At 41.5% G+C, this 122,617-nt stretch overlaps 3 protein-coding genes across 11 annotated transcripts in view; 1 reads left to right on the top strand and 2 right to left on the bottom strand.

Annotated features, from left to right (window-relative positions):
* Window positions 1–1,573: 1,573 nt before the first annotated feature.
* On the bottom strand, window positions 1,574–62,583 carry MIDEAS (mitotic deacetylase associated SANT domain protein). Of its 3 annotated transcripts, none has more exons than XM_075425703.1 (14): window positions 62,518–62,583; window positions 33,192–33,297; window positions 28,309–29,998; window positions 22,426–22,743; window positions 21,135–21,480; window positions 20,610–20,676; window positions 15,079–15,221; window positions 14,114–14,217; window positions 12,649–12,724; window positions 11,432–11,520; window positions 10,138–10,287; window positions 9,754–9,933; window positions 9,154–9,353; window positions 1,574–7,698 (listed from the first exon to the last, which is right to left on the bottom strand). In XM_075425703.1, the coding sequence occupies exons 3-14, from the start codon at window positions 29,761–29,763 to the stop codon at window positions 7,485–7,487; spliced, it is 3,342 nt and encodes a 1,113-aa protein (XP_075281818.1). In that variant the 5' UTR covers window positions 29,764–29,998; window positions 33,192–33,297; window positions 62,518–62,583; the 3' UTR covers window positions 1,574–7,484. The 3 variants fall into 3 exon arrangements, with proteins under 3 accessions (XP_075281818.1, XP_075281817.1, XP_075281815.1); XM_075425702.1 differs by lacking the exon at window positions 62,518–62,583 and adding an exon at window positions 59,722–59,886; XM_075425700.1 differs by lacking the exons at window positions 33,192–33,297; window positions 62,518–62,583 and adding an exon at window positions 59,722–59,886.
* Window positions 62,584–79,895: 17,312 nt separating this feature from the next.
* On the top strand, window positions 79,896–97,143 carry PTGR2 (prostaglandin reductase 2). Of its 5 annotated transcripts, XM_075427576.1 has the most exons (11): window positions 79,925–79,999; window positions 80,426–80,616; window positions 86,588–86,656; window positions 89,031–89,149; window positions 90,474–90,665; window positions 91,263–91,433; window positions 92,465–92,674; window positions 93,488–93,609; window positions 94,872–94,959; window positions 95,588–95,628; window positions 96,919–97,143. In XM_075427576.1, the coding sequence occupies exons 3-11, from the start codon at window positions 86,620–86,622 to the stop codon at window positions 96,983–96,985; spliced, it is 1,047 nt and encodes a 348-aa protein (XP_075283691.1). In that variant the 5' UTR covers window positions 79,925–79,999; window positions 80,426–80,616; window positions 86,588–86,619; the 3' UTR covers window positions 96,986–97,143. The 5 variants fall into 5 exon arrangements, with proteins under 5 accessions (XP_075283694.1, XP_075283693.1, XP_075283691.1 ...); XM_075427579.1 differs by lacking the exon at window positions 80,426–80,616 and having other exon boundaries at window positions 79,896–79,999; window positions 95,588–95,627; window positions 96,932–97,143; XM_075427578.1 differs by lacking the exon at window positions 80,426–80,616 and having other exon boundaries at window positions 79,896–79,999; window positions 95,588–95,627; window positions 96,921–97,143.
* A 7,094-nt stretch (window positions 97,144–104,237) lies between these two features.
* The window catches only part of TMEM62 (transmembrane protein 62), a 29,821-nt gene continuing 11,441 nt past the window's right edge, over window positions 104,238–122,617 (bottom strand). For all 3 annotated transcript variants that reach the window (XM_075427575.1, XM_075427572.1, XM_075427574.1), the window contains exons 5-14: window positions 122,280–122,421; window positions 120,100–120,224; window positions 119,830–119,952; window positions 119,009–119,164; window positions 113,734–113,893; window positions 111,884–111,997; window positions 110,829–110,913; window positions 109,190–109,294; window positions 108,207–108,325; window positions 104,238–107,326 (exon numbers count right to left, since the gene is read on the bottom strand). In XM_075427575.1, the coding sequence (XP_075283690.1) occupies window positions 107,000–107,326; window positions 108,207–108,325; window positions 109,190–109,294; window positions 110,829–110,913; window positions 111,884–111,997; window positions 113,734–113,893; window positions 119,009–119,164; window positions 119,830–119,952; window positions 120,100–120,224; window positions 122,280–122,421 (1,456 nt within the window). In that variant the 3' untranslated portion in view covers window positions 104,238–106,999. The remainder of the gene's footprint in view (window positions 107,327–108,206; window positions 108,326–109,189; window positions 109,295–110,828; window positions 110,914–111,883; window positions 111,998–113,733; window positions 113,894–119,008; window positions 119,165–119,829; window positions 119,953–120,099; window positions 120,225–122,279; window positions 122,422–122,617) is intronic.

Genomic DNA, 122,617 nt, shown 5'->3' with positions numbered 1-122,617 from the left:
AAAGCTTACTAATTACTAAAATGCTTTGTAAGATTTCTTTCAGTAGTTGAAATAACTTCCAAAAGCTTGGGCTTGGATCCACCATTAAAAAAAGATGAAAACTGAAATGCCCCAAACTTGTGACTTTTTTGATCATCCAGAGTTTGTTTGCGTGGCTTCACAGTTTTAGCACAAAGTACTCAACCTGGAGCACTTTTGCCAGTTGGCTTTGACAGGGAGGCAAATACATTATTTAAAGCCTTAAATGAAGTCGTGGTCCATTACCTGTGGTGAAGGCTTCGGTCTTCCCCCGTCTCTTTGGCCCACCAAGCAAAATACCACTTCCTTCTCCAAACACTATTGCTGATCAACAGCCACGGCCACAGTAAAGCAACGGCTCCTACACCGAGCTGCAAAAAGAGTTTAAACATCTTGGGCTGAGTCTTTCTCCTGCCAGCTTTGCCAAGAATACTGAAACAAAAATTCATCATCATAAATTAACAACTAAAAAGAAAACACACGTGCTGCCGTAGGTTCTAGCAGAAATCTAGCAGGAGGCCAGTCAGACACTGGTACGCATTTCTACCATCTGCTTAATGTAGTGAAACGTTGACAGTTGTTATTTAAGGACTTCTTGCCCATAGGTGTGATAAACAGTAGCCAAATTAACTCAAACCAGTTAACTACCAAAACAGAAGGAACCTTTGTTTTGAAGGTGCATGGAAGCATATTAATATTTAAAATCCACAGCAAGAGATCCGTCTATTGCCAGAGGGAACAAGATTAGCGCTGTGTATCAAAATATGTTCAAAAACGCCCTTAGGTTCAGGTACCAGACAAGTACCTTTAAGACAGTATTTACTAAAAGGTTTTTTAAACTCTACCATTGGAAATATGATGCAATATGATTTACAACTGGAGTGATTGTTTCTACTACCAGCAGATTCAACTACTGAACAGCAGGGAAAGGTGGACTCTCTTTCCAGCAGTTCTGGACATTTACATCAGTCTCTACTTTCTGTCCCAGCCACAGCCAGCCAGGAATTCAGGTTTGATATAGGCCTTGCTACTTCAAGAAGTACTAAGTTACTCCACGCTGCCTCTGCTCTGCCCGCTGTCTCTGCCGTTGTTTCAGGTAGTGTCAGAACCCAGCTGCCCTCATTTACAGCACAGAAGGGGACCTGGAGCTACTCCCCATGAGTTTCTGACACGCTGTCAAGGGTGTTACTGGCATTCTGGGAAGGCCCTCGGCTTGGAGTGGGACACACGCGCCATCAACGCTTCTGCAGAGCAGCTGGAGCTGCATTTGCCAGCTATTTTCTTGGACTTAAGACATAAAACACGTCGCAGGCTGGTGTCCGGGGAGAAGTTTACATTAAGAAACAGCCTCGAGGATTTCTATGGAAAGTACAGAGGTGGGTACGACTAGAGAGTAGAGTAGGTGAAAGGACTCGTCCCCCCTTCCTTCACATGAAGGCGTCAGTCACGGTCACCCCGCACGCCCCAGCTGCTCCCTCAAACCATCCAAACACTCAGCTATGAAACTATTTTTAAACCTCATTTAATAAAAGGTTTTTTAGATTATATATAGAGGATATTAAGTAAATAAGTTACATAGTACATTACAATCACATCAGCAAGATTTCCTTTAGTGTATTAATATTTTATAAAAAAGCACACAAAAAATAAATTCCGTCCCAGTCTATCACAACTGTACAGCAACAGGCAAATATATTTATATATGTACATTTTAAACATGTAACAGTCTTTTAAAAGGTGCCCTAGGCAGCAAACACACAAAAGGAAGTGTCTGCTCACTTGTCAAAGTAATATACTTTATTATAAAGCATTTATACAGTAATTACAAAGGCTGACTGCTCCTGTACAGTACACCAAAGCTTTGACTACAAATTTATAAACAGAACATAAAAAGAATGAACACAAAAAAGTTTATATCAAATCTGAACTACGAGGGGAAAAAACACATGTGGAGAAGCGGCGGGAAATTAGTTTTTAAAATATACAATTACATTTCTATAAAAATATATGTTGTCTTCTAATCTGGAGAAGTTAAGGTTTTTTTCAGGCTCAGCTGTCAGTGGAATCCTAGTCTTGGAAAGAAAAATCCGTAGACAGCTGGGGATTCAAAGTTTGTCTCTTCCCAACATTCGACACAGGAGAGAATGAGGGCGAGTCAAGCAGCTGAACCCACGTGACAAGCGCACATAGAGCCTCACCCCCACAAAACCCAAACATGATTTGTAGATGCTGCTGCTCTGCCTCTTTAAAGCTTTATGAACTTTCCGATGTACATCAGAAGATAGGACAGGGAGAAAGTTTGTGGGGGAAAATGTGGTTTAGAGTAAGGTTTCTGGCAGAGGTAATCATGGGACTAAAAGTGCCGTTGTATGAAAGCAGACAAGACTTCTATGGCTGTAGTCCTCCCTACTCCCACTTCTTTTAAAGTAGGCTGTGTATATACAGGAACTTTCTAGTCAGCTGCCTAAAAAGAATTAAGAAGTGTGTAATTGCTGAGAGTGAGAACACTCTTTGTAGTTCAGGAAACACTTTTTTTGAATGCTGATTTTAAATCTAAGCTTGTTGCAATGATACAAATGACCAAAAGCCTCAGTTTGATAAATCAGAGGCTATTTTTAGCTAATCTGGACTTCACATTACATGTCTGTATGTATGGGATTAATACATGAGTTACCTTTAAGCTTTAGAACTTCTGTGTTTGCCTGGCCTTTAAACAGCTACATTCCTACCTGGTGCTAGCCAGCAAAACGCCAAGGTCCTGCACAGCCGACTGAAATTCTGTAGGCCTTCAACTTACAGAGTTGAGCTCTCTCAGATACCATTATCTGTATCCGTAAACGGAGAAACATCAAGTAAGTGAAAATGCAGAGTTGTTGTTCTTGCAGCTGGAGTGCAAAATGCCTGCAGTGATATCAGCTATGCATCAAAAGTGCATGCATATATCTAGTAACTATATACACACACGGTCTCACAAAGCGGAGATGCTATCCCATGCAGGTCACCAACCCGGAAGACTCAGTGGGTCTGTAAAGGGCCGACAGCACAGGCAGGCGTACGCCATCAGGGCAACAGGCGATCTGCTGCTCCACCTCTGCAATGCCCAAAGCTGGCATCCAGACTCAGACAGCGATGGCCTTGAAATGCAGCCACCCGAGTCTGGGCTAGGTGACCACCTGAAGCCTGATCTCACACTGTAAAAGGCAAATCTCTTTGTACACGTTTACAGAATTGCAGTCTATAAATCTGATGTTTGTTCTCATGGAAAAGACAGCTAAAGCAAAGAGACGCATTGTTCAAACTCAGTGACTGAGCATATACTGCCTTTTTTCTAAATTAACAGCAAACCCTTATGCTAAATGGGGATCAGTAAATAGGCCTTTCAACAACAGAAAATAATGAGCACAGGGTTTTAAAACAGACAAATCAACAGAACACAAACAAGATTTAAAAAAAAACCAAACACCAGAAACACCTTATTGGAACAACACAGCCTTAAATTAACACTGTGCTGCAGTGAAAAGCCACTCAAGCGATTTCTTCCCCTGCTATGAAGAGTAACAGAATTTATTCCATGTCGGACAAATGCAGTTCAAATGCTTTTGTCCACAGCAATTGGGGGTTGGTTGTTTGGTTTTGTTTTTTAAAAAACAATTCTCTGCCAACTTTTTCTAGTAGGCAGGATCTAATTCAGATGTAGGATCAATTCCAAACTCCTCCTGTAAGCAAGGGGGCAGCAGGTTTGGTTTTGCTTGCTTGTTTTTAAAGAAGACACTGAGAGGAGCATTTTTACTTATTACCATGACAGAAGAGAGGTCTTCTGGTGGCTACTAGCAGTATGTAAAACACGCTCAGAAACATTCCCATTTGATGCCACTTCCTTGGAACATTTACCTGATTTTGGTCGCCATGCTAACCCACAGCTGTTGGAGGTTATCCTCAGAAAAATCCCTTTTCTGATTTTCTTCCAGTGACAGACCTCACTGTATCGCATCTTCCTGTTCTACTTCTACTGCAACAGGGTGGGAGAGAAACAACCAGTACCGGAATCAGTGTGTAATAGACACATCGTTTTTGTGCAACTAAAGAAAATCACTGATTTGTTCTTATCAGGACCTCAATGAGAGGAAAAATTACATCAATTTCCTAAAACAGGGAGAATCAGCAAAAGACCTGGTCTTTGGAAGACTACTATAATAATGTTTGCATTCAAGCATCATCACATCTGAAAGAAGATTAGATTGGAACTTAAAGCAATCTCATTATTTGCTCCCTAAATCTTTGTATTTCATTTCATCTGATCAGTTGTTTGTCACCGCAATTTGCTACGCCATATCTAGAACTACTTCAAGCTTGAAAACTCCTGAGGGCCACGACTAAACATTTGCCCATTATCACCCAGGCATACTTCCAGGCACTAAAAATACTGGAGTAAATGCAGGTGATACACAGAGCAGAAGAGCAAAAGGCAGAGAAATGTCCTGATTTTCTGCCCATAAGGAGAACAGTACATTCCAGCCCAAACCTCTCTACAGATTTGCCTTACTGGTGAACGCACGCAAGTTGTTCTGGTTTAGCATTCTATTTTCTAGCTGGAACTACATGTGCTAGTCCATACTGTCCCTTGCCTTTTCCTAAGCATCTGCTCCTCATCCCTGTCAGAAACAAGACCTGGAGCTAGACAGAACTTTGTTTTCCCCCAGTGTGAACAGTTTTTTTCCTACGGGATTACATAGCGATTGATTTTGCACTGTTTTAGCAAGGACAGTAAAAGCATTTTCCTAAGACAGTTTGATTAACCTTATTTTAGTTCTCAAGTTTAATCAGATCTCCTCTCCAATCTAAAAAAAAAGAAAAGAAAAAAAGAATCTTCATTTTTGCCATGTTTCTCAATGTGTGCCAGTTCCATCTCCATTTCTTTGTTATGGTTTTCTAGGCCTTCCCAGTCTTTGCTAAGTACCCGCACACTGTTCTGCTGCTGTGACACTGGTATTCCAGGCAAATACATTCATTACAACAGTGTAACAATATCTACATTACTTTAAATCCTCTTTAAATATACTCACAAGTCCTGCTTGTTTCTGAACTCTTGCCCTGCATTTCTCAAGATCTGGAAACTGTTGGCAACTTCCCAGAAACATACTTCAGAACTTTAAATGCATCACTGCCTTTTACTGGAATTCATCCCAGTACTACAAGGGGACCACGAGGTCCAGCTGCTTCGCCTGCTGTCCGTCCTGGCACAGCGTGGTAAAGCTGCTGTTCTCTCTAAGGGCCCTAGGATAATGGCAGACAAATATTTTCTCCAATTTAGAAAAGAAAAAAGATAACAATCAACATTGAAACTCTTCACAGGAAGACTGATTCACTTAAGCTTCTTCTTAAAGATCAGAAGCTTTTAGTTCTTTGTAGTTTTTGAATGATTTTAACAGTTTGTGACATGCCATCTGCTTCCACAGCTTGCTTAGTCACCAAGACCCATGCATGTAGGGACATGGAACAGTCATCCAAATGCTGAGAGGAAACCTAGTTTTGTTAGGAATGAAAAACACAACCTTGGCAGAAAATTGAACACTTAAAGGCAAAAGTGTCAACACTGAAAAAAGTGCAGTCCTTAACCATACTCCTACTTATTTTAAAAGAGTAGTAACTGTTTCTGCTATTAGGAAAAAGGATTCTATCCAAAAGCATACGTATGTCAAAGCAAACGGTACAATACACAGCCTCCCAGACTTCAGAGAGTGAAGCGATCATGGTTGCATGAAAACCACGCGGCAGGAAAAGATGGCCAGACGGCACGCTGGAGTTAGAGCCACTTCTCATAGTTAACCTGGAACTTATCTAGCAGCTCGAAGGGTCAAGATTTAAAAAAGAGGAACGCTCTGTAGTTCACGTACAGCAACCTCGCTAGGATCCCTGCTTGGGAATGCCGGAACGATTGGCTACTCCGGTGCCGCACCGCCGGAGCAGCGCGCACGAGAGCTGGGGCAGTGCCAGCGCCCAGGAGATCCACACTGCTTTGAGCACTGGCTGGAGGGAGGGAGCTGGGCAGCCGGAGTACGTGGCTGAGACCGACCAGCCATGAAGCACGAGGAATTACATCCTGATTCTTCACACCTTCACAAAATGATGGTAAATGTGGGCTATAAAGATGTACAGAACAATCCCGTGCAAATCTAACATCTACGTCACCTGGACCACTTGACTTCTTCTTAACTCTCTTTCCCCAGCAGGCTTTTGGTGGCTGGACTTTTTGGGCTATTGGCATGAGTCCATTCTGAAGGAAGAGTCAGCCTTTCGGCCAAGAGCAAGGCTCACAGCAGGACAACCCCGCAGGCAGGGCTGCCCAGCCACCAGTGTGGGAATCAGTGACAAGCTCCTCCTGCACAGACATACTGTCTGACAGCAAGCATTTGGGAAACCAGGGCCCCACCACCGAAACTCCTGATGACGGCAATTTCAAGGAATAAATGAGGGCTGCCACAAGAAAGAAATGGATGTGTTGAGAAGTAAAAGCCGTTCACAGAGGGATTTAAGGAGACTGCTGGAGATGAGAGCCCATTCCTCCCACCTCCGAGGTGCACACAATCCAGTGCATGAGAAGGCCTTCGTTCATTTTCACTAAACAAACTTGCTCCCATTTATGCAAAGTCAAAACCAGCAGTTTTCATTTCAAATTGCACTTGTGAAGCCCAGACTACTTTCCATTAAGTTAATCAAAGGCAGACTATTTTGTTTTCCAAGATGAGACAACCCACAAGGCCTGTGGCTACTCTAATCCCACAGGATATTTTCATATCCACTGTTGCATTCTTAATGGCATAAAAGAAACCACCTCAGGCTTCCTTTTGAAAAAAATAAAACTTCCTCTCAAAAGGAAGAAGAGTGTCTTGCTCATCCCACTTTTCTTTTTTGTGAAGCAGAGGCCAAAAGTGCACAACATCTTTCCACCAAACTTGCTGGCTGCCTGAATAAATGCTCAAAAAGAAAGGCAGGAAAGCATAACAGGAAGGAGAACTTGCTGAGAAAGGAAACATCTAGAAATCACCAGTGTCACCGTAACTGGATACAGTTAGCTCAGAGAAAAGCATCATTTTCTTGTTCTGGTCTCCAAGAGTCATGTTCTCATGATTCCCAACAAGCACAAAAAGAAAGGTCTGACTGACCTGAGAGAGAACTTACTTCCACTGCAGGTGACATTGTTCTATTATGTACCTCAGGTATCATTATAAATAGAATAGGAATCTTATTTGTTTAGAAAAAAAAAATCCAAGTTGAAACAAATCTTTTTATCCATCATTCCGGCTTGGTCAGTACTGGCAAGGAGAAGTGGAACATGTGGCATGAGGCAACGGCAGCACTGAAACCGAGACCTGATGGTTTGGGTAAGAAAAGTGCAAGCAAAAAACGAGACCACCAAGAGGAAGGTTGGGTCCAGCCTTGCTACTCCATCCATTTCTGGTCTGCTGCTATATTTCTCCATCTTCATCCGAGCTCCCGCTGCTGCTCCCACTGCTGCTGCTCCCACTCTCACTGCTCTCTTCCTGCCGGGCCTGGCTGTGGGCTGCTGCCGCCGCCGCCGCTGCCGCCTCTCTCTCTTGCTGCTTCAGTGCGGCCGCCTTCTTCTCCTGCTCCGCGTGGCTTTTCATGTGAGCGCTGCGGCTCTTCACCTTGTAGAACACCCTGAGGAAGCACACACGTACGTTAGTATCGGTCTCTCCTACAGCCTCCTTCCTTCATTCTCTGAAAGAGCTTCTGCTGCTCCAGCCTCAAGTGTGTGAGCTTTGGCAGAGGAACTCGCGCTGGCACTGCCATACAGCACCTGCAGCAAACACCACTTCTGACTCCACACGTGCCTGCACTCAGCAGAGTGCTAGCAGGAGATCCCGAGCACCCTCAAACCTCACCACCTCACTCACTTCGTTTCTTAAAACGGCCTTTTCCTCATATCTCTCATGCAGCTCTTAATTTTCTAAATTCAAAGGGGCAGCGCTGGTATCTGAAATATGCGCATGCTGCTAACACAACAGGGCCCTGGTTTTTAGGCATTCCCCCAATGCTGCAAAAATACAATAAACATGGAGGTGAACAAGGGCCAAATGTCGTTGGCCCTTGTCCACACAGCTAGAAACACTTGAGCTTTTTCCTCCTACCTCTGCACTTCCATGATCCATCCCTCCATCTTTCACCACTGACTATTTGGATTTGGCACCAAGTGTCACAGACAAGTTTCGACACCGAGAATCCTTGCCTGCTTCTCTGTCAGTGGCCAGGACCAAATCCCAACAGCCTGAGGTCTCACGGAGCTGCCCCTTCCCACGCCACATCCTGCCCGAGGGCACAGAGACAGGGCACCTTGGCAGGGCCAGCCAAGTCCCAGCCACAGCAGGAACCCATCAACACCCCCGCCGATGTAACTTAGATGGAGACGGCATTTTCTTGCCATCCCCTAGACTTTTTTAAATGGTGCCTTTTTAAAATAAAGGGATAACTGCTGGTATTACAGGACTCCCTGTTGTTAAGATTAAACAATTGTTGTAGGGAACTGAATTTTCTTGGTATTTATGAATCTGTTGGCAACAAACCTACAAAAAAAAAATACTAGAACTGTGTGAGGAAACACAAACATATTTTACAAACACAAAAGATGGGTGCAAGTTTAACCAGATGAACTGTGTACCCACCGGCCTAGTGTCTGCTGCTGTAACAATGGTACTGTCTTGTATTGCTACACCACTGTTCATAACAAGTCAGTCTATAACATGTTCTTAATATGTGATCTAACAAATATATAGAAATTACTCGTAACAAAAATGTAGACATTACAGAAGGGCAATGCAGCAGCTGTTTGAAAGTGCAGCTTAACACCAAATACTGCACAGAGCTGAAATGCACGTGGTGTCTCATTCCATTTGAAGAAAAACAGTCAGCAACAGGTAATTACCCAAGTAGTATCTTAATATGAATATATGTAAAAATCCCTAATCTGTGAGCATTACTGGGGCAATAAGTCATTAAAATTACTGCCAGTGCCTCTGTCCTAAATAGACAGAATGAAAGCTCACTTGAGAAGAAGCTTCCACAGGAGATGCCCTACTGCAGTTCTGTGACTACTGCTGGAAGCCGAGTTGCTCTTACCTGCCACATTTTTTACATGGAAATGTGTTTTCTGTGTTCTGAGTTTTACTGCTAGCTTCTGATTTTATCTTCTGTTTCCGCCTTCTCCTCTGCACTGGAGCAGCAATAGGCTTTTGAGGCTTCATCGTTGTGTCCCTTGGCTTCCTTCCAATTCTGCCTGTAACAGTTGCCTCTTGACTCCTCATATTGGCATCATCGGCCTTTGGAGAGAGGGGAACCATTAAGGCAAACTGAAATTTAAACCCGCCATCAGAAGGAAAACAATGGCTGAGCTCCTGTGCTTCATTTACTCCAGACCAAGGTTTGATTTAATGTGAAAGTCTTCAGGATATTTTCAGGGCGTTTTTCACCATGGTCCTATGTACACACCAACCACAAAGAATTACACTGGGGCTTTTTCCCCCTTTACTCATCCCCAGTTCTCCCACCACAGCACAGTCTGGTTGCTAGTAACACTTCAAGCTACCTCAGCCCAGTCTCTTGCTCTGGGAGTTAGAGGTGGAAACTTTTTGCATCAGGAACCGTCCACCTGGTATTCCCTACACTAGTTGCAGAGTGAAGGTGGCACAGAAAGCACAGCATGCACAATGCAGCACTTACCATTACACCATCTTGTAGTGTCTGTTCATCTTTGAGAGGAACTGTGCTCTTCCTTCTGTTATCCAGCCCTTCCTCTGCCTCCTCTTCTTCCTCCTCTTCCTCCTCCTCCTCCTCATGACCCTGTTCTTCACTGTAAATGTCCCTTCTGGGAGGAAGAACACGTGCAAACCTATGGGAACTCTTCACCAGAAGATAAAGGAACTGTTAATTTTGGTGTCTGTAAGTGAATGTCATCATCTGACACAGGACACAAGTTTGTGAATCTGGACTCCTCCACACTTGTTGGATTGTTTCTGCTCTTAATTCTACCACCAAATGAGACAACACACAAAATACAACTTCACGCCACAGCCCAAAATAGGAAAGATAAATTTAGGAAATTACCTTGATGTCAACTTCAGCTTCATCTTTCACAGATTTCTCATTAGCAACATCAATGTCCCCAAAGATTAAGGTCCCATTCCGACCAATTTTCACCTGTTTTTTGTATGTGTAGTAGAATTCCACACACTGAGCCACTGTTTTGGTTTTTATCTGGTGTTTAAAAAAACATAAAAGTCCAATGGATTACATGATTTTAAGGTTTATAAATAATTACTAAAGGTGTAATAAATCTACTTTGTATTTTTCTTTCCTCAGTGGTCTCCACTCCACCGCAACTGCTGTTAAAGCCTTCTTTTCTGTGTCATATTCCCCTGTATGCCCCATCCCACAGCACATCCCCTCTTGCCACTGTTATTCACTGCGAACTACAGGACCAACTTTCCAAAGAAAACCTGGTCAATGTAAAGGTGACAGAACCTGGCACTGTATGAGCTTAATGCACCTCTTAGCCTCCAAAATGTTCCAACTCAGCTGTCAGACTTGAGAGCAGCCTTTCAGTTTTATGGGGGAGCTTTATTTTCCAGCAGCACTTCAGAGAAGACCAGACCAGAATACCGATCCAAAAATGGAAAGGAAGGTTTCCAGCCCTGTCCCATTTTGGCCACATGCATTTCATACACATATGCTGGTAGACAATTATCAGTACAGACCTGTGACCACCTACATAGTCTCCATCAGTGAGTTTTCTGGAAGTCTGGAATATATTCTTAGCTTCTGGGCTTTTGCAACTTAAATGCCTTTTGGGAATTTATTCAGGAAATACGTATGCAGCTCCTGGTTTTGCACTCTCCTTCACTGATTTCCCCCCCACTGAAGTGTCACACCTCATGAAAATAGATGGGAGTGATTGTTTTTATATCACCGCCACAGAAAACTGGAAAGAGAAATCCTAAATGATGCATCCTTCACATGTCCTTCTTTGGTCCTTTCCATCAGTAACAAGGATGTGTTTCTATTTAGTTTTATGAGCGAGCCATTTAAGCCGTACTGGAACATTACCAGCACTCTATAAATACGCCCTGCAGAAGCGGTATCTTCAGTGTGCACTAATGGAAGTAATGCAGTAAGTACAAGGGTTAGGCAAACAACAGCAGCAAAATGGAACACTATTGTTCTAGCTATCCAGCGAGATTTTATGCTGTGCTGGATGATAAAATTTCTCTGAAATCTTCTGAGTGTAGGACTTAATGCTTAATACCGAGGTTTCAGAAAAATCAAGATCGAACTCCCTGTATTGAATGCTCAGCAAACACGTAACAATACATCATTGCTGTCATTAAAAAAGGTAACTTACAAGCTTTTGGACTAAGAAAAAGTCCTTCTTGTAGATTGCAATGCCTTTGTTGAAAAGTTTTTTTTCAGCAACTTGCCACTTGTCTGATCCTGCAGGAAAAAAAACAGTTGCAACTGAAGCCCTTGCAATTTCAAATGTTTACTCTTCTATGTACTTTTTCTTCATGTTCACCTTAAATAAGACCAATACACACATGCAATGGTGCTGTTAACCCCTCCCATACCGCTCCACTTCAGCCCTCCTCTCATCGCTTCCTTCCTTGGTGGGAGATCTAGTACTTATTACCACAGGTTAATTCAGTTCAGCTTGCAAAAAACAATCAATTAGATGAACTAAGATGTCTTCCAACAAAACAGCAAAGTGAAATAGACACATTTTGTGGTGGCCCAGTCATGAGATTTCATGCAAGGGAAATAGCAGTGCAGGGAATCCACTTGTACTTGAACATGTAACACATCTCAAATACTCCTACCTAGCACCCTTGCCTCTAATAATAAACACATTTTGGAATCTCCTCCTGCCTTATAGGTATTACTCAAGTAATATTTCTCAACCACTATCATAGGAGTGTGTAACAGTGAAGAAATGTGAATTTCTACACTTTGTGGCCAGCTATTAGATGTCTCTCTACCACCTCAGATCAAGTCTCTCAGGTGGGTAGGGTCGCTTTAGATCACTGCAGTTAGTGTCATAAGGCTGACTATTTTCTAATTAGGTACAGGACTACAAAGGCAGTTTACAGCATTTAAATTTTGCAGAAACACTGACAGGCATCAATAGTTGGCTGAGCTTTCTTCAGCAAGCTTGAAAACTCTTTCCACAAAACCCCCTCTTAACTCCACCCTGGAAATTCATGCCAAGGAGTCTGCAGTTCTGAGGTTACCAAGTCTTTCTTGTACATACTAGCTATCTTTCTGCATTCTCTGTGGCTTACCGTAAGGGATCACATTCCCTTTTCCCCATAAAGGAAACCAGAACACACACATATGCAAATACACACACGCACATGTTCTGAGAGATGCAGTGTTTCTTACATTGTAAGTGTCATAGTTTGCACAGGCAAAATTCCTGGCAAGGCATCATTTGATTTATCAGAGAGAGGAGGGGTCTTGTAATCTCATTGTAATGTTACAGAGTTCTTCCCCAAAAGACCAGAAAAGGATTGAAAAACTCCTTTATGACAGACAGGCAGTGCAAAGTTATTCTGGTTAACAAACCTGTGTAGTGATAATCTGCCAAAGGGTGGGTAGGCGACCGTACTGGCCTCTTCAGTAGCAGTTTGGTCAAAGCTCCCTAAGATAAACACACACACAAAAAAAATTAAATTAATGTTTGGGCTATTTAAAACAAAAGATCAGGCAACTGTTAACCCCCTGCTTTCTGGCAAGCTAACTGAAGAGAACCATAGCACAGTTTAACATTTGGGACAACTTTAGAACCACATTCCTGACTATCCACTGAGTCTTGGGTGCCACAGGCAAGGGGTAAGCTCTCAGCACCTCTTCATGTCTCTGCGAACTGACATGTTCCAGCGCAACCACCACAGTACTGGGAGAGTTAACTGCATAGGCAGAGACCATGCAGCTGTTTCCTCTCATTTACTGAAGGCCTCAGAGATATACTCTGGTCCAAAAATGCTGCCCTAAATGATGTCTGTCAAACATTCGTGTCATTTTGATCTTATCTCACTTAACTAAGCAATATTTCAAAATAAAACAAAGCAGTCCTGTGACTGAAAGATTCCACATAAAAAACAGCCTCTCAAGCTGCTTTTTCCTTTCCATTTAAACTGGAAGTGCTTTCAAAGTTAGCAGGAAGGAGAGAATGGAGCCGTGCTTCCACTAGTAGTTAAAACCACCTGAACAGCGAGCTCCTGCTGCCAGAGGCAGCCCTGCTCCTACCTAATGCCAGCAGCAGCATTCACAACAGTGGGCTGCTTCTGGGAACTTATCTATCAGAAACTTAACACACACAAATTACTTTTTACTTGTTCTCTTCTCCAATGCAGGCAAATATAGTTTCACAAGCGTCAGCACTGGCGCAGTACAGGGGATGGGAAACAAGCAGCCAGGCAAAAGTGTGGGATACTCCTGAGCACACGGCTGATTTATGCCAGGTTAAATCAATCAGAGAACTATAAAGGGATGACAACCCTCTGCCGTACACTATGCTCTGCTCTTTGGTATTACCTCCCAGGGGCGTTAAAGAGGATTTATGAAAGTGTATCATGTCTACAATACTGATATAAAATTAGCAGCACAGCTGTTCTAGAGACATGCACAGCAAAGTTAAATGGATCTGTCAAAAGTAAGAGGAGCAAGACACTGCACTTTATGTCTCAGCTTCAGTCCTAGCCTTTTCTTTTTCCTTCCAACACAGTCACCTTCCCAAGAAGATGACAGTTAAGATTCATTTAGCAGTCAGCTCACTCGCCCTGGTGGACTGTCAGTCTGTTTGCTAAAAAGCCAAACATGTCGAAGGTGGAAAATGTGCAGGACAATAAGTAAACAGGGCACTGCACATCAGGCAGAATCCACTTTAGGGACATCCAAGGGACACTAAACAGTGGGAGCCAGGCGCATAGGAAGTAGTTTGCAAGGCTCTCCTCTCATCAAGTGACGGGTTACCTGGCCTTCATTAACATCTTTTACCACATCAAGGTGAAAAGCTAGGAAGACTCACCAGAATGCTTCCCTTGGCTTCATGTAAGAAATGCAGCGCCAGCTCCTGGTTGGTTCCAGCCCCAGGAAAAATGCTTGAACAGGCAGCAGCTAGCAGGTTTTCCACTATTTCCACAGAGGCACCAAAAAAAAAAAAAAAAACCAGTTAAGATTAAAATGGAATTTCCTACAGGATTCACATCATTAATTAGCTATTTTGAGGCAGGGCTAGACATTAACAGAAAGTGACACTCTCTGAGAAGTTGAATGTCCTTGTAAATTTGGACACAACAATTCATTAGACCACAAGGTCACACCACATTACTCTGCACACAGCACTACATACATGGAGTTTCTTGCAAATCTCCTCCCTCCTATAATGTCTTCCCATCTCCCTTCACCTCAGAGATTTCCTGAATCCCTCCCTTGTATTGTGAATTTTCATTTCACAATACCCCTTTTTCTCTCTCATCCAAAAGATTTCTTCCAAGCCTGCCCACTTCCCTTCAGGATTTACATGTGCCACAACCCATGTGCACCAACAGCACACAGCTCGCCAAGTCTGCTACTAGCTGCCACAACTCCTGCTTCATCATCCTGACTTTGGTCTACAGCGTGATTTTTCCAGAATACTATTATGTCTAGAACATCTCTTGAAAACATGAGTGCATGTGGCATTCAAATGTTAACAAAGACAAGGAAGATTCACTGAGCAAAAGGCTGCTCTTTGCCTGAGCAGTAACAAATGGTCCCATGTTATCTCAATTAAAAAAAAAAAAAAAATACTATCAACCTCCCGCTCCCCCCCACCACCACATGCGACCCGACAAACAAGTTTTACTCCTAAGACTGTTTGAGTGATCTTCAAAACATGTCACTTGCCTGGCAGCTCTGAGAGATTTTAAGTTATGCCTACAGTAGATACATGGTTACCCTTAAAGCAACTATTACAATTCAGTCCTATTTGCCAGCCTCCCATGTTCTTACCATTCTCTTGGGTGACTTTGTTGGTTTCCAGGTCACCCCATGGCTGCCACACCAGCTCAGCTTTATGTTCATCAACTGCTGCCAGAGATCTGTCTTGGAGTGATGGGATTTCTGCTTGAAAGCGAGTTCCTACGTTTATTCGCCTGCAGAAAAGGTAAAAAGTAATGATCAGGCCCTCTTTACAATATCCAGAAAGTCTTCATCTCTGCTAGAAGCACTAATTATGAAGAAAATGAAATGCTGCAGGCTCTGGCATATAACATGAACAGCTTTCAGGTGTTATAGGTTATATTAATAAGTATGACCTAAAAGGTGAGAGGTTTTACATCCACTACCAGTTTCCATTGTCTTTAACAACAACAGTTGAAATTGTATTTAAATTAGGATCCCCTAGTAACTGCTCCAAGAACAATTACTAGCTATGAATAATCATCACTTCTTGAGAGGCTGTCACACGGACTTCTCTTACAGCAAGCTTGCTCCTCATGCGTTAAGACAGGTGAGCCTCTTTCAGTGCTCATGTTTCGCCAGCCATTACTACAGAATCATAGCATCATATAGGTTGAAAAGGACCTCTGGAGACTATCTGGTCCAACTCCCCATTCAAAGCAGGATCAATCTCAAAGTCTGGTCCTTTATTATCCTGACACAAGCTAGTATCTTCTAGAAACTATTTCTAACAATTGAAACAAAAAATATAAAACCACGAAAGCTGCATTGCTCATTCAGTATCAAAAACAAATCCCGTTCTTTTAGAAACAATCTCACACTTCTAGATTCTGAATTAGCAGACGGATTTTTCACAACATGCAATTCACAGAGCACTACACTAGCTTTAAGTCAAGTGACCATACGCAGAGATTTGCTCCGTACTAGCAAACACTATTTTGTGCATGGAGATAGGAAAGAACCACCACTGAAAGACTGCTCTACCAGAGGTCTGGAGGTCTACAGCAACAGCACAGCAAGCAGTGAGAGCATGGATGTCCCTTGTCACTGTTCTACGTCTCTTACTCAGTGGCAAAACACACAGAGAGACAGCAGTAGCTACACAAACTAGTGTGAAGTATATCCGTAAAGTCCAAGGACAACTTTCTAAGTAATACAGCAAATACGCATGCAATTCAGAGGTCTAGAAGAGAGAGCAAAAGAAACACCCAGGCTAAGCTAGCAAAATGACCCTTCAGAAAACCAAGATATCAGAAAACCAAGATATTTGAAAACAGCTGCTGCTCAGACCACTTAGAATATAACAAAAATATTTCTCTTCTGAAATCAGATATCTATGCCTAATGCGAAAAAGTTCCTCTTTCAGATGCCAGTCTACTAGCACCACAGTGGTAGCTCCTGAAATAGTAAAGGATGGAGAAATAAGCTCTTTTTTGAGAGAGTAGATAAGGCAGTGCCCACAAGATGATTAAACTCTGGAGTTGCTTCATTAGAAAAAACTTACAACTCTCTGTCCAGGGCAAAGTTTGCTATAGTTCTCAAGTCTCGGCTTGGTTCCGCCCAGCATGAGGGGAAACACAATTACCAGAGAAAAATCATGATCTGGTACAATAAGGAATAGTACAAAAACATCTCAGAAATGTCAGCCTCCAGACTTTTCTGCTGTTCTGAAATTACACGTGCATGTCTATTAAGAAAGCGAGAGTCTGGAAAAGGTGTGGGAAGGCCTTGAAACAACACATATAACCCACACAACAACGCAAAGAGATACTAGCAAATGTTCCAGTAAGATGTTTTGAAGTCCTAGAAGACTGTGGCATCAAAGGGAAGGAAGAGGATATCATTTTCTGTTATGGAAGGGGAAGAAGGAACATCTTCATTCCCTTTTTTCTGCCTAATACATCACTTTCATATTATCAGTAAGCATCTCCACCATGAGATGTCATGAGTTCGAAAAGCTTGCATTCAAAACAAATTGCTGTCTTCTAACTGAAAATAAAAAGAGATTTTACAAACTATTTTCTTCGCATCTATAGCAGATCCAGATCTACTTCCTCACTCTTGGGGGAATGGTTTACAATACAGGTGTGTGTAAGTGAAGAGATGCAGAAGATAAGAGTCATACACACTTGCTCTGACTTCATCCCCGCATTCAGGAGCGGCTCGACACTGACAGGATTCCTACTTGGACAAGCAGAATCTGCTACATGCACAGACTAATGCTAATTTCCTCCCAGTAGGTGATGACATCCAGCATGACGGATGTAGCAGGAAAGTTTCAGACAAGCTGCCATATACTATCTGTCATTTTCCCCAAAACACTACTTCCCATGCCTGTCGAAGGTAAAGCAATAGGGACATTACACATCTCACGTCATGGCCATGGGCAGGGGAGAAATAAAGCAGCGGAAAATGTCCCTTCTCTGATGCCCACAGTTTTAACTGCTTCCAGATTTGCTTCTCAAAAGTAACTCAATTTCAAATGCACACAAAAAGTGGAACATTCATGGAGAATGAAGAACTCCAAGAAAACCTCAAAGTTTGGTTTTGAGCATTTTACAGGTACTAATATATTATTACAGGTACTAATATATTATTATATTAAGACTATAACACTATAGTTTTCAATTTTTCTTTCACCTGTCTTGATTATCTTGGACAGAAACAGCACAATCCAGATCAAAAATAAAAAGCAACAGACTTCATGCAAAATTAAGAAGACCTTGCTTAAAAAAAAAAAAAGGCAAAACAAACACCCTGATAAGTCCTTCTTTCAGCACACTGTGATGGACTGCAGAATGATGTTAATGAGGCCTCATTTGCTCACTGTGATTAGTCTCGCTTATTGTTATGGCATGTAGTTTCACAGTGTAAGAATGAGTAACAGATTCTGATCCACCCTAAAAGGGATGACTGACAGCAACTGACACTGTGCTGTCAATGGAAACAGATCAAGAAGCTGTTACTGCACTGGGGAACTCCAGAGATTTTGTCTCCCAAGACACAGATTCCTCTGGCCTCACATGTGAGAGGGAGAGAGGACATTGGAAAAGCTGGAGGGAAAGAAGACGGGCTTGAAGGGCTATCAGAAGTTAATTTTTATCTTGAAACTAAACTTAGAATACGGCATCCCTAGGCTAGAAAAGCCTAAGAATTAGACTCTGTACATGCAACATCTAAATAAAAGCAGATTTTCCACTGCACAAGTTGACTTGAGTAACCTGATCTGATTTGGCCTGCTCTGAGCAAGGGCTTGGACCAGATGACCTCCAGGGGTCCATTCAAACTACATTATTTCATGATTCCTTTACTGATGAAGCCTAGATTTCAGCACAGCAAAAGCACTTGCCTGTGAGCACTGACGGTGCTCCTGGGATGCCCCAGTATACACCCAAGTGTGGTACCATCCAGAACGGAGGCTGTGAATTGGGAAGGCAACTCACAGCTGATGCACCACAGCTACACCAGAGGCTGGCTACCTGAGGGGGGACTTTCAGACTTTGAAGCAACCGCACTGCAAAACCGGTAGACAGAACCAGTCACGCAAAGATCTGTGACACCAGCTAACTATTGTACTACTTCACAAATAGAGGAATTAAGCTTCATTATCACATTTGCTATTCCAAATCTCTGCAATGAAATGACCTTTTGAGAAGCATTAGCAGCAGGTCTGGCAAAGCACAAGCAATTAAGAACACAATATTGGGCAATCACAAGTTATAGTCAACTTCTGACAGAGCCTAGACTACAAATCAAATTAAGCATATTTTTTCTTAAAAAAAAGTGCTTCCTGCTATATTTCCTTTACAGAAAATACATCTCCATAACTGACCACAACAGCGCTGCACAAACTAGCTTCAGAGCAGCAAACTGATTACTCTGACAACACAGAATGACACCAGTTTGTTAATTCATCTTGGTTAAAAGTTATCTACCAGCATAAGCATCTGTTAAGTAAGACTTAAGATGATAGCAAGACAAGCCTTTGCATGTAACTCCCTTTTGGCAAACGGAAATGAACTTGCATTACTAAGTTACTATGCTTTGAAATTTCCAGCAAGAAATTTGAAAATTTTCACACATGACTAAAACTGCAGCGAATTTTATGTCATGAACTTCAGCAATTTAACCCAACAGACACAGCAGCCAAAGACAATTGCATGATGGAGAGGTCAAAGATCAAGACCTGGGGGAAACAAAAAATATCTGTTCAAGAAGAGGTTCCCCTGGATTGCTATGAAATGAACCAACAACAAAAATACTAATTAAGCCATTTTCAAAACAGATTTAAAAAACACCAAACATTCTATTTCTATGAATTTCTATGAATATTTCTATGAATATTTCTATGAATATTTCTATGAATATTTCTATGAATATTTCTATGAATGGGCTTGGCCTGGAAGGGATTTGCAAAGGTGAGAAGAATAATCTGTGTTCATTCCCAATTTCAACATTTGCTCAGGACAGCCTGCTGCCAAAAGTGCAAAAAAAACTCAGCTTCAAACAGGAAGGCAGAACGGAAAAAAGGCAAGGAAAAAAATGCTGACAGCAAATGCTCCAGTGAATTTTTAAAACATAAGCCATTTTGGAAGAAAAAGTAAAAGCAGCCTGGTATTTATTTGGGAAGAGTTTGAGTTAAGTATCTCAAATGCTGCAGGACACACTGCAGAGTCAGAGCAGAGATTCCTGACTGCACAGTCAGCAATGCAGAGCCACGTGGGCGTTTTTCTGCCATATGGGTGTTTCCATGCCACGCACCTCCATGTTTAGATTTCGCAAGAGCTGACTAGCCTAGGTATACTAATGAATTGGAACTACCTTGCTGTAGTTCTACAGAACTGAACTTGAGCTGATAACGCTCCCAGAGGGTTTGCATAAGCTGTGCAGAGACATTTACTACTCTGCTTTTTTTGCTGCTCTGCTCAGGTTTAACAGGACTAGCACCAGTCTAAGCTCATAACACCAGCTTCATATCTCCAAACTGTGTTCTCTGGTGCTGCTGGGCCCACATTTGTCCAAGCTTTCCCAGCACAGAGCCAGCTAAAAAGACTAATGTGGCTTATTAGCTCAGGCCACACACACTGTATGCAATTGGCTGTAGTGCTCTCAGACTGAGCTAGCCCAGGAGGAACGAAGTCGTGTTCCCAGCTGCACTGCAGCTCATACACACCGCATGGATACCCTGCAATCTGACCAGTCCATGGGAGAGCTAACTACGTTTTTCCGTACTGAGTTTTGGCTTTCCTCTAAAGGAGCATTATTTCCCCACTCTAAAACAAAAAAAAGCCCATACAAAAAAGTGTTTGTATACAACAAAACAGGACAGATTCACCTTTAGCTACCCAACAGTATTTCAGCCCAGAGACAGATGAGCAGTAATAGAAAGCCGTTAACATTACCAGAGTTACAAGGTATGTTTGCCCAAAGAAATATTATTTATTGTATGGATTAATTCTTAATAAAGACAACTTATATTTTGAGTCACCAACAGGAACAACAGTACACGGAGCAGCCTGAAGGTTTAGGAGGAAGAAAAGAAGCACATTTACTACCAGGTTAAGAATCTACTGGGTACTTACGGTTCAATACTGACAGGGGTGGCTTCCCCCACTACCGTAAGAACAGGAGGGGTAACTTCTGAACTATCTGTAAGGAAAAGAAAGAACTGCTCAGACAGCTCATCTTCGCGTTTGAGATAGATCTACAAGCTTTGTGAAGAATATATCAGAGCTATCCATCTCTGAAAAAAGGTATCCATACACTAAAGGAGTTTAAGATGACCAAGAACTTACGTTCCAGTCACCATCTATGTGTTAACAAAAACTATTTACTGTCCCCTCAGTTCAAGATAATGGCAATCTATTACAGAGGAGAAACTGACTTCTCCATTCCTAAGAATGTCAGTAGAGGGTGTTGCAGATTACTTGTGAATGCATCTTAACATGCATGCCCAGATAGAAGCGACATTGCATTTCCTCCCCAAACTATCACGCAGAAGTCCCAGTTCCACATAACCGCACTTCCTAACATCATGATCTTCCTCCTATTATTCCACAGTTCGTAATCATAAATAGCCAAGAAAGGAAGGAACAAGTGGAACTTACTTGATCTAAGCAGAGTTCTGTGAGCACTTTTAGGAGTCATTGGAGGTGGAACTGAATGACCACTTGAGGAGAGAATAGCATTAAAATACAGCCCAGATCCTTCTCTCACTGGACTAAGAATAGGCGGAGGAGTGTAAGGAGGTAGCTCAAAGTTCCTATCTGAAGGATGATCTGCCAGGCGGACAGGTGACCGTAAGTGGCTCTGATACGGAGTGATGTTCGAATAAACAGGTGGTGCAATAAAGGTGCCAGCTTTTGGTGGTATGAAGAGTGGCTCAGGCCTTGGCCGCTGCTTTGGTTTCCGGGCAAAGCCCTCTGCTTCATCCTTTGGTACAGCATCCTCGTGCTATTAGAAAAAAATTACATACTTAATTTCATTTTAAAACCTCAGGTCACTTGAAGAACTTCAGTGAGATGATAACATTCTTTCATGGCAGCTCAAAATCTGCACAGGGCAGCTGGAGGGTGTCTCAACAATTAGCATAAAAGGAAAGAGCGAGGAAGAAGATGAGGAATGGAATGGATACAGGAACTATTAGGTAGTAACACTAGCTCTGAGTGCTTATGAAGTTATATGAAGTTACAAGAACTACACATACATCAGGTCCAGCCCTTGGTTGGAAAGATAACGACCTCATGGTAGCTTTAAAAGAGGACACAGAAGTATAGCAGAACCCTGGAACAGATACAGGGTGACACCAAATAGTGATAAGGCAACAGAAGACAATACAACAATGTTGTCTTAGATGGTCAAGCATTTTAAATGCAGAGAAATCTCTCCAGATACCTTCCATTTCTCTGGTATCTGAGCATTCTACCGTACTTGTGAAGAGACAAAAAAACCCCCAAACCCCACTCAACAGCATCACACTGAAGGGGAACACTCAAATACTGACCTTCAGAACCTCAGAAGAGAGTTCAATTCCATGAGAATAAATCTTCACTTTGTATTTTATTCATATACAGAGATATGGGCACTACTCACAGTTTATTATTATCTATGTATGTACGAAGAAAGCACTCAGACTCTAGTGTTTTTGATCATCTGGCTTTATCCACTGTTTAGTAGTGGGGCATTGCTTGGCTATACTAGCATTAACTGTAGGTCATGGAAAGACAGTGATGCCCAAATATATGGCAATATTATGATGGAAAAAAATCCACAGTCCCCAGACTACATCCATTCGAAGTTCAAGCCTTGACATCAAATCACAGAAAATCTTATGGATAAAAGCTACGTAACTAAATCTAACAGATTTGGCTCATCTTTGGTTTCTTAGTCTATGCATACCTGATTTGAGGTTTCCATGTTAGTATTACGATTAGATCGCCTCCGAGTGACTATCACAGAAGGCTTGCGTTCACAAGGGGCTCGATCATTTGTTTGGACTCTCTGGAGCTTTCCATCGTCAGACTTTTCCTTTCCAAGGCTCTGCAAGTCAATTTTTCTCACTGGCACAGACACAGGAATGATAAGAGGCACAAGGCTGTTGTCCTCCCGGGCTCTTTTGGGAGCTGGTGAAGAACTGGCAAATTCCACAACACTTTTTGCAGCTGTAGGTTCTGGAGCTGCTATCAGCACACTCTTCTCTTCTGAAGTATCCAGTTCCTGAGACGAAAAATAGATTCCTTAGAAGTTCTGTAGAACTTACATAATACAATCAGGTTATATCTTACTTTCAGTGTACTGAAGTTTCTCAATGCAATTTGCAAGCTGAAATTGACTTGGAAAAATGTTACTGGAGGAAAAAGAATAATTCACAAAAGCGTTACCAAAATTTCCTAAAATTACCTGCTCCAATACTTGTATACATCATTCTTAAGTATCGTTTCACTACCTATGGTTTGACGTTTTATTTTCCAGATGAATTTGTGCCTGCTGTATAACTTCCAACAAAGGTTCTTCAGATTTAGTAATGACCATAAGATGCAGGTTATTAATTGGAAACATTGGACTTCCATTTCAGGGAAGACTGAACCATGATAATCTTAATTAAATCCCTCACACAAAAAAAAGAGCTAGCTTTTTGCTGCATTTTTGCTGATTTACATGACAGAAGCAACTTTCCTTATTATAACTGGAGCCTTTGAGGTTTGCTGTCTAACCAGGCTTGAGCCTGAAGGACTTTTGCTCAGCAGAATCAGCAACGCGTAACTGCAAGCTGGCACTTTTTGCATTAGTATTACAGCTTCCATGTCTTACTCCATGGAAACCCTAGAAAACTGAGCTCCAAGGAGATGGGAATGGATGGTTTCAGGTACTGTTAAATCAGTGACTTCTAGTCCTTCAGATGACTGTCCACATGTCCATTCCACTCTTAATTCAAAAGCAGTTGCCAGCTCACTTAGAAGCCAGATGTTAAAGCACAACTTTTAAAACCATCTCATTTCAGGAATGTAAAAGGCCTTCTTGAGCTCTGAGGAAGGGCCATTTAGAAGCTGTAGAAGATGCTCTTTTTGTTTCTTAACTTCTCTCTAACTTAAAGCTGTTTGGAAAGCCTTTAGATAGGATTAAGTGAGCAAACTCATCCTTTGTCAGAGCCACAGTCTACTGAGGAATCTATGTAAAAGCTGTGTTTTGTAGGTGGAAACTAAGGCACATTATCTCTCAGGTATAAGAGGTCTCCAACCTGGACTTCCAAAATTTTGCAGAGATTTACTGAAGTCCTCAAAAAGAAGCTTTTGTGTGCCATTAAGAATACCTAATTCTGATTAAAAAGCTAGTGTAAGCAGGTTCTGTCATAAGGATTCAGACACCCCCCCCTCCATTTCACTGTAGTCAAAGATCAAGAAAGCTGGCTTCACTGATTAGCGAGACAACATGCTCCAGCTGGCCCATGAGGAGTCAACCCATGATAGCTAGAAGGACACTAGACTGCAGACTCACTTTGATACTGTATTTATATTGAAGGAAGCGCAACTGTACTGTCACAAGATGCATCAGTCAGAGCCTGGAGTTACTGCTCCAGCCTCTCTCCAAATGATACCGCTGGCAATTTTCTTTGCTTTTAAGACCAAGCAGGTCCACTCTGAAACTAAGCCTTCCAAAAAGCTAGGTGCCAAGCCTGAGCAAATAAAATCAATCGTATCAAGAATATTTAGGACTTCTTCCTTCCAAGACCTTATATTAGAGTAAGGCTAAGTGTGTACAGAAAGGTTTATCCCATAAGTGACACTGCAGTTTAGCAGTCCAACTGCTTCTTCACTGACACTGGAGATATCTGCCCCCACCAAGCAATGATGAATCACACAACTGAAAAGTCACAACCGGCATCAGCTGCCCCAGTTCGTGCTGCAGGAGGAATTAATGAGCTCTGAGGACCTCCCTTCACTCCAGACTGGTGATATGCACCTGTACTTTCCCACGAGACTACCAATTTTGGATCTGGAGGGTATATACATCATGCTGAAAAATATGTCACTAGGGTCCACTACTTCTAGATAACAAGGGGTTCTTGTAAATTTTTGTAGCCTCCCTCCACTGCTTCAGGAAAGAGAGACTAACAAGGATGCCTTTTTAAACATATAAATAGGTCATTACTAGAAACGGATACCTACTTCCACTAGTCCTGCCCATACCTGAAGCAGCAGCTCACATACACGGCTTCATGCTGCTATCCGTGGGCCTCCATTCATCAGGGCACTTTATACTGTTATCACCTTATTACTGAAGTCTAGTTATCTGGGATATATCTGGGGTTGCCTTCTGGTAGTGAGATCCACAGTAGCTAGTTTTGCACCACTGTTTAAAGCAATGCATTCATACTACATTCTTTAGATCACTGACAAGAAAAGTCCTGGTTTTAATCAGATTACTTTTTTTCCTCCTGATGTAGCTGTTATTAGTGCAAGCACTCTACCATACTTTCTGGGTACCTGAGAGAATAACAGCAATCAAACAAGTAACGGCAATATGAATATGTGAACGAGCACCAAATCTGACCAATCTACAAACCTCAGATACTTCCTGTGTGCTAGACAGATCTCTGTAGGTCAAGAGACATGAACTAACTTCCTGACAACAAGGAGGAAATTATGGCAGCTAGTCACACAAAAGAGGTCATATTTGTTTGGCCATATGATCAGTTAATCATGCTCCTTTTATTTTCAAGATTTGGAGGTAACCAGCAAAGGACTCTCTTCCTTGATGATGGGAGAGATGACCCCTTCAAGAAAAAAGAGGAAGGAGAAGACCTGGACAGTAGCAGAGGCAGAGAGAAGGCACCACTGGGAACTTAATACAAATAGTCGAGACATTCTCAAAGATGCTCTGGTCCACACCACAGCTTTTCTGGTCATGAAAGATCACACGAATCCTAGGTTTACTAAGAGGGGACATGACTGATTTGGGAATTAAGCTATTTGTTTCAGACCCCTAAAGAATTTCTCAACTGTCTGATTATGCTCAGAGGTTAAGCAGAAAGGAGTCATTGAACAAGGGACAGGACACTCACTTGCAGAACTGCTAGGGAATTTTCAGCTAGCTTAGCATCTCTGTTGCAGAATTTGGGGCAGGAGGGCTGCTGGGTAACTCCAGCAAGTGCAACCTGTAGCAGTTCTGTTTAGACTCCTGCATAAATGTTGAGGGATGAACTAGTGATCTAGAGTCCTCAAGGACACCCATAGAAACCTGTAAGTCATTTTGGCGTTGATCCTGCCTATGCCTCAAGTGGTTTCTGAAAAATTTAGCCTTCACAGACACAGCAATTGCAATAGCTGGAAGAACTGTTCCAAGGTCACTGCTGTGATCAGACAAGAAACCACATCAGCCTTTTAGAAACACCTGCCCATACAGTGCTTTCTGCCATCATTCTGCATCATCTGGATAACAGTAAATGCAGTTTCTCTCAGCAGCCAAATTGAAGCTTGTCTGCGATGCAGGCAAGTCTAGAACCACAATTCCACAAATAAAATGAACTGCAATTCCACAAATAATTTTTATTTTTTTTAATGTGGCAGCTGGTCCCCTGTCCTGTGCCAGGGGAAAGAGGTCAGGTAACTAAAATTTCTGTCTCCCTTTCATAAAGGAATATTTAAAATCCAGTCATCCTTAAGACAACCATTTCAGATCTGGGAAGAGTTTTCTGCACTATTAAAGAAAAAAAAAATTACACCACCTTTTCGCATATAACAGTTATATGCAAAATGAAATCATAAAACTAAGAGTTGAAAATTTGCTGCAGCCTGTAAAGCAGCAATAAGCCTGCATCACCTGAAAAAGGCAGGCACAGTGTGACGAGCAGCTCTGGTGCAAAGCATCAGTTGTGACACCACATGTAGACAGATACTGCTGTCCAAAATATTATTTTCACATAAGGTACACATACCTACATTGGCATGATCAAACAACGGCTTCAAATTATGAATGTATCTTCTTTCACCAATAATTTAACCCTATGGCCTTCTTACATGCTCTTCACATAACCTATGCTAGAGAAGGCTTCTAAGGTTGTTCATAACAGAAAGACACTGATAAGATAAGCGATAAGCAGACTACTCTCCTTCAGTAAACTTTTTCTTTTTCTCCCTCACATGATATCCAACCCCCTTAAAGATGTAAAATCCATCAGACCTCAGGTAAGAATTTTAACCTCTTTCAAAACCTCATCCTGAAAGCCTAAAGAGAAATCAACACAAAGAGTTCTGCTAGTGCCATCATGGAAGCAAACAAGCTGCTTGTGTAACTGCAAAGAACAAAAGAGCATCTGTCAAAACACTTCTCTGTTCGGTCTTTACATTATGAATCAAGCTGCAAGCAGACATGCCTTCAAATGGCCAATCTTTTGCTTTGCCTCTCAGGGCCTTTTCCTAGATGCTCTGTTAGCTTTTTCGTGCTACTGTGCTGGTGATCAGACTGCCATGTGAATTGTAGGCCTTCCTGCAATATAAACATACACTGGCTGGGAGTATGAGCAAATAGCTCATGCTGGTAACTACTACTAGTTCTCTGTCAAATCTGCTTGTTCAACTAGAGTTAGAGCAAAAAGGATTGAAGACAGCATCACCAGTCACTGGTTGCTGTCTGCGGTGTGAGAGATGGAGTAGGCTATGGGTATCTGCCTCATTGTTTATTAGTCCAGTTATTTCACTCAAACAGCACATCCCTCTAAGGAAGGCATTGGAAAAGCGGCCACAGTCAGACCAGGAAAAAAATGATGATGAGAACACAAGAGGGAATACAATTTCCTTCCCTTTGTTGTCCGACTGGGCAGCAACTCAAGGGGCAAAACTGCAGGTAAATGTAGCTCATGCTCTAACACCTGTATTTCACCAGCCTCTGGTAACAAAGCTTCCAAAGAAAAGTGTATCTTTACTTCTCACTAGAGGCACTCAATGAAAGATTAGTCAAACCACAACTGAAAGAAAACCTCCAAAAAAGCCCCTCAAAAAACCCCCACCCAACTCCAAAGTCCTATTATTTGCCTCCTCTAGGCTAGTTAATTTTCAGCCCTGTCATCTTGCCATATGGAATGCATGCTGTACAGTTTAGATTGCTGGGACAGCAGAAGGTTAAGAGTGTGAACTACCTAACCAGCCAACGGCAAACTTCTTCCCCATCAAGCCCTACAGAAGGTCTACAGGCAGACGTTGTCCTCAGGTTACCAATCTCTAAACATCCGCTGCAGGCCATTCTCAGAAACAGGATACCGCGTCAGCCAGGCCTCTGCTATGCCTGGTGTAAGTTCTTCATGTAAATGAGGTTTCCTCAAGCTTCTCATATTTGGGAAATATTGAACATGTAAGCTGCGTTATATAATTTTTAGATAGCACAATTCAGAAACACTTCAGATGCTAAACTGAAAATCTGGCAGTTAGGCAGCAGTCTTTTAACATAAAAGGAAGAGAATGTTAGGTTGGTAAAAACACACCAAGTGATCCGCTTATACTTGTCTCTCTAAACTCCTGATCAGCTTGGGGCCTAAGCTGAAAACTTCCATATTTGGAAGCTCTGGTCTAAAATCACATTTAGTATTAGTGAAATAGAACTGCCCTTTGGTGGTTTCATTGCACTGGAAGATCTCTGTTCTACCCTATCTGCGAATTACTGTAGCTGAACTTACATGCCACTACTCCAGAGCTGCCCTTGCTGTATTATAACACTTCTTGTATATATACATAAATTCCTAGTTTTGTAGTCTAAAACATGCTATATTGGTTAGGATGTATACGTTACCTTTACATTCTGAAGAGAAGCCAGCTCAACAGCTTTTTGGGCCAAAGTTAGCAAATTGGCCTCCTGAGAAACACGCCGTCTCCGTCGCGTACTCTGGATTACGCCACCTCTGACACCCTGAAAATCATTAGCTCTCTGAGCATTTTCTTCAGCTGCTGCTGCCTCTTTCTCCCCATCTCTACCATTCTGGGCTGTGGCCTGCCTGTCTGTTTCTATCTGGCACAGCTCACTATTGACCAGGACATCCTTCTGCCCCAGATCCATTCTCTTGGGGTGAGAATAGCTACTTTTGTTGTGGGCCAGTGATTCAGGTGGCTGCTGTAATGGGACCTCTTGCTGATGCGTTTGCCAGTGATGCAGAAATAAATTGCTAGGTTGTTCTTCTGCCTGCTTGGAAGCCAACACTTCTCCTGCAGATGTCAGCAGGACACCTTCTTTGGAGAGCCTCCGTGACCTTCTTGGAAAGGGAATCTGGGTTTGAGGTAGCACAGTCTGTTGGTTCTGCTCTGTTAGAGCCTTGAATAGTTCCTGGTTCCTCTCTGTTTGCTGAAACTGGTGTGCCATCATGTGATGCTGAGGTGCTGCAGCTGCCACATGAGGCTGTGCTATGGAAGTAGTCTGCTGCAGACCGAAAGCTTGTGTGGCAGCCTGTTGCTGCTGCTGTTGAGGATAGAAATTTTCAAATAGTTGTAGCTGGGGAAGAGCTTGCTGTTTTTGTTGAGCAGTAAATGCTGGACTGGAAGAAGCTGGGGCTTCTTGAAAGACATGTAACAACTCAGGAAGACCCTGCTTTTGGCCTTGGTGACCAAAAGCAAGTTGGAAAGGCTGTAACGGCAGACTTTGATTCTGTTGCTGCTGTTTCTGCATCTGATGAAAAGAATTCATTTGAGCTTGCTGTCTAACCAGGGCTTGCTGTTCCAGCTGAGCCTTCTGGGACATCATCTGCTGGACAGCATCTCCATACAAGTCCAGCTGTGATACGAATACTCCTTTCTCTTGATTTCTTTTAAGGGCTTCTGGGTGTCCATAGAAGCCTGGGGCACCAGCATTGGAGTGGGGTCCTTTCGGGTTGCCCCCAAAAACCATACTGTGGCTCCACATCGAAGGTGGAGACTGCCAGTGGCTGTCACTCCTCTCTGGCAACCGGCTTCCCATTAATGAATTCTGCCATTTGACAGCTGTTACCGTCTGGGACATCATCATTGATTCTCCCCTATCTTGACTGTAAACAGAGTTCATCAAAGCAACATTGTTGGGGGCACTTGTTAATCCTCCTGCGTGAGAGATCTCCACAGTTTGGGAGACTGGTATATTCCCTCCATGACCATAGTATTGTCCTTCCTTAAGCTGTTGCTGTGGTTCTTTTGATGACACAGCTATTTCCTGCTCATTAAAATAGGCAATTCGTTTCCCAGTCCTTTTGCTTGAAGACTTTTGCTGAGCCTGAAGATTCATGGTTCAGTCTACTCTACCAGCTGCACACACCGCATTTACAATCCACCCATCCCTGAGGCTGGGGGAGGAAAGGCACGGAAGTGTCTCTTTTCCATTCAGTTTTAGTAATCAAGGCCAAGAAAGACGTCCAGATGAAAGTGCATCCACTTCCTTTTTCAGCGTGTGCTTCTCTCACTTCTTTTCACTCTTATCCTTTGTGGTTCAGAGGTCAGTAGGGTCCACTTAGTTACAGGTCCTGAAATAGAGAAGCAATTGCAATGAATCATCAACAGACATAACTGGCATATAAACGCTCACGCGATAAGCAACAATGTGTATGTCTGCCCCATTTCCCACGGAAATGAAGATCAGGATAATATGTGTAAGAAATAATAGATCTGAACTGATAGAAGAATGTAAAACAAAACAACTTAGTTTTACAAAACAGATATCACACTGTATTTGCATGATGCAACTCCCAATTGCACACAGACTTCTGACTCAAGCTCATCCTGAAGGTTTTTCTCTTAAAATCCCTCTCATCTGGCCAATTACTTTTTGTCTTCCTGAAGCCAGATTAAAAACAGATTCTGAGCTCAAAACCAAAAAACCCCTTAATGACTTGTCAAAAGAAAAACAACGTGTCAGGCCACATTTCCCAAAACACACACATTTACACAAAGGCTGCAACCAAACACGCAGCAATTGAGCAAGATGCTCAATTCGGTGTTCTCAAGCAAAGGATCAGGCAGCAGCCCATCATTCACCCCTCCTCCCCCAATCGTTACAAGTTGCTTTCCAATTAAGAACTGCCCACCAAGGATCCAAGCACTGAAGACAGGGCCTGCTCAACCTGTTGCCCTCTCAGATGCTTTCTTCAACAGCTGAAAGCAACTGCTCCTGCTCAGGTCACGCTCATGGAAAAGTAGTTCAGGCAGATTGTTACAGCTGCTCCCAGACACCAGCAAATATCCGTTAGTGTAAAGCTACCACCCTTACAGGAGAAAGCCTTTCCGGAACATGCAGTCTAGGACAATTTTACCCTCCTCTTGCACAGAGAAAAGCTATCCACAAACTTAGGTTTTAAAAGCCTAGTTTACAGGATTAAGGTCTAATGTGTTAACACATACACCAGTATTTCTAGTAGGACACCTAAACCCTTTTAAGAAGTTTAGTTTTAAATTTAATTAAATTATTAAACTACTAACACTCCAGTAGTTGCATGCAAGTCTCCATTATTACCTCTTTTCAATACGCGCTCTGTTCCACTTCAAATCACACTGCCAATGTATTTCAGAAAGATTTTAATAAGTTGTCAAAAACCTATTCTTACTGCATTCCTTCTGCTATAAAATCAAGTTTCTCCTGAGTGGAGCAGGCAAGATTAATGCACACATCTCCTCCAACGAAACCTGCAATCCATTTACCTCTCTCTATAAAATGAGAAACAACAAAATAAAAGCACAGAGCACACCTAAGTCCTGCAGCCTGAGCTTCCTTTAAACAGATACAGCCACAGTGCAGGTTTTAATACTGAGGTGGGGTTGGGAGCATGATGAGGAGGAAAAGACAAAGGGTTTAAATTAACTTATGCAACTTCCACCTCCGAGGCCAAGCTTGGCTTCAGTGCTACTGGAACCATGGGCCTGCGTTTCAGAGCGAAGTGACTCACTTCCTCAGACTGTTACATAGCTGTTCCCCCCACGCTCCCCCCCCTTCGCTCTGGCTACAAGCCCTGGACCTCTGCCACCCCATATCACAGAGCCAGGGCGTTCCTCCCTCCTTTAAGCACAACGTCTCGGCTCATTTTCCAGTCCCCTCTCAAGAGGACGAAAATAACTCTGGGAGAAATTATGGACACGTGAGATGGAAAATTCTCTCTAAACTGCAACTTACATACAAATGAGGATCTCGTAAAGTAAGTTTTTCCTATTTCAAAACTTCATTAGGAGAGGAAAAAACATTCTACAGCAGGAAACTGGATCCCTGGTAGCAAAAACGTAGAGATGTAAAGGTTGCTATATGCGTCTCAGGAGCATTAATGTTATTCTCTCTCCTTGCTTTTTGCAGTGCTGCTAACAGCTAAACCACAGTACCTGACATAACACTACCAACAGTGGTTTCTGACTGTATCTTACTTTCTGAAATCATCACAAGCTATTTTTCTTTCCAAACTAGACAACCTTGTAACAGTTTTCCTTCCACTGATGCTTCTGCATGCTTTTGCATTGATCAGTCATATCATTCTGATAAAAAGAATGTAAGTTTTTCCGGATATCAGAAGACATAACTGCTAGATCAAATTGAAACCTGCCAGACAACATTCAGAAGCTCTACTGTAGGTTTTCCACACTTTGAGGAAGAATGCAAAGATAACTTCTCAAAAGCTGGCTTACAAGTTCAGAAGTCCTTGTTTTTAACCCTTCCAAAAAAGGAAAAAATAAACCCAACAGCTGATGATGTTCTTCATAGCGGTGGCGGAGATTTGCAACTACCACACACACAAGTATCCAGACCTTTATAAAGAGGGCTCTCAGGTTAGTGAGAAAGCATTGCATTAGCACGGATCTACAAACCTCCACTTGTGTGGACTCTGGCTCTGTTTTTTCTGTTACTAGGTAAGAAGCAACCAGCATTGCAAAACCTAACTCAGACCAGTGTAGAACTGCACCTATCTAGGAAAGAGATGTAACAAAAGTATTAAGGTGCAAAGTTTACAAAAAGAGTAACTTCAGAGATAACCTAAAGGAGGGAAAGGAATATGTACTTGGGTGTTCCATACAGGGAATCCGAAAAAGTATTACATGCCTCTTAGGGAAGTTATCTTGTCACTGGAGAAGACTGTAGCTATTGAAGAACAACTGAAGTCACAACAGCACAAAAACAGGATAGTGAAAAATGACATTACTGGGGAGGAAAGAGATTTAAGGTACTTTGAACAAAACATACTAATTTATCATCCCAGCTCTCCTAACTGCATGCAAAAAAAAAATAATCCAAAGAGATCACCAAGGAAAAAAAGACGATTTGGTACATCCAATATTAGATGGTAAAAGAAAACATCACAAAATTAGCTTTTTAGAATTTTTTTCTATATAGAAAAACTGCAGAAAAATATATTGTAGGTCATCCTAATAATAATAGTCCATAGTTTAAGCTGAAGTGATAGATGTTCAAGCTGTAGCATGACTATGCTCCCGGAAAGCTCACAGTTGGCAGCTTCCTTGGCTGAGCACTGCTGGCTCTATGACTAAGCACGCTTCCCGCCCTGAGGTTGAGGGATGAGCTCACATTATCATCATCCTAGCCAATCACCAGCTTTGGGGGTTTTTTGTTTTGTTTTGCTTTAATTTCAGCACAAGAGTCAGCCTGCAGTAGCACAGCAAACCAGAAACACACTGCCAGGCTTAAGTGCGCTTTGAAGCAGTACCCTTGTGATCATTTCTTACCTTTGAGAAAAGCACAGAGCCAGTTCTGATACCATAATTCCCAGCAGATGCTGTGTCTTGCTTCCAAATAGACCGAAGTGTTATGATACCTTGCATTGCTTTTACACTGCACAGAGAAAAAGCAGAACCTAGCATCAGTGTATTCTGTTTTAATAACTCTAAGATTTGGCATGCATCACCATCAGTTATTTTCACTTCCAGGAACTTCTGGCGTCCAAGAACACCTCTCGATCTTCTTTCAGATGAATACGAATTGTATGTCGCCTCCTTTAATACTGTAAATATTTTCAGATCTCTAAGGCATTTTTCATGTTGCTCTAGACCTAAAACCAATGTCAAATTCGATACACGTACACCCAATGGGCACTTATGCAGTGTTATCTGGAATTAAAAAAACATAAGCAAAGTAACCTATGGCACCTTACTGAGAGAAGTTAGGGTTAGCATTTTTAGCCGAAACTTCTCCACCATATCTGCCCTAGAGCATTAAAGAAAACCATAAACATATATAAAACACCACGTGGGCCAGATTTAGGCAAAGTCTCCTGAAGGACTTACTTAAGTATGCAACAGGTCTAAGGAGGAGTCTCTGCCTGCATCCAGGATACTGTTCTCGAATAAATAAATTCAAAGCAGAGATATCTTACAAGTGCAGGTCACAGGCACTCAGAGCCACTCCACTAAGCTGGTACCAGCCCTGAACACCAATTAGGAGATTTTACTCAACACAAAGTAGATTCTGCAGAACTGTTTAGACATTCCTATCCATTACAACCATCTTGTCCCAGTTTATCATTAACCTGGAGACTTTGCTACAAAACCTTTTTTAATGTTTGTTTTTTTTTAAGTTAAAATGTTATTTGATTTAGAGGACAAATTAAAAACACTCCATTGCAACCATTTCATATAAAATATCTTTATCTCCCTTTAAAATTTTTTGCCTGTATATTTAATAACCACCCATCATTATTCCATTTCTCTAAATACTCTCTTCACTAAGTCTGTGCATATACGTACAATTTCACATATCAAGTTAATGACCTCATACACTATAGTAACCTTAAACGCTACTCTTCAGCCCACCTGTTGAGGGCTGTCCTATGCTTTGCTTAGTTCATTTGCAACATCACCTATATTTGGCATGATAAGCAAGTTTAAATTTCGCACATTCCTAATCTCCTTTGAGATTATTTGCACACAATTCTGACAGAATGCTGCAGAAATGATTCGGAAAAGACTCTGACTTCTCCTCAAAACTTGGCAAAGTTAAGGATGTAGAAGATAATCAGTGGTCAGAGACCATCTTCCATTTCACCACTTTAATCTTAGCTTTTAAATACTTCTGTTTCAGGGTTTTTTTAATGTGAAAAATAAACATTGTTCCTGGATTCTAGCTAATATACATTCTCAGCCTTAACTGCAACAATGCTGTCACGGCTCCTTACAGGAAAACTGTCAAATTAAGAGTGATGACAATCATTTCTCACTAAATCCTCCTGCTGCCAGCAACTCAAATTACTGATCTCCTCTGTAAGAGGCTCAATCACTTTCAATGATGATGAACAGATTCCAAGAACAGTTTTTACATTTAAGCCAAACGCAGCAAGCTACTCAGTGTCTTTCTGAGACAGAGCAATCAAGCCTTCCTTCTCCAACTTGCTCATTATTATGGTCAAATCCCACACTTCTGAAACGGGTAGAGAATCATGACACACATTTTACTAAAGAGGAACAAAAACAGAGGAACTAACTCACTTCTAAGATCACACAACAAACCAGGTCAAAAAAATCAAGACCAGAATACAGGATATTCGCTACCAGTTCCCCTCCAGTCCTGCAAGAAAGCATGGGTTTAAATCTACATGCAAAAAACAAAAATTGTGTGCGCTATTTACATACGTGCAGAAAGGGCAAAGAATATTTAATTCTTCCAATGCAACAGCACGACCGAGGTAGTTCAACAGGGTAGATTTTGTTTCTTGCTTTGGTGGTTTGTTTTCTTAAAGTGACTGGAGACTTACAGGGCATCACAAACAAAAAACTTCTTCCAGCTAACAGAAATTTGCCCCATGAAACCACCACCACCTATTGCAACAGTCTTTAGTAAGAACCAAGAAAGCCATGAAAGCATGGGACAGCTTTTGTGCTTGGTAGAAGGTCTGCAAAGCTGATTGTGCAGCTTATCCATATCCTGTGCTTACCCTGCTGTATATGAAAACAGCTTCAATCTCTCCCTCACACTCACGTTGTCACATTTTCTTCCAGACAGTTAGCTACATGAAAATTCCTGCAGACTGTTTGCAACCTCCCACTCACCACCTTCAGACACCTTGAACAGGGAGGATAATGGCACAGCTTTCCTACACATCACCCCGGTGAGGAAACAAGAACAGAAAATAGACCATGTTTGTAAATTCTATACAGCAAAGCACAGCAATCGATCTTCTGAAGGCAGGCAGTGGAAAGCTCAAAGCAACCGAGAAACGCAACATTGTCCAAGAAAGCCAAAACCACAAATGGACAATGATGGCTTTATGCCCCCATCACCTTAGCCCAAACAGCAGGGCGTTTTCCACAGATACGCAGAACAGCAAAAGGTGTATTTTCCAGGAGTCTAGCTCCACAGAAGAGCAGCAACTGAAGCCCAAAGTGAACATGCAAAAACAATCAACTCAACAGTCTCCAGTTTAAAAGAAGCCCACTACAAAAGAATATAAGTAGGTAACAATCATCCTCCCCAACATCTCCAAGAAACTAATCTAGAGAACTGTATCAAATGGAAGTCCTAGAATCAATAAAGTCTACAAAATGGGGAAGGCTTACTTGTTTGCATAACATTGCATAGCAAAAAAGGAACTCTTTACAGCATGCCCATAATAGGGGCAAAGAGATCAAAGGAAAGCTGCTTCACAGACAAACAACAAAAGGGAAAACGCAGCACCCAGAAGCTTGACAACTTCCACTGTTGCCTGAAGGTGCCTGCCTGGGGCTAGCAATCACATACCTAAACAAGCAGTACACAAAGACATTCATGGCCTACCCAAATTCTCAGATGACTGGTCCATTTCTATTGTGGAGAAAGACTGAAGCTATGACTGACTTCAAGGGTGCCTCTGCCCTGACGACAGCATGGTTAAAACTACTTTGCTACCACTTTCACTTTCCCATTTTCAGAGGCTGGGAGTTGATAAAGCTGTATTAAACCACTGTACTAAGCAGAGATTCAAAAGTGAAATCCATTAGTTCTGTGACATGAAGGAGGGGTGACAATGGTCATGCCGAAGGACTATGTGCCAGCAAAACCAGGCAGTTTGTATTGCACCCCCAGATGTGACAAACTACTGCTCCAATCTAGACCATTCCTGACATTCAGCATCACAGGTTAATTACCTACAGCTAGCAAAACAACACAAAACATAGAAATACCATATTGTCTGGAAAAAATGTACATCCCCAAGAACAAAATATTAACTACACCTCATGAACTAATCCAAACAAGGAGAAATACAAACCCTACTTAAGTAAAATGTTTTGGCCTACTACAGTGAAGGATGTAATAAAGTAGAGGCAGTGAAAATGTGTTCGCACGGATGTCATTTAACTAAGCAGCTTTCTTTTCTGTTCAAATGGTCTTAAAATTCACCTAAGCAAGCATTCTATTTTGACCTACTATTTACATGCATGGACATGGTTTTGTTTATCCCCTATCACCACAATTTACCACATTCCATCTAAACACACATATGCGTTCTAGTAAGCAGGACGTTACAGAGAAGCATTTTTGATTTTTCAATTACAGGGTCTGAAGCACCACAGATGCGCCTCAAAAGGAAGTTTTCAGACAACAGTCCTATGAGAGTAGACTTGTGTACTTTCAAGGAACACTCAAAAAATAACCTATATTTTGGGTCGTCTTCCTCAATAAAAGCTGTAAACTCGATAAAAGTATTGGAGATTTCAAAATGCAACTGGGATTTTCCACATAATTTTGTTTTAAAGGGATGAGAAAGACAAAAAAGTTGTTACAAAGAAAATGCCCATTAAGTTCTGATTAGTCTTGTCTTTACAATAAATGAGCCAGGCAAAACCTGGCTTACACAAACAGCTCCACCAGAACAAAATTAGCATGGACGAGGAAGAAAAACTATTAAAAAGAGATACTAGAATTTTAAAGCTTAGCAGATCATTAAACAAGCAACAAAAGGGAAAAACAACACCCTGATTTATTTTTAAAGGAACAGACAATGTTGTTTCTACCGGCTACTAAAAAGGTACTACAGCAAATACAAGTTAGATCCTCAGTTTAATTTATCCTCACGCAAAACTTTGACAGTATTTCCAAAATCATTGGAAATTTTGCCCAAACCTCATCTCATGAAAACAGAAGATTCATGGCTTGCACCAGACTCATCTTTCGTCTTGCATGGCAACAACATGCAGTTCTTAGAGAGAACTATGAGAAAGAAGACAGCTACGCAAACTGGACTTCTGTAAAGAAATATGCAGGAAAGCTCATCTATACAAATGGCTTTGCAACACAGTGCAGGCTTACCCTTTAACAAAATAGGTATATGGTACATTTCTTGTTAATATTTACAAACTGTACTGAAGTTAGGGATATTAATTATTATAATCTGTCATCACGATAAATACCATGATGTGAAGAGGCTTGGGCAGCCTTAGAGCACCGAAAGAGCACAGCAATTAAGGAGTTTGAAAAGTTGCTTTCAGGCTCTGTAAACTTACACGAACATACCATTCTTTCCCACTGGAAATGGGTTAACTTCTAATTGTAAGCACTTGGACAGCTATTTTAAGCTTTTTTGTTTGGAGCTGTCAGGGAAGGCAGTTGCTAGCAACAGAGAGACCAATACTCCGACATGCAGGAATCGCAGCAGCCTCTAAAATCAGAATGGCAAAGAGCAGGCCAAAAGCTTCTCCCTGCCCTCACATTCCCATAGCTGACATAACCACAATGTGTCCTTCGCTCCGAATGCCTCTCCCGCCACAAACACACCAGCTGCACAATCGCATGGATACACCCCAGAGACAGACCAAGTCTGTCTGCACTTCAGCCCTGAGAAGAAAACACTTCTGAATGCACTGAGCTGCCACACGAAAGACTGATGCAAGTTCAGTGGTTTCCATCCTGACCTCTCCAGCACTCCATCACAAAACCAGACATATGTAGGTGTCCAGCATACGGTACACCACAGTCTGAGCGCTTCACAGATTCCTTCTTCAAGGCTTTGCAAGAGGTAATGGCCTACAAATAGGGGAAGAGAAAGGGGAAAGTTCATAGAGATGATGATACTTTCCATTACCGGAGGTTTCTTCATGAGACACACGCAGGCACTCAATAGCTAGACCACAGCTCTCGGCAGAGACACTCTTGACACCATCAAGTAGGCATCGTCACTCTCCCAGGTCTGGCTGGAGAATAGCTGGGACTGAAAGCACAGGCAGAACCTCAGAGTATCTGGGATCTATTTTCAGCTCTGCTACAGACATGCATAAGCAAACCACTGCAGATCAGTTCATAAAATGAGAATAATACCTGAAACCCAATACAATGATATTCATTAAGTATTTTGAGGTCATAAGTGTCATATTGTCTTTAACAATACCCACTAACAGGCTAGACAGGGATTCTTCCATGAAGAGCTTTAAAGTCTAATTTGACACATGATGCAACAGGGTAGCGATAACCAAAGAAGAGGCAGAGGGCCAAAAAATGAAGGAAAGAGGTCACACAAACAATAACACTGTTGTTGTCATATGCCTCTCTCTGCCTCATTCGACCCAGAAATATCTTTTTGTTTTTCAGCAGTTATCTAAGCTGAAGCAGTGCTGATCTTGGTGTGTCCACATCCACACACTTGCAGCCCGACAGATGCCAGTGTTGACTGAGCTAATCTATTATAGAACTACTCAAGTAGTCTGTCTGCAACAGCACTGACAAGACTTTAGTTCAAATTTCTAAAATTATGTATTTTGAGAAGTCTTGTGGTCGCTGTTGAATACAAAAGGGTCTTTTTACTATGCCGGTCTGTTACAAGGCACAGTAAGCTCTCGGCCATGACTGGGGCTGTCAGACATTACAACAAGGCAGCTAAGCAGATGCACATTAGTTAATACTGAGTGTAGGAACACCAAAAGACATGCGCAAGCACAATCACCACACAGTGGAAACCAGCAACGTTTAAAGAATCCAGGGGCCCAGAGAGCACTCCAATTTCTTAGTCTTTAATTAAAGAATCAGAATACTCTCCAGGCCCCTGGATTCAGAGCTCCTGTCCCATTACTGCCAGACACACGCTCAGTCTCCTCCTTTTAGCCACAGGGACTTCAGTGGAGGAAAGAAAGAGCAGAAGGTTGCCACCAATACTGGATCAAACACAAAACGATCCTCTTCCATTTCTGTAGAAGCTTATTTGTATCCTTACTAACATTATAAAGCGCTTCCACAATTGGGCATAAGTGACACCCGTCTCATACTCACTCAGAGCAAAGTCAGAAGCTTTCCAAAGATTCAACTCAACGAGCCCATCTGAAACCAAACAAACCACCCACCCTGTACTTTCTAACTAGAAAGGAAAAATGTCATTCAATAGGAGCATGAGGAAGAGTGCCCTCTATTAAGAAACCTATTAAAGCTATTTTAGATGGAGCAAAAGACTTAGTTGTTAATGAAACATAAGGTTGCAATGATCAAGTTCAATATGACACAAAAAAACTACAGTTTATGCACCTGCACATGGAATTCTGCGACCGTTAAGCATGTCAGAAGTATAACATGCTTCTACATGTCCTCCTGCCCTTATACAGTTCCTTCTGCAAGTCCTAGAACAACATAAATACATTCTAATAGAAGTCATAACATTTTGTGTCAATAATTCCCACATTACACTTTGAATAGCTGTATTTGCTAAAGATACTATCATGTCAGACATTAGTCTGACATAGTCATGACAAAGATAATAACTATGTAATTGCTATTAACAGGAACAGTAAGCCCTTCCCAATTGTGAAAAAAACAGGCCATAAATAATTGGAAAGTCACACAGTAACTTACTAGAAAAGCTGATAAGAGGATTGGTGCTAAACACCTGACCACCTCCAAAAGAAATCACTAAGCATTAAAAAAAATAAAATCCCTTACGCATTATAGTTTTCAATCTCAGAATGAAAGGCTAATGAACTAACGATCCCTGCAGGTGTATGGATTCCATCAACCCGATCCTCTCACACCAAAGAAAATTAAATTCTGAGATCAAGGTTCCTTTACAATCCATAACACATCTAGTGGATTCTAAAGGATTTTTCCACAACAACTAGATAGCACTCTCTTATTTAAAATAGTTTGCTAGTTCAACTTATATCCCACAGCTTTGGATGATTTTACTATTTTCAACAAATCTCCAAACAGTAAGAAACAATGTCCTGTCTCCTGTCAGCAGGCTGACATTCTCTACACAGTTCTCCCCTGTTTGAGATACCTACAAATCAACTGAGGCAGAAAAACATTCTACTAGCTGCTACACTGAAGACAAATTTCATCTGGAGAAAGTAGTTGAACCACAAACAATGTTATGGAATACCCAATACTTACCTAACACTTTGCAACAGTTAAACCAATATATTAACATCAATGCATCCAACCTCACAACATGTCATGTGCAACATTCTGTATTTTTAAGAGGTAAACAGAGACAAAGCAGCCTGTTTTGCACTAAAAAGCGAACAGGTAGCCAACAAGAGATTATGCTTCTGGAATTCTTTGATCTTAGTTTTGTCTACTGTTCACTCCTTCATACTGTGCAGATACAAACTGCATTTGTGAGATGTCAGGTAAAGCATCTTCATTATGAATAGACATGCTAAAATTCAGAAAGTGGATAGAACACTACTTCTTAAAATACCCCATAGAACTCTCCCCACCCTGATGTAAATTTTAAGGCTATTTTGATATAAAAATCACAATGCCTTCTAAACCACGTAAAAGCTCACCCACCCACACCTGCAGCAGAGCTCTAACATTAATACAGATATGGCAGTGTCATACCAGAAATGTCTAACCAATAGTCCACAGATTCAGCACTCTACAATGCCTTTGGACGGTCCATGAACTCTGCCTAGAACTGCAGGCTCTTCTACTTGCATGAACTGCACTGGCTGGGGGTTTTGTGCTTTGTTTTTTTAAGAAAATGAGAACAGTAGCCAGGCGTACTCCCCTTATTGTCCATGGCTTCAGTTCTTGCACTGTAGTACAGAAACTGAATTACAGCACCTTTTTTTTTTTTTTCTTTAACACAGTTGCATGACCTCATAATCACAGCCTAACAGCATTACACACTCTTTTAATGCACTTACTCTGGCAACGCCTCTTTAAGAGAGAAAACTACTATTATTCCCTTTTACTGAAGAGGACTAAGTCAGACAGACAGACTATGAAGTGACTTGCCTGAAGAGGTCTGTAACAGAGCAGCGAACCCAACTCAGTATCAACCTAGAGCCCTACCCTTTCAATCATTTTCAGTCTCTTACTCAGTTTGAAATCCCATCCTAAGGATGGCTAAAGCGCAAACGAAATCTCCCTTAAACATTTCTTCTTATTTCAGCCTGCCATGAGCCTGTATGCCACGCATAATAATAAACTCCAGACAAGCACACAGCTGTCAATGCAGGTTTATTGGGGATCTAAAAATATTTTTCTAGCTTTTAGTAGAGTTGTCACCTATAAGGTATACATGCATATTGATACACTAGTCTTGGCTGCAGTAGTGTCCAGAGGACACACAGAGCAATTCAGGAATACCAGGCAGACCTATCCAGCTGCAGACATGATGCTGTTATTAGTTTTGTCTAGGGATTAGGTAACAATGCTGAATACCCTCATCAAATCCCTCCCCTGCATGCAATTACAAATGTAAATAAAGAAGGGAAGGAATATACTAATTTATAGTTATTGGTAGATTAGCTTTGATACATATTTTCACCCATTTACATCACTTACTATCACCACAAGCATAAAAGCACACTTTAAAAGGAAGGGGAGCTCTTAAATCCTGTAAAACAGTGCTTTTAGCAATTACAGTGACATGTATATTCCTCCCATCTTTGCCACCTCCTTCCCGACAACCACTCCAAGGGAAAAGAATTTTTGTTCTTTTCCCACAACTGCAACATCTGAGGCGTGACAAATAAGAAACAGCTTTCAGGACCACAAGAAACGGATGTGTTGGAGCTGCACATGTTCAGAGCCCACCCGTGCCAAGACAAGATTCCACCCCTTAAACTCTCTAACAGAATCTTCTGTTTAATCCTGTCTCCAGTCAAGTTAAGAGCAAGACTAGTACTGATTTTTAGCAGGAACATGGCAGAGATTGCAGCAGCTGGTCTGCAGGAACACGGACTCCTTCAGCTGGACCGTGCAAGGGGCTCTGCCACTGCCACCACTGGGCGTTCTGAAGCCCCAGAGGTCAGGGGCACCACGGTCCTCGGCCCCAGTTTTGCTCTGCAGCCACAAACGTCCAATTTCTATCATTTAGGAGGGAAGAGCGAGGCACAGAACCATCACACATTTGGTTATGAAATATAACGAAGTGCCATGGAAAATATAAAATAGGGGCCAGAGTTTTTTAAATGCAAACACCAGAGATGAAATTGCAAGTCTTTGTTTCACCCTTTCCATAAAAAGCTATGTATTTACAGCAGTTGCTTAAAAAAAAAAAAGCCTTGAGAGTTATGCATGAGGAATGTGAAGTCACAGTATTGCTTAGAAAGAAAGAACAAGTACTAATTTGCACATAACCGTGATGAAATTCACCTATTACAGTAGATTAAGTCAATTATGTTCCTACATCTCCCACCACTTACATTTGTGGCTTTGTTCTCTCTCTTCTTTACCAAAAGTCTTGAACACCCAGCACAAAAGGTTCCCTTGCAGACACAATCTGCCAAATCAGAGTCACGGAAGTACTGTCAAACCACGAAACTGAAAAAGCAGAAAAAAACCTCATACTCATCGCCACCTGCACATAAGACCATCAGGGAAAAAAGTTCACATAAAAGAATGGCTTTTACATGTACATAGTTCCTGCACGTAGCAGGCTAAGTTTGTATCACTGTAGCCATTTCTAAACTTTGGGCTTTGCTTAACCAAGGTTTCCACATTCTTCAGGTATCCTCAGCTGGCCTTCTGCAAGATGTGTGACCTGGTGTTGGCGTAAAGCTTCACAGTAGCATCTGCGCAGAGAGGGATTCCCCCAAGCAGCACTTTCAGAGCTCAGGGCTGAAGAATTTACTGCTCTAGACTTTATACTGAGGTCAACTACCGTGGTTGGTTTCCATTCATGTTGCAACACGTAAGAAGGTAATGCGTGAGAGGTGAGACAACGAAAAAAACAGCAGGAAGAAGAAAACATCTCCCTTCCGAAACCAGAAGTGTACCAGTCCCTGCAGATGCAGTTCCTCTTGCACCTACATTCCCAGTACATTTCGTCTATTTTCTAGAACATGATGCCTTCCAGTTAAATATACTTAGTTCCACAAAGACATCACGGCAGGACAAACTGTTTCAAAAGACATCAACCACCCACCCAATTAAACAACTGTAATAATTTCTTAGTGTGTCTTTTTTTTTTTAAGCAGCTTCTCACAATTGGTAATTTAATATCTTTTTTTGACTTTTACCTTATCTGAAAGTAATAGGACAGATTTGGACACAAAAAAGCTACAACCAATAAGAAAAAGATGTTTACCATTTTAGTTATATTTCTCTGCTCCCTTCCTTGAAGAAATAAAAGGTTTTCCCAAACACTTCACTTGTTGACATGTATCTTTTAATTTTATGCACAGATGTTTGCACGGTGAAGAGGAATTAACACTTCTTTTTTTGGATACAGAAAGACTATCATGTGCCAAATTTCTCAATTATTATTGAAGGAACTGTTTATAGTTTGAAAGTTTCTGAATTCTCCAAAATTACCTGAAAAATTTCAGGCACGTACCTCCCCCTCACATGCAGTAGACACTGAATTTAAAGGTTCAGGTTTTTAATGGTAGTAGTTGGAAAAAACCCACCTGTCAGTTGCTCAAATCCCAGTATCACTTCACTGGCTCTCTAATCAAATTCTAAAATAAGCAGACCCTACTTCAACGGGAGCGTTGGACTAGATGACCCACAAGAGGTCCCTTCCAACCCGTACCATTCTGTGATTCTGTGATTCTGTGACCTGCAACTCTGATGTTAAAAAAGGAAATTGCTTACCACACTCAAACTTTTCAAGCTTTTTATACCTTAAGCAAGAAAAATGACACTTCTGGTGATCTTTGAATAAACAGTTTAAAATAAAGTCCATAGCAATAAAGAGACTTTTCTTGCCTAGCTCCAATAGTAAAAAACTCCTCAGCCAAATACGGATGCATTCTTTTCCTGTTCATTGTGGAGAACCAACTCTTCAGTAACAATATCCACCCACTGTGTGTTTCTTGCTAATCTGTGTACTTACAACTGTCTCTACTACTGAGAGAGAGTTCGCTGTTTCCCTCAACCAGTCTAGGAATAATTTCCACAATCATTCTGGGGAGGAATGAGGGGAGATGCATACTTGTAAATGGTTAACTCTCTCGCCCCTCTCTCTCCAAGCAAATTGCACACACATGCAAAAAGAAATAATTAACCTTCCAACTCCTGAATTTTGGCTTCAATTCCCTAAAGTAGCTTCATGCACAAAATCCACATGTGGAAAGAATAATCGGTGGTGACCAGTTTGCTGAGGGTTGTGGAAAACTGGCCTGTGCAGAACAGCGAGCTCTCGCCAGAGATCTGCTGCAGCCTCTCGTGTCACACAGAACTCAGCAAACGTGCACCGCAAAAGCAGCACCATGTCCTTCCCAGGCATTCTGGAAAACCTCAGTGTCCAAAAGCAATCACTGACCACCTCTTCCCTCCCACGCTAAAGATTAACAACCTTTTTTTTTTTTTTTTTTTTTAAGAAAAAAAGACAAACATACAGTTGCAAATGTATGCACTATCTTAGTCACTTTTCAGTCTTTAAGGCATGCAACTCCATCACACGGCCCTAAGGCCTCCTCTGGATACTGACACCATTTCTGTCAGGAGATACAACCTATTTATTTTAAGACACAGAAGGGTATTGTTTTAATCTGCAAGTTTGCTTTCAGTTTGAATCTGCCTTTTTAAAGCAAAATTCCATCAGTAACAACTCCCTTTTCATTAAAGCATCTTAGTAGCTGAAGATGAAATGATGAACATTACCCCATTAAATTATTCACTAAAGAACTCCCTCATTCACTAAAGAAAAAAAAAATCCCGGAATGATCTTATATAAGATCGAGTATTTTATCATCACAACTCCTTACTGCAGAAGCAGCAGCTCTCATAATTGCTGTCTGCATACAATTTCAGCTTTGTACTTTGCTCTACTTATTATCAAGTATTTTAGGAAGTGTATCTCTAATTACTAAATATCTTCCACATTTGCATTCTTAAAAAAAAAAATCTTATTTTTCTATCCAAAATGAAATCTGTTATTTTGGAGGTGGCAAGACACTGGGTTCCCCCCGGCAGGGGAAGGCTATCCTCCCCTGCTCTATCTGAGCATACTGACATCCAGTTATGGTCGCACCTCTGGCACCTCTGTTATCCAGGTCCACTCACACTGCTGCAAAAGAACCAAATTCCACACACTTTTGTAGGCACCTGGGGACCAATAAATTTTATATTACTGTTGTAGCTCATGGTCTGCATCTCCCTAGCTCCTTTAGTTTTTCAAACTCCCCAGCATGCCTGTCTCATTCCTACCAGGCAAGAGCAGCGTTCTCTAGTCACTGGTGCAAGAAGCTAGTGTAAGCGCAAATTTCCATTTCTAGCTCTCTACTAAAAGGTTTTTTTTTTTCCTCAAGGCAAACACTGGCCTCAGTATGATTACAATTCATCTGTGCATATATCTGGTAGAAAAGTTATTTCCTCCTACAGGAGGGTTATATTTATTTAGCCATAGTACAGCTGTTCCAAAGCCACTTGGACTCTAAAAGGGTGCTTTTCTGATGTTGCATTTCCCAACCAAATGCATCAGCTGCTGAGCAAGAACCCAAGTGATAGCCTGGCGAAACAGTATCTCTCAAAGGGTTTGTGTCCACCCTGCAGCTGAGCTCGCCGGCCTCAAGAGTCCTGAAGCACAAGCTGCCCTCGGCACCAGGCACCTGGCAGCTCCCGCTGCCCTCGAGACAGCCTGGCATGCCCTGAGCTGCGGCTGCTGCGACATCCAGGCCCCTCCATCCCTTAATTCCGGGCTCACCTGGGCCCAGCCAGGCACTGAACACCCCTGCAAAGACAGGCAAGGCGATAGACATTTGCAGCGCAAGCATGGGGTCCTGCACACTGTCCAGCAGCCCACATAAAGGCATCCTGGAATACATTCATTTCATTTAGGTCTTGGATAAGGATTTTTCAATTTATATACATATTTTTAATATACAGCCCACTCTGTTGTTTATACTACTTGTTCTGCATTTCCATGAGCAATGAATATAGACAGCTTCTTTTTCAACTTCTGCATTAGAAGGAAAGCAAGCTCCCTGAAATGGTAAACTAGATTAAAAAGAGCCTAGCTACATCACAGCATCCAGACTTCGCTAGCAGGGAAGGGTTTTTGTTTTCTTTTGAATGTTAGAAAACCATACACTGCTACCCACAACCCTCAAGAAAAACCCTAAAACAAAGTATCTATGTGAACCGCTTTAATCCTCAACTTCCAAGAGATGCAATGCTTTCAATAAAAATAGGGCCATAACATATTTGCAGCCTGGTCAAAGGTGGTGGTCTCCCTTATACTAGCATCCAATTTATACTTGGATATTTTGTTAGGCAAGAATACATGAATACAATTTGCAAAGCACATTTTTTTTTTAAGTCACAACATTAACCTGTGATCATTAACCAACTATGTTCTGTCTTGGCTATACATTATACCTACACTGTATGTATACATGCATACTTTTACATGACTACACACACTGCAGGTAAGAACCAATTTAAATGGAAGTTCTTCATAACAGTTTATTTAAATAAATTTTTTCTTAAAATGATGCTTTATCTCCCACAAACAAGCGCTACAGAATCCGATTAAATGACGAAGGCTCCAGCACAATAATAATGTCTTTGCAGTCATCAAGGAACTGTAAAAATACTCCCTCGTTTAAAATTTGAGAACCTTCTCAGTTATGAACAAACTACTAGGCAACACGAAAGTACAACTATGTATTTTTTCATGTTTGTAATCATTAAACCTGTATTTAAGGTGATCTACAAAGGGAAGAGGAAAAAAAATATGTTTTGAGCTGGAAATATTTTAATTTTTGAAAGTTACAATCACAAGGAAGCTTTTATTCTTAAAACTAGGAACAACTAATCTAAAATGCTGGACAAAGGAGTTATAGACTTGTTAAAACAAAGTTGAAAATTAGCAATGAGGGCACTGAAAGAAAAAAAGAAGTCATATTGTTTGAAACTAGTATCTAACACACACTTCAGAAAAAATGCTGAAAAATAAATTAACATCCCTGCCTTCAATTAACACGTGAGATTGTGAGACTTAAGACAATTTTTTTCCAGTAATTGTGTTTAATAATAGCTAGGGACTGTTGCTGAACAGATAAGCTGACAGTCAACATTGTTCCACAAACATATGTGTTTTCCAGATCTTCCTTAAAAAAAAAAAAAAAACAACTTCTATTTTAAAATAAGGGATGGGCGACAAGTCACCTTTAAAGCAAAATGGTCTCCAGCAGTCCAGTCAGCACGCCAACCTTTGCTGTATTTCTTCATCTGTAGGCATTTTTTAGATTTTGTGTAACACAAAAAAACAAAACCGTGGTTCTTTCCCTTCAAAATGACTGGCAAGTCATCTGTTCTCAAAATTCAGTGTTTATAAGAAATCCTGCAACACTGGTGTAAGACTACAAGCGACTCACATGAATGAATAAAGGGATACGGAATCATTAAGTGTGATGTACTCAGCTTTAACTTTTCAGTATGATAACTACAAGTAACACTAAGTAAAATGCTTCAAAGTAACTTATTTCCAGCAATGAAGTAGTTTTCAACTAAATTGACGCTGTAGCTGCGGATTTCAAATGGTGCAAGAACAGTGAGGGCCAAAAGAAAACCAACTTTTTCCGGGAAAAAAACTCCAGTTACTCCGTGCAACCTTGTATCAGCTCTCCAAACCAGGACTGCAGCAGTAGCTACAAGGAACACACTACAAAAAAGCCGCCTTGTTCTTACTTTCTGATGCACTATACTAAGTGGTAATAGTTTTGTGCAAATAAGTCACATGCAGAAAACTTGTAATAGGGAGGGCAAAGTTTCTGCAAGACTTTGCAGTTGTTACTGTCAATTTTTGATCCTGTTTGCTGGGTCTCTCTAGCCACATAACGCAAAAGCAGTATCAATGTCATGCAAAATACAGCTGTGCTTTTGTACAGAAACACAACTTCTCGCAGCTCCTTACTTGTACGCAATCCAATATCACTTGTGTGCAAGACAGCTCTGTCTTTTCTGTGTTGTAGCATTCTGTGCCCAGGACCAACTCTGAATCCAAGCTATAGCTATTCCCAATGAAGGGTATAACATAAAGGGTTAACAAACAAGCAATCTACCACCAAATAATTTTTTCCCTTTTTCCAAACAAGAAAACCTCATACTCTTCAAATCTGTTTTTGATGTATTAAGCAATTCCGTGCTGACAGGGAAGTATTAGATTTTCATTAACATACATCAACACTACGCGAAAATGTTCAGTGGGAAAGCAAAGGGTTAAAATCTCCATTATAGTTGCTGCAAAAAAACAGTAGCAAGTAACTTGACAAAATACTCACTAAGTTTCCTGCATTCAAAGTCATTACACTTTTCCCCTTCAGACAGGGTCACTATGTCTTGCCAATTCATGAGCTCCCAAAAATAAACTAGTTGAATAACTAAACATGTCAATAGATTTTCACATTCCCTCCATGCATCCAAACTGTACAGCTCAGATGGTTATTTGTAAACAGCCAGGCATCCTACACTTGATCTAGAGCACTTTCCCAAACAAATTCTGTCACTCTACAATAACTCAGTTATAGCTGTCACTAAACTCCACCTCCAAAATGTACTTTTCTCTCTTAAATCAAGACACTCAGAAAGAACTGTCTTCTTAAAATACTTTTTAACCCACAGTAAAATTAAGTAGTTCTGTTCATCTTCACAACAAAAAACATAACACAGCAGCTGGCAGACGTATAACCACTGGGAAGAATGCCCTGGAACTATGCTCCAAGGCAGAAAGTTGATCTACCACTTGGGTTTCTTCCATCTTTGACCTTTTCGATGACACTGCCAAAGTTACCAAACCGAGAAACAGAAAGTATGAAATAACTCTGCAGAAGAGCCAGACTGAAATCACCTAAGCGCACAGAACCACAAAGAAGATAATTATGTTCACTCACAACCCGATTTAAAGCCGAGTAAGTAGCCTGGCTAAGGAAACTCTACTCAGTCTGCTCCACACAGAAATCGGTGCCTCGCTACTGGGGTGCAATCCAGAAGCCTCAGTTCCAAGTCTCAACATTTCTACAACAAACGAAGGGATTAAGCATCTTGCAGAGAACCAAAAGTCAGCCTTTTGATCAGGATGTCCCGGAAAAAGCCAGCCAAAAGGGCCCATAGAGGATGCATCACATAGGCCGACACACGTATCTGCATCTGAATGAAAAAAGTTTCTATTCTACCTACAGCTTAAGTGCCTCTGTTTGCTGGAGGTCCACAGAGGGTGCCAGGAACTATTTCTGAACAACAAAGCCAGCTCCTTCTCAAACACAGTAGGTGTGACAGGCTGTGACCTCCTGTACAAAGCCTGCTGACAAAACACTCACCCAGCCATGGAGATGCAAATCCAGACTCAGGTACCAACACCTTCCACTAAGTGAGCCCCCATCAATCAGCTCCCCTGGGTGGGGGAACGTCCCCATTCCCACTCTTGACATTGAGCCACCACTTGTTCAGTCAGAACACGGTTCTGCAGCCTCTTCGTTGAAGACAAACCTCACTTTAAAATGAGGACGGTGACAAGGCACAAACAATGTAAATTATTTGTCAACAGTGAGATCTCAAGACAGGGAGAAGGCTGGAAAACAGTTCTGTTGTGTCCCCTACGGCACCAGAAAACATCTCCTCCCTGTATAGCATTTTGTTGCCTTCTCTCTCATGTCTCTCTGTTTTTCGTCTTAGCTGTCCCACAGTTTTCTAACAGTTTGTAAATGTAAGTGTAGACTCAAATATTAGATGCAGGAAGTTTTGTGACTGGAAGATCTAATGGTCTTCTGGGTCAGGGCAAAGAGCAAGAGCTCCTCTAAGCTCCAGGTACCTGCTCCTTGTTGCTGAACATTTTAGTTTCAGTACAAGCAGCTTGTTGTGTCTACGTGTGACTAAAAGGCTCAATGAGATCATAAACATGAACACTTCCCAACCCCCCCCCCGAACATTAATTCGGAGGCAGGACACTAAAGGCACTTCAGGCTAATAAAAGAGATCAAGAGCAAGATTTTACCTGAGATGTTTAAAGGCTAAACAAAGCCACTGACTTCTTGGTAAGAGTATGGATGTGTAGCTTAACCCAACTAATACATGCGAAAGCTCCCCCTAACTTTAATTTCCAGACTGCATTTCTGCAATAGACCTCCGTAAGAACTGCTGGTATGGACGGAGTCACAGCATTGCAACCTCCACTAACAAATCAGACCCTCAAATTTGCTTTTGATGAAAGGGACACCTATAAATCATTTAGGTCTAAGTGTAGCCTGCACCTTTTTTTACATGCTATTCAAACTAAATTGTTAAAAACCTGCAGTAAAACTGTATTGCCTCAGAATATGAAAGAAACAGTAAAACTGTAGTCTCATCTATACCATGCAGCCTAAGAACTACAGAGCAGGTGGAGCCTTTTTTATTAACCTTCACAATGTGAAGAGCAGAAGCAAACCATCTTACACAGACTTGAATTATTCTCACAAACCCTCTCCAGCAGACTTCTGCTCAGATTTTTGATGAGACTATAGAAAACTGGATTTTTTTGTTTCTTAAGAAATTATCTTTTTGTATTAGACACCAAAGAGTTGCTGCAAACATCAGCACCACCTCTGCTCTTTAGCTCAGTAACATGTGAACCAGTTCAAATACTGAGTTTTCTTGTTTGGTTTTTGTCAGACAGTCCTTGAACTATGCAATTAGGGTAGTAGACAGACTGAAGCGAGTGTTCACAGCTTCAGATCCAAATCCAAGTATGGTTTAAATACCAATACCCTTAATGAAAGAAGCACTAAAAGCTTCTAAATCTAAGTATCTTCCTACTTTGGCACTTTTTTGTGTGTGCATAAGCATGTTTGTTTGTTTGGGGGTTGTCTTTAAAAACAAGAAGTGCCCTTTCATCTAAAACTCATTCTTCCACAAACATTAACAGTAAATTCACAGTACTGTAATAACAGAATATTGCTGGTCAGGATTGGAAGAGATTATTGATTTAGCTTTATCACTGCTGCGGGGGGGGGGGGGGGGGGGGGGGGAACAAACAAAACAAACCAAAACACTTCTGTTTAAAAAAGTAAAGGCCAGTTCTACATCACCCAAACATACAGCCAGCACAAAAGAAGCAGCATCTTGCCAACATCAACTCCAAACAGCAAATACACTGTCCCTTTAACTAAATATCCAAGTACACCTAGTCAAGCAACTGTTGATGTTGACAAGTATTTGGGCCACTGCCTTTGGTCTCATACTTGCCTAATGATACCTCTGACAGAAGTGCCTTGTGGAGAAATCCATGAACTCCTTAAAAAGCAGCAGTGCAACCTGAAGTCCAGCAAACAGTCTCTAACCTCGCACTATCGCCTCTGTGTTGGGAGAGATGCCTTGCTTCTTTACGACCAGTCTGCCCAAACTGCTTTTGTCTCCTGTGCTTTACAATTTAGCAAATAGGTGGTTATGTCATTCTTAGACAAACAAAAACCTGCATCTTGGCATACATGGGTGCACACGCACGCTAAGTCATTTTAAAATGCCAGGAGAGATTACCTGAATGAGGAAAATGAATCTTCCAGTGTGCAATTTATATCAAGAGTAATTATTGTTAAGAGCTCTGCCAGCTGTAGAGAAAAACTTTACAAATCAAGGATTCAAATCTGCATTCTTTTCTTTTGCTAACAAAGCTCTCTGTATTTTAATTTCCTCTGTAAAGGTACGGTAACTAGATTTATATTGCAAATGAAAAACCTCAGATAGGCTTTGCTCATTTTTTTAAAGAAAAAAATACCAGCATTGCAAGAAGCTTTACTGAAGTCAAGACAGCCCATTATTCAAGGTTAACAAGTGTAAAACCTAAGCACAGTGTCACATATACCAAACTCCCTTGGTTTTTAATACCTCAATACTTCAAATGTTTATCCTTTGCATCTCAAATTCAAAATTAAAATCAATTGTTTATAAGGAGTTACACATTCTTCTTTTCATGTTCTTAGGCAATAAAAAAGCTCTTCTATTACACATCAAATTTTTCTACAGAAAAAGTTTTAGTACGTTTTCTATAGAAAAAAATAGTAACAGTAAAATAAGTCAGCTAGTACCATACCTTAAGTATTTCACTTTCGCCACAGAAAGAAGAGCACTAAAACAAGAAAAAACCAAGGAAGAGTCAAAGTTCTCGTACCTCAGTAGGAAAGAAGAAATGTCTCAAATACATTCTGCATTCTTGCATGTATTTAGAAAATCATGGTAACAAAGACCACTTCCATACTGATATTAAATCAGAAAAAATTAAGTCCATAGTCAAATGCAACATTTTGCACAAGTACTTACTTGCAATAACACACTTTATGTGCAAAAGACTTTCCAAATATTCAAAGTGGACAGCTTAAACTCTTAATAACAAGAATGCCCAACGGTACAGTAGCATCTAGCCTTCATTAATATTATATTCATTTACTTCTCCCCAGGCATATCGATATTCTTTAAAACACCTTCATTTAAACAAATACTGTTACAGAACGACTACACGATTTACTCATTATATATACTTGAAAAAATAGGTATATTTTCTAAAAATTTGAGAAAATAGCTTTCCAATAACAAATCCAAATAAATTTATAATTTTCATTCAATGTAATAAATGTAATTATATTATAAATATTCCCAATATTTAGCACATCTCATACAGGGTAATATCTAGAGCTTGTCAAAAAAGATTCTAAGAGAATAATTCAACTCTGAAATTCCTAAGTCACGAAATCAAACCAAACAATAGGGGCAGGCAGATTTCCCTGCCAGTTTCACATACATTAGTATTTGGCATCCTAAACTGTCATCGTGGGAATCCCCTAAAGCAATCAGAATGCCTCACAGCTGTGGCTCTCTGTCCTCTCACCAGGAATTTGGCAGTGCTGGCATTTTGTTCTCAAATGGTATAAAACCAAACTCAAAATAGGAAAATACTTTGCTAAATTCTTCTCCACCCAAGGGTAGTAATTTCCCACAAACACAGCAAACTCTCCTTTCAGGAAGTGCATGAAAGAATGAACAATACATTACATAGGCAGAAAAACCTGAAAATACAACAGGTTAATGACAAACGATCCAGCAAAATCCCCAAAGTATTTTTAAAGTATGGCACTTTGTTCTAATTTACTTTTCAATATGTCTAAAGGATCAAGAATCTGAACAGTTAAGGATATTGTGAAACTGCAAGAATAGTTGACTTGCATTACTGTAAAACTCTAAACAATAATGTAATTTATGACAGATTATTAAGAGACAGATGCAGGAGTCCCAAAGGTGATGCTCAAGGAATCGTAAGGGTACAGACACAACAGATCAGGCCGCACCTAAGCATATATGATTCAGTAGAGTTTGAAATCATGCAACATCCTCAAGCAACCCAGGATACAAACAGAAATGCACTTTTACCCTATGAACTGTATCATAGCAAGGCAATTTGGACATTATTCATAATCCTGGAACTAGTTTTAACTTTGGACTTCATTACAATGCACGTTGCAAACACGGCGACAAGCATTTCTGCAAACCTACTGCCCCACAAAAACGTAGCTTCAGAGGACAGATTCTAGTTTACCCATGCTGAAGGGATGCAGCCGATCAGGTAGCTGAAGATCAACACTGTACCACAACCAGACTGCAAAGCCAAACCAGTATTTCAAGAAGTAATCTCAGTTAAAAGCCCTGATAAAAAAAGACAAGCACAACCCTTGCAGTCACAATTCATGCATGTTTTGGTCACTATAGCTCTAGAAATAGCAAAAGCAACACTATTAAAAACAATAAATTACAATAAAACTTAAAAAATTAGCACGATGTTCAAGCTTCAAACAATGGTACAGTCAAACAAAATAACTTCAAAAAGTTTTTTAAAAAATAAGCAAAACTTCACAAACAGTACTCTAGTACCGTAAGAAAAAGGAACACTTGTTCTCAGGGCAGCCAAGTTATAATATGAGAAAGTTAAGAATGTATAACAGAATACTGTGTGTACACATAAATATACATAAACATTTGTCTTCCCAAAATAGGTGACAAGAGGATATACCAATATATATTATTACACTATAACCTCTCCTATTAGTAAGCTATGACGGGGAAAGTCAAGCAAATGAGAACCAATTTTCATGTCAGAAGATAATGTACAACAACGAAGAAATAAAACATGAATACTGAGTTGATTCCACTTCCCATCTCTTTACATCCCAGCACTGAACATGTAATGAATCAGTAACAAATTTAGTAAAAAGATATCAGAACTGTTTCTCAGTTTACTACTTCAGTTAATAGCATTTAACTTATTTCAACCTTTACCAATACTTAAGTCAAACTATATAAAACAACTTTAATTTTCAAAAACTAAAGGCTAAAAAAGAAAGTATTACTCCATGTTTTGCTGTAGGCCTTTCAAGATGCCTTTAAAATACCAACAAAAACCCCAACACCACTGACGCTTTGCCATCCTCTTCAAATCTAGCTTTTCCCAGTTTTTAGCTTCTTGATCAATACCAGCTGTCAATGTAACAAGAGGCATTCATGTAATTTACTTGTACATATAAAGAACATTTATTCTTCAGAGATGTGAATTTCAAAGAATATGTGTACATCTTCCACACAAATGTATTAACAAATTATAGTAATTCAGGCCTGGTGATCAGGTGGCTGTCAGTTGCACCGAACATGATAAGAAGCATGAACGCAGCCAGAAGAGCAAAGAATTAATTACCAAGATTTGTCTCTGCACCTCCATTCGCTTGTTTGCTCCTGAATACCTGAATGTTGGCTGCAATCAAAATGCATACATTCACATTTTTCCCCCAATGTGAAGAGTATGGCTTTTTCTTGCAACTTTCTGTGTATTTTTCAGTAGCTAGAGCTGATCAGCAGAGCACTCGAGGAGGGCTACAGTTGGAGACCATTCAGAAACAGAAGTTATGCAAAACGTTATGAAGTGCTTATGGAGCAGGCTCACGCTGGAAACACGTGCCATTTGTGCACTGGGAGCTGCTGCGGCTGCCAAGGAGCTTCCATGCAGAACGCAAGTTGCTGGTATGCAGCTACAAAAATTTAAATTATTACTTGAACAGCCATCTCCTTCAGCGATCTATGTATCACACAAGAAGGATTTCTTGGTTTGAATGCTCAGATCACACTAAGGGAAACGTGATTCAAAGTATGAACAACTCCCATCTGACCGACACCTCTGTGCCACTCTATTCCAATTCTCAGGAGAGGTCCTAACGATGATAATTCCTTGAATTAGTAGTACATTCCTCCTATTTACAAATTGCTCAGTGACAAGTCTTCTATTTGGAGCTGACTCACGGGCCTTGGCTTGTCTCTGGCAGAATTTGCTAGCTTTTTGGACGTATGTTGCAAAACCTCACCACTAGAGCGCCTGCCTCCTCCCCCGCCTCCGCTGCATATGACGAACACTCAGAGGAAAGTGGTTTATTTCTCCCTTTATGTCACTTAGAAGATAACCGCACTGAAGACAATACGCGTATTCACTACATTTCATTTTAGCATAAACTGTAATTTACTGCAGCCAATACTAAGATTTTACGCAATGCCTCAGAAAAAGGAAGAAAAAAAAGTTTGGGTTTTTTTTTAAGAAAAGGTGAAACGGCAAAAAGAAATCAGCTCTTAACCCTAATACAAGCCTCTTCAACATCCTCATTCCATTATTTGATCAGTAGGTTAAAAAAGGAGCTACTAAATGTTTACCTGAGCTCGAGGGAAAACGAGGTAAGTTTCTTGAGTGGAAACTCCTCAAGAATTGCTACGCATACAGAAAACACGTCCACCTCTCGGAACAGGAGCACGGGCTAGACAGACCCCCATCATTCTGATTCACGGTAGTCCCTCTTGTCTCCTTACACGCTTGAACACGTTCCCCGACACACTGCTGCCACCGCCACCACCAAGGTGGCCACTTCCAAGGAAAGGCAGCAGGCCCTCCACAGGGTGCAACTTCAGGGATTGCCTGGCAGCTTGACAGAACAGCCTGACGGGAGGGATGCCAGGCTTGAAAATACCTCCTGCAGTCATCACTCATGGGTGACAATAAGAATGAAAACGCAAAAGCATAAATTAACATCTGGAATAAGTATGTAGGCTCTCGAAAAGCTTGCACCCTGCTGCAGCCCTCATCATTTCCAATCGCCGCTACTCCCGTGCACCTGGATGGGTTAAGTGCGAGCAGGGCTACACCTCCCTTTTGCTGCTATGAACACAAATGTATGACTAATTCCACTGAGTACCACAGGACGACTCACAGACATGAAAGTTACCTACTCCTTTGTATACAAGCCTGAAGAATCCTGGCCTAAAACATTTTCTCCCGCCTCTCCCGCCTGTGAAAAGCAAATGACTTAGCATAAGGAATGACTATATTTTATCACTACCACAAATGATTCAAGCAATCTTTAAGCACTGTTTCTGGTTTTCCCCAGAAGTAATTTTAACATTAAACAGCCAGTATAACATAGATCGGCCAATCAGTCAAGACATGAAGAACAATCCAAAGAAAAATCTACAAATAGGACACCGTAGAAATGCACAGATAAATGTATCTTTGCTCATTCGGTATTAAAATAAAATGCTCCAATAAACTTACAGTAGGATCACTACGAAAGTAAGTCTGTCAAGTGATAGGCCTGGTGTTGTGATTAATTAGCCACTTGCTAATAAAAAAACCCCAAACATGTAAACTTCTTCAGCACATCACTACATTCTTCATTAACAAAGCTACACACATTTTACACAAAGCACTTAGTTGACAGCCTGAGGAAACCACCAGTAATAAGACGATCCGTGTGTTCAACTAAAATAATATGTTCTAGTTGAACACCAAGAAATTTTAAAGCAGCTTTCCATTTTTATAGTACTTTCCATCACAGTGCTCAAAACACTTTACAAGCCTTCACAGCCTTTATTAAGACATCAGCAACAACAGTTAAAGACAACCTTTCTAGAAAATTGTCTCTATTCTTAGAAAGGCAAATTTCTAAGTACCAGATCTGAAATATTTTGGATTTGGTATTTCATGAATTCCAAGTACTTCCAAAACTAAGCTGGTAAAAGTTACAGATAACCAGCATCTCTTAAAAACAAATCTTAGGTACCTCAAGTTGTATTCACAAGAACTTCGGCATAATTTTGATGGTCTTTCAAAGTCTTCAAAAAGACTTTCTAATACAGTGTCAGTGGCACAGTCTCTATGCCTTGTCCTACCCCTCAGCCAACGCTGCCTGCAAGATCCCTGAGCAAGAGGCAACTCTTCAACTGAAGTTGAAACAGCATGTTCAAAACTTATGTCTAGTCTAGCACTCATATCAACCTCTAATTTTTTGTGGCCTGACACAGAAACTCTCCCCAATGCTCTGCTCTTCATTTCCAAGCGAGCCAGCTGAACTGCAGCTGCTTACTTTAACACAGGCAAAGCACACAAGAAATTAGACCAGAGCAAGAATGACACTAAACCCGCAGGACTGTCAGCAAATCCGCCTGATTTTCACCTGCTGCATAACCACTTTAGAAACATGAACCCACAGATTCAACGAGCTTTCAATTTCTTCTGTGATTTCAGAGACTACTGGTGGCATTTCTACTATTTCAGGTCTGTTGACTTCTACCATCAGCCTCGATCCACTTCTCCTCCCCCCCCCCCCCCAGTTCTTCGGTGAAGTCAAAGAGGAATGTGGCAGTTCACTGCAGAATATATTCTCTTTTTAGCATTTGCAATGCAAAACGAGGTTTTGTTCGGTACAGAAATCTTGCACAATAGCCTGTGTATACGTATTCGTTCCAACAATGCTGTCCTATGCAATCACTCTGTAATTACACACAGTCATAAAGCTGCTGCTGTTGCTGCTTGGAACTGCAGTCTCGCCCTCTAAACAACCTAATATCAGTCTCCGCATTAGGCTATTGCTTTTCTCTCTTCCCCTCCCTTGACTGCTTATTGCTTGCTCCAGTATAGACGGCCTTTACACCACCTCACGCGAAACACGCAGTCAGGATGAAATCAGATTCTTTTGGGTATTACGAAGAAGCAGCTATCTGTTTTAAAGAGGATACCAGGTAGATCTCTGCTGAGTAAATGGAATATTTCTCTAATTCTGCAGGCTTCAACCAGACAAGACTTTACAAACCAAAAATAAATCCTGGTTACGCCTGTTTAAAAAACCCGTAAGTATTATACAAGACTCTTGCATACGTGCGTGGGTGTATTGTCAGGTTTACTGCTAAACTGCAAAGAGTCAGTCCTTCGCAGTTGCTTCCAGAGAAAAGAGCTGCTGAGAGCACGGGATTTTCAGAAATTATCTGATAAATTCCCCCCCCGCCGCGTACAGGCCAGCAGAGAAACGCAGGCCGAGCCCCACGGCGCGATCCGGCGCGGCGGCAACGCGGTCCCCGTCCCCCGTCCTCCCCCCGCGGAGCTGCTCCAGCTCCAGCACGCAGCAAGCGCAGAGACAAGCCCCCTCTAAACCACCCCCCCATAATACCCTCCGCAGCGGCTCACCCGGGCACAGAGAGCTGCTCCGGGCGCCGCTGCAGCGAGGCAGCGGCACGGTAACACCCCGCCGCACCCCCCCAGCCTCGGAAGGACCGGCGGCAAAGCCGGAGGAAGCAGCTCAGCAGCCCGGCCCGGCCCCCCGCCGCAGCCGGGCCTGGGGCGCCGCTGCCCCGGCCACGGCCCCGGCGAGGAGCCAGCCGCCCCCGGCACCTCCGCAGGTACCCTTCCTCCTCATCCTGCACCCAGCACCCACAAAGCAAACACTCCCCCCCCCCAAAAAAAAAGCCCCAGGAAAGGCACCCCCTCTCCAAAATGGCAGGGAAACGGAAGCAAATCGTGCAGGGACTAAAACAACAATAAACCGGCGGAGAACAGGAGAGGTAAGAAAACGTGCTGCTCACCTCCGACGCGGGGCACGGCTGCCGCGGCGGGGGCCCGCGGGGGGACGAGGAGCGGCGATCTCCAAAAGGGGAAAAACAGAAGGGGGGGGGGGGAACCCCAAACTTTGTTTCTTTCTCTCCGGGACTCAGGGAAAGCGTCACTTCCTAGTGCGGTAAGCGGGGAGGCTCCCGGGCCCGGGATCCTCAACTCCTCCTCCTCCCGCCTTCCTCCTCCTCCGCCTACTCCCCCGCCGCCGCGGCGCAGCGCCCCGCCGCCCCTCCGCGGCACCGGCCGGGCCCCCCTGCCTTTTCCCACAGATCTCGGCTTGACCTTCCGTGCACGGCCCCGGCTGCCGTTGGCGGGAGGGGGCGGGGTGGCGGGAGCTCGCAGAAGTGGTTGGGAAGCCGAGCCCGCCGGCCTCCCCGCCGCCACCGGGCTTCACGGCCCTGCTCCCTGACGAAAAACAAGCCAACTGGTTTTTAAGGAAACGCTTGCACCAGAGGAAAGCACAGTTCTCTGCTTCCCCCCTTTGGTCCTTTTTTTGACGGCTTTTTCTGAAGAAAAAGTGGAAAAAGAGGGAAGGGAGAAGGGATTTGTACTAGATCCTGTTGGTGGTTTTACCTAACACCTGAGATTTACTTTCGCCGGAGAACTGAAACTTCCTTTCACAAGCACAGGTACAGCAGTGCGTGTTTCTGAAAACCTTCCGCTCGCCTACTGGAATATGGCTTCCCCCACTGCCTTGGTCTGAGAATAAAAAGCAGAGCGCGCTGGCAAAGGCAGGCACGCTGCTCCTCCTCGGGTAGGAAACATTGCCGCCGCCTCGTTGCTGCTCGCCCTGCGGACTGCCCTCACGCTCCAGATCTTCACGGTCCACCAAACTTTCAGAATATAAAATAACATTTAGACAGTGTTCATGGATTAGACTCCCGTTCTGTGAAACATGCCAGGCAACACGAGAACACCCAGCGTTCTTCCCCGACATGCACGCTGCCACGCGCTTACCTTCGCCCAGGCTTGGATCGTGCAGCGCACGCCGCAGCACAGCTTTTCTTTCAGACCAGCAGGGCAGTTTCCCTTCTAGCATGTATTGCTTTATAGAGTGAAATACAGAAGTAATTTTTGCACCGCTCACTCGAGTTTGCATTTCTTTCACAACAGTTCCTGGCTTCCATGCAGAACCTTTTACCAGGGAAGCTCAAGATGTGTGGAAACAGGAGCCCAGAGAAGTGACTTACCCATGACTACAGAACGTATCTGATGCATAACCAGGTTTCTCTGATGAGTCCCAGGTCAGCAGTCTAATTACCACACCCAATCTTTTTCCTGTCACGGTGCAGAGAATAACAGTAAGACATATGTAGGTGAAGAGCAAAATAATAGCCACAGGTACTACTGTAAAGTTTTTTTTTTCTTTCACAACCAACGGTATCATTTGACGCAACATTGCCTCGATAGGACATTCAAAGAAAACTCTTCCATACTGCCATTAATACACTTGCTCTTCTAAATTCCCGAATAGACAGGAGCAATAGGTCCAAAACTATTCAAATCAATACAGAAAGGACATTCACAGCTGTTCACAAATTAGCTAATAGGTAAAGCAAACAATTGAAGGTATAATTACTAAAACTGAAGTCAAAGGCATACAACCTCTTGGTTTAATTTGCCCTAATAAAGACCAAAAAGACAGATTCCATAAACTGGAGTTATTTCACTCTCTGTTATGTTAGGCAACCAGTGCCTCGCATGAAAAACATCAGATATTGATAAGATTGAAATTGCTTATCCTAACTTTCACTGCAAAAAAATAAAAACCAAACCACTCTTCTACGACTGTATATCATGTTGTAACAGCAAAGTGTAGCTCTTCCTTCCAGCCAGAACAAACCCATGTTGTACTTCACCAGTTTGGGAAGCAAATGATGAGCAGCGTCTCATGTTTCACAATACATAATCACGTAAAAGCAGCAGACAATGGCAGAAACATCATCATCTGGTTACAGAAGCTAACACTGCACAGACTGGGGAGTATGCTTTCTACCCTTGTCTAGGAGATGTTTTAACCTTGTTGGGTTTTGATAGCTGCCTCCTAAATAAAGTATAGGATAGGAATCCTTCTTTACTGAGCCAAAGGCAACACAGTTACCACAAGGACAAAGCTGAAACACACTGTAAGATCCAAAATCTACAAGAAACGATGGCACTTCTTCCTAAACGTACCAAATGGGATGAGAACAAAACCAGGCAAGCCTGCAGGTACACCAGCACGTTTTTAAGTCTGAAACTGAAGCAGCACACTTCAAAGACGCCATGGCATGAGGAGTGTTTCTAGAGCTGTATGCTGCTGTTTATCTTACTGAGCAAATAAACAGTTTTACAAAGTGTTTTGTAAAGGTTTTGCCTTTATGCACTCTTCAATTGTTTCTCTGTTCCTCATGCTGTGCAGTGCTCACATCTCCTCCAGAACCAGGCGTCATGATTTTCTTCCTTGCAGCAGTAGCTTTTGCTATGCTTTTTAAAATTCTTTTTCTGCTTTCTCCTTTTCTCAGCATATGCTGAGACTGCATGCAGGTTGCACTTCCATCAGTTTTACAGTAAAAAAATTTAATACACATATATTCCCAGTTATGTTATCTTATTACTACATTGAAGAAGGAGATTGGAAGATTTCCTAGCTATCACCATAGAAAATCTTAGGTTGCTTTGGCTTGTACAGACACATTGTGTGGTGTAACAACATCGACTCATATCATTAATAAACTGGATCGCACTGAGTCAGAATTTGGATTACAGACTCTGCTTTGCATACTTACGTTTGCACAACTGGGACACACGCTCAGCAGGTGGCACTCTCTTCACCAAGGCAGCACAGAGTCAATGCCCCATCCTCTCCCTAGTCACGAGTTGAACAGTGTTCCAGCATTATGGGAGACAATATGGAGCTATTAGTTCTCCCTGAAATTAAGTATAAAATGAAGGCCTTAATCACTATAGCTAGTCAGAAAATAATTACACCCTTTGTAATAGAAGTTTCAGATTCCAATAAACCTAAAACTTCCACCTCATAATCACACTGAAATTTCCTCTAAAATTTCCATTGGATGTGCTATTTTTCTTCAAAAAATGAATGACAGCATAAATCAGTAATGAATAGCTGCAGTGTTTATCCCACTGAGATATTCAATGCTCGAGGGCAGGGCTGCCTCTAGACAAGCTAGAGAATGGGCTTTGTCATTGCACAGGCTGTGACCGACAGGCCACTCAGCACCACTGAATAAGATCTGGGGGTCCTGGTGGACAGTAGCAACAGCCAGCAGTGAAGGCTAATGGCATGCTGGGCTGTATAAAGAAAAGCACAGCTAGGTTGAGGGAAATTATTATTCCTCTTTCTCATCTCTTGTTAGTCTGGACCTGGAATACTGTGTCCAGATTTGGGCCCCCCAGTACAAGAAAGATGTTGATAAACTTAAGCCAGTAGAAAACCAAGATGGTCAGGGGTGGAACAGACGTCCTGCAAGGAGAGGCTGAGGAAGCTGGGCTTGTCTAGCGTAGAAAGGAGAATAGGCAGGAGAGACTTAACAACAGCCTTCCAGTAGCTAGAAGTCTAGATCTTTACCTACAAGAGAAGGCAAAGCCAGGCTCTTTATTGAGGTGCACAGTGGGAGAAAGACAACGGTCATAAACTGAAACAGTGGCTGTTCCAACTGTGAACACTGAGGACAGTGAAACAATGCAACAGGTTGCCACAAGAGGCTGTGGAATTTCCTTTCTTGGATGTTTCCAGTAGCTGACTAAGCCCTGACTACCTGACAAAGAAAGCCCTGAGCAACGTGGTCTGAATTCAGTGTTGACCCTGCTTTGAGCAGGAGGTTGAACTGATGACCTCCCAAAATCCCCTCCAACCTGAGTGATTCTATAATTCAAGAAGCAAATCTCCTTATCTCACATAAAAGGAGGCTAAATTAAATTATAGTAAAATAGTGTGAAAAAATCTTACAGGAAATACAAGCGATTGTACCTGTTTCAGGTTGATTGGGCTTTAGTTTTGAGGTTGTGAATTTAGAAGACCATCAGCATAAACACAAAGAAACCCATTCCCTCATAGTCAGCATTTTTCAGCTGCGTTATTACAGGAGAAAATGCTTATTAAAATGCTTTTCTTTTTATACAAGATTAATTACTCCTTATCACTTACTCCTTTCCCCAATATAAAGTTCTCTCATCTTTGTCAGAATTAAAATGCAACACTCAAGATGTTATATTTGAAATATCATTCTAGGGTTCAACTTCTCTTGAGAAACTTAATGCAGTCACAATGTTTTGAAAGAAGGGGTTTGCCTTTTTTAAGAGTTTGCAAAAAGAAAAAAAAAGATCTTGCATATTTATTTTACTCTTCATATCTGGTTTTAAAATTAAAACAATGAGTTTGCTTTACTAACTCGAGCAAGAATCAGCTCCTTTGATCAACTTAGGGAAAAATACAGGTGTTTATTTATAGAGCATGTACACACACGCACGTGCAAAGCATCAGGAACGGGCTTCCTGAGAATCAGGATGAGACCTTGTTGCATGAGGGAAAGGGAGGGACACTATGGTTTAGAGAAGAAACCACATGTAAAAAAAAAAAGTTATTCACATTGCTTAAACAGTACTGAAAGAAGCTTAAGACACTATTGTGAGAGAGTGGAAGAATCTATGAAGTACTGAATTATACGGCATGCTGAAAACCAGGACTGCTGAAACTTTCTTCCTAATTTTACTTGGTTGTGTAGCCTTAAACACGCTTCACAGTCGCTTCAGCATTTACTATTTGCACTTTTCCCAGAATCCCACATTGTTTGTTTGTTTTACAAACAATAGTCTGTGGTAACATTATTCACTGTTTACAGTTGAGAAAAAACAACATTTGGAGAAACTAAGCGATGAGCTGAAGGCCCTGGGGAGGTTCAATAGCTGAGCTTTAGTTAACTCCAAATGCCCAAGTCCAGATGTAAATGTCACGCTATACTTTTCCTGTATTTTAGGAGCTTAATCTACAGATTGTACTAAACTACATGCCCCCTCATCTAAGTGACATTAATCTATACATGCAATTATAGGACACCAAAAGTTTTATGCTGCTTAACTGACTAAGCAGTGGCACAAGTCCTTCTGAAAATTAGGTTCAAATTACCTTAAATAGGACGATTTAAAAAAAAATTAAACAACACCTAAAATAAGACGATTGTCAAAAAGCTGGCTGTAAACTGCCTCTGATTATTTCTTAAACATTTAGAGATTATATTTTCTTACTTACTGTGTGAGAGGAACTGTTGGAAAAGGAACTAATTAATATATATAGTATTTCTTTTAGAATTCTGTTAATGTAAAGCACTGTAAATTCATTAGCTCTATGAATTATTATTATTAATATATATATGTTGGAAACAGTATATAGACTAATAGCTCTCAACAAGATCAAGAAAACTTCAGATCACTAGAAATACTCCTGAAAAATATGGTAGGCAAGAAGTATCAAGAACTGGCAGGCACACACATATTTTTAATTCTAATGCATATTTTTAATGCTATAATCACTAAATGGTATGATGGCCACTATTATACCAGATTTCAACGAACCCTTCTGGAATTTACCTCTCATTATGCATTATGAGTGCAAAACTTTAAAAAGGAACACACTCTACTACTGTGGGTGTATATACACGTCACTTCAAAAAACTTGAATTTTTGGAATTTTGTAGACCTGCTTTCAGGAGCACTTACATCAATTCCTGCACCATATTGGTGTTCACAGTGAATGCTTTATAAAACATGAGAGTTGTTCTACAGTTTCTGTGAAATTCGTATGTAAAACTGTCTAGAAATCAAATGGATGTATTTTCTTTTTGGTAAAAGATACTCTGATAACGACTTAAGCGGATGACTGTTGGGGAGCATCAAGGGCTGGGGCTGGTCCCCAAGGGCCTGGGGTCAGGAGCCGAGGAGTTTCCCAAGGCTGGCAGGGCAGGGCCTTCCCCAGATGGGGCTAGTCCCACTACCGGCAGTGAGGAAGCAGGGCAGGGCAGGGGGGCAGCCCCAAACCCAGGGCATCACGCACCCCCATTGGGGATGACGTCGGCTGAAGTTATGCTGTGAAGACAAGTTCACAGGTCAGGATCAAGGGTCGGGCACAAGCGTGGCTGCAATGCAGCTGCAATGTAGCTCAGGCAGAGCTGGATGCAAGGGCCCCAGCTTAAGGCAGCTTCCAAGCAAATACGGCAGAAGCCCCCACTGAGGCTTTTTTTTGCAAGTAACTTCCACTAAGGCTTCTTCTGTCTCTTTTTCCTCAAGACAACCAGCTGTGCTTTCTTCAAGATGGCTTTGAGCCCAGGCAGAGAAACCCCCTAGAAGCACTCAGACTCTCAACAACAACAAACTAACAAGCAAAAGAAATATTGAGAGATTTACTGCAGGGTAATAGTCACAGCTTGGTTGAATTTAGTCTAGCAACAGAAATAAAGACTGAAATTCGAAACAATCAGCTGGAATATTTTTCTGTCTTTATATAACATTAATGCTACATACTAGGAATTATTTTTACAGATGACAGTCTAGGCTGTCCCTTTAATAGTCTGAGCAGACCAATTTCTTATTGAAGCACAGACTGGTTAATGAATGTGATCATTAGTCTATTTAATACCCTAAAGTGGTTTGGTTCAACTTACATTTCATTTTCATATATATTATATTCCTCACGGATACACCAATATGAAGGCAATGCCCTCTCTTTCTCCTCTCAGATTGTTGATCTGGACTAAGGCATTCTCGTTTATGCAGGAACTCACAGGCTGTATACCACCTGAATAGTTCCTACACTATCCAGCCCACTAACAGCAACTGTCAGATCAGAAGCAGAATGATTTAATATTTCCTTATGTCCCACAGTTTGTCCCAGCTACTGACTAAGGTTAACCATGAGCCAGCAGTGTGCCCTGGCTGCCAAGAAAGCCAATGGGATCCTGGGGTGCATCAAGAAGAGTGTGGCCAGTAGGACGAGGGAGGTTCTCCTTCCCCTCTACACTGCCCTGGTGAGGCCTCATCTGGAGTACTGTGTCCAGTTCTGGGCTCCCCAGTTCAAGAAAGATGAAGAGCTACTGGAGAGAGTCCAGCGGAGGGCTACAAGGATGGTGAGGGGACTGGAGCATCTCCTCTACGAGGAGAGGTTGAGGGAACTGGGCTTGTTCAGCCTGAAGAAGAGAAGGCTGCGAGGGGACCTTATAAATGCCTACAAATATCTGAAGGGTGGGTGTCAGGAGGATGGGGCCAAGCTCTTTTCAGTGGTGCCCAGTGACAGGACAAGGGGCAATGGGCACAAACTGAGGCACAGGAAGTTCCGTCTGAACATGAGGAAGAACTTCTTCCCTCTGAGGGTGACGGAGCACTGGAACAGGCTGTCCAGGAAGGTTGTGGAGTCTCCTTCTCTGGAAATATTCAAGACCCGCCTGGACAAGATCCTGTGCAGCCTGCTGTAGGTGACCCTGCTTCGGCAGGGGGTTGGACTTAGATGACCCACAGAGGTCCCTTCCAACCCCTACTATTCTGTGATTCTGTGATTCTGTGATTCTGTGACTAGGACTAACGACAGTAGAAGAGCATCCTGAAAGTCGTCTCTTATGGAGAACATCAACTAGAAACTCCTGAGCTTCAGTAGCTAATATATTACAAGAAGCAATCTCAAAGCCCATTTCAAATCATTTGACACCGACAGTCATTCAAGGAGCTTTCAGCCCAAACAGGCTTTATTGGCAATGACTCAGTACCATTGCAATTAAATTGAAACATATGCAATATAAATCTGGGGGCGGGAAGGAATCAAAAAGCAAGCATTTGCTAACGTCAGGCTCCATAGGTAGCATATGGAACTCTGTGTCTCAGGGGGACTCATTCCTATTCCATCCCGTAAATAAATTATAGAAGGGGATATAAATCAATCACAATGGGAGACACCAACTTGTATAAATAAGATATATATGATGGGCATGTACCAAATACAAAGGATAATCTGGAACCACATAATCATGCACCTTGATGACCTTATCTGTCCCTCTACTCCTTAATCCTTCTGTACCGACACTCCATGCTTGCCTGTGCTGGCAGTTTACACTGGTGCAAACCAGGCTGCTGAGCTTTATCTGTCATCACTATTACCCTACAGTGTAACTGGTGAATTGCTGTGCAGTTTTTATTCTTCTCAGATTCATAAGCAAGTTACATCATATTGATTTTCATGCCTAGACTCCAGAAGTATTTTGGCAGTCCTCCAAGATGCCTTCCAATGCCAATTTGTGTCCTGTCCCAACAAGCTGCTCTGTTTATCTCTGTGATCGCTGAACATTCCTTAATTCTGTTATAAAGTACATAGCATGTTTGATAATAAGGAAAATTAATTCAGTTGTTCTCTGTATGTTTATCGGTATAAATCTCATTATGGAATTTCCCATTTTTTCATTCCCCTCTTTTTTTTTTTTTAGTAGAAACTTGGCAAATTTTTTCTTGTTAATGGGAACCTTCAAAAAGATTTGTGGTCAAAGTGCAATGTACAACTACGTCTATTTTGCAATATCTACACAGGGCATAAAATGCAATTTCAAAGTGCTAGCCCTAACTAGGATGAGGTATTCTAAGGCAGGAATGCTTACCAAATATGGATGTGGTTATATTATTATATTGTCCACTGAGCATTTTAATTACCAGAAATACAATAACAATGCTCAACAGAAACACATATGTTCATGGCTGCAATTCCAACAGGCAGCAATGATGTTTTTTATCAACACATCTCAGACATTTTGTAGGTACTCGTAAAACCCTTCCCTTCCTACAAACTAAGCGGGATCTTTCCTGCCTTGCAAATGGATGCTCCTCCCTTATCTCCCCCCCTACTCTGTCAGAGTCTCCTATAGCTCCTTCAAGCCACAGTGGAAAGAGATAGCAGAGGAAAAGAGCTGGAGGAGGCTAACGTAACGGAGACTGACAGCAGAACAGGCACAGGAATACACATGATCAGCGAAGGCAACAACTGAAAGACCACTTGCTCTAGCGTTATATAACTGCTGGATTTACCATAGCCTCTGTTTATAGGTACTTGCAAGATAGTTTCCTTGCTCTTTCCTCACATGTGTGAGAGGCATCCTCCAATATCACTACTGCCTCAAGCAATACAAAATCAGTCACAGTCTTGGCCTCAGCAAGATCTCCTCCCCACAAGAAATATTCTGAATATGCTTATGTTGTCTTCATGATGCCACTCGGACAAGAAACAGCAGAAATCCACCATGCCCAAGGCAGAGTAGCAAATCCACTGCCCACTAGTAATCACAGTGGAATCGTGACATTAGGCTTTACAGATCAAAGTATATGAGAGAAAAGATGAAGGAAACTTATCACTTCTAGAGTCTTTCAAGAATGGGAAGTGGGTCAGGAAATTTGCACCCAAAAATTACAGGGGCAAAACCAGCCCTATTAAAAAAAAAAAAGACAGACAAAAAAACCCACACAGACAACCCTCAAACCTCCTGTTATCATGAAACAAACTATGAAAGTAAGGAAAAAGTTATGAAGTTACAGGATCATCGTCCTTCTCGCCTGCACTACTACTGGTTTTTTTCCCTTTTTGTGAAAGATTAGTGGAAGCTTTTGAAAGATGCATGTTAGCTGAAGAGCAGAAGACATTATCAGAGGTTCAAAGCAATAGAGAGGATAAGAAAGAGGACTTCCTAACAACAAAGCACTGTCACAATTTGCTATGAAAGATGACTTCGTAATTGCAGGGTGGAGCTTTGCTGTGCAGGAGGCACACAGAAGAAATCAACAGGGACATACAAAATTAGATAATGGAGTTAAACAGGAGCACCATTTCTAAAGAGCATTTTTTGTAAAAACTGCAACTCTCTCCTACTGCATGCACTTCAGTCTTAGAGTCATCAGACGTGGTTTGAATGTTACCAGCAGACACTCAGCCACAATTCTTTCAGTCTGTTCCAGAGAACAGCATCCTGTGTTCATTTCTCTGACACCCCAAAAAAATTCTGTCATGCCATTTCAGCTTCCAAAAAGTAGTGGTGGGAACTGTGAGAAAAGACTAATTGCAGAAATTATGTAACAAGTTCACTTGGCCAGCTCCTTGATTTGTAGACCTGATCTCTCAAATTAGTCATGTATTGCTAATAAAATCCATAATTAAAACATACAACATGTTTGCCAGAACTATGATATAGCCTATTTATTCCTGTTGTTTAGCATTCACCATTCTATTTAAAATTCATGCAATTTGCAGTGTTTGCAAAGCCAGTACCCACTAAGTGGCCTAGAGAACTATACTGTTAGTACTATCTTGCATGGCACACCACAGAAAGCTGCACAATGAACCAGAAAAGAAAGGCATCCAAACAAGATGTCGTTTCCTTGATAGATGTACAAATCATCTCCCCACAATGCCCTTAAAGACTGTCATTTAGATAATCCCATGTACGGCTGGGAAATGGCAGAAAGTCTCTTGACTACTGCCTGCCAGCTATGGTGGGTAAAACACAGTATGTGATTATAATCTAAAGCAGGTTTTGCTTAGTTGCCTCAGACCTTCCAGTTACTGATTGTTGATCAGCCTCTAAAAGACAACCCTTGCTGTTATCCTGCAGTTGCTTAGCTGAGAGTCAAAACACTCCTCATCCAAGTTTCACATGTCCAATAAAATACTTTATCCTATGAGGCTATGCTTGTTCTTATTATTACACGTGATACGGTCCCTGACACCATTAATTCCTGCCAGGCCAGTTGTGTTTATCTATGACTCTTTTTTTCCTTAGAGGAAAGCAGTGAAAGTCTTTGCAAATTCTCATTTTCAGGCCAGTGGAATACAACAGTTAATTTTCTGATATCAAAATTGTTAATAATTGACTGATAACAACCAAGTGCTTTAAATCTCCTGAAGGGAATGTCCACATGCTGAATGGATGAGAAGCATTTAACTAATATCCAGCAGCTCTGAAACAAGCCCTACACAGAACTCCAAAAATATACGTTTAGTTATCTTCATACTTTGCAAGTCTACAGAGTCCTCTCTTGCAAACCAGTACTTGCTTTTCAAAAACAGCACTGCATAAACATGATGCTAGTGAGAGAAAAGTTCCTTCTGAAGCAGGTTCCTCCTCCTTTATTTTCCTCCTTGTTCACACCTGCCTTTATTCACCTTTTGTCAGCTTCCATCTTTCATCTACATCCCAGATGTGTTTTTCCACAAACACATAGATTGAAACCCACAAAATGGGACTTTTCAATTCTGTTTGATCTAGGATTAGCATACCAAGGAGTCTTACAAGGAAGCTATAGTACGTATAACTTCACACAGCCCCAAATATATCCCTCATATAAACATTTTTTTTTCTGATTCTAGAAGACCCGTTTCTCTTTGTGCTTCTGTTCGCCATTAGCATTAGCTCTTCTAACATTAGCATGTGTAAGTAAGAAAACAGGGCAGGTTTATAATTATCCTGAATTTCAAGTGTGAAAAAGAACAGAAATACGATGCAATATTCCATTAATATTAGGATTCCCCATGCAGCACAGTCTATCACCCACAGTTGCCTCCTGCTCTGGTACAGCAATCAGCAGCATTATCAACAAATGGTGCTCATATGTTTTCTGTCCTCAGTTCAGACAGAAACACTTGTCCTGACCATTTGCTGTCAGCAATTTTAAACCAAAGAAACATAACTTCCCATTACTGTGATTGTGCAAAGATAATTTTGTGTTCTGAATAAATCATTTAAGCCTTTGTGACCACATTTCTTCCTTCCCCCCATTTTTCAGGATAGTCTAATACCTTGGTGCTATGGGTTTGCGTAGCAAGGTTTCGATAGCGGGGGGCGATAGGGGTGGCTTCTGTGAGAAGCTGCGAGAAGCTTCCCCCATGTTTGATAAAGCCAGTGCTAGCTGGCTCTGAGACAGACCCACTGCTGGCCAAGGCCAAGCCAATCAGCGACGGTGGCAGCGCCTCTGTGATAACAGAGTTCAGAAAGGGAAGAAAAATACTCTGCGGTGAAATGGCAGTTACAGAGAGGAGAGAGACAATGTGACAGAAACAACTCTGCAGACACCAAGGTCCGTGAAGAAGAAGGGGGGAGGAGGTGCTCGAGATGTCGGAGCAGAGACTCTTCCCTTGCAGCTCATGATGAAGACCATGACGAGGCAGGTTGCTCCTGTGCAGTCCACGGAGGTCCACGGTGGAGCAGATACCCACCTGTAGCCTGTGGAAGGGACCCCACGCTGGAGCAGGTGGATGACTGAAAGAAGCTGTGACCCTGTGGGGAGCCCGTGCTGGAGCAGGCTCCTGCCAGGACCCGATGAGCCATGGAGAGAGGAGCCCACGCTGGAGCAGGTTTGCTGGCAGGGCTTGTGGCCCCGTGGGGACCCACGCTGGAGCAGCCTGCTCCTGAAGGACTGCACCCCATGGAAGGGACCCATGCTGGGGCAGTTCGTGAAGAGCTGCACCCTGTGGGAAGGACTAATATTGGAGAAGTTTGTGGAGAACCGTCTCCCATGAAAGGGACCTCACGCTGGAGCAGGGGAAGAGTGTAAGGAGTCTTCCCCCTGAGGGACAAGGAGTGGTAGACACAGAGTGTGATGACCTGACCACAACCCCCGTTCCCTGTCCCCCTGCACTGCTCGGGGGGGAGGAGGGAGAGAAACGGGATTGATGCTGAGCCCGGGAAGAAGGTGTTTTAAGATCCGGATTTATTTCACACTATCCTACTCCGATTTGATTGGTGATGAATTCAACTCCCTTTTCTCCCCAGGTTCAGTCTGTTTTGTCCGTGACAGTAATTGGTGAGTGATCTCTCCCTGTCCTTGTCTTGACCCTCGAGCCTTTCATCATATTTCCTCTCCCATGTCCAGCTGAGGAGGGGGAGTGACAGAGCGGTTTTGGTGGGCACCTGGCGTTTATCCAGGCCAAACCAAAACACTTGAATACTCACATAATGCAGCTTAATTTATGATAACTTCAGTTCCTTCTAAATTACAAATTTAGTCTCCTTTTCACTAAATATTCCCAATTAAGGGATCATTACATTTAACAACTTTGTTTCCAATCTGACAGTATTTTGTAGACAAAGTGGACAAAATAGCAGTAAGAAGAAATACTTTCAAGGTTATCGGTTTTCTTCATCTAAAAGCCCTTCAACTTTTCCTGTTTGAATTATAACTATGCATTATAAACATTGTTGCGACGTTTCTGTGGTGAAGATGGACAAAGCATACGCATACAATATGAATGCTGCTAACATCGAACTTTATGCATAGATTCAGTTCCTTATATACTAATTTTAAGATTATCTCATCGGAACATGCAATTTTCTAGTGATAGTTACAGATTATACCTGATATTTATGGTGACAGCTACTGATTATACTTGATATTTATTTTTTCATTAGTACAGGACATAACTTCCTCACATCAACATCTTCATTTGCCAATTGCATTTCTTGGCAGATCATCCAGTCCCATTTCCTTATGAGCCTTTGCTTCCGTTCTTGTTTACTTCTTGCTGTACTTTTTCTCAGTCCTTGATTCTTCCATCGGGGCATCCTTTGGTCACTGACTTTGGTCAAACAAGGCCTACAAGCCTTGCTCCACAGCAGTGAACCCCACAAAACATGTACAACAACTACAGGCCATGACAACAAAACTGAGATTTAAACTTTTCAGTGGTGTCTACAACAGATGAGTGGTGATGCTTTATATTAAACTGGGAAAATTCAGGATATTTTTGTTCTGATACAGACATGCATGACTGAATCTTGGAGTATGAAACATAAACCATACTTACATCAGTACCTCATTGGTTGCAGATTTCAGAAGGAGTATTAGTAGAACCATTTTTTGTATAACTGGGAGATAATGTTAAGTGGAAACGGCACACAGAGCAATAGAGACAGACATTTCCTACACAGACATGTATGCTTATCTAGCAGTGTGGTTCTAAACCAGAAATTCCTAATTTCGTCAGCAGTTCTGCAGTAAAAAATTAAAGATCCGATCCTGACCTCCATCATCTTTGAAAGGTCCTGGAGGACAGGAGAGGTGCCCGAGGACTGGAGAAAAGCCAATGTCACTCCAATCTTCAAAAAGGGCAAGAAGCAGGACCCAGGGAACTACAGGCCGGTCAGCCTCACCTCCATCCCGGGGAAGATGATGGAGCAACTCATTCTGGAGGTCAGCATTAAGCAAGTGGAGGAAAAGGTGGTTATCAGGAGTAGCCAACATGGATTCACCAAGGGGAAATCATGCTTGACCAATCTGATAGCTTTCTATGATGGCATGACTGCCTGGGTAGATGAGAGGAGAGCAGTAGATGTTGTCTACCTCAACTTCAGCAAGGCTTTTGATACTGTATCTCATAACATCCTCCTAGGGAAGATCAGGAAGTGTGGGCTGGATGAGTGCTCAGTGAGGTGGATTGAGAACTGGCTGAATGGCAGAGCTCAGAGGGTTGTCATCAGCGGCGCTGAGTCTAGTTGGAGGCCTGTAACTAGTGGTGTCCCCCAGGGGTCAGTACTTGGCCCAGTCTTGTTCAACTTCTTCATCAACGACCTGGATGAAGAGGTAAGAGTGTACCCTCAGCAAGTTTGCTGATGACACCAAACTGGGAGGAGTGGTAGATACACCAGAAGGCTGTGCTGCATTCAGCAAGACCTGGATAGGCTGGAGAGTTGGGCAGAGAGGAACCTGATGAGGTTCAACAAGGGCAAGTGCAGGGTCCTGCACCTGGGGAGGAACAACCCCATGCATCAGTACAGGCTTGGGGCGGACTTGCTGGAGAGCAGCTGTGCGGAGAGGGACCTGGGTGTCCTGGTGGACGACAGGTTGACCATGAGCCAGCAGTGTGCCCTGGCTGCCAAGAAGGCCAATGGCATCCTGGGGTGCATTAAAAAGAGTGTGGCCAGCAGGTCAAGGGAGGTTCTCCTCCCCATCTACTCTGCCCTAGTGAGGCCCCATCTGCAGTACTCTGTCTAGTTCTGGGCTCCCCACTTGAAGAAAGATGAGGAGCTACTGGAGAGACTCCAGCGGAGGGCTATGAGGATGGTGAGGGGCCTGGAGCATCTCTCCTACGAGGAAAGGCTGAGGGAGCTGGGGTTCTTTAGCCTGGAGAAGGCTGAGAGGGGACCTAATATATGCTTATAAATATCTGCAGTGTGGGTGTCAGGAGGATGGGGCCAAACTCTTTTCAGTAGTGCCCAGCAACAGGACAAGAGGCAATGGGCACAAACTGAAGCAGAGGAAGTTCCATGTGAACGTGAGGAAGAACTTCTTCCCTCTGAGAGTGACGGAGCACTGGAACAGGCTGCCCAAAGAGATTGTGGAGTCTCCTTCTCTGGAGATACTCAAGACCCGCCTGGACAAGGTCCTGCGCAGCCTGCTCTAGGTGACCCTGCTTTGGCAGGGAGGTTGGACTAGATTATCCCCAGAGGTCCCTACCATTCTGTGATTCTGTGATATGATGCTGCATTGACACAGAATAGTTTTCATCTACAATATGCTCAGGTCATTTATAAACATTAAATAAGTAGCTACACCAAAATGTAACTTCACTACCTTTAATAATATAAAAGTTACTAGAAAGTCCCCTGACCCTTTTTGATTGGGCTTAAGAAACCGTCACTAACAAACTACAGAAAACAAGAAAATCGGTCTCTGCAGCAAGGACTTCAGGATTCTCTTTCTTTTCTTAAGGATGAAAAAAAGGCACAGACAGAAAAGGAAGAAAAATTATAAGTAACACTGTGATGATCAAACACTAGTAACCACTATCAGATTAAAATAACATATTATGCTCACTTTTTGTGGATTTAAAAGCTTATACAAAATCCCAAATAGTTAAAGATCAGGCCCAACAACTTTTACGTAAAAGCCTTGTAACCTTGTGTTTTCCTTACAAAAGTCCTTAATATAAAAAATAATGTTAAAAATAACACCTTAATAAAGGTGTTATTGACATATTATATTTTACTTTACTAACAGAAGAAGTTACTTACCTTAAAATGAATGTGATTCTTGCAGATGTGCTCTACAGATAGTCTTCTGTGTGAACATGTATCAAAACCAGGAGTTTTGATTAGCAAAGTCTGGTTACAGAGCAAAGCTTCCTTACTATCACAAAAACTGCGACAGAACAAACCTAGATCCTACCTATGCCCTTTGGACGGTCAGAATACAGATGAAAGTTTTGAAAAAATGGCAAAGAAAGATGGGTCAGGGCATTCCCAAGCATTAAACATCAGAAAACCAACAGCTACCATAAAAAGTAGCAACTGCTTCTTATCTGCATACTTACTTTTACAGATGAAGCCCACTTTGTGATTAGCTAGCAATTAGTATCAGCAGGCATTAGTCTCATATGACAGCTAAGTTGCCACCTCAACACTTTCCCACAAATATCTCTGCCTCAGACTAATGCTCAGTCCATCAGGGGTACATTGTGGGGTTTGTTTCTTTTTACAAAACAGGACCTGCATGAATAAAAACTGCCAAAGCAGAGAGAATTCAGAATTGGATAGCATAACTGGAGTTGGATGATAACTTGCTTTCCACAGCTGTTTACCTTTTCCAACATTATCAGCCAACAGGGAGCTTAGCTGCTCACAAATCACCTTTAAACTGCACTCTACAGCATGGTATGTCACTCCAACAAAGTCGCCTGAATAGCTCGGTTCAACCTCAGCAGCTGTCCCAAGCTAAAATTTTTCAGTTCATGTATTGGATTACTCACACTTATTCAAATAGTCACTGCAAATGGCTGTAATGACCTAATGTGTTACTGTCCTCTGCTGAAGTTATTGCATTCACAGTTTAGCTGGCAGAATGAATCATCTGCAAGCTCTTAAAACATATCACGCAAAGATATGTGGATTAGCTCAAATTACACTCAGCAACACTTCAGGCTGTTAGCTGACACTGCATGGAGTGAACAAAGGAGCATTCTCATTGTCCGTTCTCCTGGCTCAGCAATGAGGGCAAGCAACTTAAATGCAGACTAGTAAACTAACAGTTCAAATCTACCACAGATGACTTTGCAATAGTTTTTCTTACCAAAACACTGCTTTAGAATTCATAGGACAAGTGAACTGGTTCTGTTACCCAAGAACATGGAGAGATATCACTCACTGACTTCTTCCACAAGGCTGTTTCATCAATAGAGAAGGCACACTTTTTCTCAAGATACCTTCAGCAACATTTCATCAGTTCTCTGAAGAACAGTTTCAAAAATGTTTCTCTAACTTTCTGCACCATTAGAAAAATGCTTCCCCACAGCAGAAGATGACATCTTGTTTTCCTATCTTGTAAGACACTTACTATACCAAAATGGAAGATTTATATTGTCTTGCATTTGAGTAATCTAACTGATCATCTGTATACACAGAATGCACGAAGGATGTCTCTTGAAAAACCTCATAGACCACTTTGCTCCCTACACACACAGGCTAAAGAATCTGCTGTCATTCAGAGCTCCTGCACACCCCAGAGGATTTTGATGGCCAAAACACAGCTGCACTTAAGTTACGTAAACATCTGTACTATTCACCTACACATATTTAAAAAGACTACTTCTTATAGTGAAATAATTAAAAATAACAAAGAAAGGGCACACATCTATCAAGACTGAGTTACCTATGAACACAGACGTGTAAAAGGTGAATTATTACGTACTCTCACCAATATAATCCATGAGCCCTGCAAATCTTGAAAAATGAATAGGTTAACTTTGTATTTCACAAACATTTAAGTCTCACAGTATAGACAAAATATGTAAGGTTTATTGTTTCCATATTAAGGGCAGGTAAACAGGACCAAAAATATGATTTGGAGTCAGTTAAACAATCAATCTTAAAAAAAGAAAAAGCTTCCAGTCTTTGATTTTTGAGTTCTATTTTAACTATTGTTATTGGCTTCACTAAAATTGATGGCAATATGATTTTAACCACTCTGAACCAGAAGCTGTTTTACTTTTACACTCTGTCCAACTTTACACATGATTTTGGGAGCTAATGACTTTGTATCCAAGAGCCTCTTTTTTTTTTTTGTCTTTGATCAAACTGGACCAAGTCATCTTAATCTCACTATGTGGCCAAGAAATGTTTTTGCTTTCTCCAGTTTGACTGAAGTTGGTCAGAGAAAACACTGAATTTGAGGGAGTATCTGTTCAGTGAAGTAAGGCTCACCTGAATGGCAATCCCTATTTGGGTAGGCAGCAATGGTTTGTTGACAATGACAACCACCATCTCACAGGACAGACACTACCTCCATTTCATCTCTGACTTTAAAATTATGACACCTAGGTTGGTTTAGCCTTGTTTATATGTGGTAACAACCCCTAATATCTTTTATGTAACAACTATTCCACAATAGCCTGCTTGCGTGAACAGTTTTATTTCATATGAAGGGTGACTTTGTGTGGTTTAGTTTAGTCTGAGGTGGATTACACTAAACCACAAGAAGGCATTCTTAGAGCAGAACATGTATCCACAAGGCACGTCAGTGCAGAATGGCTGCTGCATTTTACATCCACACCTAAGCTTACTTCACAATAGCTTGACAACAAGAGAGACAAGGGAGTACACGAATATAAGGGTTAAAACAATAAACTGCAGATGACTGCTGTAACCACCTTTCAGGATAACCTTGTTTGTGGAGGAAACAAAACCACTGTGTGCTAGGCAGGAGAAAGTGGGGTTGTACAGGGATTTTGAAAGCCCATTTAATGTGTTCATTTCAGGGTTGTTTTTCTTCCTTCACTTATATACAGTATCTGAAGTGGTGTTGTCATTATGTAATTTATGGAAACAAAACAACAAAGTTATGCACATCTGCCCCTATACAGCAGCATACCTTTTCCTCACTTTTCTTTCTATTATTAGAAGTCTTTCAGATATTCGCTGTCAATTTAGAAGTAGTGTTCTCCATTAATACACACTTCAATCTTCTCCTGTTTGCTCACATAGTTACATGTAACATTGTTTTCTGAAATAATTGTTTCTCTAATAATCATCCTGCTCTTTTCTTGCATGAGGCAACCCAGTACTCATTCATTTTAATGCAGGCCTTCTACATACAAGTTATGCCCATTTGAAACTGAGGACAACTTCAACCCTAAAGACCCACTTTTAGTGCATTATACGAGTATGATGTTGATCTTTAACTGATACAAGTTGAGGAAAAAAAGTACAGAGGTATAAATCTCCTTATTAAGATACCTCATTCTTTTTCCTAGACCATCCCAATTCCAAAGATGTTATTTCAACTAACATGAACTGCAAAGTTCTGTACATTATGGTGGCACAAACATAAACCATTCCCTTATACCTATGTTAAAGTACTATGGGTGAAGCTCCAACAGAAAGGCTTTACCTGCCTTTATGTGAGAGGCAGAGTACAAAGTCACCAGGATCATTAGTCAGGAAGAGTTTTACCAGTCTTTTAAGTGGTCAGTTTAAGCTCTGCAGTAGTTTCCACTAACTCAGTGGCCACTTCACAGACCTGTTTGCCCTTGCAGCAGAGTGAGTCACTGCAACGTAGGGCAAGCACAGGGAGTAATCCAGCCAAGCAGCACCAGGACCTGAGCCCCATCCCAGCAAAGCTCTGGCTCCTCAGTTACTCATCCTCCTACAACCTGCTCTTACAGTAAAGGTGCCTCTTCATCTGTATTGAAGCATAGCAAAAGCACATATATAGTAAATACAACATTACATTGTACATAACAGCAACTTTACTAGAATTTTAAGAACGGCTATAATACAGGCTTCTGTCATATCAATGAACAAAATCTCTTCCACACAAGGAGCAAGTCTCCCTCAGCGCTACCCTCTCCCTCAAAGACAAGCCCCTCACAAGCTCTAAGCACCTCAGGAGAGAAGCCACTGCCACCACGACCTCATCCACACATGCAGCCGGGCGCCGAGGCGGGAGATGGAGATCCCGGCCCACAGCCCTATCGGCCGCTCTCCACGAAACAGGGAAGAAGGAGCAAAACCGGGCACCTGCTGCCGACGGGAGGCCGCTGACGGGCCGGGCCACTGCCCGCTACCCGCTCACCACTGCGGCCCTCCGCGCCTCTCGAAGGCCAGGCAGGGGCCGCCGCCGCTTTAAGCGCCGCGCCTCAGCCTGCCTGGGTGAGGCCTGCGCGCATGCGCACCGAGGGGCTGGGGCGGGGCCTCTGGTTTGCCCTGTGACGAAGCTGGCGGAGCGCTCGAGGTGCGGCTCAAGGTGAGCGGGAGCGTGTCGCGGCTGGCGCGCGGTGACGTCGGGAAGGGCGGCGTGCGCGGGGGGCTCGGCTTCTGGCCGCGTGTGGCGGCGCCCCGCGAGCCTCTTCCCCCCCCCCCTCCCGCGACGGTGCCGGGCCCTCCCGGCGCGGAGTCGTTCCCTCAGGGGTGGGTGAGCGCCTCGTCGTTGCAGGGCGGAGGGGGAGCACAGGTTTGACGGTTGGAAGAAGCTGTTGGGTTTGCCTGATCTCTGGAAGCTGAACGTGGCTTTACCGAGCCCCGGGGTCAGACCGCGGCCCGGGGCGGAGGGGGAGTCCCGGAGGAACGGAGTCCCCCTCAGCACCCGGATCAGGGCCGCTGTGCAGCTGGTAAAACTGAACGCCCCCTCCCTGCTGCTCACCTCTCTCGGTTTCTCTCTCCTGCGTTGTAGTGTCTGCAGCTTCTGCTGGCATTGAACCTTCTGCAGGACAGACTCCAGCGGCCCTTCCACCCCTGACAGCAGTGATTTCTGACTTGGCCTTTGGCCATACCTAGGGAAGTGGATCATCAGTGCACGCTCTGGGATTGCTCTCGTGTGGGAGCCTGCAGACTGCATCGCAGGCTTCTCAAAAAAAAAAAAAGGTCAGGGGGTGCTCCTGCCTTCCTGGGAGCAATCTGCGTTCTTATGTTAATTCCTGACTTGAAATTCTGCTGAGAAAAAACAGGTCTTATGTGTTGGTATTTTTAAACAATTTTCAGCAACTCCAATAAAATGCAACTATTTCTTAAAAAAAAAATAAAGTGCCCAAGTGGTGGTGCCTGAGACCTTTCAGCTTTTTTGACACCTAAATCTGAAAACGTGAAGTTTATACAGTCCTACTGTGTGTGGATATGAGTGTGTGTACTTCCTGGAACTTTTGCTCTGTATGTCAGTCAAATCTGGTAAAAAGCTCAAAGATATTAGGCTTCTTGGAATATAAAAAAAGAAAAGAAAGATGGCTACTACTATTGTCATTTGTTCTTTTTCACCTGTTTCTTTCTTGAGGGAAAGACTGCAGCCTGCCCTCAACCGTTACAGAGAATCCACATGGAGAAAACACTATGGGAGGAACTGTGCACCAAAGAATTCAATGATGAGACATGAAACATTAGGAAATCTGGATTTATGAGTTCAGCTCGTGAAAGTACTTACGTTTTTGTGGCAGGTGTTTTTCTCCATTCATGACAGTCAGTACTGATTCTGGCTTATACTTTTTGAAAACTTGAATTTGCAATTAATTAACATTCTTCAAATGTAGAGCTCCGTAGGGGTGTGGTGGAAACTTTGGTGCCTAATCTATTACATTCACTTTTCCGTTTGCATTCTCCTCACCTTCCCAGTAACAGTTATAATTTTTTTTGCTGTTTACTCAGCTGTTCCCATCTCATTTTGCTTGGTTCTGTCTCATTCATCGTTCCCAGTTTCTCCAGTTCTCTGTCCCCATTCTACTTCTCTCTTCCCTGCTTTGCTGGCCTTTAAGTTGCTGTTGCCACATTTCTCTGTTCTCACTGATTCCTAGTGCCAGTCCTTCCCAACTTTCCTGTGTGTTCCTCATTCAGAGTAATTTTTCCTTGAAATTTCTTTCTTTGAGTTTCCTCTGAGGATCTTTGTTCAGTCAGTTTGACACCACAGTTTCAAAAGACTTGCAGTCTTACTTATCTTCCATTTAGGTGGGACTGTCGTCTTCCTCCACGCTGCCTGGGCCTGATACAGGAGGGATAAACTACCTGCTCTTCCATTGTTTGCTGGGCTGCACCTGGCAACAACTTGGAAACAGATGAATCGTTTTGGCAAAAGTATATGTAACTTAAAACAGTGTCTTAACAGGCAGTCTCACACACAAGAAGTTCTAGGAACCAAACCCAGGACAAACGGGAGCATTTTAGCATTGAGGAATTTATTTAACATTTTTAAAAGGAGTTGTCATGTGTGTCTGCAAAAATGGGAAAAGAAAGGCAAGTGGAGAAAGGGGTAATAATAAAACTGGGCTAAAACATGCTTGAGATTCTCCTGAAGGTACTGCTGTTGTGCTGCTTAATGCTCCTGTTGTACTTATAGGGTGGGTCAGGTGATCTTGACATAGAATGATGATGCTAAAACTCGCAGTTATTTTTTCCTCCATTTGATTTAAAGAGTAAAACTGACTCAGATTATTTTTGTTTGGAATAGCTAAAAAACAGTAATGCATGTTGCTTCCTGTTGGTCTTAAAAAAAAAAAGTGTCAAAAGCATCCTTCACACTGGCATTACGCATATATTGAGAAGGATTATGTATATGATACAAATCTCCTTTATTTCACTTTTAAAAAATCTGTTTTCTTTTTCCGAAAGCTTTCCTCAGTTTGTGGTGCTAAAGGATGGTGCCTCTACTTATTTTCTTTAGACACTTCTGTATTTATATAACGTGAGGAAAGTTTGATTGTTTCTTACTATGTTTTGATATTAGTGTGAACATTTGCTTGTGTAATGGTGTTACTGACTTCCACTGCACAGTAAGTGCAGTCATATTTAGAAGTAAATGTCCATCTCCAGTGTTGTATTTTACTGTGACAGCTGTCATAGAATGAGTGACAGTTCAGTTGCCAGCCTTGCTTTCTGTCCACCTGCTCACAGTATCTGGATGATCTTCAAATTGAATTAGTACACAGGCTTCTAAACCAAAAGCGGTGAAAATGACCCAGGAAATCAACAGCATTTTTATTCCCTCAGAATGCCAGACATTCAAATAAGTCAGCTAAACTTACATTGTATACTTTTTCCACTCTCATCTTTCTATGCTCCTCTCTATTGCTTTTTCTTTCTCTTAATATGTTAATATCTTTGCCTTTTTTCTTTCAAGAACTCTTATTTTTTTTCTCTGTACTGTTATAGAAAGCAGTTATTTCAAATATGTGTTAGGCACAATAAAAATGCTTTTCATCAGATCTTTTCTTGTTCAGATTGGGTTTTTGCGTTTGCATAATGCAGGTATTTAATTTCAGGATAACAAAAATTGAGTCAGCAGTTTTGACAGCAGGCCTCTCCATAAGGCGTGAGCTGTACAGCAATTCTGCCTGGTCTGTATGGTTTATAAACAGTGGATCAAACCCTTAACGCCATGGATAGATTCAGACTGAATATGAATAGTTTATAGAGAAAAGGTTTGCCCAGATTTCCTGTGAGCTGTCAGAACACTGTTGGTTTATATTCACTGCATTCCTAGCTCATTATTTCTGCACAGAGCAGTTTCACTAGGGGTTATAAACTTCAGCCAGGTTCTGTATGTCCACAAATTCTTTACTAGAGTATGGTTGTCCTTTTAAATTGTACAGGGCACATCTGACAGTTTATAAAATGCTCATTGAATTAGCACAGATTCTCAGATGAGAAGACAATTAATTGGTCTGGGGAGAACGACTGTACCACTTGAATGTAGGTTTTTTAGGCAAATGCTATCAGGAGGAATTTGGAATTTTGTTCTGAAAAATGTTTTGTAAAAGAAGTACAAGTGCCCAAGATCATGCAGGAAGTCTATAGCTGAGTGCGATGCTGAACCCAAGATCTGCCACAGCTTATTTTAGGCCATCCTTCCCATCAGAGTTTTACAGAAGTATCTTTATTTCAGAGATTGTATCAGCTGTGTGGGTAGAAAAATGGATTTTTATTTCTCTCCTTAACTGTCAAGTCCTGTATTTTCGATGATTTTTTTTTTTGTTGAATAGTAACTAGTAACTTCATCAAAGTGTGGGGGTTTTTCCTTTTGTTTTAGACTGATGTTCTACATTGTTCTGTCCAAAGAGCTGTGCAGGTCACTTATTTTTCTCTGATGTGATGCTGTAGAGACACATTTGAAATCCATTTCTTGTAGTTTTTCTTGTAGCACACTTAGGTGTTGAAGTGCTGAAAAGAAACTAACTCTTGAATAATTTTCACCTAATAAGTAGCTTTTGAAGTGCAAACACAATCAAATGTTAAACCTTTATCTCATTTATGAACCAGACACTTCTAGTTTGAGTCAGTTTTGGGTTTTAGAGGAGAGAGAAGGGCCAGGGATATGCCCATTTTCACAGAATCACGTAATCATAGAACAGTTTGGGTTGGAAGGGACCTTTAAAGGTCATCTAGTCCAATTGCCCTGCAATGAGTAGGGACATTTTGCTCAGAGCCCCATCCAACCTGACCTTCAATGTTTCTAGGGATGGGGCATCTACCACCTCTCTGGGCAACCTGTTCCAGTGTTTGACCACCCTCATCGTAAAAAATTTCTTCCTTATATCTGGTCTAAAGCTACCCTCTTTCAGTTTAAAACCATTACCCTTTGTCCTATTGCAACAGAGCCTGCTAAAAAGTTTGTCCCCATCTTTCTTACAAGCCCCCTTTAAGTACTGAAAGGCTGCAATCAGGTCTCCCCTCAGCCTGCTCTTCTCCAGGCTGAACAGCCCCAGCTGTGTCAGCCTTTCCTGATAGGAGAGGTGCTCCAGCCCTCTGATCATTTTTGTGGCCTCCTCTGGACCCACTCCAACAGGTCCATGTCTTGCCTGTGCTGAGGGCTCCAGAGCTGGACGCAAAACTCCAGGTGGGTTCTCCCCAGAGCAAAGGGGCAGAATCCCCTCCCTCGACGCTGCTTTTGATGCAGCCCAGGATATGATTGGCCTTTCTGGGCTGCGAGCGCACATTGGTGGCTCATGTCCAGCTTTTCATCCACCAGTACCCCCAAATCCTTCCCTGCAGGGCTGCTCTTAATCCCTTCATCCCCCAGCCTGTGATGATAATGGGAGTTTTTCCAGCCCAGGTGCAGGACCCTGCACTTGGCCTTGTTGAACCTCATGAGGTTCACATGTGCCCCCTTCTTGAGCTTGCTCAGGTCCCTCTAAATGGCATCCTGTCCCCCAGGTGTGTCAACCACATCACTCAGCTTGGTGTCATCTGCAAACTTGCTGAGGGTGCACTCGATCCTACTGTCAATGTCACTGATGAAGATACTAAACCGGTCCCAATACGGACTGCTGAGGGACACCACTTGACATTGATCTCCATCTGGACACTGCACTGTTGACCCTCAGGATCAACAACCAATTCCCCATCCACTGAACAGTCCACCCATCAAATCCATCTCTCTCCAATTTAGAGAGAACATGTTATGGGGAACTGTGTTAAAGCCTTACAGAAGTCCAGATAGACGACATCAGAAGCTCTTCCCTTGTCCACTGATGTAGTCACTCCATCATAGAAGGCCACTAGTTGATCAGGAGGACTTGCCCTTGGTGAAGCCATGCTGGCTGTCTCGAATCACCTCCCTGTCCTCCATGTGCCTTAGCATAGCTTCTACGAGGATCTGTTCCATGATCTTCCCAGACACAAAGGTGAGGCTGAGAGGTCAGTAGTTCCTGGGATCCTCCTTTCTACCCTTTTTAAAAACGGGTGCAATGTTTCCCTTTTCCCAGTCACCAGGGACTTCACTGGACTGACGTGACTTTTCAGTTATTATGGAGAGTGGCTTGGCAACTACATCAGCCAGTTCCCTCAGGACTCTGGGATTTTCTCCTGATAATTTTTTAATTATGTTTTTCAGCACTCCAGGCTGTAGTTCTTAATATTCTGTGAGTGCTGTAATGTAAGCACTGTAACAGTACAGACAGAAGGTTCTGTATTTTGCCATGTTCGAAGAGTGAAGATGTTGGATAAGTGGTGATAGTGTACTCTTTCTAGGCTCATCTGTTTAGCTTTATTCCAATTTGCTGTTCTTGTCAGCAAAATAAACATTATGACAAAGACATCAGCTATCATGTTTCATTCCTTAATGTCTTTGGTTCTTGTGGAGGTTGGTTATTTACAGCACTGAGCTGAGAATAGTCGTAAGAACATTTTTATTTTGTATTAGCTGTGAAAGCATATAAGACCATGATTTTTCTCCTTGTTAAATAAGGTTCATTCGCTGTTAATCACTTTGGTCTCTCACAGTTGCAAGAATACAAATTTCCAGTCTTCTTTTAAACTGTTGAAATTGAAGCGGAAATTTTTCAGTGAAACAGTCCAAATGGTGCTATAATTCTTTCTCATCTCTGAGCTGGACCATTTCTTAGGAGAAAATGCACTGTTAATAGAAAGACTTGCTATTTCATGTGAAAACATCTTACACAGCAATCTCTCTTTATCATATACCTGCATACTGCTATTATTGGCATGCGTGCCTGCTTTTTATTGAGTTGCACCTGACTCGCGCATGCAAAGCTGCCTCAGTGTTTTGTAGGTGGGAACAGAGTGTTCTCAGCACAGGAAAGCAAACCAAACACGTCTCCTACAGCCTGGTAGAGATGGTCACAATCCTACAAGGAGCATGGTACATTATAATTTTCAGTCTTTCCGGAAGGTACTACTGTGACACTGTATAAAATCATGGGTTTAACAAGGTAAAGGGGGAAACTCTTTATTCACACTTTTTTTTTATTTTACATTTGAAGTTGTTTTATATGATTCTTGGGCACGGATGCTGAAGTATTTCCTCCCCAGTTTCCAAATTACTAAGTGCTCTGACCTATATTATTTTTCAAGAAAATTTATGTTTCAGTCCTTCAAACAATGTTTTGCTTTCTAGGAATCCAGTGTGAAATTGCTGCAAAAGCAGGGATGATTATACAAAGAGTAGTGCTGAATTCACGCCCTGGTATGTATTGCTCTCCAATAAAGGAGCAACATGTTTGTTATGGTTGCCTAATGCTCAAAAATGGTGAGGGTAGAAACAGACACTAACTTAAGATACTGACATGTATATATCTTAATATTGCATGCAGCATAAGGTTTACTGTGAAGTGTATTTATTTAGTCTGTATATACAGGTTTCTAAACTCTTGGGTCGGAAAAAAAGGGTTAACGCATAGTATATGATAAAGCTCTAAGTGTAGGGAGTCAAAGTGAAGAAAGATTAGCAAGCATGGCTTTTTAGTTATGACATTTGTTCCTTTGGCATTTTAAGAGATGACTGAAGTAAAGTATTTTGTTACTATTCATTTTTGTTTCATTTTAGTAAATATTGAATCTTTTATTCCTCCCATGTTTCAAAGAGTTTTTTAAATTTACACTTTTAAGGATTTGTTTACTTCCTTGCTTACACATTTGCCTTATTATGGCTGTCAGCACAATGTTTTTAATAAGGAGTATATAAATTGTCTGTTGTAGAAGACCTGCAGATGTGTATTAAGTTTTTTGAAGGGTATTGTATGGTGCCTAATGCCAAAATAGTCCTAGGAGGTAAGAACTATTGTGTGACCTGCAAATAAGTCCTTCCTGATGCAGATCCAATGTTACAGCAGTAGCCTGCTGTAGTCACACAGTCACTCTGACTTAAAACACAGAATCATAGAATCATTTACGTTGGAAAAGACCTGTAAGATCATCAAGTTCAACCTAGCACTGCCAAGTCCACCACTAAACCATGCCCCTAAGTGCCACATCTACACATCTTTTAAATGTCTCCAGAGACGATCACTCAACCACTTCCCTGGGCAGCCTGTTCCGATGCCTGATAACCCTTTTGGTGAAGAAATTTTTCCTAATATCCAATCTAAACCTCTCCTGGTGCAACCTGAGGCCGTTTCCTCATCCTATCACTTGTTACTTAGGAAGAATGACTGGCACTCACTTTGCTACAACCTCCTTTCAGGTGGCTGTAGAGAGTGATAAGGTCTCCCCTGACCCTCCTTTTCTCCAGGCTAAACACCCCCAGTACCCTCAGCTGCTCCTCGTAGGACTTGTTCTCTAGACCCTTCACCAGCATCGTTGCCTTTCTCTGGGCACACTGCAGCAGCTCAATGTCTTGCAGTGAGGAGCCCAAAACTGAACACAGTATTCGAGGTGTGGCCTCACCAGTGCCGAGTACAGGGGCACGATCACCTCCCTACTCCTGCTGGCCACACTATTCCTGATACAAGCCAGGATGCCGGTGGCCTTCTTGGCCACCTGGGCACACTGCTGGCTCATGTTCAGCCAGCTGTCGACCAACACCCCCAGGTCCTTTTCCGCTGGGCAGCTTTTCAGCTACTCGTCCCCAAGCCTGTAGCATTGCATGGGATTGTTGTGACCAAAGTGCAGGACCAGGCACTGAGCCTTGCTGAATCTCATACATTTGGCCTCGGACCATTGATCCAGCCTGTCCACATCCCTCTGCAGAGCCTTCCTACCCTCCAGCAGATCGACACTCCCACCCAATTTGGTGTCATCTGCAAACTTACTAAGGGTGCACTTGATCCCCTCATCCAGATCATTGATAAAGATACATACATGGGTATCTGGCTCTCTCCTTCTGGTACCACTGGTTCCAGTTGTCAGGTCTGATTGATCTGCATGTGGTTTCAACCTGAGGATAAGGCCTCTGGTTCTGGGGCTCTGGGCATACATTTTGTAGGTGTTTCTGGGGAAACCTTAATTTAAGGATGTCTGTCTGTAGCTGCAAATGGATGTTTTTGCAGCATATGTATACACTGTGGCAATGATCTGTGTTCCCCCACTAATCTCAGTGAATCAAGAGAGACTGTAAAAGGTCAGAGTGTAAAACTAAACTGGTTAAAATTTATGGTCATTTACTGCTGGCAAAATAGGACATGGTGGTTTTGTTATGCAAGAGAAGAAATCTCAGTGCATGTCTTTTTTGAAAGTTAGGGACTTTTCGGAACACAGGGTATACAGAACCATTTTTTGAGAATGAGAACAGCTCTTTTTTTTTTTTTTTCATTTGTTGTAATTGTTAATAAAAATTATGTTCAGCAAGCAGCATGGAAACACTCAGTGCAAGTGCCTGGTACTGGCCCAGGTACACGTAACGCTGACAGATCAGCAGGTCTTCGGTTTGGTTGGTGGCAATGCACCCACTTAAATTATAGTCTGTGACACAAAATCTGAAAGTTGGTCAGTACTTTTATACCTGAGTAAAGGTACAAGCTAACTTATTTACAAAGAACTACCTTAAAAAAAGGCCTTCCCATATTGATTAAGGGAAGCTCTATATTGATTCATTTATTTGTTTGATTTTCAAATAATTCTAGGTAAGAATGGAGTGCCAGTGGCTGAAAACTTCCGACTGGAACAAAGTACAATAGCAGATACGATCCAAGCGGGACAAGTGCGTGTTAGAACCCTTTATCTCTCTGTGGACCCTTACATGGTAGGTGATGGACTTAGAACCAAGCCAGAATTTGTTTTTTAAAGTATCCTCAATTCTGTACCTGTCGGGATGTTTACCACCAAAGTTACCAATTGTAACACAAACATATCTCTAGTATAAGTTAGTAATTCTGTTCATTCTGATGGAGCTATATTGGGAAGGAATTTGGCATTAATGTGCCTGTGATATATATATAGGAATATGACTTTATAGGACCAGGAAGAGGCTGTGAGCCCTGGTATACCATTACAGATTTGTTTGTATCAGCTTTTTCTGAACTTTGCCTTTTTTATATACATTTTTAAACTTTTTTTTTGCCATGGAAGGAAGTATTTTTCAGTTGAGGGGAGTGTGGGTAGAGGAGGAAGAATATTTCATGATGAAGCAAGAGAGGGACATGATCAGGCAAAAAAATTCTAGACAAAACATGGAAATTATTCAGGTTGAATGTTACTTAGCTATTACCAGTTTTGTTTATAAATGAAAGTCAGATTTTCTCGGGTGGGTGATGTCAGGAGAAAAATGTGTCAAAACTTTGTAAACAATGGAAACGGAGAGAGGATTGGTGAATGAAGCCATAACCAGCACTTGCACCGAATTCTGCAAAACTGTAGAAATCACGTGGTAGGGAGAGTTGTGGGTTGAAATGGAAGTGAAGGTAGGAGGAGAACCAGACAGACCCAGTCTGCTAGTATGTAAAAGTTTACTATAAAGAGAATTCTGATCATTTGTTCCCTGCATAGATGGAGATAACAGAAGAGAAACAATCTTAACTTCAGGAAAGTAGGCTTAGCTTGGGAATTAAGGAAAAGTTTAAGCATCTTGAAGTACTAACTCAGGCTATGAGGGGAGATTAAAGAAAATACTTCAGCTTTCAAGATGTTTCATTGAACAGATCTCTGTCAAGGATGGTCTACACATATTTGACTGTTCTTCAGTGCATAGGCATGGACTAAATGACTTTTGGGTGGTTTTTTTGATCTTACATTTCTATGATTCAGCCAGTTAAAGAGTGGCATTTATAGAATTCTTGTCAGATGCAAGCTGGTTGCACGGCTGACTTTGAGGCAGCGCCTACAGAACATGTTGGCTTTGGTAATGCTGCTGGAGGAGATCAGAATGGTCCATCCTCCTTTTGTACTGAGCAAACAAGAGGGGAAAGAGGGATCTAAGAAAAAATGATGAATATTTGGGGCTTATTGAGGGATTTTTGAGTAGCCCTTTGTGTTTGAGGTTTTAAACATATCTCATCCCCAACTTCATTTGAACTCATAAACAAACCATGTGTTCTGCTAGAGCCTCTCATCAAAGCCTTGTCTTTCAGCGCTGCCGAATGAATGAGGATACGGGCTCAGATTACCTCCTGCCCTGGCAGCTGTCTGAAGTTGCTGATGGTGGGGGCATTGGGGTTGTGGAGGAGAGCAAGCATGACAACCTTGCTAAAGGAGACTTTGTAACTTCCTTCAATTGGCCCTGGCAGACAGTGGCAATTCTAGATGGAAGCTTGCTGCAAAAGGTAATGTAAATACAAAGCCCAGATTGTCACTATTTTCTTTTCCTAAGCATTTTTTTTTTTAATAGCAGCTAAAGATACTATTTCTTAGTCAAAAAAGAGCTAATGTTATTGGAGCAATTAAGTTGAAAGCGGAGAGGTAGTGTGCATTACAGATATTGTGTTGATCATCCTTGTGTAACACAGAAAATTATTGTAGTTTAAGAATGTATACTTTCCAATAAACTCCTTCCTTTAGGACCCTTTGCCACTGATCTGCAGTCACAATATTTGATTAAACAGTGTTATTTTATGTTCTATGATAGCATAGGGATAGTTCATCATTGCTGGAAACTTCTTATCTCCCAACTGCTTTTTGACACATAATGTAAGTTTTTGTGAGTGACATTGTTTAAAAACTTTTTCTAAAACTATGGAAATACAATCTTTGTTTCATTTTGTATAAACCTGTTATTAGGACAGAGCTAGTTTATGCTTGTCCCTACCAGTTGTACCATGCCTGGTAAATACCCTGAGTTAGCCTTCTATCCTCAGACAATTAAATAGCGAACAGCAAAACCTCACCTTAAAAAGAAATGACCACGTGTTTCTGTTTTGTAGCTTGTTCCACAACTTGTAAATGGACGCCTTTCCTACTTTCTCGGTGCAGCTGGCATCACAGGACTGACAGCCCTGTTAGGTATAAAGGAGAAGGGACACGTGGCTGCGGGTACAAATCAGACAATGGTGGTGAGCGGAGCAGCCGGTGCCTGCGGCTCTTTGGCTGGCCAGGTAGGTAGGCTTAAGACATGCAAGCATACTCTGTTACCAGGTTTATCTTCTGAAACATGCTGGTTAGAAAACATACAGATAAAATCATTGCAAATGTGAGCGAGTATAACTCCTTGGGAAGGGCCACTTTGACAGATTTGGTTCACACTCTCGCTGAGGAAGACTTTAGGTGTGATACTGAAGTTTCATGAAACTGGGACAGGAGAAAATGACCCAAGGTGATTACTTGTCATTAGCATAAACAAAGTAGATGGTATAAATACACATATTTGCTCTATATTTATATAGTAGTCTGCCATTTGAACACAGTCTTTGAGTTGACTGGCGACTTTCATTTTTTTCTTTATTAGAAAATAGTTAGTAAAAAAATGTAGTAAATCCTTCTTCATGTTGTGTTCCATGACATACTTTGTGTTTTGAGATTTACAGTCCTTTTATCCTCCTCAGCTCTGCAGAACCTGTTGCAGTGTGTTTATGTGTGTGTATGTGCATATCTACAAATATATATGTGTGTATACACACACATACATATATATGAATACAAGCACAATAGATACTAAGCAAGCTTAAGACATTGGTAAAGAGGAGCCATGAAGAAACAATGCATAAGCAAATCTATGAAGAATATATTTAAATCAGTTATTGTCCAATATTTTTGGCCTTTTATTATCTGTGTTACAGTACTTGGCAGATGGTGGTTTTATACTATATTTGTCTGTCCAGTGCTGCCAATCATTGGTGACTCCACAGACTCAACCTCCTACAGTCAGTGTGTATGGAAAGATGGCAGATTTTGATTGTACCTACCCCTTCTCTAGGTGTAAGGAGGGAGTGACCAGACGCAATTGTGTCACATGAGATGGGAGCGTGCGCTGAACTTTGCTGCCTGGGTTTTAGTGGGATGAGGGGTAACTGTAACACATGCAAAGGCCCCCTTCCTCCCACTGCTACCTTTATGCAGATGAATGATCTAACTTCTCTTTACTGTTTGGGTTTGTTTGTTTGTTTGTTTTTAAACTCTGTGCCTGCAGATTGGCCGTCTGGAGGGCTGCTCTAGAGTGGTGGGGATCGCTGGCACAGATGAAAAGTGCTCCATTTTGGTCCAAGAAATGGGGTTTGATGCTGCTATCAATTACAAGAAGGAGGATGTGGCAGAGCAGCTACGTGAACTTTGCCCAGATGGTGTGGATGTTTACTTTGACAATGTTGGTGGAGACATCAGTGATACAGTTATAAGTCAGGTGATTATATCAGCTGTCAGGTTTATTCTAGTCATTCTCCAATGTCTGTGTGCCCAGCATTGAATTAATTCATACCAGAGATCAGCCTGCACTACAGCAGAGCAGGCTTTCCTCTTCATTGATCTAATCCAGGTGCTGATCCTGGTCTTGAGGAGAAATCAGATGTCTGAAATCAGTGCCTGTCATTTGGACTGGCCTGGCAGTATAGTAATAGAAACAATTTCTGCTTCTTGTCTCTCGATTCTTTGGCCAGGAGACTTGATAATATTCTAAACCTTGTGTGTCCGTGTAGTAATCTTGTGTTTTGTCCACTTTGGTTTTTTAGCTTCACAAAAGACCAGCTCTACTGGGCCTCCATAAAGACTCTTGACCAGCCCTGTTCATTGTTAATGTGAAACCACTTTGTCTCATGGCAGGGAGGCTTTGGTGGCAATGCCATCTCTGGGAGCTCCAAATCACAGCTGTGTCCAACAGCTGTATCAAACTTCTTTGTCCTATTACCCCTCTCCTCCTGACCAAAAGGGCATGCAGTAAGATAACAATTTCTTGTATTCCTTGTATTTAATGCCTTTTTACATTACACATAGGCTGTATAGCATTTATTTTTCCACTCTTGCCCTGCATTTATCTATTTGAATGTTGTCCAAGGTTGAATGGGACTGCCTGCAATTCTCCCACTCTTTGCTAGGAAATGTGGCTCTAAATAAGGATACCCATGTGAAAATTTTGCAGTGTTATCTATTGCATCTAGGGAAAATTTAGTTTCTGAGACCAAGGAATGTAATTTTTTGCACTTTGTGCTGTCTCAAACAGATGAATCAGAACAGCCATATCATCCTGTGTGGGCAGATTTCTCAGTATAACAAAGATGTGCCTTATCCTCCTCCACTGCCTCCTGACATAGAAAAAATACAGAAAGAAAGGAATATCACAAGGTACATTTCTCCTCCAGGACTTGTGACCAGGTTCCATTTAAATTGCGCACGTGATGTTGTGACTGATGTTTGGCAGGTAGTCTTTAAATTGGCAATAGGCACATGTAATTGGAACAGAATGTTGCTATACCAAAAGAGGAAACTATTATCACAACATCAGTAAATCCTTTCTCTCATGTTTGTCTGTATCAGCATAAAAAATGGGAAGAGATGTTATTACATGTTAACATAGTTGTCTGTTGTTATGCTTTGTTTGTGGTTGGTTGATTTAGTCCTGGAGACTCTGATGGATTCTTCAGTATGAGGGGAGGTGTTCCATGGTTCTGTTCTCAGATGTTCTGCAGAGTACCTTCTCTCCAAGTGTAGTAGTTCAGGTAGAGAGAAAATCAAACATTTTTAAAGTACGGATGCAGCTGATGCAGTGATTGTATTGAAATGACATTTTTAGTGTTTGGAGTTTTTTTAGATAATGGGACTGTAGGTGTGACAGATATATACAGGTAAAACATTGATTTTTTTCATGACTCTGGGAATTGCTGAATCTCCTGTGAGGATTCAGGTGGAGCTAAGACAGAGATTAGGAGCAAAGTCTTAGGAGATTTTTTATTCATTGCACTGCAGAAAGTTGAGGCAACTTTTGATTTCTGTGCAAATGGATTGACCTCTTTTAATTAAAATTGTTTTCTTGTCCCTGTTACTGTTGTCTGCACTTTTTAAAAACAGATAAAAATACTAAAATACACAATACATAGTAGAAGAAAGTGGAGAGTTTAGTTAGTACATTGCTACAAGTAATTATCATTTTGATGATCATTTCAGTTTCTCTTGATTGCTATAGACAACTGTGATGGCAGGATATGCAAAATTTTGGGGAGCCTGGAAGTTAATTTATACTCACCATCTAGTTGCAGGTCCACTAATTATTCTCCCTACCACAAAAAAAAAAAAAGGAAAAAGAATAGGGATTCGCTCACATTTTATGGACACTTGCTTATTCTGGCTTATTCTGCTTATACTTGACTTTTATTACTCTTCTTTCTGATACGTGAAGAGAATTACTTTTCTAAGTCCGATGTTGCTGTCAAGCTCCCACTGCAGGGAACTGTCTCCACAAGCTGGCAAAGCTCTGAGCTATATCTTGTCGTAATTAGTACTCATAGCCCTTCAGTTTCTATAATGTTGTTTCCTGAAAAGATTTGTAAAGATTTCAAAATATGCTTACCAACTTTTCTTAAATCAAGGCTCATTCTTTTCTTTTACAGGGAAAGATTCTTAGTGCTGAACTATATGGACAAACAAGAAGCTAGTATATTACAACTCTGTCAGTGGATCCAAGAGGGTAAACTGAAGGTTAGAACTTTTACATTTAATCTATGGCTTTTGGTACTATATCCTCAGATCACGGTCTGACTACAAGAAGTCCAGTTTCTTTGTCGCTGGCTCTCTTAATTGAACAGTTTTTCTTAAGAATATTTAAGTACAGTTGAAAGCGTATTAGGTAGCACTGTTTTAGTAGGTACTTGCTGAGGATGCTGTGACTGTAGTGTGACAGACTTTCCTAATTACATGCTGCTGATGTCTATATTCTTTCTTTTGGCATAGGGTGCAAGTGCTTCTTTACTTAAGGGATCAGACCTTCAAAAATATGTACTTTCAAATACCTGATTAGTTCGTGTCCTGAATGCTTTTGGAGATCTTGTCTGAAATTTTGTAAATTTTCCTGGGAAAATCCTGAGACATGAAATTTCAGCAGGGGCAGGGATGTTCCAGTTCTGACTGAAGAATTAAATTGCCTACATGTTTATTAGAAAGTATTCACTCCTCTCTTGAGGAAAGAATCTGGCCCGAACAGAGCACTGTCCATTGTAGCAAGAGCATTCTTTAGATTTTGATAGTTTCTGTGGCAGTTTCATGGTATGTTTCTAAGAAATGTTAATCTTGTTTGAAGAAAGCTAAAATGACTTGTTTGCATTGACAGGTCAGAGAGACCGTGGTAGAAGGCTTAGCAAACATTGGTGGTAAGATTTTTACACTGTTTTCTAAGAATAATAATCTGGTCAAGTACAGTGACAGTAGGGGTTGACTACTTCCTTTGTTTCATTTGCCAATTCAGATTTTTGTATTTTATCTAAACCATGATTTTTATGTTATAACAAAATATTTTTTTTTCCACAAGGTATTAGAATGTTCTGTGAGAAGATTATTTTATGTTAAAAAAATAATTGAAGATAAATTTTGAGATTTTGTTTTGTTTTGTTTTGTTTTACTGCTGGGGGGGAAATAGTTGTTAAACCACTACCTTAGCAGCTGATGATAGTCATCCTGATCTTACAGATTTAAGGTGCTGCCCATTTCTTAGAACTTGTGTGTAAGAAAATGGTATTTTGGAAACCTTGAACTTATATTTAAAAAAACCTAGTATCTAACAGTGCTTGTTACTGGATTTGCTAACAAAAAAATAAATTGAAAAGTACATGCAAGAAAGGGGAAAGCATATTAGAAATTGCTAAACAAAGTAAAAAATAATTTATTTTAAAGGAACAAAATAGCCTGTAGCCTGTTCAAAAAATCTGCAACAAAGAGAATATAAAAATGAAGGGGGTCTTGTGACTTCAGTGAGACAAAGCTAGAGAGCCAGGTGATTCAAGATGTGCTGTAAGAATTCTTCCCTTTCAAGTAACAGGGAAGAGAATGATTTAGTCCATTTAGTCTTTAGTCTCACAAGGTTGGAAACCAGGAGAATTAAGTGATAGCCAAATCTTACAGATATAAATTTATTCTAGTCACTACTTACTGGTATACATATGTATTTTGAAGGAATTTGATCAAATACAGCAGTGAATATTTCATACTTTGTTTACTCAAATATTTATTCTTCTGCACCAGCTTCTCACATTTATTGTACTACATAGAGTATTTGAAAACCTTTTGCTCTTACAAAGGTTTATGAAACTCACAGCATTTGTGGGCTCTCCAGTCGTGCCTCATCGTTCTGTTCGGTATTCGTATGGCGTATTACAAAAACAGCAAATGTAATCATTAACTTGTATAGGGCCAAACAGTTGCTTACAAATCACTTTTTAAAATTATTATACAAAACTGCCCTGAGCAGTTTATTACAGACTAGCTTTTTTTTTTTCTTGTTAATTTAACATGTCATTGAGGATAAATGTGTTTAGGTCCAAAATGTGATCTTTCCTTTTTGGGGAACTGTTTAATACATTTGCTTCTAGAATTTTTTTTTTTTCTTTTTTGGAAGTTACTTGGCACATTTTGCTTGTCACTAACTTATTTCATTATTTCTCTTGGAGCCGCTTTCCAGTCCATGATGAGTGGAGGCAATATTGGAAAACAGATCGTCTCAGTTTCTAAGTAAAAGTCATTGCTTCAGGAAAAATAATTGGATTCTGTCTCTAACAGTGAGCAAGTTTTTACTTATCCTAATTTCCATTTTCTGAAATAAGCCATTAAGTTGTTCTGTATCTACTGAAAGCAGAGGTTCTGGGATGCTAATAAACTAAGTAGAACTGGAAACAGGAATGCAATCATTTATACTAGAAATGAGTAATACATTATTTGACATGATTTTGACAGTTGCCAGCTAGCACACTTGCAAATATTTCATGGGTATGGTTTGAAAGTTAGAAAATCCCAGGAACCACTTCCAATATGCAATTTGTATGCAACCACCTAGTTTTGGTCATTAGAAGAATTCACTAATGTAGATGTGCATCATTCCCATGCTAATTTGTCTCAGTGCCCAGGAACTTCTCCAGGAATTTTTAGTTTACTAGTGTAAGTTTGCCCTGACAGTCCAATCAATCTGGCTACTCATTTTAGAATTTAACTGTTCTCATTTTTACAGAGACTTGCATGAAAAATTCCATTTCTGGAATTCGGGATCTCTAATAACAAAGATATTTCCACTGTGCCATCTGGAACAAATTTCCACTGATCTGTCTTGTCCATTTCTCTGTATTGTATCATTATATCTCCTATTTTTAGAGCACTGGGAACCTAATTCATTTACAATTCCATCTGCATGAAACCTAAGACTTTCATCAGAGATAGGTTCAGGTGTAGGGTGAGCCTTATTTACCCTCCTCAGTCTTTGCATTCCAGACTTAAGTGAAGTTTTCTTTTAGGAATCCTTTCTAAAATCTACTGTACCTTATTTGTCTGACAATCTCCCTGATGTCACTAGTTTTTCTGGTTTTTACACCCCTCCAGGGTGACTGGCAGAGAAACTCAAAACATGCTGCCCGATGACAAAAGGCAACTTTGCAGACAATTGACCTGCTGTTCCCTGTGTAACTTATCTTGGCTCAGAATTTTTGGTCTAACAATGCTCTTTTACCATCTCAATCCAATGGGGAAACTTGAAAAAATGAGTCACCATTTCCAAGTTTGACTAGCATAACCCCAAGGCAAATGAGACTGATGAGATTAAGCAGGTGTCTTCAAAGGCAAGGAGCAGAAAAGGGAGCAGATAATTATCTTAAAGACATTAGAATTCCACTACTATGTACATTCAGAGACATTAACACATATTTATGTAGAGAATAGGATTGTTAGTGACACATTCTGATTTGTAGGGGATTGGTTTGGTTTGTAATTTTTTGCCTTTAAGAGAAGTGCTTCCAAACAGCAGGGTCAGCTGAACTGTCCAGAGAAAGGATTATCTAGATCTGCTTGAGTCACTATCTAGGCTCAAAATAAATGGAATCCAAGGACTAGGAAAGAAATACTATGCAAGACATCTGGTGTTCTAAATAATTTTGCATGCTATGGAAAGTAAGACAACGAGTATCAAAATTGCCTAATATTGGTTGTAAGCAATATGAGAAACAGTCCTTGCATTTCCGAGTGCTGAAAGAAGGAAACATGCAGTGATGGATGCCATAAAATTTGAGGAAGACACCTGCAGTATAGCATTAGATGGCCTAAAATCTTCCGGTATGCATTTTTCAACTACAAATCTAGTGACTGATTCACTTTCAGGTAGATTGTGAATCCAGCATCAGCAGAACTAATGCAAGCAGCATTAGTAACAGTGTCACACTGGGAGAGAAGCCAGAATTTTTGTGCAGTAAAATCAGTATGATCGTAGTTGGCAAATGCAGACAGAAACCAACCGGTCAGTGAAATTCTATGAATTCCTGCGCATTGACTGTTTGTAGATGCTAACTCTGTTGTGAAAGTTAAGCAGTGCAGGCTTGCAAGGCTTAATAATTCATATGTATATTACAGCGAGAGGCAGGAGAAAATGCAATTATCCTGAGCACTGTCTCTGTACTTGGATTCCTGTCATGTCAGCTGGATTTAATGGGTAAGGGGGCTGCTGGGAATACAACCTTTCCAAACAGCTGCTCTAATGAGTCTGCTGATGTGTCCATTGTCCCCTTTCCTTTCTTTCTTCCCTCCCACGGGCTCCCACGTGCATATGCCTGATAAGAATATTGGGATTGAAACAGCTTCGCCATCACCATATGCACCCTATGGTGTTCTGCATTCTGCATGCCACTTCTGCCAGGCAGCAGATTAGCCTTCATGCACTTCAACACACTTAATCTTTCTGAATAAACGTCCTCATCCTTACAGTTCATTCCTAAAGCAAATACCTAAATGCAAAAGAAAACAGCCCATTCCACCTGCATGACCAGCCATTAACACCACGCCCCTACGGCAAAGCTGATCTTAACTTGAGGCCCTGTTGCTACTGCTCCTGAAAATTGTTATTGATGCAGGAGTATTTTTACAGAGGAGCGCATTAGTATTGCTATTCCTGCTGAGTTGAAATAGTATCGGTTTTAATTAGGAACAGAAAGTCCTCCACTGAATTTGGTTTTTTTTGGTGTGTACCTGTCTAATTGTACATAAACATGTATGGCACTTTTCAGGGCGTGGTGTCACCAATGTGTTTTTGTATTTTCATCCATCCTTGAAGGCCAGCCTCTTCCCACATACAAGTTTCAATGTCCTATAACATGTGTTTCCCCGTATTTGGCTGCCTCCAGTCTATTGGTTTTATTTCAGTCTCAGCAGCCTGTTTTGAGAAAAATGCCTTTTATCCTTAAAACTGAGGACCGTTCTTCTGTTTTATTCCAGTCTACTTGGAAGGAAGTATGTCATAGGGTAGTACCCAAAGCAAGCTAATTAAATACCTGTGTATTTAAAAAGAGACTTCAACTATGAAGTGTGATGAGTTTGTGTTGTATGAACGTAAGAAAGCAATCATGACAATAACCGCTACTGAAAAGGTGTTAAAATGTTGTTTTCTTTCATATGTTATGGGTGAAGGCCTAAGTCTGATATATTTATGTTGCATTTGTTTGCCCAAAGTACACATTTTGTACTGTTAAACAATACGTGCTGCAGAGCAACTCCAGAGTAAGCTCATCTCTGGCTCTGTGAGTTGACACACCTTCCAGGAATGACAGTCCTCTAGGAAGTTATTTTTCACAGCTGAAACAAAATATGATAAAATTATAAAATTCCCAGCACTATTATTTTTACAGCAATTGCTTAGTAATCCACACAAGTCGTAAGCCTATTAAGAGCTGATGATATGAGGGGTCATCCAGAGTGAAATCATGCTGAGATACTGATTTTTTACTGTAATAAAGGCAGCTTGATTGCAGCAGCATTCCTGTAATTAGGTAAGCTATGGACAACAATATAGGTTCTATCAGCATTAGCCAAATAGCTTTGGGGAAAAAAGAAAACAAAAAGATGGGGACAGTCAAAGTAAACCTCATCCTGGTATCCCCGATGTTTAGGATTCTCACAGAAGCATTTCTTTTGAATCCTGGCTCATGTTACCTCTTAAGAATAAATAAAAACCAAAGGGAGAAAGTGCTTTAAACTAAGTTCCCACAGTTCTAAAAACCTCATCTTAATTTCTTAATTATTGTAGCAGTGTGACTCTTCAGCAGTCATATATTTTGCATTGTAAGAAAGGTCTCACTTAACAAAGGGTGACAATTGGTAGCAAAAATCTGAGATGCTTTGGCTGGCAGATAGATACTCACTGGCTGCAGAAGCACCAGCGTTTGTCCCATGAAGCTTTACCTTACAAAGGTGCTGAGTGGTCGTTTGTAAGATTGTAAGCAAGGGCAAGAATGAATTCTGTGTAGGAGTTGTGTGACCACAGTAAGGTACTAGAAGTTCAGCTACACAATCTTTATAAATAAGCATTTCTTGTTGCAAAGGGTAATAAAGAGTATTGGGCAGAGACACCTCTTTTTTCCTTATTTTTCTTTGAGTCAATCTTCTTGTTTGTATTTGGTAAAGTTTTAGCACTCCCATTTCCATCCCTTCTCCCTTTGCTCCTTGAACAGTTACTGTTGGCTGTCCTGTATTTTGTTTTCTTTGCTTCTGCTTTCTTACCCTCCATTTTCCTCCCCCTTTCCTTATTTTTTTCAGTTCATCATGTTTCTTGCCCTCCTTCATGTTGGTTTCTTCCTTGACAATCAGAAACACATGCTCTTTTTCACAGGAATTCCTAGAAGTGGTTTAGTGCTAGGCCATATAGTTTAGTGTCAGGATTTCATGGAAAATGTCAGCAATACCACGAAGAGAGCTCGCCAGCCCTGACATAAACGTGTCTTACTACAATTTATAGTAGCTGTTGTTACAAAAGTGGAGAGAGCGAAGACAGCTGCCTTTCAAATAGCTCCATCTCTTTATTCTGTATTTTGATGCATTGATCGTGGAAGAAGCAGATGCAGGATGATTTAGTCCTGTTGTTTGTAACGTTGCTTTCCTCTATTATAGCACTGCCTTTCTCTTTACTGGGTTCTCCTCACAGTGGGAAATGTTTATACAATCCAGAAATAGACTGCCCGGGGATAAAAGATCACAGGCAGATGGCATTATCCCGCAATAAGATAGCATAACAGCAGCTGGAATAAGCTCCAAACCTAGACAATATTTTGTGAGACACAACTGGGAACTCTTTAAGAAAAGCACAGAAAAGCAGAAATGAGTCAAGACTTTTTAGCCGCAGGAACACAGAATTTTGCAACCAGAAAGATACCTTGGATAGCAAAATTCACTTTTGCTGCAGCACTCTACTCTGGGTGGAGCGGTGGTAAGAGGGTGGCAGACTAGGTCAGCAGTACTGAAAGAAAACTGAAAGTATGAAGCAGCAAAGCAGTGTTTATGCCAGAATAGGGAGGTGCAATTTATTTTCATAGGAGCCTGTCTGAGGGCAAACAGTGAGAGAAGGCAGTAAGGTTTTATGGTTCTACCCTCCTCTGCCCCACCCTCTTCCTGGACTGGCTTTTCTGTGTCTCTGAGACCTTCCTGCAGTCCCTACTCCTGGGCAGGAAGGAGCCTTCCTCAGCCCTTACTTGCTTTCCTTTGCCTCCCAGGCTGGGGAATGTGGGAAGGGAAAGTAAAGGGCCAAGGACCAGGCTCTGATGGGGAGAAGTCTGGACAGGAGTCGGCACGGTTGGACTTTCTCCTGGTTCTGGGGGCAACTGGGGGAGGGCAGGACACCGTCTGCTGGTGCCTTTCCTGCTGGGATGGAGCTGCCTTTAAGTCCCACTCCCCCAGAGTAATACCTACATCTCGCTTCCAGCAGTAACAACCCCATTAGAAAGCTACATGGGCAGCAAGGAGCTTTTCGAACTGGAAATGGGGCCAGGCAGCCTGAGGGAGCCTTCGGTGCCCCGCAGGCAGCAGTCTCTCACCTCTGCCTCTGCCTCGGTCAGCTCCAGAAAGATCACTGGGCTGGACAGGCCTTCGCTGATGACAGTTATAGGAAATGATGCATGGCAATGGCATTCCCCTGGAAACTTCCCTCTGCAAGTTCTGGTCAGCCCTCAGAGCACTGAAGGTAATGCACGTAAAAGAATCTCTCTTTTTTCCTGGTTTATGTTAGGCATTTCACCGCATCTTCACAAGCAAACAGCAGCATGAAAAATTACACGTGCTTTTTCTAAAAGACTTTTTTTTTTAAAAAAAGTATTTGAAAGACATCAGCATTTTTTTTCTTTCCAAATAATAATTTCAAGTGTCCTTATAGAGTAGTTTAAATTGGGAATTAAGTATTTTAAAGGAGCTTCTCCATGCAGATTAAAAAAACCCAAACCAAACCAACAAACCCTGAAGAGTATTGTCACCGAAGCATTTATACTATGAAAGATTGATTTGTCACAGATCATATTAATGCCTGCCAGCGGTATGTAAAGCACTGCAGCAGTCTGGTTCCACTATCTGCCACTTGCTTTGCTCACTTCATTTAGCTCTGATTTGTCCTCCTGATGAGCAGCTTGGAAAGGATACTCCCAGCTTCAGAAGAGCTCTGAGTTCTCATGCTTACCCTGAAACAGCCATGCAGTACTATTTTAAAAGAAAGCGAGCTACATGCCAGAAGTGATTAATGCCAAAGCCGTTTGCTTCTGTTCAAGTCACAAAGTTAGTAAATAAAATACTTTCATCCATAATTCATCCGTAAAGTGGAAAAACGTGTAATAAACCATGCAAAACCATGAAAGATCTTATACTGATGACTGACGTAAATGCTAAGATGCATTACAGCACAATATTGTGTTATCTTCTCAGTAGAAATGCTGCCTTTTAATTTTGAAAGAGGACCTAGCCCAGCAATTCATCAGGACAACACAGGGTCTGTTATCACTGGAATGTCTCACTTCAGTCCACTACCCCGATTTGTGCCTTCTGGGCACCACAGGCCAACAGAGGAGGAAATGCAGTTTTCTTTATAGGGTGGCTTGGAGATTTATCATAATATCTGCATAGTTGTCAGAGGGTTGTCCAGTTATCACTGGTTCATTGAAGTGACTGGTGATGTGTTCTGAGAGATGGGCTGCATTTAATTAACCCAATTTCTTGTTTGAATTTTAAGGGAGAACATACTGTATTGTGATTTTTGTTACTCAGAGTTAACTTGGGCAACCACTTGCCTGTATCAGGGCAGCTAACTTAGATGCTAGCTCCTGGGCTGTGCTTCTAAGAACTTTCAGCCTGCTGAGATACAAAGAATTAAAAAACTTCTAGGAAGGTACTGGTAAATACAGTCTTCCTGTGTTAAAGCGTACAGCTCAAGTAGGAAAGTTAATATTTTCCTGCTAAGGTTTTAGAATACTGGAAAATTGTTTAAGAAGGAGAAAATCTGAATTAATGTGAGACAAGGTAAGTTTTACTTGTCTGTTAGGCAACAGAAAGCTGCAATAGCTGTGTCTGCAGAGCATGAGCTTCCTGTGCATGCTGTAGAACCGTAGGGTTCTACGTTTCTACAGTGCACTCTTCATTGGGATATCAGGGCAGTAGGGTAGTCCCTTTCTGTAAAAATTTATTACATAATTCCCACAATATGTATGTAATTCACACATCAACCACGTTTCAGAGCATGTGATTCTTATTTGGGACCTTGGAGACAGGGATAACGCATCTACAAATCAAACATCTTTGCTCGCCACGCATTGAGAGATTCTTAACAGAATTCCATCCATCTGCCAAACACATCCCATGGAGCCAAAAAGCAAGTATTTGACACACAAAGATTTTTAAGTCCATAGACATTTGATTACATTGAGATTTGATTACATACAATCAACTGCTACCACCACAACAAAAAAGAGTCTCATTTCAGAACAGGGTCTTGTCACAGGGTATAGATATGAAGTATTTTATTGACACTTCTTATGCTCCCTGATCACATACAAGTAATTTAATTGCAAAATATCAATTTTATTAATTTTTCAGTAGTGTTTCTCACAATTAAATCTTGTGCCCTGCCTCTGATTTTCTAACAGCTTTGCAAAACAAACTTACATAGCAGCAAATGACATTCTGTATTCTCTTAACAGTGCATTTAACTTATGCAAATGAGAGCTGTTACTCTCTTTTTCCTATTACATCATCAATCACTGAGGAACAAGAATTAAGGAATAGGAAAACTGTCACCTATTTCTAAAAAGAAATAACAAAAAGTTTTAGTTGTGGTTAGTATTTTCTTCCAATTCAATTTATTTTCCTGTGTGTTCTACTACAGTTGTTGTCCCAAAACTTGGAGTTCGTGTACCCGGTGTGTAGTACGCCAGTGTACACACAGAGCAGAGGTATTTTATTGTATATTTGTGCAGATACGGGTGCCTGTCCCAAGACAGCGCATCTCGTTCACAAATCAACAGTCATTCATACACTTAACAATACTATATTCATCTTCCTAATACATATGCATTGTTATTCTATTAAATGATTGACTAAAGCCTCTTTATCCAGCATGTAAATTAGTACGCATGCTCAGTTTCTTAATCCTTTGAGTCTGGGATATACTTGGGGGAGGTGGGCCAAGAATCGGTGGTCGCGATCTCCCCCTGCCAGAATTACCTTTCCCCTAGTTACCTGTTTCTTTTGGCCAGTCTAAGCAGCTTTTCATAGCTCGTTAGCTATTCTTACGAGTCATCACTCTCTGGTTCTACTTTGGGCAGGTACATCCTTCTTATGAAACAGTCAAAATCCTGTTTCTTAGTTTCTCTAAACCTCATATAGTTAATTTTACACTTAGAAGATTACAAAACTTTTAACTATAATACGGGTAGGGCTTTACAAAAATACCTACCGCAGCAACAGTCTGTTTAATTTCAATTGTCATTTCACATTTTGATTCCCGTTTTTATTCCTCAGTATAAGTCACTGATGATTTATTCTAAGGCGCCATAAGTAAGTTACCCTTCCTTTTTCCTGAGAAGCCATAAATAAGTTACTGTAAAATTACCTGAAGTATTTTAAATGTTCCACTCACAGCAGTCTTGTGAAGCAGGTCAGTGTTCTCCTTAGTTTACAGATAAAGGCACCTCAGCCCTCTTGGCTCTGGATCATTGCACTCTTCATAAATGTAACTATTCTATTATTTTTAGACTTACAAAAACTGAAAACAAATGAGTTTTCCTAGGTCACTCGTTGGTGCATTTGACTGAGACCCAGAAATACAGCCCCAACCCCCTCGCTTACGGACATTACAGGCATCAGACCATGTGATTCCTTCTGGCTCTTCCATCCTCAGGACACTGTCTGTGTTCTTTGCTTTAAGGCTGAACTCTGACTACCGCTGGGAATCCCAGCAACACTGATCACTCACTGTCCGTTTCACTGGTCAAGTGTGGGAAAACTGGCAACCGCAATAGCGGAAAACACAACTACTTCCTCCCAGAGAGAGCACATGCTAATTAGCCAGCACTCCGAGGACAAGAGCCATAGGCCACGGCTCAGTTAAACACAAACACAAATACACATATACACACCCAACGGCCTATAAACTGCTCGTGTATAGCGTTATGAACTGAAAAAGTCTGTAAGCATAGGACTCTTACTGTGAAGGCTACCACAGCACTTTTGCGATAACCATTACTTCATAAAGACATCTGGTCTAGTCTTGTAGTTAGTCTTGTAACATATATATATAAATCTTGAAATAAAAAGCAAAGTTAAGCCCAAATCCTAGAGCTCATTATCAAGATCTATGCTCATTTTCCCCAGCATTATAAAAGTCAAGAATTTAATGAATTAAAAATATTCTTCCATTCACAGTAGTACTGAGTAATCATTTCCACTTGTGATCCATACACACATATCTATCTTCTGTATCACAAACCCTGCCACTATAGAGATTATTATACAGTTTACTGTATACTGTATTAATGTATATTGTCCTGGGTTTGGCTGGGATAGGGTTAATTTTCACAAGCAGCCGGGTGGGCTGACCCAAGCTGGCCAGCCAAAGGGGGTATTTGATACCTTGTGACCTCAGGCTTGGGGTTTAAGTGGGGGAGCTGCCTGGAGGAGGGTAATTTTGCTACTTGGAAGCTAGCTTGAGCATCAGGCAGTGAGAAAATTGCACTCAGTATATTCTTTTTATCAGTAGTATTGCTGTTATTTTTTCCTCCCTTTGCCATTCTGTTAAACTGTTCTCATCCCAACCCAGGAGTTTTGTCTTTTCCTTCTGATTGTCCTCCCCATCCCACGGGGAGACAGAGCGACCACGTGGCTCGTTGTTGCCAGCTGGGGCTAAACCACGACAATAATGTATAACTCTATTATGTAACATGTATCGTCATAGAATCACAGAACGGTTTGGGTTGGAAGGGACCTTAAAGATCATCCAATTCCACGGATGATCTGCCCATGGCAGGGGCACCTTCCACTAGACCAGGCTGCTCATTGTACAGTATACTGTATACGTATAATACAGTAAAAGTATATAATACATATTGTATTACTACAGGCCTGTAGTAATGCAAGTGCAGCTTCAGATCTTGCCACCTAATGGTTGGACTGTATGGAATTTCAGCATCACAAAATTATAGGTTGTGCCTTGACAGTTTTTAACTCAAAGAACTTTGAATACTTATACTGTACTTCAGGAGCTCTGACAGTTTTTCATTTCTACTAGGTAAGTTCTAAGCTCAGATGATTTCAGTGTCCAGGTTTTATAAATCAGACCTGAGGTCAGTGCCACTAGCCACGTTCTCATTGGGGAGAGGAAGAAAGCCAAGGTCCCATAGGTTCGCTGCAGGAAATAGCAGGAGTAGACCTGCCAGGCCAGGAGGAGTGCCATTGCCAGATGAACAAGCACAGCCATCAGGCGTCGGACGTGACGGATGTGAGAACGGAAGCTGTGACCCTGGCATCGCAGCAGCAGGCACCAGCACAGGTAGGCCATTAACGGCAGGTTGAAAAACAACATCTGAAAAGAACAGCAGAGAAAAATCAGACGATGAGCAAGCCAAGTGTTCTGGGTAACATGCATGAGGGCACAGAGAGATAAGGTCACACAGAACTGTCCCATTCTAAGGGCTGAGTACAATTCCAGACCTGGAATCTCAGGATGCACTTCCAAGACTCTGCAGCTGGTAAAGCTGTGGCTGCCTGTGCCTCAGTCCCAGGCCAAGCGTTCCTGCCCACTCCCTCGCAGTGGGAGGCACTGACATGCATCTGACCCTTCCTGGAGCTGGGTCAGGGAGCTGGACTTGGCAAAACACTAGCACAGTAGAAAAGGAAGGTCCTTATTCTGACTCAGCCCACTGCGGTGTCAGACAAGCATTAGCACTGGCATGAGGGAGGGACCATGAAGGAGGCAACACTAGCTTGGTCTGCCTTAAACGCTAAGGAACTACACCCTCTCCTTCAGAGTAATGGCAGCTGGGAGAGCCAGAGGGCAGGAGGGTCAGGCTGCTGGGAAGACTGGGCTGGTATGTGCTTGGAGAGTGACACCTGCTGATGTGAAGTGTGCAAGGGGGCTGCCCTGGCCATTCAGCTCCCTATGCTTCGTCACTGCAACCTGTGCGTGAGCCAAGGACAAAAAAAAAAAAAAATCCAGACATCCAGGGAGTCCAAAGAGACATCACATAGAGGAAAAGAGAAGTTTGAGAAAATAATGCACAACCTCCTTCCCCTCTGCCCTTTAAATTTGCAAAAAAGATAAGAAAGAGCTGCTGTAGTCAGGCATGGCCACTAATCTTCTCCATCCTTCCAAGACTCCTTTCTTTATAAAACTATTTAAAAAAAATAGGAAAAAATTCCCAGAAGAAAGCAGTTTGTCAGCCTTGATTTTTATAAATGTGTACCTGTAAAATCCCAACCACAAATGTCAGACTGCCCTGTAAGAAGGAACCACCAACGAACACTCCAAAGGAAAAACAGGCCCCCACCTGGCCATCTATCAGTTCACCTACAAACCATGGTCCTGAAAGAGAGGAAACCAAACATACGGCACCGTCAGAGCATACAATATAGACACGGCCCTTTTTCACATGGCCTTTTGTACTGCTGAGCACAAAAAGGTGAACTGGGGAAAATGATATCTGCATTGCTTATCTGTAGCAATAAGCCTAATGTTTTCGTCGTCAGCAAACAGCAATCTGGTGAACGTTCCTGGTGTGAAAACACCACGCTGCACCAATGGATTGTGGCATGCAATGAAGATACTTTTAAGCTGGTTTCATCTCTGTGACAATTTTCAACACCACACACAGCATTTTCCTTATAAGAGAAGTGAAAAGGTAGATCCTTTCAAATGCTGGCCTCTTCCCAGAATTACAGTAAGACATATGAAAGACAAGGTGATAAACAATTCCAGCTTGGCTCAGCCTAGCAGCCAAAACGGGCAGGCTGCACTATGTTATGCATACTACACTGACTGCCAAGCCAGTGGCTATTTCAGTAACATATTATCAGAGGAGAAATAAGCTAAAATTCTTCGCATCAGAGCTGACATGTTATGTGAAATGCACGTTCCATATACTCCTTTTACAAAAGGTACCACCAGATCTTACTCAAAGAATAAGTGAAATCCAAACTAAATTTAAAAATACTCACTTTGCTTTCAGAGTAATTTAAGTGTTTAGTTAATTCTAGGGCTTCTAAGTTAGGCTCTTACAAACAAACCTTTAGTCTCTTTGGACATTAACTTTCCAAATTCCACACTGATTTTGTAACTTATGTAGATTTTCCCTATTCTCCAAGATGTTAGATGTCTCATTTTGCATCAGGATCTGATGTGTAATTTAAAAATATTAATTTATGTCTGCTGGTACTCTAGGTTACTTACCCAGAATAGTGTATAAATTCAGAACGAGAATTGAGTAATAGAAGGTGTTTGTTTTACTGAAGACATGAAGGGAGTATGAGGTCAGAGTAAGTAATCCTGGCTTTTCTAAACAGAGACAACATGTAAGAAAAATACACTTAATTCAGGTCGCAACACACACACATACATATATATATATAAATATTGGTCTTTCTGAAACAAATCTGCACATCATTTACTCCCTCTATTAAATAAGAAATATAAAAATAATATTTGGTATGTCTACAGAGCAAATGCAAGAGAATGCATTTCTACTGTTACTGTGATAACTGAAAGTAAGGAATTGATAAATATAACAATCTATGTTAAAAACAGCAGAAGAAGCTGCCATTCTAAATGAGTATGCTTACTGCAGGTAAATAAAACTGAATGACAAATCTATACTCATAAAATGAAGTTAGCTAGAATGAAAAACATGGAGAAAGTTCATATTAAATTAAAAGTAAGAGATTCAAAACAGTAACTGTGCAAACCCCAAAAGGCAGGTCAGCATGGACTAGACTAACCGGATTTTCTTTGATTAACACTATTTAGTGAGATTTGAGAGTGACTCAGATAAAATGAAGACTAGGCATTAAAATGGCAGTGTTCTGATAAGTGTGCGATGGTAGCAAAAATAAAGCAGCAATATTCACTTTCTAACTGAAGCAGACAATTCCTAGATTGAGAGAGCCTTCCTATGAAAGATAGCTTTTAGAGTTTCACCTATTACGTGGCTGCCCTTCTCACAAAGCATTAACTCCCAGAGGGCAAGCTTGACCTTTGGAAATCAACAGCTCTGACAAATTTGTTCACCAATTTGTAAAATATTTCTCATGGTCTACAGGGACCTAGCTGATCAGAGAGTGCAAGGTCTTTTCATTTTTAGCTGCCGAGTTCCATAAAGGCAACTGAAAACCTATTCTTTTTCTATGTAAGCAGTTGCTGTAGTTACCTCAGCATGCTACATGATTATGAGTAGAAAGGAAAGGACATACACTGCCATGAATAGGAAGGGAGGTGGCTTCCAGAAAAATCTCATTAGTAAGGTGTGGTTCAAACAACTATTTAAAGGATAAACACCATGAGTTTAACAGTATTAATTTTCATTTACCAGATTTAGCACAAACAAAATATCAAGTTATGGCAGAACTGATCTTAATATTATTTTGAGAAAGACCTAAGCCTGTTCATGTGCAAAGATTAACAAAAATTATTTTTGTAGAAGGAGATCTGTTTCTCCACTCAGGTGACGGAGAATTCTGTGCCAGCTGTAGTGAAACAAGCACACAAACAGAACTAACACAAAACAAAATATTCCTTTCCCTATGCACTGAAGTCTTCAGCAAGAAAATAAAAACGAAACCTTTAAACTTCAGTTAACTGAATTTTTATTTAAACAAATATGCCTGATCAAGTTTTTAATTTTTAATTTATTTAATATATTGGAGGTTTTCTGGGTCCCCTTAAAAGCAAAACAGCAGCTTCTAAGAACCCAGTCAAACCTCACAGTACTAGATGCAAAACGCATGTGGTCACTAACAGCTCAATTACTTACATAAATAATAAAAAAGTTTAGGCAAAATTAGATCCTCTAAAATCCACAAACATTGGTTCATACCTTTGAGTGCTGGCTTTTGGAGGTATCTGAAAACAACGAGCAGGGCGATCTGAATCAGCACAATCAGTCCAAAGAGCACACGAGCCTGAAAAGAGAGTTTTAACTCGAAGCCAGCCCTGGAGTAGTAGCTGCCTTTGAGCATGACTTACGGACGTCAGTAGAATGATACAAAGATTTCCAGCTGAAACACATACTCAAAGCTTGATGGTGTCTCATCAAACTGAAGAGTAAAAAGAAACTTAAGAGTTTCTAAGTTATTGGACCTGCATCTTACTGACTTTAATTCAATTGTATGGCTGAAAGTGACAGACAGACCTGAATCTTTCAAAAATGGCATTTGCAAAGCACATCCATTGAAGAAGTATAAATACACTTCCTATGTAAAACATTTCCTGAGCGCTCCACTGAATAGAACTGCAGTTGAAGACATTGTGGAGGATACTGGTTACTGATTAACAAAGCTAATATAATAATTTTGAGCCAATTATGATACTATCTACAGCTGTCGACTTTCCTACGTTGCTCTGTAAGTGCACCTAAACTATTATGACATACCTTCTTTGCTGGTACTGAGCTGTAACACTTCTGCATCTGACCTGGAACTTACTGAAGTTAATGGGAATTTGGCCTTCCTCTTTGCTAGAGCTAGCTACAATGTTAGCAGCTGATGCCAGACTTTTTCCAGCATTCTTGCTGGTACACATATTGCAACAGATCACAGTAAAGTTTTCTTTGATTTAATGTTTCCTTTTTCTACTATCTCCAGTAGCTTCTTTTCCATTTGTCGCTTGCATAAAATGTGTGTATACCTATGACCAAAAATGGATAATTGTGACTAAATCCAAGAAGGCAATTGTTTGCATGATCCGTTGCTGCACGTTCATGTTTGAAGCGTGCCTCTTGAGAAAGGAAACTTGAAATATTTGTGAAATTCCAATGGAGTCATATCTGGAAAAGCAAAGTGCATTCAAGTCTACCAGCAATTAGGAAAACGCATCCTGCAGCCTCTGGGGAAACCAACACAGAATGACAGCTATTTTGCTGGAAGTACTTACTAGAACATAGTGGTCAGTAAGAAGAATAACAGATGGCAAAAAGCCAAATCTAAGGGAGCGGTTTTCTTCCATAGCAAATATATGACTCCGCGTGCTAATTCTTCCTGAAGCATCCTAGATTGATATAAAATAAGAGAGCAATTAGATACCAGCAGTGCACAAAATATCTAGTTAAAGTTGCTAATTATCATTGCAGCTTTTCTGTAAAGATCCAGTCGACACATGCATGTTTGGCATACTGCTGCATTAAATACTTTTACCTACAAAGGATTACTTACTGTCAATTTTGTAGTTTCAAGTAAATTGGTGATTGCAAGATCATAATCTGAAAGTGCTACATATGAAGGAGATCCTTTCAGAGATTCAGGAACTTGTGGAAGACAGTGACTATTTACTGGCCACCACCACCACCTGTTTTCTGAAAGCTGAATTTTAGATAATAGCCCATCTTAAAATATTTTAAAGCTTTAAAAATATTTTTATTAATTTTATTTTTATTATTTATTATTTAAATATTAAAAAGCTTTTAAAAATATTTTAAAGCTTTTCCTGGCATATTTGATAAAAACTGATATTGATAAACAGTAACAGTGCTACATTTATTCAACAGTTTGATGTTTCTGCTTGTGTAACACCGACACAACCTTGTCTTCCAGTACATAATAAATGGTTTATTTATAGTAAAGGATTTGGTATGTTTAGTGTGATTGCAGCTGAGACAATATTTGGACTATCCCAGAAACAATGTACAGCAATTGAGTATTCATGTTTCCTCCAAGTAACTAACTGAACGCTTTATCCTCCTTGCCTTCCCAAATCTATTCAGTTACTAGATACAGTGATTTATGACTGGAGAGGAAAGGAAATGAATTTTTTTAAAATCCCATTCAGTTATCTGATGACAAGCATGTATTTGCAAGCAAACTATTGCTATGCAGGCCTCTATAACCCTCTTTAAATGTTGCTCAGTTTTGTGCGTCTTTTACCCATCGTTAAAAAAAAATCCAAAAACCAAACCACTTACAAAATGCAGCTTCCTCAAGTAAAGCATCACAGAAATCAGTAACAAGCAAGGAGGTAGAACACTGGCAGTACAGAGAGGCCATTATAAAAAAAAAGCAGTGTCACTCTTGTCCTGGGAGAGTCTGCTGTGTTCCTGTAATGCCTAGCTGTGTTCCACCAAGCAGGACAAAGCTGACCTTCCCATTACTATTGTGCAAATGCGCAGAAAGTTAGAACAGTCTGATTGAGTTCTTCGAAGCCCACTTGAAGGTACAAAAATAAAATACAGTACCAAGAACAGAAGCATTCACTAAAAAATGTTTTTTCACCCAGTAATCAAATATCAGTTAAGTCTGATGTTCTAGGAAACAGAAACTGTATTCAGTGTCAGCCTGTAAGAGATCATAAAAAGAACTTCAAACAGATAACCAAAGACAGCATTTCAATCTTCCAGATCCAGTTACTTTGCTTTTTGATCGAATATGATGCTACTTCCGATTTTCCTTGATCAAGCCCCATTATTTTTCTTCCAAGATAACCTTAAAAGTTAATTGTTGCCTGTTACTCAAAAGAATTTATTTTTGACCAGTTACTTGCCCTTCTGTCATGTCTTATATTTCTCACGAAAAATAAGAATCCTTTCTTTTGTCCAGATGCTTTATGAATGTTTTAGTGCTCAGCAGCCAGTGTTTTTTCATTTAATAAATCCTTTGTTTTTTGTAATCAGACAAATATGAAAGGCAGTCTGTTATCATGGATTTAGTCCCTAGTTATGTGATGCAGAAGGGTGATGGAGCAGACGTGACAACATAAAAAATCAATACAAAGAATGCCAACAGGTCCTTTACCTGGACAGTCACATCAATGTGATGGAACCCTTCACTGTAGTTTTGCGGGCTCCACTTCAGCACGTAGAGAGGGCCAGACACCTGATGCGCATTCCCCAAGTGAACTCCATCTATATAGACTTTGATGGAGATAATGACAGAAGGAGAGAAGGCCAGAATTCTAAGGAGTGAATAAACAGCAAAATAAACAGATTTGTTGCAGGACTTGCAGATTTGTTTTACTTTGTGAAGAGAAGTCCCTAAAGATTACGCTGCCTTGTAGTTAACACACCTCCTCCACACATATCACAGAATCACAGAATGGTAGGGGTTGGAAGGGACCTCTGTGGGTCATCTAGTCCAACCCTCCTGCCGAAGCAGGGTCACCTACAGCAAGCTGCACTTGTCCAGGCAGGTCTTGAATATCTCCAGAGAAGGAGACTCCACAACCTCCCTGGGCAGCCTGTTCCAGTGCTCCGTCACCCTCAGAGTGAAGAAGTTCTTCCTCATATTCAGACGGAACTTCCTGTGCCTCAGTTTGTGCCCATTGCCCCTTGTCCTGTCACTGGGCACTACTGAAAAGAGTCTGGCCCCATCCTCCTGACACCCGCCCTTGAGATATTTATAAGCATATATTAGGTCCCCTCGCAGCCTTCTCTTCTTCAGGCTGAACAAGCCCAGCTCCCTCAGCCTCTCCTCGTAGAACAGATCCTCCAGTCCCCTCACCATCCTTGTAGCCCTCCGCTGGACTCTCTCCAGTAGCTCCTAATCTTTCTTGAAGTGAGGAGCCCAGAACTGGACACACAGTACTGCAGAAGGGGCCTCACTAGGGCAGAGTAGATGGGGAGGAGAACCTCCCTTGACCTACTGGCCACACTCCTCCTAATGCATCCCAGGATGCCATTGGCCTTCCTGGCAACTAGGGCACACTGCTGGCTCATGGTTAACCTGTCGCCCACTAGGACACCCAGGTCCCTCTCCGCACAGCTGCTCTCCAGCAGGCCTGCCCCAAGCCTGTACTGATGCATGAGGGTGTTCCTCCCCAGGTGCAAGACCCTGCATTTGCCCATGTTGAACCTCATCAGGTTCCTCTCTGCCCAACTTTCCAGCCTGTCCAGGTCACGCTGAATGGCAGCACAGCCTTCTGGTGTATCTACCACACCTCCCAGTTTGGTGTCATCAGCAAGTCTGCTGAGGGTACATTCTAACTCTTCATCCAGGTCATTGATGAAGAAGTTAAACAAGACTGGGCCCAGTACTGACCCCTGGGGGACACCACTAGTTACCGGCCTCCAACTAGACTCAGTGCCGCTGATGACAAACCTCTGAGTTCTGCCATTCAGCCAGTTCTCAATCCACCTCACTGAGCACTCATCCAGCCCACACTTCCTCAGCTTCCCTGGGAGGATGTTATGGGAGACTGTGTCGAAAGCCTTGCTGAAGTCGAGGTAGACAACATCTACGGCTCTCCCTTCATCTACCCAGGCAGTCATGCCATCGTAGAAAGCTATCAGATTGGTCAGGCATGATTTCCCCTTGGTGAATCCATGCTGACTACTCCTGATAACCTTCTTTTCCTCCACTTGCTTAATGATGACCTCCAGGATAAGCTGCTCCATCATCTTTCCAAGGATGGAGGTGAGGCTGACCAGCCTGTAGTTCCCTGGGTCCTCCTTCTTGCCCTTTTTGAAGATTGGAGTGACATTGGCCTTTCTCCAGTCCTCGGGCACCTCTCCTATCCTCCAGGACCTCTCAAAGATGATGGAGAGTGGCTCAGCAATGACATCTGCCAGCTCCCTCAGCACTTGTGGGTGCATTCCATCGGATTTGTGGGCATTTAGATCGCTTAAGCGATCCCTCACACAGTCCTTCTTGACCAAGGGAAAGTCATCTTCTCTGTGGGCTTCTTCTCTTACCTCCGGGGCCTGGGATTCCTGAAGGCCTGCCTTGGCACTGAAGACTGCAGCAAAGAGGGCATTCAGCAGCTCTGCTTTCTCTGCGTCCTCCGTAACCAGGACACCCACCTCATTCAGCAGCGGCCCCACATTGTCCCTAGCCTTCCGTTTGCTACTGATGTAGTTGAAGAAGCCCTTCTTGTTGTTTTTGACATCCCTTGCCAGCTTCAATTCCAGGTGGGCTTTGGCCTTCCTCGTCGCATCCCTGCACGCTCTGACCACATTCCTGTACTCTTCCCAAGTGGCCTGCCCCTCTTTCCACATTCCATGGACCTTTCTCTTCCACCTGAGCTCCGCTAGAAGCTCCTTGTTCAACCACGCAGGTCTCCTGCCTCCTTTGCTAGATTTCTTTCTCAGGGGGATGCACCACTTCTGAGAGTGGAAGAAGTGACGTTTAAAGAGCGACCAGCACTCTTGGACCCCCTTGCCTTCGAGAGCCCTGGCCCACGGGATTCCTCCCAGTAGCTCCTTGAAGAGGCCAAAGTCAGCCCTCCTGAGGTCCAAGGTTTTGATCCTGCTTATCGCCCTGCTTCCTCCATGCAGAATCCTGAACTGCACCATTTCATGGTCACTGCAGCCGAGTCTACCTCCGACCTTCACATCCTCCACCAGTCCTTCCTTGTTTGTTAATACAAGGTCCAGCAGAGCGCCTTTCCTTGTTGGTTCCTCCACCACTTGCATCAGAAAGTTATCATCGATGCTCTGTAGGAACCTCCTGGATTGCGAATGCCTAGCTGTATGGTCTTCCCAGCTGATGTCAGGGTGGTTGAAGTCCCCCATGAGAACCAGGGCCTGTGACTGTGAGGCTGCTTGCAGCTGCCTGTAGAAGGCCTCATCAACCTCCTCCTCCTGGTCAGGTGGCCTGTAGTACACACCCACAGTAATGTCACCCATATGACCCTGTCCCTTAATTCTAACCCATAAGCTCTCAACTCGTTCCTCATTTGCCCCCAGGCCAAGTTCAATGCATTCCAGTTGTTCCCTCACATACAGAGCAACTCCACCACCTCTCCTTGTTGGCCTGTCTTTCCTAAAGAGTCTGCAGCTATCCATGACAGCATGCCAGTCATGCGAATTGTCCCACCATGTTTCTGTGATGGTGACCAAGTCGTAGCCATCCTGCTGTATAATGGCTTCCAGCTCCTCCTGTTTATTGCCCATGCTACGTGCGTTGGTGTAGACACACTGGAGCTGGGCTGTCAGTCTCACCCCTGACCCTGGCACGCCAAGCCTGGGCTCGTCCCTAGTGAGCAGGGCAATGTCCCCTTCCCCCTTCGAACCTAGTTTAAAGCCCTCTCAATGAGCCCCGCCAGCTCGTGGTCAAGAATCCTTTTTCCCCTTTGAGATAGCTGTGATCCACCTGTTGCCAGCAGGCCTGGTGCAGTGTACACCTCCCCGTGATCAAAGAAGTCAAAATTTGACCGATGGCACCAGTCCCTGAGCCATTTGTTAATCACGTGAGTTTTCCTGCCCCTTTCAGTGCTGTTCCCTTCCACTGATGGGACTGAGGAAAACACCACCCGCGCCCCTGATCCCTCAACCAGTCGTCCCAGTGCCCTGAAGTCCCTTTTGATGGCCTTGGGACTTCTCTCTCCCCGCCAACCTGCATTACCAAGAGGGGGTAATAACCAGAAGGCTGCACCAGACCAGGGAGTTTCTTAGCAACATCCCTAACCTGGGCCCCAGGGAGGCAGTAGACTTCCCTGTGGGATGGGTCCGGTCGGCAGATCGGGCCCTCTGTTCCCCTCAGAAGGGAATCGCCTATGACAGTTACCCTCCTTTTTTTCTTAGCCGAGGCAGTCGTAATACGTGGGGCTGACTGACTCGTCCTAGGCAACCCCCTGGATGGACCTTCACCTTCGCCCACATCATCTGTGGCCGGTCCCTCACATTCCAGAGCCCCATATCTGTTGCTTAAGGGCAACTGGGCAGGTGAGGGAGGCCGGGAGGGGATTCGCTTGCAAATATAGACACATAAGCATATAGCCACATATAGACACATAAGCAAATACTTGTAGATAGCTTCATTAAAAATTATCAGTCTCTCTCTCTGAAGTCCTTTGTTGTTGGGTGGGTGGGGGTGGTTTTTTTTTTTCTTATTTTTTTTCCCTTTTTTTGCCCCCCTTTTGCTAGTCAGGATATAACCTCTCAGTCTTTGTAACCAAATTTATAAGAAATGGAGTGGAATGCAAGACTGGTGTTACAGATCTGATCCACCAACAAATGTAATATCACTTGGCAGTGCTTATATTCAGAGAATCTGTGATACTCATATAGACTCAATATCTTGCACATACAATTTCTTTCATTTCTGGTAATACAAAAGGCATTCCATAGCATGTTTCAGTCAAATGAAGGAGTCTCATGTAGTTATGTTACATATATGAACTGGTAGAATTGTTCAATATGATCATAAAAATGTTCAGATAAGGTTCTAAACAGAAAACTGGAAAGTAGGTAGACTTAGTAGGAAACTGCTTCCTAACTGAAAAGTATGACAAACTTCTTTTGATTATAATCCTGTATATGCAATACACTCATATATTTCATGCATATTGGTCTAACAGGAAATATAAGAACATAGAATCATAGAATCATTAAGGTTGGAAAAGACCTCTAAGATCATCAAGCCCAACCATCAACCCAACACCACCATGCCTGCTAAATCATGTCCCGAAGTGCAGTATCTACACCTTTTTTGAACACCTCTAGGGATGGTGATTCCACCACTTCCCTGGGCAGCCTGTACCAATGTCTGACCATTGTAGGTGGTCAGATGTTGTAAATGGCATAGAAATTTGAAATGCTAATGAAAAAAAGAAAAAGAAAAGGTAGAAATGGAAAGATGGAGAGATTTAAAACAAATATGAAAATTGGCAGAGGCTTAAAATGTTTTAGTATATAAGGGATGTAAAACTGAAAGCACAGGAGGCTAAGAGGCGTGAAGTGAAAAGAGAAAACAGAAAAATACATAAACAAAATCCTGAAATCAGTGGAGGCAATATGAACACATGATATTAATAACAGAGATTATGTGTTAATCTAACTCTACCAGCTTTGGTTCCATAAAAAAGTTTGATTTACTTTCGGGGAAATAACTGCATAAATAAAACAAACATGAATTACTACTGCATAATCTCCTTTTATCACAGATATGATACAAAGTGAGCTCTTAGGAACAATCTTCGAGACAAAAGTGAATTCTGAGAACAGTGGACACATGCATTTAAATAAAAGGTTTTGTGTATCTACATATAAATATACATGCACATTATAACCAAGGAAGACCCCAACTATTAAAATATAGTTAAATATTGTGAAATGAAGAGATTACAGGGTACCTGATATGAGTGGAATAAAGAATTTTGACTAGTGGTTCATGAGCAGAACTGCTGTAAAGGAAGGATTTGGGATTGGTGATGAGAACTACAGGCCATTCTTCAAAGTTAAGATCTGCAAAGCTGAGGAGGTCATGATCAAATGCAAGGAGCCGGTACCTAACGAAAGGAAAAAAAATTTTGTTGATACAAACTACTGCACACACAGCTGATTCCCATGCTTCCCAAGTTCCTAAACAGAACTTGTCTGATTTATTTTCCATTTATTCTCTTCTGTAGTTGATCCTATATTAACCATCTCTGCTATATGAACTGTACAGCTGGTTACCTCTGACCGGGTTCATTTTATTAAAAATCACTAGCGTACCACTCAAAATTCCAGATGTCAAGTTCTATTGAATTTTGCACGTGAATCAGATAGATAGACATAGTGTTAAAGAATTCAAATATAATGTATATTACTACAGTGTCTGGGTAGGTACTCTAGTTATGGACAAAGACCCCAGTGTGCTCTCTTCCCGTATGCATACAAGCACCTTTCCTACGATTGCTAGAGAATAAAAGCTAATGTACTACTATACATTCTGTGTAGCACCAGACACTTTTTGATACACTGCTAAGGTAACATTTCTCTGGTAGACTATTTCTCTCTCTAAAATTCTAACAGCGGGTACAGAGCATGGGTATTTTAAAGTAGTGATGCCGAATTTTGTTTACTTTGAATGCTAAACACATACTAAATGGACATTAAGATGTCCTCTTTTTAATTTCTAAATATCAAGAATATAACCATGTAATAATTTGTTCTCATAGGGTTTACTTACCTTCTGTTATCCATCCAGTCTCCCAGTTCGAGTTCCAGAGTGCCACCACGGTGTTGACTGTGCAAGGCTGGCATCATCCCACCCATTGTATGGAGATGTCCACATAAATAGGCTGTGGCAGAACTAGTAAAAGAACATAAGAACTGTGAATATTTGAGTGGGAAGGAAATAGCACTGCATAAAAACTGAAAAGTGACAGGCAAGTATGTGAAGAGAGGCAAGAAATGTACTTCAGACTGAAAATGTACAGGAAAAAAAGAAAGATCTTACCTCATTAATGTTCGTATTCCTGGGGCTGGGGAGACGATTGTTGAGGTGGGAAAATGGCCAAACCAGATAGTATGGTTGCTGTGCAGACTTTCTGTTGCCATCAAAGATAGCTCTTTCATTTGATTCTGAAACAGGCAGGTGTTTAAAAGACAACCAACCAACCAACCAAGCCTGTTTAACATTCAGGCTATTTGGAAAGAATAGCAAAAGGAAAGCAGAAAGAAACTAATGAAGAATGCATTTAATCCTTTTTTAATTTTTTTTTTTTTTTAACTGAGAATACTCTCAATTACTTCAGGGACCTGTGCACGAACAAACTGTACTACTAGACATATCCCTAAAATCCAATGATGGAAAAAGAAAAGTGAAAACAAGACACTCAACACCTTCCTTGCAGCTGAACACAGGAAAAGTGCAATATAAAAAAAGATTTTGGTAAATGATATTTCTGTCCCTTCCGCTGCTTATTTATATAGTCAAAGTTGATTTTACAAAGTTGATTTTACAAACATCTCTACCTTACAATTATCATCCCTACCATCTCTTGAGTTGCTAGATGACCTTCTACAGGCATGACAGACCACAGAAACTGTGCACCATATGTTTCAGTTGTTTAACTGGATGAACTATGATGCTGAATCTTGAAAACATTACTCAGCCATTGCTGCTAAAGTTAAGCAAAAGTAACACTTTACACAGCAGGTAAAATTTTTCTCCTTTACTTGTTTGACTTCCAATATTAAATCAACTCCTTACTGTCCAGAGAGACTCCCTCGCAACACCAGTAAGATCTCAAAGTCTAACAGAGGAGGCAGGAAAACTAAAACAAGAAAAGAGCACAAATGCACTCTTGCACAATTTTGCAGATCTTCTTTTAGGGTAACCCAGAGAACAACCAACATATTCTTTTCCCTCCTACCTGAAAAGAAACGCTGAAGGGCATGAATAAAGGAAACAGAAATAAAGGCATATGAAAAAAGTATGGATTCAGTATACCATTCTGGGTTAACGTAGTCAGCTTATTAAGTGAAATTGCATTTCCTTCGCCTTTATGAATTTGGGCTTTAAGAATATTTTTACCTGAGCTATGCAATCAAATCACTGACAAAAATCTAATTTATTTTTCAAATTCCTGACAGAGGTTTAATTCTTAAAAGTTACAGGTATCTACCTTTACTTTCAGTTTTGTGCAAAAATGTTCAAATGATGCTCTTTGGACTTCTGCTGCTGGGTAATTAGCAAGCAAATGCTTGACTTACTGTAGCCTAGGACAGGAGCTCTAGACTCAGCTGTGTTGCATACCTCCTTCAGAGTTTGCCTGCAAATCTACTGCACCTACTGTAAACAATGAGAACAGCATTTGGCACTCCTGCATCACCTTTTATCTAAGTATCACCAAGCGCTTCACAAATTTAATTAAATGTAAAGCCTCCTTTAGACAAGATTAGAGGGAGAACATTTTACTCTTCACTGAGGCTGTTATCACAGACAAAATCTGACATCTGTTTACCAGAATGCAGTAACTCTCTGCCAATGCTTCAGCAGAGTACCTCAAGAACAACAGCACATCAACAAACTACAGAGAAAAACCAAAGGGAAGCAAAATGTTATCTAAGATGATACCTGATTAAAACATTGGGATTAATGTTATTCTTTCAAAACAATACTATGTAATTTTTATGGTCTCACAGACCTCACCTTCATAAATGACACATTTCTTTATAGCATTATCTTTCACATTATTCCATTGATAAGTGCAACTTCTCATCTGTAATATTAATAAAAAAAGAGCATCTAACAAAGCAAAAAGGAGTCAAAATAGAAAGTTTGGGGTTTCGTGGGGTTTTTTTAAACTTTACAGCATATAAGGAAATTATCACTCAAGTCTAGCTAAATGCTAAGAAACTACTGACGGTGTCCTTAAAATGTCTAATTCGACATTTTTGTACTGGATTCTTTCTTAAGAGAGAAAACACAGATACTCTATATGCTAAATGACACATTAATTTTTCTAAATAGGTCCCACATACCGAATAACTTAAAAACATAAAGAGTCTTTGAGATGAACACAAATCTTTCGGAAAATTCTTCGTTACACAAACAAACAAACCAAACCCCCAAACAAACTACTATAGAAGTCAAACAGCCAGCAAAATGGAATGCCAAGACTTACAAAATACCTTGTTCAAAATCCCAAAGAAATTATAGGGTCTCTTTGGGCCTGGGCTGAGTGTGGCATCCACACAGATGAATGAATAGTTTCCAAAAGAGGTGGTGTGGATGTAATGGAAAGACCCATCTTTACGCCAGGCAGAGTATTTCCTGCCAAAATAAAATGGAAATATTGCTGTTAGGAAAGCTTGCAGCAATGATAAAAATGACCTGCATAGTATAAATGCAGGATTTCTTGCATTTGATCTAGCTCCATCTTGTTACCACAGTAAAGTCTCTTCTTAAAAATCAATGGCATTGAAAAGTCCGTCCTTCAGAGAGGATCCATTGTACGCATCATGTGTTA

Source organism: Opisthocomus hoazin, chromosome 7 (genome assembly GCF_030867145.1).
Source record: "Opisthocomus hoazin isolate bOpiHoa1 chromosome 7, bOpiHoa1.hap1, whole genome shotgun sequence".
Classification (NCBI taxonomy): domain Eukaryota; kingdom Metazoa; phylum Chordata; class Aves; order Opisthocomiformes; family Opisthocomidae; genus Opisthocomus; species Opisthocomus hoazin.
This window is presented reverse-complemented; position numbering and strand designations above follow the sequence as displayed.

Bases quoted from the DNA above. Each gene is read 5' to 3' on its own strand.
- MIDEAS (XM_075425703.1), bottom strand. From the start codon at position 29,763: ATGAATCTTCAGGCTCAGCAAAAGTCTTCAAGCAAAAGGACTGGGAAA. The intron at 10,288-11,431 runs GTAAGTTACCTT...TTTAAACACCAG, and splicing joins TTTTCTTAGTCCAAAAGCTT to ATAAAAACCAAAACAGTGGC. The intron at 7,699-9,153 runs GTAAGAGCAACT...GTGCTTCCTCAG, and splicing joins CCATGTAAAAAATGTGGCAG to GGTGTTCTACAAGGTGAAGA.
- PTGR2 (XM_075427576.1), top strand. From the start codon at position 86,620: ATGATTATACAAAGAGTAGTGCTGAATTCACGCCCTG. The intron at 86,657-89,030 runs GTATGTATTGCT...AAATAATTCTAG, and splicing joins AGTGCTGAATTCACGCCCTG to GTAAGAATGGAGTGCCAGTG. The intron at 95,629-96,918 runs TAAGATTTTTAC...TATTTCTCTTGG, and splicing joins GGCTTAGCAAACATTGGTGG to AGCCGCTTTCCAGTCCATGA.